Below are 144,179 nucleotides of genomic sequence, written 5' to 3'. Positions count from 1 at the left end.
TAAAGATTGGCCTCCTGGTGGCGCTATAACAGGCTGATGTGAAAAAATTGGGCCAGAGGTTCTGCTCTGGCTTCCAGGGAGTGTGTGTGCACAGTTTCACGTTGATCTGTGCCGGAGATTAGCTGTACATAGGCGGATGGACGCGCACTCGGACGGGCACACACACGGACGGACATTCACACAAACGGACAGACAGGGGTGAAAACATAGTCTCGGCCACGCCTTCGGCCTGGCGGAGGCAATAATAATAATAATATTACTTAAAAGCTGAACTTAGAATATAGCATTCAGACATTGTTTAGCATACAATTCGGTCTGTCTTGATTGCAATTAAAGTCTAGCTGGCTTTAAATAGGCTACTTATGGTCCATAAAATAATGAATCAATAGGAAATAAGTGCCCTTCTTCCATAGATTCAGCATACCTTACTCGAGGCCCTGATGGCACTTGTTGTCACAGCGGATCCCAACGTATCAGTGGACTGAACAGAGATGATGTGTGGGTGTGGGTAGTGCTGGCAGGCTGGCACTTGGATAAAATCGTGTGGCTAATAAACTGCATTTGTAGTTGGAAAAAGTCATCTCAACATTAAGTTATATGTGACGATATCATTTCATGCATATTTGACAGTAATGAAAATCTTCTAAATTTCTAAATCCCTGGTATACCGTAATACCACGATACTGCCCAAGCCTACAGACATGGGATGATGATGGCATGGAAGAGACATCCCATATGTACAAGGAGAATGTCTGATACTTGGACAGAAAGTAAAGATAAGTAAGAGGGAGTAGTATAGGTGTAATAGACTTGTTGAGGCTTTTGAAATAGTCTGTAACTGAAGTGCATTTGTCAGCCTAGTAATGAGGAGGGCACGTGTGAGAGAGAGAAAGAGAGCGAGAGAGAGAGAGCAGTTGAATACGATATAGCTTGGGTAGCATCTGTGCATGTGAGAGAGTGACAGAGAGGAGTGTGTGGTTGAACCTTTTAGTCACTCCAAGAAATAGGTTAATGGCATTGGCTGTAAACTGATGTGCTGAGTAGCTACGTAGTTTTGTGTGTGTGTGTGTGTGTGTGTGTGTGTGTGTGTGTGGGTAGGCTAGATGTAGGTGCTTGGAGGCAGTCCTCCAGCTCAAAAGCGTATCCTCCAGCACTGACCGGCCCGAGGGGGAACAGTGTGTGTCTTGCAGCGGAGTGCTCCAGGCCTTGGATGTGCGTGAGTGTGTGTGTGTATACGGTGCCAACATGCTGAGCCTGGTGCAGAGTTCCCGTCCTCTGAAGGAGAGGGTGGTGTCTGCGGCATTCGGAGCAGCAGGTGGTGGAGGTGGTGGTGGCACTGTGCAGGCGGCCCCAGCCAAGGAGCTGCTCATGACTCTGCCCTGTCCCTCTGCACAGACTGTCAGCAAATACAACTCCCAATACCACAAACTCTTCCAGTGCGTGCCCAAGGACGAGATTCTCATGAAAGGTACTTTTTCTTTGTCATTTCCCTTCTCGTGAAAACTGCCTGTAGATGTGATTACTTCTTTTATTTTTGCTTCTTTTATTAACCTGGTCTGTTCACTTGTAGTCAGGTGTGTCTTTTTCTGCTGCCAGAGATGATTTGATTTTAGAGATTTGATTTGTTATCACTTTTTTATTCTCTGCATGTTTGCATGCTAGTTACTTTTGTAACAAATACATAGTGTTATTGTTGTTTAGATTCACTTTTTTTTATTGATTTAGAACAATTTTCCTAAATGTTGTATGTCCATAGGTCTAGCAGCTTTGGATCCTCGTTCTGATGTTTTACAATTATTTGAATTCAGTAACAGTAAAACAGTCAGATCCCACTCCCTCCCGCAGTTGATATGGGACTTCCTTCCCATTCCAAAGTCAGTATTTCTATTAGTGGTGAGCTATAAAACTGCTAGTGATTTCTTTTTTTGCCTCTTTACCTAATTCAGAGCTGTATCACCTGAGGATCCCACTGTAATTAGACTGTAATCGTAGGTTTCTTTTCTCCTCAGTTTATTCCTGTGCTCTTCTCAGAGACATACTTCTACAAGGCAGGCTCTATATTTCCAGAAACTGGCTGTGTTTCTATGCCAACATATTTGGCAAGGACATCAAGGTAAGGTTCATAGACTCTGATTGACACACTGCACGCTGCTGGAAGACCCACAAAAGTTGACAAGCGAATTGACAGTTGACTGACAGTCATTTAGACAGCCTTAGGGCCAGGCTTTCAAGGCCAGCTGTTTCCATATCTTCCCACAGCAAGTCATACTTTGAACACATCAAGGAATCATGTACCATGAAGAGATGGCTTGACCTTTTCTTTTTTATTAGATTTTTTGGATGCACTATTCCTTTATCTCTTGAGCATCCCCTGCAATAAGCTGTTTAGAGAGTGAATTCCTGGCATTCTCATTGAAATGAGACACCTTTGTTTTCTGTTCTGTTCTCATTTTGTTTCAGGGCTCTCCCTCGATTAGCTAATGTCTCTCCTTCCACTAGTGTAACCTAGCCCTGCCACTTAAGCTTTCATCTCAACTTCAACTTCAACTTAAAAAGTGAAATCCTTTGTCATAACACAAGCTCCCATCATGATGAGACATCATTTAGCAGCAAATATCAGACATGCCAGTGTACATATACAGTAAGAGGCACTTGTACCAGTGTAGCAGAGCGTCCCTGCAGTCTTATAGACACAGAACAAGTAATCTTGTGTGGTGGCCTGTTGCTCAGCACTTGTTTTGTGCTGTAGATTGTCTACTTATGTGATGTGCGCTTTATGTGACTAAAAACACTATTTTATTTCCTTTTTTTCTACACACTATTCTTCTTCACCCACAATTGAGAATGTAGTGTTTCCTTTGCATGTCTAATTTTTTTTTTCACTTTCCATGCGGTAGGTTGCTATCCCTGTGATCTCGGTGAGGCTGGTGAAGAAGCACAAAACAGCAGGCCTGGTGCCCAACGGCTTAGCTATCACCACAGATGCTGGCCAGAAGGTAACACTCTAACATTATAATTTAGCCATTATGGGGCATGCAGGTGGTGCAGGGGTAATGGCACCGTGGAGGAATCGAACCCTAGTCTAGATGGGGATGGGTGAGAAAGCAACTCTTGGCCAGGCGCTCCATCAAACCCTATTGGCAGTGTTCACATGTGAGAAGCCAGCGAAGGAGTGTGTTCTTTGTCGGTACATTAGCGACTCCTACAGGTTGGTCAGGGCGCCTGTTCAGCAGGAAGCCTTGTTTACCTTATCACCACATTTGCTGGCTTCATGGCCCTGTGTTTGCTGTCATTTTCTTTCCTCCAGCTTCAGCCATCTTCTCAGTTAATGTTTTCATTCTGTTGCTGCAAAATTACTCAGACTTAGGTTACACTGACTGACATGTCCAGCATCTTTATGCTTCTTTGCATGTATTCATTCCTATTGTTCCTGACTCATGAAATTAATTGAAGGACCCCAACGGAAACAAGTCCGCAAGGACTTTTTTGGTCGGACCTTTTAGACAAAAGTATTATAAATGTAACTGTGTTGTTTTACATTCTTTTGCCTAACAAAAAATTCAATCAATCACTCCTGAGGCAGGTAGAGACACCAAACAGAAAAACTCTTTCATGAAAAAGTGATTTTAGATTTTAGTCAAAATCTTGCCCAAGGAACACACATATTAGTGATTTTGGGACAACTATAGATGAAGGATCCAGGAAATGGAAACAGCTTATTCTTGATACTCACAATTTGCAGAGGCCTGGCCTTTATCCCTGCACAGAGTCTAGGATGCTATATGTTTTGTGATGAAAATTATAGAAAACCATTTATGTTGGGTCTTTGAATAACTGTGTTCCATCCCTTCCTCCTCAGTATGTATTTGTGTCACTGCTATCAAGAGATAGTGTGTATGATGTACTTCGTAGGATCTGCACTCATCTGCAGGTCAGAAGACATACAGTACTTACACACACACACACACACACACACACACACACACACACACACACACACACGCGCACACGCACACGCACACGCACACGCGCACACACACACGCACACACACACGCACACACACACGCGTGCTCAGAAACAACTAGGGCTAGGCCTATTTATTTTCAGCAGGGACAATATAAATGAATGAACATCACTATTCTGTAATGATAAATGTACCAGATTTAGGCAAAATAGGCAAAATTGACACTGTTGACTCAGGTTTATGATAAAGACAATAATTCAATACACATAACATTAAAAACAGGAACCCCCCTCCACGCACGCACGCACGCATGAACGCACGCTCGCTCTCTCTCTCTCTCTCTCTCTCTCTCTCTCTCTCTCTCTCTCTCTCTCTCTCTCTCTGTAGTATGTAAAGAGTTAACTTTATGTATCCTACAGGTCAATGGGAAGAGCCTCAGCTTGAAACAGTTCAGGGAGGAAGTGGAACCCACCATATCTCTGGTCAGTGATAATGGACAGTTGGTACACTGTTATTTATTTTATTAAAAAGAAGGGGGAAATCCTCCTGTAAAAACAATGCCTTTTACTACTTTACCTTGTCAGTGTGGTTGCCCCAAAGGGCAACACACTATTGTACTTGGGTGACTTTCTTTATTCTACCTTTCTAGAGCACTAGAAAGGAAACTTGGGGGGGAGGTTCATAGTCCAGTGGCCTTCGTACATTTTTTTTACACCATTCGGCCTCATGGTGGCGCTATAACAGCCCACTTAATACTTGGGCAACACTCTTTTTCTACCTTTCTAGAGAAACCCAAAGTTTGGCACGCTAATCCTCCCCCAGCTTTGGTGGCACACAATCAAGCCATACTGTATGTCAAACCGGCTTCATCGGGAATCGTGTGCTTCCATTTTGCTAAGCGATATGTTGTATAGTTCAATTTATATTAATGAATACATTTTTTCCCATCGACTTGAATGGGAAAATGCGAAAACTCACATTCAATATTTTTCTCTCGGAAACTGTAAGGGCTGCAGTTACAACACTTAAAGGTAAGGTTCATAGTCCAGTGGCCTACATACACATTTCACCAGTCAGCCTCATGGTGGTGCTATAACAGCCCACTTCGACGTCACACTGATAAGAACCAGTATGCGCGCAATGAAACCCATTCTATCAGGTCTCGCTAGGACGCGCCTCACTAGCCAACACACAAGAGGGGGTTGGGGTGTGCTGAAACCAGCGCACCCCGAAACAACAGGTTGAGAATTGATTGCGTGAAACAATCACCTGTGCGTCCAGTCTCAATGTTGGTAAACAAATAATTGGTCTATAACTCTTGAACCGTAGGTCATAGAATAAAAATGTCCTTTCCCCGGGATTCCTTGGATCATGGCGCAACTCCCCATGTAGGCCACACCCATTTGCATCTGTATAGATTTTCCGACATTTAGAATTTTCTTCAAAACACATTTTTTGCTCCTCCTCCTACAGATTTTGTCCAAATATCACAATAATTGGTACAAATGATCTATGTGATGAACGTATATAAGCGGAATTTTGATAGTTTCTACCATTCGTTCATAAGCTTAGCATAGGCTTCCAAAGTTAGTGGGAGGGGCCGATTTGACAAAGAAATAATCAAAAGTCATGAACGAAACGTCCAATCGACCCCAAATTTGAATCACATGTCGAGGATTGTGTACTCAACGAATCACCAAAAGCATTTCCACTTTGACCTATAGGGGGTGCCACAAATGCGCAAAATGTAACCATTTCATGCAAAAACATGATTTTTGGGGGGATCAATCGTCTCTAAATGAAATACAAGTGATCTCAGGAGTGATGTGACAATGTAATTGGCTTGCTAAATTTGTGGGAGAAGCTTATTTCTTAAATACAATACGCCGTATATCACAAACGTAGGATCCGTTCAGAACCAAATTTGATCGATCAAATCGCACGTTGCATGGCCTCCAACGCTATTCCTCCCAGTATATTGCCCTATAGGCCTCTGTCAACACTCAATCATAATTACCACTGACCTTCAAAAGCCATACCTTCTTAAGAGAGAGAGAGAGAAAGCAGACTGGATCAATAGATCATTTTGGCTGTAGTATCCCTTTTCAGGGAGTAATCCTGAGAGCTGTCATAGATTGTGTGTGTGTGTGTGTGTGTGTGTGTGTGTGTGTGTGTGTGTGTGTGTGTGTGTGTGTGTGTGTGTGTGTGTGTGTGTGTGTGTGTGTGTGTGTGTGTGTGTGTGTGTGTGTGTGTGTGTGTGTGTGTGAAAATAGCCTTTTCTATCTTTTTTTTTTTTTTTTTTTATCCCACGATTTTGTAACCCCATTTTTACACCCAGTGCCAATTGTCTATGTAATCCTGGGCACTACCTTCCCTCTGCAACCTAGGGAGGCCAGGGCCGAGCTCATGCCTCCTTCAATGCATGAAAGCCAACTGACCTTCTTGTCACCTGACAGGAGAGAGTTTCCCTGGTTGGACGTAGCGCGTGGAAGGAACACGTTATTCCAACCAGTTCCTTTCCCCTCCATCAGGCGCCCCGGCTGGCCAGGGGGAGGCAGTATAGTGACCAGGATTACTGCATATTTTTGTGAGGGTACCTACCCTAAGGAACACGGGGAGAACATGCAAACTCCACACAGAAAGGCCCTTTTGCTAACCCCACCTAGGGTGTGGGCATTGATGACGCGGAGGAGAGAACACGCCCCCAGCGCCCACAGCGTCCCCTGCGGGAATCGAACCCAGGACCTTCTAGCTGTGAGCCGACAGCGCAACGACTGCGCCACCGTGCCCCCGAAAATAGCCGATCTTATAGATCGGCTATTTTCACTACTTTTTTTCCCCCCTCTAAATAATGGATTTTTTTTATGGAATTCTTTTGAAAAAACGTTTGAATTTGTGAAAAATGGTGATTTATTTTGGGGACGTTTTTGAATTAAAAAAAATATATATATAATTACAAGCAAAATATAGGAAACTAAACAAAAATTAAAGGGGTATCTACTCGCGACGCACAATTTGGTCTGCAACCCACATATGGGTCCCGAGTGAGTCGAGTGACCCACTGTTTGGTAAACAGTGCTCTATACAGTACAGGACGCTGTTATGTCATTTGTATTATTCTTTGAGACACACATACGGGTATTTCGGGGCGTGGCCGAATCCACTATTCCTTCACCGGGTGAAGAAACACAAAATGGTGAAACACAGCTTTCACCATTGGAATTGCATTACGGAACGCACACATTGTTACATTTATTGGGTTTATTTCGTCATAGCATATGGTGAAGTATTGTAGTGCAGGTAATTGAAACAACCACCGATCTTGTGAAAAATGAAAACGGGACTTCCAAATATTCTAAACTTTCTGCGATTCTGCCAATAATCATATTCTTTGAGACACACATCCGACACACATTTAAGTGTGATAACCTACTCTCGTAATCTCTTGAGTATAGCTGAACCAATGCCATCAAGTATTATATTATTTTACGGCCTATAGTACAAATCTTTTCACGTTGCTGAATATTTCTTTCTCTTAACTCTTTTCAGTGTCTGAAGTTCAGATACTGTAAATGAGATGTGACTATGCTTGCAGGCACTGAATCCTTCATGGTTATAATTTAATATTACATCAATGGGAAATACCCTCTGTGTTGCTATCATACCTCTTTCATTTCTCTCCGCAGGATGAGTTCCCAGCCGCGGATGAGTTCCCTGTAGACGAGTACCCCTCAGTGCTGAAGTGGAGAACGAAACCTTTGGTGTCTGCGTCCTCCTCCCTTCCTGACCTCCTTGGGAACTCCACCAGCAGCCTGAGTGCTGTGGATGCGCCATTCCAGAATGACCAACCATTTGAAGGTGACAAATGTCTTTGATTGATTGATTGAATACTTTATTAACAGTTTGCAAACAGTACAGAAGTACAATTAAGGAAGCAATGCTAAAAGAATAACATAACACAACACTCCTTTTCAAATATGTTTAGGTTGCTTTCTCTTTTTGTCTCCGCCAGGCCGAAGGCTGGCCGAGACATAGTCATTAAACGATATAGTCATTAAACGAAAATGGTCTTTCAGATTTTTCATATTCCATCCTGATTGGCTAAGATTGGCTTCCAAAGTTTGCAGGAGTTTGAAAAAAATGCCTGAAGTCATGAATACAGCATGCAATTTCCGCGAAGTTTTGCACGCACGTTCCCACTAGGTCGAGGAAGAAATGTCACTTGAACATTTTGTAATCAGCCTCATGGTGACGCTATAACAGGCCAATTCGCGTTTTTACCTATAACTGCACCAATGTAAAACTTTGTATGCGCAGTCCCTAGAGGCTAAGGAAAAACCTTTGCCCTGCATTTTTCACATCTGCCTTTTATAGCGCCACCAGGAGGCCGACTTTCATTTTTCTGGCTTTGGTCCATTGAAAGGTTGCTTTCTGAGTCAGCATTTCTGACCACAACCAACTGTAGCTTTGGTCATTCATCATACAGTAGATATATTTTTGACTGCACTGTCACTGCAGAGTCATGCACTGTGCGTGCGTGTGTGCGTGCAAGCAAGCGAGTGAAAGAGACAGTGAGTGATTGGTGGGCAGTCTCTCTTATGCAACAATACATCAAGCTCCAAATGGAGATTAAATCTAATGTGGGGGATTGTATTAAAAGCCATGGGTTTATTGCCACAAACCTGTTGTCAGTCCATAGAAACATGGGAGTCCAAAGACATAATGAAAGGATAAAATAAACAAATGTATTGAACTAAATATCAATGAACAGGACAAATGTGGGTGCAATGTGAGAGAGAGAGACATTAAAATCAGAAATTATTATCCAGAATGAAATAAGCATTATCTGGAATAACAGCAAATAACTTATAGTTATTAATGAGGTAAATATTTTCATGTAAAATGTTATTTTTAAATTAAAAAAATATTATATTTGTTCTTTAATCAATATCCTATGGGACTTATCACATATAATTAAAAAAAATCACACCCAGTGTGAAGTGGGCGGTGTGTGGTCATCACAACATGACTCACTTTAAAAAAAGGATATATTACTTTTTTAAAAGTCCATACTGCTATTCATAGGGCTTCACATGTGTCATGTGTTTCGCTAGCCAATCACAGTCCTGAATTTGCAAAGTCAGCCAATCACATTACAGTTAGTGGTGATGACACAGCACTAGCTGTAATGTGATTGGCTGATATGAAAAAAGTATCGATTTGCATTAACAATGGAAGGGTTAGGGGGTACACAAATGTTTTGGTCGGTGTCCAAAACTCACTTATAGGGGGCGGCTACACCGCCCCAAAAATAACACCCAGTGTGAAGTGGGCGGTGTGTGGTCATCACAACAAGTCCATACTGCTATTCATAGGGCTGCACATGTGTCATGTGTTTCACTAGCCAATCACAGTCCTGAATTTGCAAAGTCAGCCAATCACATTACAGCTAGTGGTGATGACACTAGCTGTAATGTGATTGGCTGACTTTGCAAAAGTACAGATTTGCATTGACTGTGGAAGGGTTAGGGGTGTAGACTGCGTTGTTGACTATTGGCCAATCACGGTGCAGGATTGGTCAGTGTCCAAAACTCACTTATAGGGGGCGGTTACACCGCCCCAAAAAATCACACCCTGTGTGAAGGTAGCGGCGCCTTTGATACATTATGTCATCGATATGTGTTTATAATGTGTTTATAGCCATGTGTCACGTGAAGCTTGACCAATCACTTTGTTGACGGGTCTGACCAATCAGAGCGTTGACGGGTCTGACCAATCAGAGCGTTGACGGGTCTGACCAATCAGAGCGTTGACGGGTCTGACCAATCAGAGCGTTGACAGGTCTGACCAATCAGAGCGTTGACGGGTCTGACCAATCAGAGCGTTGACGGTGAACACGGACAAAGTCAGGTATAGAGCAGGACCCATAGAGCGGCTAGCGCCGCTAAAAATCACACCCAGTGTGAAGAGAGTGGTGCCTTTGAAAGTGTAACTGGTTGCATCCTTGTGTTGCAATCAGCAACAATATGTTGTCACGTGACAACATGTTGTCAAGTAACAACATATTGTCACGTGAAGCTTGACCAATCAGCCGTGCTCAAACATACGGACGGACATACGGACGGACACACGGACAAAGTCAAATGTAGGAGTGGTTGGCACCACTCAAAAAATCACACCCAGTGTGAAGTGGGCGGTGTGGTCATCACAGTGGTCAGCACAGACCCATGACTCACTTAAAAAAAACATAAATGTGTTTTTTTTAAGTGCATAGTCACTAGCTAAGTGCATCTCGCTAGCCAATCACAGTGCTGAATAGAGTCAGCCATCACAGTGATGGAAGCTCACTTAAAGAAAAGTATAGATTTGCATTGAATGTGTAGGGGTTAGGGGTGTACAATGGGTGGCCAATCACAGTGGAGGGTTAGGGGGGTACAATGGGTGGCCAATCACAGTGCTGCAAATGTCATGTCCCAACCTCACATATAGGGGCGGCTACACCGCCCAAAAATCTTTTTGACACAACGTCCTCATCTCGAGTGGCATCAAATTATATTCTAATTTAGGTTCAAACTTCATTCATGCATATTGATACATGCAGGTTGACAATTGAATAGACAGTTTGATCCCACACAAGTAAAACCCTCCATTTACAAAAGATATAGATCATAATGTTATTTTAGGCCACACACAATGACTATGTAAACAGACTACTGTATATAGTAGATGTTCTACTAGCTAGCTAATAGATTAAGGCATGTACTATACATGCATTGACACTGGGCCAGCATTCAATTGCATAGTGGACTCACTCAAATCATGTTTTTCACGAGTGCCATTGATCTTATCTATAATCTTACAATTGTGTGTGTGTGTGTGTGTGTGTGTGTGTGTGTGTGTGTGTGTGTGTGTGTGTGTGTGTGTGTGTGCGCGCGCGTGCGTGTGTGTGTGTGCGTGTGTGTGCGTGTGTGTGTGTGTGTGTGTGTGTGTGTGTGTGTGTTACAGAGCGGACTCTGCAGACAGAGAGAGGTCTGTTATCAGAGCCAGTAGCGGAGCTGGGCCAGATGGAGTACCAGCTGCTCAAGTTCTTCACCCTGCTGTGAGTACATGTATGTGGATGGATGAGAAGATAAATGCACAACCAGGACACCACAATATCCCAAATATGTTCATCATACACCATAAGGATTTAAATGGGATTATAAATTGTAGGTGATTTAATGAGATGTAACAAACACGTGTGTGATGTTCTATGTCGGTACTGTATTTGAGATTCAATTAATACGTCCTTTTTGAGATTCATTCTTGTCTTGACACTCGCTTGTTATATAACAATACTTACCACATTAAATAATGTGTATTAAACAAGGCAGATGGCATCCCTACTGAAATAGCTCACTAATTAAACTCTACACCCACATCTTCATATCATTTTAACATACAATAGGCGTAGTTAATTGCATAATTGAGTAGAATTTGTGACATAATTAGTATTTTTTTTTTTTATGATTTGTACTTTATTTTTCTTTTGTGGACAAACAAACATATACATTTCTATTCAACAGATGATGCAAACATTTTTTTTGTGACATAATTAGTATTAAATAATAATGTAATTTGTCTCCACTCTATTCAACACTAGCATTGCACAGATGCACTTATATGAGGATTGTGCAAGCTGTATGAATCCTGATGAGTCCTACAGTATAATGAAACCTGAAACATAGTCAAATGTTGCCCTCCAGTGTTAACAAAGTTACATTACACCACACTTCCTTTACTTTGACCCCTGATGTCACTGTACTGTGAAACTCAATGATTTTCAATGCACTTATTCCTTTCAGATTAAAACCATACAATCCATGGAACAATCCGCAAATCCAAAATGCCATTCTTCCACCCCAGTCTTGCATTGTTTTTATTTGAAACAGTGATGTGGAGACTGTGTGTCTCTGGTTTGACTTGTGACTAGTACATTTATTGTCTGTCTGGTGAAGCAGTAAGTACTGTAGAACTATCCGCTGTTGAAATTCTGTATTGTTGTAATACGTTTTGTTTTATTTTTGTCAATTATTTCCTCCCAATTTAGTTGTATACCGTGCACACATTATTTATGTACAGTATGTATGCTGTTAGCTTGTTATGTATGTTACTGACAATGTGTTATTTAGATTGGTGGTAGGTTTGATATATACCTGATATCCTACTTACTTTGTAGCTCATACTTGTGTTCTTAGCACTCAAAATACCACAACAAATGCCTACATTGTAAATTGTATCACTGTGTGTGTGTGTGTGTGTGTGTGTGTGTGTGTGTGTGTGTGTGTGTGTGTGTGTGTGTGTGTGTGTGTGTGTGTGTGTGTGTGTGTGTGTGTGTGTGTGTGTGTGTGTGTGTGTGTGTGTGTGTGTGTGTGTGTGCGCGCGTGCGCGCGCGTGCGCTCTCTCTGCTCAGAATCATTCTCCTCATCGTATCATCATGTTACCTTGCCTTCCGTGTGTGCAGTCTGGAACAGCAACTGTCCTTCCTCACTAACCCAAATCTGCCCATTCGAGAGAGGTGAGACAGCATACATTGTTACTAGCTGACACATTATTATCATTGTAATTTGTCCAATATTTATGTTATGGTTGCAGCATCTGAATCGGCACTGATAACCAATTTTGGGTTCACGCCTCAGTTCCTGTGTTGCATGCCATCCATCCTATGGACCTTCACTGTCCTGTGTCAATAATACAAAAATGCCTTAGAAAAGTGTATTATTATTAATATTATGATGTATCTTCCATTGTAAGTTGTAACATGGGCTGTTGTTGTGCTGTCCACTGTGTCCAGGTAACCACTGTTCAACACTGTGAAACAGCACATGGCGGTTGCCTAACCTTTACTCGGGGTGGATGTTTGCCATCTGCACAGATTCAAGACCAGCTTGGACACCTGAACATCAGCCACTGCAACAGAAGAAGCAATACGTTCTCAAGACCAGTTACGGGCAACGGACACATTCCTATCTATGTGTGGTCACTTACTATGCAAACAGGCTTGACTTGAATTTGTAGGTTTACATTAGTATATAGTAGCTGTCCATGAACTCTCCATTTGGATTTTATCTGAAAGACAAAACATTCTAAAGGACCCATAAGACAGCCTACTAACTACATCCTGTTTGAGACTTCCTTGCACTGTATAGTTGTCATCTGGAATGTATCTGGAGTGTATATGTTAAGAGGGAGAAGTGGTTGACAATACTTATTCCAATGATTTGTTGTTAGTCAGTGTTACTCCTACCTTTCCCTAATATGGATGGTTTCATTTCAACAACCAAGAGGCATAGCAACAACTTAAACACTGGACAAGGATTCTAAACTCATTTTAATTATATTTCCTATTGTGCTCCTGTTATTTTGTTTGTCTTGCTAATCTTATTCTTATTCCATCTCATTATAACTGTTAAATGACATCACATTCTTTCGATTGCATTAGGCATTTATTTATTCCTTCACAATATGGACTTCAAAGACATGCAGAAATTATTGCGTGGAGTACATACTAGCTTATCTCTTTGCTCATTTAGACTTGCTTACACTTTGGAAAGCAGAAAAGCCATGGACTGTCTTAAATGATAGAATTATTTTGCCCCCAGCTGAACCTCTGATCCCGCTAATTAATGTAAATGAAGTATACTATGGATTGGAACTGCATTTAGCTCTCCTCTCAGATGTCAAAAGATAGTATAAGAGTTGAGTCTGTGGTGTATGTACGGTCACAAATAACTCGAGCCCAGTGCTTCTTAGTGGATTACTATAAATGTGTGCGTGCGTGCGTGCGTGCGTGCGTGCGTGCGGGCGGGCGGGTGCGTGGGTGGGTGTGTGCGCGCATACGAGTGTGTGTGAGTGTACTCTCCTATCACAGGGTACTGGTGCCTTGGGCCAACAACAGAAATGTTGTTGGCAAAACTGCTGCTATGGCGCCTAATACCCAAAGGTTAAACAATTCTGTTTAAAAGCCCTTCTGAAGATCGGTCCATTGCTTCGCATGTATGATGATGTAATTATACATATCTCATTTAGTTAGATTTTGCTTTAGAAAAGGTATCCATGCAAGGAACTGTGTTATGTGACTTGAGGCAGATTGGAGTTGTAATTTACTTGTGATATACTCATAGCTGCACATTCACAATGTAAATGAAATGGTGATATTTGTTGAAAGATGTGTTTGGCTGGATCCATAACTGTATCAAAGGAGTGCTCAGGTTGTGTTTATTGAACACATTTCAAATGAACACAACACAACACAGCAAAGTGTTCATTTTACTCTGAGAGTGTTTAAATACTTTGACACCCAGGACTTTATTGTAAAAAGATGCCAGAGAACAGCTAATGGTTGTTTCTGAGAACATGAATATATCTGTATCAGAACATTAGGTGTATATTTGAATTTATATGAGATCTCCACTGAGTTCAACTGAACTTAATTTTATTTGCACAAATAGAAGATAAAGATGTTTATCTAGTTTTCAGCATTTTTCTAACTCATTGCCAAATGTAATCAGATGTCCTGTTCAAGACCATCATTTCCCAGTTCACTGCCCACTCACATCACAAACACTGTCCTGATACAGGTACTTTATGGGAATTCCGAATTGTGAGCAGAATCAGACTTCCTGCACAAACATCTCAATGGACTTTTAAAGCCCATGTGGAAAGAAACACATAAAGTTGTATTATGTTGAGAATAGTTGTGATACTATAAACCTCAGACTGCAAAATAGACAGAAGCATGTCTAAACAGTACTATGGTAGAAGTTGAGAATAGCTTTAATTTGACTTTTGCCACTTGTCCAACATTCTCAGATGATTCAATTGTACATTACAGCTGTATAACATGGACACATTTGACTGAAAGTGTGTAATAAACAAACTACCTGTATTGTGTCTATATGAATGAGATGGCAAAATGTATGTATTGATGGTTTGTATTGGGAATTGAGCTGTTCATATGGCTGCACTGTGAATAAATACAATTCAAAATATATATATTTATATTTAAAACTATAATTTCATACTGCAAGTCAATGGAGGTAATTAGGCAGAATTGGGCTGAAACTACCCGAATATGTCATAGATGATTCTTGCCATGTGCTGGATGCATATATCCATAATGCAAATCGATCCACGTGGACCCATTATAACTCTGTGCATGGACCCCATTTTGTTAAAATGACACAGTTGCAGAGAAGCTGAGCTAAGCTTGATAATTATGCTGGGGGAGGTAGTTCCACACACTGGCCATGCCATTCAGGGCCCTCCATGCAAGCTCCTTTCTCACATAAAGGTCTTGCTCTGACGAGTTAACTCATGAGCCCAGGTATTTTAAGTAATTGACTTCTTTCAGGAGGCACTTCAGCACAGTGCCTCCTGTTTCTTTAGTGGTGGATCATCCACCATGGTGGATGGTCCCGGACCATCCACCGTGGATGGTCCGGGAGGATGTTGATAACCTTGATTTTGTTGCCATTTAGGCCTACTTTGGCCTAAGACCAATCTTGGACTGTGCCTGCCTGCTCCACAAAGTCCAGATAACAGGCAGATAATAATAATAATGTTTATTGTCCCCAAGGGGAAAATTGTCTTCACAAGGTCTGTTCACAACAAAACAACATAGATGTCAGCTACTAATCTCAGTCCGTTTAGGAGCAAGGAGCCATCTAGACCTAGACATGCATAGAGATGGCTTGTGTATTATTCAATAAATTCATGCCGACTCTGGCCAGGTAGGGAGTAGGGGAGGTGGGGATCGAGCTCCCTATCAAGGGGTTTCCTCTTTACCAGTGTTGCCATGTCTGCTTATTATAAGCGACTTTGGACTTGTTTCTAAAGTTGCGTATTTGGGCTTGCTTTCTAATGTTTAAACCAGTGGTTCCCCCATTTTCGTCATGTCAAGGACCCCCAGATTAATATAATTTAAAAAGAAAGAGAAAAAGAGATTGCGCATTTCTCAGTGGAGCCTTCATCATGCTCTGTTGAAGCCTCATAATGCGGGGTAAGTGTTTGTTTATTGGTGTGTGCCAAATTCTGCCAATAAGAAAAGTGGAAATGTGAATAATTTGTCCTCCATTGATTTGAAATTGTGGATGAGCAAACTTGTGGTGATTTTTTCAATTCCTACTTTTGATATAGACGGGTTTCCTGTTAGTAAACATGAGAGGATATGACCGCGCAGAGGAGGGGTAAGCCTATAGAGGGCGCCATTACCCGCAGCAGCTCTGGTCAAATGTCCATTCATAAAATAAATGATCTTCACCGGGTTTAATGAAAGTAGATTAAATTATGCAGTTTGTAATACCTTGTTTACTCAATAAAAATGATTTGTCGGAAGTTGGATCTGTTTGTATATAATAGCAGCATTATGCCTATTATGCCTATAATAGCAGAATTATGGCTATCTAACTCCCGAACACAACAACAGAGTGAACGGCGCAACAATTCGTTTCCCCCGAGCATGCGCAGATTGCGCATTCTGCTCTGTGATGACGTCGCGCGGAAATCCGTCTATGCACCCCAGATCTTTAACATGTATAGACGGGCATAATAGGCATAATGCTGCTATTATATACAAACAGATCCAACTTCCGACAAATCATTTTTATTGAGTAAACAAGGTATTACAAACTGCATAATTTAATCTACTTTCATTAAACCCGGTGAAGATCATTTCTTTTATGAATGGACATTTGACCAGAGCTGCTGCGGGTAATGGCGCCCTCTATAGGCTACCCCCGGATCTGCACGGTCATATCCTCTCATGTTTACTAACAGGAAACCTGTCTATTTGTCCGCTGACCCCCATCTGAAAATCGTTTGTGCCTGGGGCTCCATACAAGATTTGTGTCAAAGATATTCAGTTTGTTTAACTTTTTGCCCAATAGTTTTGCTCTACAAGCTCACAACGTGACGCACTGTGAGCTTGTAGATCTGCTAGCTGATGTAAAGTGGTAACACTTAGCCCAGAAGCGGAGCATACTATGAAACTCTGCTCGGCTTGTGTGTCTGTGTGCAGTATGTGTGCAGCCGCGCCCCCAAGTGACTCACGCTCTCATTGGCTCGCGCTGGCTGAAATATAGCAGCTGCACTACCTGTGTGCAACCAACAGAGTGCGCCAGAGTGCAGTCAAAACACACACACACACACACACACACACACACACACACACACACACGCACACACGCACGCACGCACGCACACACACACACACACACACACACACACACACACACACACACACACAGTCCGTAAATACACAATGTTTTCGAGCTGCGTTCGCTTCCAGCGTTCGCGCGTCTTACTTGTTTTAATAGACCTGGCCACTTCAACACTGCTGATAACCTGCATTACAACTGCAGTCTGCAGCCTACTAAGCCGTGGAAGTGACCAGATATTGAATGAAGCAGCAGAAAAGGGCAATGGCGCTGCCCTGGAGAGGGGCCAAATTGGCCAAGAATTAGGTGAATATACCCTCCTTTAATATACCACAGAATTTGCCCTAACCTGTTGACTTTCATACACCAGGTGTAGTGATTTGCTGTAGTCAAGTATACTGCGACATCTAGTGGCTGAATGTATCTATTGCACCTCTACAGCTGTTGGTAGACAAAAAATAATATGACCACTGCAGATGCTACGTGTGTGTGTGTGTGTGTGTGTGTGTGTGTGTGTGTGTGTGTGTGTGTGTGTGTGTGTGTGTGTGTGTGTGTGTGTGTGTGTGTGTGGGTGGGTGGGTGGGTGGGTGCGTGCGACGCGTGTGTGTGAGTTAGTTGCTTGTTTTAGAAGAGAATGCACTTCCTGTGATTAGTAGTTTTCTTGCTTACCTATGTTGAATGCACTTATTGTAAGTTGCTTCGGATAAAAGTGGATAAATGACCGTAATGTAATGTAATGTGTGTGTGTTGAGGGGAGGGGGGAGGGGGGGGGGGGGGGTACAGAACAGGTGATTGACGGGTTGCAGCTTAGTTACCACAGAGGGGGTGTAGCCCAACAGGAAGACACCTGGTTTGGAGGGCCAAGAGGTCATGCCCTGACACTATCCTATACAATGGTAGAAATTCGCCTTGCGAACTACCTAAATACTAATCTCTCAAGAACAGATTCTGCTCTCGCTGTTTTTCCTTTTCAGTTGGCTCAGGGTTCCCAGATTGCCTAAATACTGAAGGGACAAAATCCATTCACCCAATTCAAGATATGAATTTGAACTGAATATAAAATTCCATCAGCTCAGAATGTGAGTACTTTTATCTTACACTCTCTCTCTCTCTCTCTCTCTCTCTCTCTCTCTCTCTCTCTCTCTCTCTCTCTCTCTCTCTGTGCACAGACTAGAGATTGTTTTATAAAATCATTACTACTCATTTAGCCCTATAATTTGAAACCAGGACTGTATGTGCAAATGTAATTGGCAAATACCCAAACAACAACTAATAATAGCAGGTTAAATATAACTGAATGTATAATACTTTGTGTGAGTACTCATAATAAGCTATTCTTCTTTTTTTAAGGGCAGGGTGCCCTTAAAAGCCACTAACTGCCTTTGAATGACCATTTGTATGTCTGTCTGTCTGTCTGTCTGTCTGTCTGTGTGTGTGCGTACATGCATGTATGTGGGACGGCAGTCAATTTTAGTTTCAGATATGCTGGGGTCAGGTCAAAGCAGATGGCCAGACAGGCTATGACTTAGCCCATACCATCAGGGAGCCATATTGTCTGTCCTGGAATGTTCTCCTGATGACCCTGCTCTCACCAGTGTGTGAAGGAGAATGATGATTGTTAAGTTAGTAGAAGTAGTCCACAGACATAATTCCATGGTAAATAATAACTAGAAAATGTGCTCCTCGGAGCACAAGTCTCCGCCAGCAAATATTGATTAATCCTGTCTAAGCTATTTATATTACGTATTGTGATGACACCAGTGTGTCTACATAATGTATTGCTCCGCCATTTCTCAGCCATTTCGTGATTATTCCTGTCTTACCTCACTTTGAAAGAGACACAGACTCTTTTAAAGTGACACATCTATTTATAGGCCGCTATACGTCATGCGTCTCACTAGCCAATCAGAGCACACTCTTTCAACGTATTGTCACGTGTCACGTGAGGCTTGACCAATGTTAGCTTGGCTGAGGGGGGGGGGGACGGAAAGTGAAAACATAGTCTCCTGGCGGAGACAATAAGCCATTTTACTTTATTTTTCAAGAAGATATTACCTGAATCCTACATTAGCCCAGGTGTTCCCATTTGGACAGACCATAGAGTGGTGCATTTCAATTCATCATTATTTTAGACTATATATCTGTGTTGCATCACTTCCATTTTGGTATTCATTCATTCACAAGAGTGGAATTAAACCCTTTTGAATATTCTCAAGAATACTGTATATGCAGAGCAGTCCCACATTCTGTCCTGCAGCTCTGTGCAGAGTGGTCCTACATACTGTCCTGCAGCTCTGTGTAGAGTGGTCCTACATACTGTCCTGCAGCTATGTGCAGAGTGGTCCTACATACTGTCCTGCAGCTCTGTGCAGAGTGGTCCTACATACTGTCCTGCAGCTCTGTGCACAGGGGTCCTACATACTGTCCTGCAGCTCTGTGCAGAGTGGTCCTACATACTGTCCTGCAGCTCTGTGCAGAGTGGTCCTACATACTGTACTGCAGCTCTGTGTAGAGGGGTCCTACATACTGTACTGCAGCTCTGTGCAGAGTGGTCCTACATACTGTACTGCAGCTCTGTGCAGAGTGGTCCCACATACTGTACTGCAGCTCTGTGCAGAGGGGTCCTACATACTGTACTGCAGCTCTGTGCAGAGTGGTCCCACATACTGTACTGCAGCTCTGTGCAGAGTGGTCCTACATACTGTCCTGCAGCTCTGTGCAGAGTGGTCCTACATACTGTACTGCAGCTCTGTGTAGAGGGGTCCTACATACTGTACTGCAGCTCTGTGTAGAGGGGTCCTACATACTGTACTGCAGCTCTGTGTAGAGGGGTCCTACATACTGTACTGCAGCTCTGTGCAGAGCGGTCCAGTCCTACATATTGTACTGCACTTCTGGCAGAACATTCCAGTCCTACATACTGTACTGCAGCTCTGTGCACACATTAACACTGCTAGGCTCATGTTTTAGCTCCACTGCGGGGGCACAAATAATACAAATGTGCACACTTTTTGGATTATATAAATAACCACCAAATTACATATGCTGAATTAAATTTAATAAATAATGTATAACTATTCATGTTTTTTATTATTGTGTTTACAGCTGTAACACATAACCTTTCTAATTAACTTTATTATATTATATTGTTTCTCATTTCTTATGAATTTCTAATTAACTTTATTATATCCTATTGTGTCTGCATTTTGCTTGTTTCAAATGGAAATTAACTATTTGTATTTGTACAATTTGCACCAATAGTCTATTGTGAACTGAGGCATTGTTCTTCTTTCAGGTTGTTGTCCTATGAACATGACCTACTTAAATCCAGTGAACTATGAGGGTATGCCACAATGCACACCTGGAAGTACTACAGACCAGGATGTGCTAATCAATCTGATTTGCATGCATGTTGGTGTAAATGGAGCTAAAATAGTTCCATGTTGTTGTAGTTGGTTTCAGATGTGTTCAGACAGGGCATGGCGTTGTTACAGCCCAAAAACAGACGTTAGAAACAGGGGGTTAGAAACAGTAATAGGTTCACGTTACAAACTTGGTGTGTGTGTGTGTGTGTGTGTGTGTGTGTGTGTGTGTGTGTGTGTGTGTGTGTGTGTGTGTGTGTGTGTGTGTGTGTGTGTGTGTGTGTGTGTGTGTGTGTGTGTGTGTGTGTGTGTGTGTGTGTGTGTGTGTGTGTGTGTGTGTGTGTGTGTGTGTGTGTGCGTGCGTGCGTGCGTGCGTGCGTGCGTGCGTGCGTGCGTGCGCGTGTGTGTGCGTGTGCGTGCAGTACATATGATACATACATCCAGACCTGAGGGCCCCTGTGAGGAGTAAATGTGAACCACCTGAGACACTGAAAGGGAAAACTTGTCTCCCACTGCTGCAATACATTACAAACAACACATTCGGGAACAGTAGAGAGTTGGAGCTCTATATGTGTGTATGCATTCATGTGTGTACCATGTGTCTGTGTATGCCTGTACATTTGAACATACATTATATGAATTGTTTCAGTTTTCTGATTTTTTTTTAACAGGCTTGGAGACTGATTGGGACACGTGTGGCATGGTGACTCACAGTCACAGCAAGGATGTACTGGGTTCAAACCCAACTGGGGCTCTTCTGTGTGGAGTTTGGGAGTTCCTCCAGGTGCTCCGGTTTCCTCCTACCTACACCAAAAGACATACAAGCTGGAGCTGGTCCCCACTCCCCGGGTGCTGCTCAGTGGCTACCCACTGCTCCTCATAGTTAGGATGGGTTAAAGGCAAAGAACAAATACATTCCAGATGTGCAAAAGTACTTGACAACTAAATAAAACATAGTAACAAACAGTCTAATGAGGTATTCAGTTTCACTGGGAACTAGGCTGTATTTCTGCGGTTTTGGAATACACATAACTACTCCATTCTTATCCTGTGGGATGCAGAACATTTCCAACCTGTGATTCACTCTGGTGTCCTCAAAAATGGACACATGACATGCATTATTGTAGCACTTAGTTTCACTTAGTTTCTCATATTATCATTGTCATATTAGCACTGTAAATTCGCATTTTTTTGGACATATATTTAAAATGGAACAAATCAGAAAAAGAGGGCATATCATTATCCAGCAAATATCAGATCTGTTTATAGTCATTGTTATGCCAAAGAGTCAAGGCCAGAGCTCAAAATTTAATATAGTTTCTTTTTTATCCATCTCAGTTATGATAATACATAGCATAACAATAACCTTTAAATTGTAAAATCAACCTGGGTGAAGGTTACAAGTCACTGACAGTCAAGGGTTGGTTTCATTGTATTTACCCTTTAAATGTGTTAAACGATAATTTGAAGACAAATCTGACTCCTTTATTGTTACTCCTTTTCCCTAAGCTCTATCACACTAATGACAAGTGCTTCCAGGGTGGGAAGTGCTCCAGTACTTTATGAGGATAACAGTAAACCTCAATAGCTTGTCTGACTTGGTGCTCCTGGTGAAATATGACCTTGGGATGGAGATGAGCGCAGGATGCCAAAGGAAGCAGTCTGGCGGGTGGAATCAGTCCAAACAGCGTAAATTTAAGAGCAGTGCAGGGCTTTCTGCCAGAAAGGGCGGTAAGTCCTCTCTCTTTACTAACTTCAAGTGCACTGCTGGTACAAATACTGGTAGTAGTCCTGTGGTGAATTAACCTTGAGGGCAAATGTATGTGTTACATGATGCCTTGGCACAAATCTGTTTCACCTTTGTTCTCTCCCTCTCTATCTCTGTCTTTCCATCTATCAATTATCTCAGATTTTCCATCATTCATCCAGTCATGTAGCATTCCAATGTATCCTGCATTATCTTGCTCTCTACCATTTTATTTTTGCTTCTTGATTACTGTGTGTTATTATCTCTGCCAGGCCTGGGGGCGGGGATTATGTTTTTGCCCCTGTCCGTCCATGTGTTTGTTTGCCTGCCTGTCTGTGAGCAGCTATTCTCTGGCACTGCTGGACTGATCAGCATGAAACTTTGCACGCACACTCCCATCCCAGTAGGCCAAGAAAGAACTTACCCCAAAGTGTTTTAGTGCCTCATGGTACACTAGAACAGGCCGCTTCAAGTCTTGGCCTATAACTCTTGAACCGTACAAAATAATAATCATAATCATTTGTATACTTTCAGAGTTTGATTAACAATACATATTTAACTTTGTAGTCTTAAAGAAGAGAGGGAGAGGGTGGACTATGTAAGTCCATCCTCAAGAGGTAAATATAAGGCTTCTGTAGAATGTCATGGTCACCTCCCTATAGGCCTGGATGCGTTCAGCAAGGCTTTTCTACATGAGTGTCTCCATTGAAAACATAAGCTGTGCTCCCACTGATAAAGTTTAGTAACATTTTTTGTAATACTTTTATTGCAATTTGTTCATAGTACATTTCATGTTATTTACGCATATTATATCTTCTTGCTATATCTTATTGTTTTGTTTTTCTTGTCTTTTTCTTTTTATATACACCCAGTGTTACACACTAAATTAAAATGCAGTAAACTAAAAAACATAATTACACAAATCTAAATCCAAGACAGATATAAACAAATGAAAAATATATAAAAATAAGGGGTGGGGGGAATGGTATGTGTGTCCTCTATTTTGCAGTTAGTTGTCTCTATTTTTATGTCAGTTCTTAAGATCTGACTGCGTTTTTCCTAAATGGCTTTTTTTAAATTTAAATAAAAGACCACAGCCCGAGCTTCCGATATGGAATCGATGCTGGGTCTCATCAGTCATTCCCGAACTTAGTCAACGACCCAATAATCTGTCCATTTACTCCATCTTCTATTAAACTCGGGCTCATCGTTTCGAATTCTGAAGGTTATTCTCTCTATTTCCAATATTTTGTGTATTGTTTCTTTCCATTTTTTGAGCAGTGGACTTGAAGGTTTTAGCCAGTTCCTAGTTACTTGCTTTAGAGCTGTAGTTCTAAAAGGATTCTATAGTATTTATCTATTTCTTGCGTTAGCTCTAGCGGTGATTTTCCCAGAATAATGCTTACAGATGTTTTTTTTTTTTTTTATTTAAAATCTTAAAAAAAAATCTGTAATTGACTTCCAAAATGTGTTTAAAATGGGGCAAAAGAAGAAAATGTGTGAGTGCAAGTTTAGTAAACGTGTCTATAAATATATCACGTGTTACATTCTGCCTCTGAGTTGAGCTGTAAGGAAGGAATAGCTAGGTGTTTCTGGAGTATTAAATAGTTCGGGCTGACATTTTGCAGTCTCTGCTATTAGGGATCTCATCTGTGGCCATTATGAAATTGAATGTCAATGCCAACTGTACTGTTATTATAGGTTAAGACTTGTACAGTATCAGAAATTATCCAAAGTACATTACACTTTTGTTTAAAATGTAATAGTTTTACAGTTATAATCTTTATCTAGTACAGTATATATATATATATATATATATATATATATACACACACACAGTATAGGCTGTTTTGTAAATGTCGTGTACTCGCACCAAGGCAAGGGCTGCCATTTACTTACATATTAAAGGAAAATAATGTAATGTGTTTAATGTTTTACAAATAAACTAGACTATTTGGAACTGGGACACTCAAATTGAAGCTGATAAATGATCTTTGTGGGGTTATCTTTCGTGATTGGATGCAATTAGTTTATACTGACCTGAAAATGTATTTTCTGTTAGTAAAGAGCTAGAGATGGGGAGAACAAACACTCTACAGCAATTATTACTCTCAGAATAACAGTAGAGTTTTACCTTTTAACAAACTAGGAAATTATGTGGATCCCAGATCTACATAGAAATGGCTGGATCTCGGACTTCATGTGCCCAGCCTGTGACATCAGTCTTCTATGATGTCACTTGTCTCTTATTTGTCTGTGACTACAACTTTGGGCAAGGCGTCATTTCAGCCTGATCACAGCACCATTATCTTATATATATACATTATAAAATTCAAGTATAATATTTCAGTACAGTTTCAAAACATTGTTAAGAAGTGCACAAGAAATGTGCTTACTGATCGGTGCAGTGGTTGTGAGATTAGCCCCAGACAGAAACTTTTTTCTTTTTACAGCAAAACATAACTTAAACCCCCTTTAATATTTTGTTTTTTCCTTTAGAGCGAGAATAGAAAACATTCCAAATTTCCCTCAGAACATATTCTTTCTCATAGACATACTGTATACCTTGTTGTGAGCTTGTCCAAGCACCATAAAACCAGCAGGGCCATTGCAAAGAGAAACAAGATGAAAATGTGACAGAAGATTATGCAACAAAAAGTAGACCAGGGATTTTATTTACTCACAAAAACAAAGCATGAACAAATAATGAATTAAACAACAATATAGTTGCAATAAATGCAATTTTATTTTACAAAATAAACGCTGTGAGATAAACATTCTTTATGTCAATTACTTCTAGCTCATTCAAAATGACCCTGAGCGAAAATGTATGTAAACATTTCTTATGGGGGGGAATTGGCATGATGACTAAATTGGGAAAAAATGGGATGAAAAAAAGAATTCCAAAATTATTATGCATTCCCCAGTATTATTGAATAGAATGGGAATACATTCACAGGCATGCTGGTGCATTCGTTACATTCTGTGATGTGGATAAACATGACAATTTGTCTGATCAAGCATGAAGGATTTGCAACATTGCTTCAATTTGTAACTTTTCCCCCCTATGATGTTGGCCAATCTTGTTATATGCTGTATTAGACTAATATGTGCATTCATATAGGCTTCATCTGTAGATATGTGGGGCCTGATAGCTGTTCTGCATATATTTGTGTGTGAAGCTAATTGTGCTACATGACAGAGCAGGAGAGGTCAATCTTTGGACAGTCTCTGGATTAGTCTGCACCAGTCAGCCTTCTTCTTCGTGATGTAGGCTGGGGTGATGGTTTCCACAGGGAGACGTGGCGGGCCCTGTACCCTCGCTTTCTCGCACAAGGCCTCAGCATTACAAATGACATACATGCCACAGTCATAGCTGTTCTGCTGAGATGGGCAGGGCTCCTCCACAAAGAGCACTTTTCTGCTAGTCCCCAGAAAAGGCTCTAGCTTGTTAGCAATGCGTCTGGCATGCGGCGAGTTACCACCACATGCCAATGAGTCATAGTGGGAGAACTGGGCAGTGTTGTGGCAGTACAGCAACAAGCTCCAGTGGGTGCCACCGGCATTCTGGTTTGAGTTATTATTAACGGCCAGGAAGACCCACTGGCGGGAAGCCAGTTCCAGCGGCTCAAGGAAGATCGCTAGCTCCTCTGGGCAGGAAGCACACTTGATGAACTGGGTGACCTCTGGGCTGATGAAAACGGAGGTTTCACCCAGGTCTTTGAAACGGGCCGCTGCAAAATATTCAAAAGTGAAGCCAATCACCTGGTCATTGAGCCAGAGAGGTCCCTCAAGTAAAGCCACATCAGAGCGACGCAGGAGGGTGTCTCCGTAGCTCAGCACTACAGGATCCATTCTCTAAAGCAGGTTCTGAAGATGAAAAGTAGATATGCACACAATGGATTACAGTTCAAAATTGTTTTAATGACTAGTCATTGCATTGACTGATAAAAGACGTAGACAGGTTTAAATGCAGTGAGCCAATGACATCACACTGACATCACTTTTAGTGATGTCAGTGTGACGCACTAATTTATAGTAGTTACTATTATTATTATGTTTATTTGTTTATAATTAGAATCATTATAATAGTAGAATTATGAGGGCATTATAGAAAATGTTTTAGTCTACAGCATAAGTTAGTAGAACAAGACAGAGTGAATGCTCCGGAGACAGATGCACTTGTTTTGAATGATGGTGTTGTCCCATTGAGATTGATTCGTGTCTTGGCTAAGAATTTGCAAATATGTTTTCCTCGTCGTTTACCAACGAGTAAGGGCCATTCACACTGAGCACTATATAACTATAAAAATATAGTTTTAAAAAACAGTCAAGTGGATGGCAGAGACAAATATACAATGGTGAACGATATAGTTATTACGGTTATCTTTATAGTTATAGTGCTCAGTGTGAATGGCACTTTACTGTCTTGTCACCATCAACAACGGACAAATGTGATTTTGCCATAACTGGATAACAGCAACATGTCATTAATGACTGCAGAGTATCACGTTACTGCAGTGCGTTTTGTGCCAGCAGACATTGCAAGCTCACACTGAAGTGTTGGTCAAATCGAGTCATATTAGGTTCTGCGGTAGCTTATAAAACATGTCCTGTGCTCCATTACAATAGCGTAATACACAGGCGTAATTAAATGTCACATACCTCAAAAATATCCATAAAACCTCCAACCTTGTATCTCATTGCATCGCTAATGCCAAACGTAAACTGACCTCATCATCTCAGTTCACTTCGTAAACATTTTGCGACGGTAGTGCGTGGGCAAAGTAGGCGGTCCTGTTGCGATTTGGCTTATTTAGATCAACGGACGTGATTGGCTGGTGGTATTACATCCAGCCAATGAGGTCAGGCGTAGCTATAATGCGCCACTTAAAGCCATACGGGTAAATAATAAATGAATAGATATAAATAAAGCCAAACGGTATTGTCTGTCTTGCAGTGGTGGAAAAAGTACAAAAAATGTTTACTTAAGTAAAAGTATCACTACTGCAATGTAGAAATACTCTGTTACAAGTAAAAGTCCGGAATTCAAAATTGACTTGAGTAAAAGTGCAAAAGTATTGGTATCAAAATGTAAAGTACCAAAAGTAGAGTACTCATTATGCAGAATGTCTCATTTAACACGTTTTCAAATGTACACAAATCTTTTGAAAATAGCAGATCTACAAGCTCACAATGCGTAGCATCGCAACGCATTGTGAGCTTGGAGATCGGCTATTTTTAAATTGTCAAAATACATAGGGCTGAAGGGATTGATATATGTTTTGTAATAATAATCAAAATCTACAAAGTAACTAGTAACTAAAGTTTTCAAATAATTGTAGTGGAGTAAAAGTGTTATATTTGCCTCTGCGATGTATAGTAGAAGTGCTGAAAGTTGGAAATACTCCAGTAAAGTAAAAAAAATACCTAAACATGTTACTAAGTACAGTACTTGAGTACTTGCTTAGTTACTTTACAAGACTGCTCATTGATTGCAACCAATACCACGCTGGACAACAACACGCAAAAAAGCTTTATTACTATTTTTAAATATATATATATATATATATATATATATATAGGGTGATATATAAACTTTTTTTTTTTATCGCACATCTAGAATAAGTGGTGATTAATCACAGTGTATCCACTCGTGTTTTTCTTCCCCCCTTGACTTCCATACTTAACTCCCCGCCTAGTGAGTGTGTGACTGACTGTGAGTGGACTCGTGAGCGCGCACTGCGTGGATGTGAGTGTCCGTCAGGGTTGCCATGTCCGCTTATTATAAGCGACTTTGGGCCTTATTTTTCTGTAAAGTTTCTGTAAATATTGTTGTGGGTAGGGTTGCGTTTTTTTGGGCTTGTTTCTAAGGTGTAGTTGCTTATTTGGGCTAATTTCCTAAATGTTGTTTAAACCAGTGGCTATCAAACATTTTCATGTCAAGGACCCCCCAAAATTAACATGTATTTATTTAGCCACATATCTTAACAATATTTGTGTATTTAAAATGTTTCAAAAACATAACTTTTTCACGATTTTTCTTTGAAAATAGCAGATCTACAAGCTCACAACGTTGTGAGCCTGTAGATCTGCTATTTTCAAATATCGTAGACCCTCCAGAAAAATGCGGGCAAAAATCTTGATTATGAAATTGAAATTGCGGAAATCGCGAAATATGCGTAAAGTTGCGGATTATGCGAAAATTTGTGAAAAATTCGAAATTCGCGGAAAGTTGTGAAATATACGAAAAGTTGCGAAATATGCGGGGTTTCATCATCTGATTTTATGCAGTGAGATTTATGCGGAGAGATGCGAAAATATGCAAAAAGTTGCGAAATATGCGGGAAGTTTGGGCGGAAATATGCGATTATGTGCCCTAGACCTGGTTGCTTGTTTCTCTATCAAAATCTGGCAACACTGGTGTCCGTCCGCACTGATTGTGAGCACCAGCGAAAAGAAGCAGAGAGACAGAGAGGAGTTTTCAACGAGCGACACCGAGCAGAGGGAACATTAACTGCTTTGAATGGCTTTTTTGGTTTTGTTTTAAAACAGCTCAGCTCACAGTGTTGAAGAAAATGGTCAACAACTTTGAGCAGTCTTGACTTTTGAGAATCTCGGCGTGGGACGGGAGCTGTAACAGAGGACAATTTATTCTTCTTTGGGAACGCAGACACACACAGGGAATTAAAGAGAGACTTTACATTTGTATGTGTGCACCGCGCGCGTGCGCTTTTTGCAAAGCGCTACACAACATAAACCATCCTGGAGGAGAAGATTCGAGCGTTAGTTCGACTCAAAAATCTACTTCAACATTGAAGTCTTTAAGGTAAAGTATGGTGTTGTAGTAATTAGATCCTCTCTAATCTGCCCCACGCCAGGACGGGGACTCTGCATTGGGACTATATAACTAACACAGAATCGAGCTTTGAATGACTTATTCCATGCATTAAATGGTGTTATTCCTTAATATACTGTAGCATCCCACTTCTGACACCAGTGTAACGAGCTTGGTGCGCGAAACGTTACAATATCATTCATCGGAGAAGAATCATCTTCTTTTGCCAAGCTTTCTTCTTGTTTATTTTTGGCCTCGGGACAGCTGAATGTTGTTGTTGATGACGGGTAACAGGCGTGTGTGTGTGTGTGTGTGTGTGTGTGTGTGTGTGTGTGTGGTGCGAGCACTCGTAAAAGTTTAGTCTACTGCTCTGTGACATGTCATTTCTACAGTTGAACTACAACAGCAGTGGTGGAAAAAGTACTCACATTTTTACTTGAGTAAAAGTATCAATACTGCAATGTAGAAATACTCTGTAACAACTAAAAGTCCAGAATTCAAAATGTACATGTGTAAAAGTACAAAAGTATTGGTGTCAAAATGTACTAACCAAAAGTAGAAAGTACCCATTTTGCAGAAGGTCCCTTTTGAAAATAGCAGATCTACAAGCTCACAATGTTTCACTGTGAGCTTGTAGATTGGCTATTTTCAAATGGACGAAATGTATATAAGGCTGAAGTGGTTAATGTATGTTTTGTAATAATAATCAAAATCTACAAAGTAACTACTAACTAAAGTTTTCAAATAATTGTAGTGGAGTAAAAGTACAATATTTTCCTCTGAGATGTAGTGGAGTAGAAGTAAAAGTATTGAAAATTGGAAATACTCCAGTAAAGTAAAAATACCTCAAATTGTACTTAAGTACAGTACTTGAGTAAATGTACTTATTTCCTAAATTTACACCATTGGCTCTACCAATATATATATACAAATATACTTGCCGAGTCTTTTCCACTATTCCAAACCAATCTAATTTAAACACAATCCATAGAGATGGTCTTTTAATTTTCTGACACATTGTCAATATTCAATACTATTGTAAATGATATGCTACGGTTGCATTTGTCCTGGAGGAAATGTTTCTTTTTAGCCAATGACACACTCCACAATCTTGGTAGCCTAAATGCAGTTGTATTCACTCACCAATTCATCAAGCATCAAAAAGATGGGTGTGCTGGCAAAAGTGTCTGTCTTCTCTGGGGTGGGGTGAACGTTTTCATGTATTATTTAGTGAAGGTCAGTCAGAACTGCTTATAATGCAGTGGAAGGCAATACAGATTGCAAAGCAGCCAAAGTGTAGAGAGAGGAAGGTCTGGCAGTGTAAAGAAGCTGCTGAATCATGGGGCCTGCCTCAGGCACTCACTGTAATGCACAGTCCCCACACACTGGCATCAACAGAATACTCAGTAATGTCTGTGTCTGTCTTTAAAGTGCGGCTTACGCGGACTGTGCTTGTTTACATTTCATCTGTTGACCATTGCATGTTGAGGAGAATTTGATGTTTTAGGCACACACCTTTTTATCCTACTTGCAGATGCATGCAGTAAGATGAGTAGCAATGGATTCAATATCATATTACTGCTTATCCCTTTGACTTTTAACATTACAGAAGTAAAACACACCAAAACATTTTTATTGGAGTTGCTTTGATATTCCCTTGAAAGCTGGCCTTGCCCTCAGATCTGCACAGGTGATGAGAGTGGAGTGGGCCCGGCTGGTAGGAATGTGAGGGTTGAGGAGATACAGCTGCTGGTGTAGCATGAGAGACAGACCAGGCCACGACTAGCAACTGGTCCTTCTCGACATCTGACACCACACAGGTCCTCTGTCTGCTATTTCTGAATGACAGGCCCTCGTTTGTATCACATCAGGCTTTATTTGGAAAACAGAGGGCTCTTTTTTTAAAGGCAGATAAAAGTGAGAAGTGAGAGAAAGTATTCTGTTATTTTATCAATCTCTGGTTGATATTGTCTTAGTTTTAAGGAATTGGAGGTTCCTCTGAGGTGTTTGCTGTGTCGGATCCGATCAAGCATGTGATCTTTCCATTTACTTTTGTGTTTTTCCTCCACGCTGACGGTGACCTTTAAAAGAGAGCAAGACTTTCTGCCACTTGTCACAGTCTCAAGCCTTAAAAGACAAGTTACAGGTATTTGAATTGATACAGTATAGCATACTGCAAACTGTCTTAGACATCAGACTGGTGCAGAAAAAAAGCAACATCACTCTGCAGTTTTGAAATGCTCAGTCATGAAATATTAATCAGGAGTAAAAATAACCCATGCTTTATACATAACCTGCAATCCTATTTCTATTTGCCATTGAAATAGACTGCAGTGTGTGACTGTGTACACCCCCGGGAGGTTCTGTCCTGCATTGCATGCTGCCTTTATTCTAGAACAATTTAGCAACATAGTCCCAGGAGCTATTCAAATTAGAATTGGGACACAATTAAGAGCACATGCATCTGAATGTGCTACCTTCCGTTTGGGCTAAATCAAGCACAGTGCTTAAATCATTTCCTTATTATAGCTATAACTTTTTTGTGGTGTTTATAAACTGCAGAAATTGGTATGCAACATAGACTTTGTCTGTTTGAATTTACAGTCATAGACTGATGGAAATAATTAAGGAAATAATGTGAAGTAACTGAGCCAAGTTATTGATGAAGTGCACATTTTGTCAAACCCTAGACGAGAATACACTTTGATTTGACCATGATTATTTACTAGTCCACCTAGCGTAATGTGTAATTTAAACCCACAATCCTGTTACTGTAAGTACAATTTGCTGGACTCTATTGGTTAGACCTAAACCAATCAGAGCAGTGCTTCCTTGAACGAACCAATCAGAGCAGTACTTCCTTGTACGTCATTGCTCCAAATAAGGTGATAAGCCCGCCCACATTTGGATACTGGGCCCTGGTTGGCTCCGCACAACTGCGGAGGGAGAGAATTGAAATCTCTATGGAGGGGGGCCAGACCTAATCTGCCGAGGGCTAAAGTGCATGCAATTTTGCAAAGGCAGATTCGTCTGGAACCAGGCTACAATTTGCTTAACTATCTCATAGTCATGGTTTTGTGGTTCTCTTGTTCATGGTCACCAAGCCAGTTATCTTCTATGACAAGCAGTGTGTGACACACCTGTGGTGCTTGTTCACAATCTGCAGCTCATTCTCAAAATGAGACTGACCCCAGCATCACTCCCTGAGGTGCCTCCCCCTAAAGTGAATAGCAGTGGCTTGGGGACTGTAGTGGACACATGTCACGTGCTGCACACTCCCATGGTTAGGATGACCTGAAAAGTATTGTGGCCCCATGATGAGATTGTATGGCGTAAGTGATTGGCATGCACATGAAGTCATTAAAGAGGAACCTGCTTGTGTTGCACTGAACAAAGCTCCCCTTTCTTTGGTAGGCCATTATTTGAGGGAGGCTTTGGCCTCAAAGGCTCAGCTTCCCCACGTTTTGCATTTCCCCTCATTAACTCTGCGGTGCTAACCATGACTGGAGGGAGATGCAGCAGCAGAGAAGGATTGTTTTGTCCTTTGCAATTTTGTAATTTGTGAACATAAACAGATCATTTTAGTTTGGTTTTCTGAATTTCACTCAACTAAAAGTTCATTTACTTTTACAATAAATCTAGTCTGTTCCGACATTTTGTTCAGATTCAGAAAGAAGAAGGCTGAAGCCTTGTGTTTGAATCACTTTCTGTTGAGAAAGCCCCCATGGTGACTTATATGCTCGAACAATCACAGGAAACTTGAAGGGCATGCTGTGAAAGTGCTGTAGCAAAAAAATACCTAATTTCACCTTCTGCATAGCCACTGTTTTCTTACCAACTCATTTAATTCAATTCCATTTGTCTGTTGTGAAATGACCTTGCTGGATATTGTCTGAGTTGTAGTGTATATGTGTACGTAGGAGTCCTACACAATAGAAACCAAGCACATGATATCCTTTATGGCACTTTACAAAATGGAGATGTGGTTGCTTACAAACAGTAAATAATCTTTCTTACAAATTAATTGGCCATGATGTTGACAGCTGTTTATGCCAGACCACTGATCCAATGTGTCACCACTAGTGCAGCGGCAATGACGTGTTTTTGAATCCCACAGCAGCATGAGGGATGATGACACAGCCACTGTCTGTCCCATACTAGTTTCAACTGACTGTTCTCCATTTGGATATTTTCTTGTTATTTGCTACTGAGATGTGATGTGCAATGCAGGTTTGGTTCAAACCCACCCAATCTTATTGAAGATAAGGTAGATGATATTTGTAAATTCAAAGCACATTCTGAGTGATCATTTTCCTCTTAGGATGAGGTAGGCCTTGTATCCTGATTGGTGTATTGATTGTGTTGTCACATTTTGGCATGTATACACACACTGTATACATAACATGAACATACTCAATCGCCGTTGGTGGCACATTTAACATTTTCACTGAACATTCCAGTATGCCATGCTTGTAGAAAGAGACCTGGATTCTGATGGCTCCTCTGCTCAGGATATTGACTGTGGTACATTGGAAACAGAAGTTCTGACTTTTGTGTGTATATGTGTGTGTGGGGTGAGACAGCTGTGACAATAGCTACTGTGGCCCCCTGTGGCCATATGGTACACAGGACAGGGTCTATGGCTAATCCCTAGGTATGTGCTCTTGTGTAATAGGACAATACTAGCCATTTACAGGGGAGTGCTACCATTAAAGCCTGATTTATGCTCCGACGCACGGCGGTGTAACACACCTAAAATAGCAGACCTACAAGCGACGAGTTGTGTGAGCTTGTAGGTCTGGTATTTTAGCTGCACGGTACCTTCATGCGACAAAGTATGAATTGGGCTTAAGCTGTAATACCATGCCTACATGAATATAAACTACATAAACTAGGGCCATTACTGCCTCAACTTCAGGTATAAATGAAACCTTGCCATCAGAAAGTTCCCTGTATTGAGTTTCCTTTGCACCCACTGCGTGCAAAAACACTATTTAATTAAGGAATATGGTATATAATTTTTTTATGTATGGATTGTACACTAGTGAAAAATTGGGGAGGAGAATGTTTCTAAACAGTCTTTGCCTGTGTAATTTTATAAATTCTCATGGCAAAAAGATTAGACCAATGTAGATAACTTATCCCTGAAGCATTCTTGCAGTTTACAGTAGTCTGTCTAGTGTCAGAGAATGAGGCAGGATGGGAGGAAAGGTGGAGATAGTTCTGGGTAACTGACAATAAACAGGCGGCATGTGATAAGGCTGGCTAAAATGCAGCCTGTTCCTCAATGCAGGAGATGACCTCAAAACGTTAGATTTTCAAAGAGATAGAGACTTAACCCCACTTATCAAAGAGAGACTTTAAAAGACAAGGCATTCTAAACCTAACCCGTCATGGATAGATAGATAACATAATGTCCTTATGGTGAAGCTATGAGCTATCCAGAATAAGTATCAGTTTGTATAGTAAAGTTTGGCATTATGTCTATTAAGCCCCAACGCTCCATTCGTTCTTGGAGAGCCGACCTAATGGTGTTGCCATCTGAGCTTAGCACACAACTCTGTCTGCACCGTGTGTGATGATGCATGAGGTCAGCAGGGCTGCTCCAGTTCAGGTGAGCAGTGAAAGCTCTCACATTGTTCCCCTCTGAGTTCTAGTTTTGTGCTGGAGATTGCGAATCTGGGCTGGTGAATGCATAATAAGGGTTCAGAAGGACAGTTGTACTGTTGTGACCCTCTCAGCTGACAGAATACTGTATTGTTCTCAGAAAATGTACTAAGTGGGTTTGTTTCCATTGTCCTAGTCCGGTAGAAGTCCATAAGTATTTGGACATGGATGTACTGTACCTGTTATTCTGTTGATCTGAATTCAGTAAATGCTGTTGCATATAGTTTTGTTTGACCATGCTTTAGCCAAATATGATGGTTTAAAATTCATAGTTGAATCACATGATCTCAAACTTTGGAAATAGAATAAAGAATTAGGCGCAAACTTTACACCTAACCTCAGAAGATCTCCCCAGCTCTTCTCGCCAACATCCCGAGTCATCTCAGTGAAGCCTGCAACCATAGCTGCTTGATCGTCACCACTGCAGCCTTTGCCGTCTCTCCGTCCATTGCGGCTCTGACTGTTGCACCACCAAGGCTCAGATTTCAAAAGCCTGCTGTCTCCTGCAGGCAGACAGCAATCAGCCCCCATCCTCACACAAGCTGGAGGATCTCCTTCCAAACGCTGCTCTGTAATTATGGATAATGCTTTTTTTCCTAATGCGTTAAGCAGATGTGCTAAACATTATGCTTTACATTCAGCCCCCAAGTTGGAAGCGATGCCTCTTCACTGTAAGAAAATGTGTGAACGCCTAATCTGTCCTGTAAGTTAAAATATGCCTGTCCCTGGCGTTTCTGATTTTGAACCGTTGAAATCTAATGTACTTTTTCTGTATTTCACACCAGTCCCTCTGCTTTATATATGCAGAACATATATGTATGGAACATGCTCTGTCCTTTGCAATATTGGTGGTTTTGTATAGATAGAGTAGTAGAAATAGACAAAACGCAGTGAGAAGCATTATGCAGTAACACACAGAGCCATAAGAATCACTTTATGCAAACATTTAGCATTTCCTGTATGTTCCTATACACTGGAGATAGCAAGAGAGGGACCCATTCACTGGTAGTCATCAAGGTAGTATCTTTGATAATGATGCAGAGAGTTGACTCATGTTAGAAGTACAATGCCCTCGAGGAAGGATTTCTTCTGCGTCACAAAATAATATTTTGGCAGCTCCTTTGATAAAATTCGACAGAGTTAATTGACCATGAGGATGTCGAGCAAATCTTCATACCCTCAGGTTGCAAATGAATCAGTTTCTGTTGATATGCAAGACTTGGTTATACGTATCCCAAAGAGGAAACGGCTGTTTTCTGTTGCTTATATTACTGGACAGCTGTAAGTGACCATACTTTTGAAGGCTTTGTGACATGATTTTAATTATTGTAATTGTTTTCCTGCACTAGGCTATGAAAAAGGACCTGATTCATGCTGGCATTTGCTGCCTACATATCGGCTTTCTGGCATACATATTTGTGTGTGTGTGTGTGTGTGTGTGTGTGTGTGTGTGTGTGTGTGTGTGTGTGTGTGTGTGTGTGTGTGTGTGTGTGTGTGTGTGTGTGTGTGTGTGTGTGTGTGTGTGTGTGTGTGTGTGTGTGTGTGTGTGTGTGTGTGTGTGCGCGCACACCATTGCACATAAATATATAATACATTTAAAATATGCATACATATTTATATAATGTAGACTTACAGTACCTTTTATAAGTGCTTCTGCCAGCTGGCATGTCTGGAAGAACCCTGCTGGTACCCTGGCTTACTCCTCACCACTGCCTTGCCCCCAGGCCAGGGGCCTTTGAGTGGGGCTGTTTGGACCAATAGTCTGCCTTTCTGAGGGGGAAATGGTGTGTGAATAATCCAGGTCACTGATACCTCCTGGTTCCTCAGCGTCTTCCTCTACTCCTCCTCCCCTCCACTTTTGTCATCTCTCCTCCCTGTCTCTGCTCTCTGACTTCATTTGGGCCTGCTTCATGAAGCACCAGATGAAACGTTGCTGTTTTTGTTCAACATATCTGAAGTACTTCTTTGTGCTGCCATGTGTTATGTCATTTTTAGGACATTTTACATGTAGGTGTGTCTGACTAGGACCTACCACTAGTGGCCATTTGGGTGACCCATTTTTTTTGTTGGTGCAATTTCTAAAGAGAGATCGAATGAGTCAATTTCTTCGGTAGAATGTTATAGTAAAGACACCATGTAACCTATTTATTTATTTTTGGTAACTAATGACATCTTGTTACTGTGTTTCATAGGTCAGTGTCGTCATGCTGTTATTTCTATTTAGAAAAATATTATAATCTTGTCATAATCACATTGTTTCAGTGTGACTGTGAATGTTGTATGATCAGTTTATTTAGTTAGGGGCCACGTTGTACAACCCAGCTTACTGCCGCCAGGGGCCTCTTGGTGCCACGTATTGTACAACCCAGGTTATTGCTGCCAGGGGCCACATTGTACAATCCAGCTTATTGTGTCTGTGGCCCCCAGGGGTCACACGTTGTACAATCCAGCTTACTGTGTCTCTGGCCCCCAGCGGCCACACAAACTTGTACAATGCAGCTTATTGCTGCCAGGGGTCATGTTGTACAACCCAGCTTACAGTGTCCGGGGCCCCCAGGGGCCACATGTTGTTGAGGTGCATCTAGGGCTGTCCCCGACTCAGGATTGATCTAGTCGAATCAGAGTTGGGAGTTTAATGAGACTAGTCGACGATTTGTTTTTTGATATAGAAAATAGGTCTTCATGACCTTTTTTATTGGAGGCTACAAGTGCTGATTTAGAGCACATGACATAGTGAATATTTTTTGAACATATATTTTTGTTAAAAAGGTACTATATTCTGATTCTGATGTAATCATTGCTACAGAGCATTTGTTCGGTCACATGGGTCTCTCCAGCTCTTTAGTAAACAGAATATAGTACATTTTCAGGTAGGTGACAACGTTTAAGCCAATCAGGAGAGAGCACTGAAAATGCATTTTCTGTTTAATAAAGAGCTGCAGAGACATGGGGGACTCCTTTTACTGAACAAACACTCTATAGCAATGAGTACTATCAGAATATAGAGCTATTAAACACTTACACCAAAGTAAATCACTTACCCTACCTTTAACTACATGACGGCAGACCTGTTATTTTAATTGACAACAATCCTGTGTAGGACTACATACAGTTCGGTACTACAGTACTATATCAAAGAGCTATGTTGCAGATCCAGTAGTCACTGGTGCAAGACAACTGTTTTTATTTTTAAGTCTACTTACAGGAAGTAGATGGACTAAATTAGAGGTACATGACACACCAGCGCTCTGCACCGTATAGCCTACTCTAGTAACTGACACTATAAAAAGAATTGACAAAAAAACAGACGGTTCGAATAAAATAATTTGCGTCGATCTCGACTGACTGTTCGAATTGTCGGCTTTCAGGGGACAGGCCTAGGTGCATCATTTCGCCAATCCGCACCACAAAACCTAGATTGTACACGTATAGCAGTATTACAGCAGTGTTTAACTCTTCAAATGGCCATAATTCGATGACCGTCGGATAGCAGCAGGCTTGTTGTTGAAAAAGACATCAAACCATTGGCTATTTTTAACACCATAGTAGCAGTGTGTCAGTGTCTGCTCTCAGATGCATTCAGCAACTTTTTTTCACACCTTCCAACCGACTGATCTCCCAGCTTCATTCGACTGCCAGTCTGTGTAGTAATCTGTAGTAGTCTGTTTGGTGGAGAGCTACCATAACACAACAGCATCAGCATCTATTGTTACACTGTGTTGTTTAAGAAGACATCAGTTGTCAGTGTATTTTAGACATTTATAACTGTCTATAGCCTAAACATTTATTTCACAAAATATTGAACAAAAGATGACATAGCAAGTCATCTTTTCAAAAGATGACCGCAGTCACAGAAGCATTTTCCTTCACTGAGTGACATAAAGGCTGTCTTTAATCCAAATAAGATAAATGAAGAGAAACTGGAATGCAAAAAGGCGTGCAGAGTACAGACCTTACATGTCACACCTCTGTCCCACCTCGCCAGCTGTCCCTTTTACACAGACAATTTGGCTCTGTGACTACCTCATTTTACAGGCAGAACAACAATGCCACCCATTCGATGTTCATACCTTTTTTACAGAGAACAGCGAGGGGAAATAAAAGCACAAAATTCCCACCTTGAACAGTCTGTGTAAAAGAGGCTAGTGTGGTGTCTGGTTAGTCACAACTCACAATTGGCTCTCAAATGATGTATTTCAATTATCTTCAATTTTATTAATAATTCAGAAACTGGGCTTCCAATTTCAGTTATTTTCTGTCTTACTGGGCTCTTCAGTTTAAAGTAAAATAGAAATGTTATAACAATGCCATGATGGTGTTGTTATGGAGAAGCCTCCTGAGTCACACTTCCTGTTTCGCCCCGGGGTCATTGTCGCGGGAGTGGACACAGGAAGTGGAGTACTCCATGGAGAACACAGAGGTGTGGTGCTGTTTACGCACATCGTCTCCAAAGCACTTTTCCATTTCAACCCATAGTATCATTTATTAATAACCAATTCTCTGATGTGACGAAGGTCAGCCCAACTGAAACGTCAAGTTTTTTTAATAATAGTTTTTTTTCTTTTTACGAGTCAGGCCTCCTGAGTCCCGCCTTCCTTAATAGCCATTTTTTACAGGAACATGTTTCGGAATACACAATACAGTGGTATGATGAATCAATTTTTAGCACATTTTCCATCTAAATGAAGACACTTGGATGTCACAGAATGTCATCCATGAGTTGTAATATTTAGTAGGAATTTAAAGGTGACTGACTTACCGTAGGTTGGGTACATGGTAGGACAATCATTTCCATTTCTTACCTTCATATTATTTTGATGTCGGGTAACACTTCCAATGAAGCCCATGTAACGCATTATCCAACCATCCATCCATCCACCCACACCCACCCACCCACCCTCCCTCCCTCCGCTTATCCAGAGTCGGGTTCTGGGGGTAACAGTTCCAACAGAGATTTCCAGACTTCCCTTTCCTGGGCCACATTAGCTACTTCGTACTGGGTATGATTCCTTAAATACTCAAAATGCTTTATAAAAAATAATCTTAGCACATTATACAACAGGTAGTACCGACCCAAAGCAATCGAATTGGTTGAAATGACTCTCCAGCTGTGCTCAAATGAGCATGACAGCATACCTAGCTGCTCTCAAATGAAAGACTTGAGAACGGCCAACTGAAATTATAAATATTACACTGCTTCTGTTCAGCACAGTGAAATCCTCAGTGTATTTGACTGTGCACTATAGAATCTCCTCCCACTCTGACATCGTCATCAGCTGGTCAGAGGCAGACCCATAGAGAGATAGAGTCCTGAAACTAGCGTTCACTTCTTCGGGCCATGTCTTCTACATAGCCGTCTATTGGCGAATAGTGACAAAGCCCTGAACCGGAAGTTCATGGAATGCATTGAAGTCTACGGCTCCTTGTAACTATTTCCAGTTTACATGAACTACGTGACCGGCACTGTTTCTGCCCCCTCATTGGCGCAACTCTCTAATACAAGGCTCTGGTCAGAGGGTGTGTCTGCAGAGCAGCGCTGCTGCACTAGGCTAGGCGGCTAATGCTATCAGTTTGCATGGGAAGTTCACAGACGTACGCAATAGCTAAATCTGTCTTGTAAATGTTTTTAACTTCTAGCGAATATCTCAGTTACAATGAGATTAAGCTAATTAAGCTAGTGAAGTTTTGTTTCTGTGTAGTATTGATTCAGTTTGGAAAAAGTTGGCTGGCACAGAGCCATCTCAATGGCTCTGGAATGGACTGGCTGAGTAAACAGGGACTAGTTATGGCCTCTGTCAGACCCCCCATGTATTTCCAGGATAACAGAGATAACACTTGCAAAAATGTTGTTCTTTTGAGAGCGAATTGCCTCACAAAAATGAATAATACATTTTGATATGTTTTAGTGGATAATCGCAATTATATACTTTGCGTTTACGATCATTATTGGCACGACAGTGATGTGGTCAGAAACGAGGCACTTGCACCGAGTTCCTCAGGAAGCATTTTCCCGTAAGGGCAATAAAGGTTTCATTCATTCATTCATTCATAATAAAGCATTATTATATATGTGTGGTTTGCTATAATTGATTATACAGTATTTTAAGCAGATTATACTGCATTATAAGTATGTTTATAATGTGTTATACTGTATGGGCTTCATAGGAAGTGTTACCTGGTAATAATAACAATAATAGGCTGTGCATGCCAAACCTCAGCTTGTAATTCAGCAACGACACATGATACTGTTCTTCCAAAAGAAGGTCCCAACGTTCTCAGGGAGGAAGACATGTTGTTTTTGTGCCACCTGCCAGTGTGTAGTGAATGGAATGTGGAGGGAGTGTAGTGTAGCTTCTATTAAGAATAACCAGTGACCTTACTGTAATTGGTTCCCAAACGGTGTGCCGAGGCACACTGATGTTCCATGAGACAATTCTAGGTGTGCCTTGGGATTTTGTGACAACCACATATTATTGCAATATTGTACAGCTATATAAAAAATTATCAGTATTTTGCACAAACTGATTTCCAGTACAGAAGCAAATTCTAGACCCTAAAAATATTTATTTTTAACCACATTCAACCTGACTTGGCAATTCTTTTTTTATTTTTTATTTTTTATTTCACACAATTTTAGAAGCATCCAAGATACCTGATCTACACCTACATCTATGAATAACAGGTGTGTCTTGAGATTTTTACTTGTGCCTCAGGCACAAAAAGTTTGGAAACCACTTATCTAATAATATTTTAACCACTTTCAACCTGACCTGGCAAAAAGTTATTCACTTATTTATTTATTTCACACTTTTAGAAGCATCCAAAATAGCTGATCTACACCTAGCCCATCGGCTATTTTCACCATGAATAGGTCTCTTGAGATTTTGACTTATGCCTTGGGCACAAAAAGTTTAAAACCACTTATCTAATGTGTGCAAAGACAGGGCTGGTAGTCCTCCTGTTGTTTCTATTACATTACAGTGAGGATAAAGTATGAAATAGTTCCATCTACTTGTGTCATATTACTGACGTCTGGATGGAATTATTTTGAAGTTGAAGTTGATGCCCAAAACCTTACAATTTAGGCATTGCAGACTTCTTATCCAGAGTGACTAGCAAAGTACAAAATCAGAGCATATATCTAAACAACAGAGTTGTAGAGTCTGGGAGCCAGGACGGAGAAGAGTCTACACTTGCGTTGGCCACTGTTTTATAGGGATGGGAGGGACAGACTTCTGGTTTGCTGATCGAAGTGTGTGGCCTGCTCAAGGTCTAATAACCAAGTAGTAGCCATTGTTATGTATGGTACGCTGCTTTGGATATGGGCTTGGATTAAAATATCTAACAACTGAACTCTACAGCATTGTGAGTAATATTGAGTAATATGCATGGTATTATTATTATTGTTACCTGTATGGTCTTGGAGACGAAGCAAGGATGATTTCTCATGGTCTGTTTTCCAGACTTGCAGTAATGTATATGATTGATCTGTGGTTGCATGTCATCGACGCCGCATTCATTTTTTTTGATAGGCAAGTGTAAATGTGTAACTAGCTACCAATAAAGTGAATCTGCTATGAACTGAAAATGTATTTGTAATAATGACATTTTTAAGAATCTTTAATTTGTCTGTTCACCCAAATTTGGGGTTAATGTATTTTGCATCATCTTCTAATAAAACTAAATTGGTCACTTTGATTAGAGTTGGTTTGGGCAGCCTATACTGTCGTTGATGGAGATTCATCCCCTAGAAAGATCTTCTCAAAGGTGCCTACAACTCAGGGGCCCATCGCTGCATATGGGGCGTATATTTACTCAGCAAATAGAGCAACAGCCTGTCAAACTGTCAGTTCTGGGAAGGAAAATGAAGCTGAACTGCCTGGTTGAACAGATAGAGAGAGGGGGGGGTGATAGAAGATCAGAAAGCACTAGATAGCAAGTGGAACCATTATCGATAAGGAATGCCAACAGTCAGGAGAATGTGGAAGACGCCAGTAGAGATAGATGGAGAGCAGAAAAGGGGGTAGAGTCATATCATCCCCCACTACGTATGGCTGTGGTTGAATATGACAGGCTGCTGACTGACTTTGGGCAGGCCCTGCAATCTCATACTGCCATTTCTCACTTTCTTTTCCTGTCATATCGCCCTGACTCTTAACTTACACACAGCTCAGATTTCAGGAAACCAGCAGCCTCCCCCATCTCTCTCTCCCCTCTCTCTCTCCCCACTAGTAAGTGGCATCTTATGTGTGGTGTTTTGCACTTCTGAGATGAAGGGGGAAGAGAGGGCATATTTTTTTAAAAACCTTGTTTCATTTTTGGCATGTTATGCTTTATTTCAAATAGGTCAATGCAGGGGGTTCGGAAACCAAGGGCAGAGAAAGAGCCATGCGCGCTCACTACTAGGAACATACAGTATGGTCTGCACAATAACTGACTGATCCACCAGGGAGTGGGACCACCCATGAAAGCATTTTAATAATATATCATACTATTATAGTATATTATATATACATATATTGTAACTAGATATTAAGGCATTTTGTATAAAGCCCATTATGTCTACAGTATAATGCATTATAAAAATATGTAAAATGCATTATCATCTGCTTAGAACACTGTACAGTTATAGTTATAAGCACTCATATGCATAATGCTTTATAACAATATTCATGACACATTATAACGCATCTTATAATGACTTGTAAAGTCAAGTATCATACCTCAAAATTGGTGGACACTCACCCCATTTATAGTGTGATTTTAAGTCACAATAAGTGGTCACTGGGTGTTTTAAGAGCTACAGCAGTGTTGATGTCTTTTGACAGAGTAATTTCCATAGAGACATCCAAGCAGTGGAGCACTTAGCTACCGTAGCCTGTTGGAGACAGGAGATATGCCTTGTACTTGAACTACACAGGGTTTGTAGCTCTGGATAAGCAGTTGCATGGGTGATCTGCAATTCAAACAAGACTCCAAAGCCAAAACGTTACAGAGATGTTGACTTTGCAGTCTCAGCATTCTGCGCTCCTTTTCCTTTTACCCAAATTAGGGGTATGACTGGGTCATTCAGGAATGAGAAAATTGGGGTAAAGCTAATGCCATATCCTGATCTTACCACATATGGTACATGCCAATAATGTTGATGCTTACACTAGTGTCTTGCTCGGCTTGCTATACTGTGTTCTCTATAATAGGTCTGACCTCGACTAAACAAATTAATAGTCGACAATGACACATGTGCAAAAGGTTTACGACATGAAATAAGGCACAAGGACCTCTTTAAATCTATTGCGTAGTCTGCATACCATAGATCATTTTTCAGGATCTACCTCATTCAGCATCTAAAAGCATTAACTCAATTAATAATCGACTAAGCCTGGGTCATCTAAGATCAAACCAACCGATTAGGCGATTCAACTATGAGAGACAAGTCGGGTCCTATAGTTCTCTAAAGGGAGAGAACAGTTGTGATGTGTGTGAAGTAGCTCATTGTCATCATATTGACAAAAGCCTGATTTGATTAATGCGTTGACATAGCACACCTACAAGCTCACAACATGATGCAACGCATTGCAAGTAAGCATAAGCCTCATTAGTCAGCACAAACACAATGTAGCTCCTCAGTCATGAGACAACTTTTATAGTCTGCATAATTATGTTGAACGATTGACCTCTTGTTTCTAGTGCCAGTGGGCAACCTCCCATCCCATACCAAACATAAAAAAGAAAACTGCTGCACCATCCCTTAACAGGCTAGAGAAACGGGTCTCTTTACCTAGCAAAGTCAAGTCATCCCTATAGGACTTTTGTTACCTTGTAAACTATGCCCAAAGGACACCACAAACGCATTCTGTAGAGTTGTTCCATAGGTTTCGTACTTGACAGGTTTGGATGCAAGGAACCGTAACGTGTAATTAGAGTGTGTGTTGTGTGCGTGCGCAAGCAAAGCAAGCAAGTTTTTGCTTGTATGGCATGTCCACCTCCACATCAATCAATTGACCCCCACACATCCCTAAACTACCTCAAGGGCTGTCTTTCCTACCCCCCCCCCCCCCCCCCACACACACACACACACACACACACACACACACATACACACATATTCTCCTGGATTATCTTTCCCTGCAAGGGCCCCGACCTCACCCAGGCCAGTACTACCATCTGCATGGAAACCATCATCCTCCTTTGCTCCTGTGTGCTTATTTCTCTCTCTCTGTCTCTCCACCCAGTTCTTCCTGCCATCAATTATAGGGGCTGCTTTGGGAGTTAGTATGGCGTCTGGAAATATATTGGGCTGGACACAGAACCTCACCCCAACATCTCTCTCTCCCTCCACACACACACACACACACACACACACACACACACACACACACACACACACACACACACACACACACACACACAGACACACACAGTCAGACACACACACACACACACACACACACACACACACACACACACACACACACACACACACACACACACACACACACAGTCAGACACACACAGTCAGACACACACACACACACACACACACACACACACACACACACACACACACACACACACACACACACACACACACACGTTAAAGCCAAAGGGCATGTATGCAATTTGTAGCAGTGTTTTATTTTTTCAACTTTTTGTATTTGTCCCTTTTCTTTACAGTTAACTTTGCAGTGTGTGTGTTTTCTACATCTTAAATTGCAATTTCCTTTCCGTGCAACACTGTGGGGGATGGGGGCCTGTTTTGGAGGTGGTGTAGCCCTATTAAAACTAAGGGAAATGAGTTTCTGTGTAGTAGGTACTATAGCCATGGATAGTCTGGCTATCCATGGCTCATTAAGTCCTAATGCACTTTATGCTATAGGGACACACACTTAACAAGTTATTGTATAAAAGCCTCCCTGTAAAAATGTGTTAAAATAAAGATGCACTGCTCTCTCAACTGATTGGTACACACAATCTACTACATAAACATTCCAGGATTGATTTAGCACGTGTTCCATGCTATCAGTCCTCTTTGCCCCCATCTTCCTGTTTCGCTACACCACCCTATGCTCAGTCAGTCCTCAGTCAGTATGGGTGTCCCAAAGCCTAAGGTCCAGATGGCAACAACCGGGTTAAGTATCTATGGTCTTTAGCTCGAACTTTGGAATGGCCACTTGCCAGACAGACTCTCCTTGAGGTTCCCAGACTGCTCTGCCCCATTAGAGGTTAAAATATGTGAGCCATAAAAGTAAACTTAAGCAATTCTACACTATAGGTCATAGGATCTAAGTTCTGGATTTTATGATAGGGTGACCTGTATTTGGCTCTAATCTGGGCAATCTGAAGTTGTCACTGTCACATGTGAACACATGAAAAAGGTGTTGAGCTTCAGAGCTGAGATACAAACTTCCACACTACAATGCCAAGAAAGACACCAAAATAACAACCTAACACTCCCAGGGGCAAAGCAGATCAAATAATGTCCCAGTGACATTCTGATCTGTCAGTGCTTTAGCCTACAGTTGATTACAGTGATACACAACCTTAAGAAAAAGGTGACTTCACAACCTAGTAAGCTAAACAAACCCGATCCTTCACTTCTCTCCAACAATGGCAGCCATTGAGTTACCTGACTCACTCAATCGAGCCCCTCCTTGCAGTACATTCAAGGTGACATCTCTCAAACAAAACTTTAAGCAAAGAGACAATTCATAAAGAGCGTCATTGAGACAAATACTCCTGCACACACTACTGTCTGCATGCATTAAAAAAACACTGCTATGACAGTACACCCCTGTGTCGTTTTTCCCCCTGTCCTCACCAAATCAAAATGAACTTGACAGGAGGGAGATCTGATGACATTCCAAGGTGTAACGTCATACTTTAAGATTCCCATTTGCATTTCTTCCGAAAATAACTGGGACAAAATACATATCTGTGTGAGATTACTTTGAAGGGGGCAGCCCATAATAATACTTTGAAATTCTTCTTTGAAAGTCTCAGAATTTAGTTTTTTGTTTTTTGATCAGTTGTCCTATTTCCACTCAGCAGGGACTTCTTCTTGCCATAGTATTTGTTATGATTTATAGATATCAGGCACAGATTCCTTTTTAACCACTTAAACCCTCTATACTTAAACTTAAACTAATACTCAGTTGACCGGGGTTGGCTCTGTACTTGGTCCACTCTTTTTTCAACTACACCAAATCTCTTTGCCAAAAATAGCTGATCTACAAGCTCACAAGGCGTCACATTGCGATATGACCTTTTAGATCTGCTATTTTCGCAGAATTTTCACCCCAAAATAGAGATGCTGGGATTCATGTGGTTAAGATCTGAAGTGCAGAAGAAATATATCAGTGGTGTGACTGGTGTCTAAAGTGGTACAAAACTGAAGGCAGCACTGTATTCTCTTAAATAAGTCAAGTTTTTCTCAGTGTTTTGCTACAAGTTGCATCAAGTCAAATCTAAGTACAGATACATCTGGTGTTAATCTTAACCTTGGTGAACCAAGATAACATCTGACCGTGGGCCGTTCAGGGGCCAAGTCCAGTCCACCTGTTTGAAAAAACTGCTCAGAATGCAAATAACAATTACTGTGTTATGACCCTCACATTCTGTAGCTTGTTTGAACAAAAAAATAGGTGTGCAACAGTTATATTAATCAAACAAATCAGTTTATTTGACCATAAAAAATATTTGATTTTATAAACTTAATTTATTTCGAAAAAATATGTTAATATTGTTTTTTAGTTTTTTTTTTACCCAATAGCAAAAACAGTAGCCCTACAATGAAGTCTTGCAGCAAGGGTACAGATTAGGGGCTTCTGTGTCTTCACCTCAATACAGGTTATATGACATTCTTTATCCCTGGCATTTCTAGGTGATGTAACCAAATCAGGTTGTGGTTCAGAGGTTTATAGGGATACAAGCAAGCAGGAGAGACCAGTGGGAGTTTCCCCTAGCATGAGTTCAGTCTACATGGCCGCTTCCTCCAGGGCAAAAACCTTTGCCTTATCTCCACCACGAGACCTTTTCTCCTAGGGGCACACATGCTCACGCATGTGTGCGCGAGGCACACACACACACACACAACATGCCTTCGACATTCCCTTTTCTTTTGTGTTTGACACGTTGTCTGTTTCTTTCTTTCTACTTGGCTGTCAACTCATGCATCAGAGGCCATTTTCATTTAACAAAATCATCATTCAGCAATGTGTCAGTGATAGCAGCTCTATGTTTTGCACTTAGCTGTAGGGTGTAATAGGCCCATTTTAATGATCTTTTCCATGTGTGTATACTATGGCCTATGTGTGCTTTCTTAATTTAGGAAAAAGCTTGGCATCAGTAATTGTGTTATGCACTAGAAATCACGTTGAGCCTATTGATTTCTCATTATTTATTCATTGTATAGTCATTGTTGCATTGGTTTTTGTGTTACAATTATGATTTTCTAAAAAAAGGGTAAGGAGAGGTCGCACAGACTCGCAGCCACGATGCAATAAACTTTTTTATTTATAAGTTACCAACGTTTCGACATATTATGTCTTCATCAGGGTATGAATTACAATTATGATTTTCAACACTACCTCTATACATACTGTATGTTGTCACTGGCTGTGATCTTGTCCTTGTTCAATGTGTTTAAGGCAAAAAGACGTCAGGAAATATGAATAAAGTTGATATAATCTGTCTCCATAGGCTGTATAGGTGTGCCAGGTTGGTGCTTATGTGCACCATAGGAATCGTAGGAGCACAGAGAATGGCTGAAATAGATGGACTGGAATTTGTTGTTGATTGGATAGATTATGATAATTATCAACAACTGTAATGCATATCAATTGTGTGAGCAAGTACCCTTGGAAAACAATGGTTCCCAAGCCGTGTGGCCCATAGCTCTCAGGAGCCTATCTCCTGTTTCCATTGTGTGAGGCAGATGATGTATAGGTATACCCCAGGACATGGTGCTAGTATGTCGCTGGGACTTGCCCCCAATCAAACCCTTGATGCTATGTGCCAAGCAGGGAGGCTGTGGGTACCATTTTTATAGTCTTTGGTATGACTCGGCCAATGATTGAACCCCGATCTCCCAGTCTAACTCAGGGCAGACACTCTTAACCTCAAGGCCACTGAACTGGCTGCGTGGGTGCTTTCCATTAAAGTAGAATGTCAGTCTGTGTGTCTGAGTATCATAAGAACTGGCCTGTCCCAGTGGTGTGTTCTACCGTCAGATGCTGTGTACGGCGTATACCTTGAGATTTTTTTTCGTCGCTACCGTATACCTTCAAAAACTGTTTCATCCATTGAAAACGCGAGAGCGTATACCCACGACCACGCGCATCATATCGTAGCGTATACCTTCCGAAAAAAACTAGAACACAACACTGGCCTGTCCTTATTCTTTGTCTTCACAATATGTCATCCCATCCTCCAACCCACTTTTAATAGATGTTTTCCCCCATGTCCCCTTTGACTTGTCCAGGCTCATGGATATTGCAGTTGTGCCTAGATATATCTGTCTGTCTGTCTGTCTAAAGAGAGTGGTCAACGAGCAGTGGAGATGGTTGTAATAGGAAGATGTAATGTGATTGACAAGAGGCCTTGTTTTCCTAGGAGGAGACCCATTAGCTGATTGTCCCCACCATCTGATGGTACAGAGAGACAGCCAGCATTGGGCCAGTGCTGCCCAACACTGTCACACCCCTAAATCTCTCCTATCCCTTAAGCAGTGAGCTGACCATCTGTTCTGGGCATCAGTCCGTAGCTCTGCTCCCTCTCTCTCTCTCTCTCTCTCTCTCTCATACACACTCACAGAGCTAAATGTTAGTGTAAATCCTAGCATTTGTAGTGTGTGAAATGAAGAGCAATAGTTTGTGTTCCAGGCTTTCACATGTGTGTGTCTTTGTTTTGAAACTGACACATAGCTGTTGTAACACATGTTTACTATATGCAAGTTGCTAAGGCAACACAAGGTTGTGCAGGCAACAACATGGAGCAGGTTGAATAGGACCGACTGGAAATGACCAAGCAATGGTGCAGCATTGTATCAGGTCCCAGCTGGAGGTGCACCGCCTTTATGCATCCCTGTTCCATTTCCTGTTTTCTTTTATCCCCCCTGTGTGCTGCTCCCACATGCCGTTTTTAAAGCCCTGGCAACAGAACTAAGAGGTGCAAAGAGACGCTGCCTGGTATCTCTGACAGAGAGGTGACTGTGTTGTTTGGCAGCTAATGCATTGTGGATGTTCTTTGTAAGCCAGGTTTCAATTTCTACTGCACAGAACTAAAACGTTACGAATAGATTTAAGTGCACCTTTCTCCTCAGGTAAAACCATATACCTTTTATATTTTGGACGGGTGTTTGGACATTTCTTTGTAAATGTGTACGCTTGGAGTATTGGCACTATCCGCAGTTAACTGTAGTGTAACATCTAGGCTGTGTGTTTTCCACTTCCTGTCGATTTCATTGGATATCATTGGTCATCTGACCAGTTTCATTGGATTTCATTGGATCAAATCGACAGGAAGTGGAAAACACACAGACTAGGAAACAGGTGAATACACATCGCAATGCTTATCACAGGCCTTGGATGGACCTGCTAAGCATTATTGCTTAGGAGCATGAAGAATATGTGGTCTAACTTCTCTTCTGCATACTGTGGATTTAATATTTCATCCAAATAAAATAATGAAAGACGAGCACTCTTCAACAATATGTACAGTAGTGGTATGTTGAATTGGTCTCATGTATTTTAGGTACATTTTGTCCATGTAATGTTGTGTTGTATTGTGTTGTGCTGCAGTCTATTGCATGTAGATGCTCTACTAGAGCTCAGACACGGTCTTAGTGGTCCTCACCACCAGACACTGAAACCTGTTAGTGTACCTACAGTACTGTTGCAACTTGTTGACTGTGATCTAACAAGTGTTTGTGTGTGCGTGCTTGCACAGGCACAAATGAGTGTGTTGCTCTTTTGGTCCGGGTAGCTCAGTCGGCATTGGCACTGGGTGAACAAATGGGTTACAAAAATCGTGGAATTCTCTCTTTTTTTTATTTCAACATAGTTTGCATATCTGTATGATTTTCGGACATTGAAAGTATATACTCTACATTACAACAACCTCTCACATATTGTATGCGCTTACATATTTATTATCCCCAGGTTTGGGACCTGCAGTACAGAGACTTCTTGTGATCAGCTCAGTCATAATACCCCTCTTACTCTCTGTGGCCCACACTAACCCCATGATGGCCCTCTGCTGTGTATTAAAGAGGGAACTTGTGAATGGCGTGATTGTGTATTCAGTAAAGAGGATGGCAGCTGCTAGTCTTGGCCTTGGTGTGTGTGTGTGTGTGTGTGTGTGTGTGTGTGTGTGTGTGTGTGTGTGTGTGTGTGTGTGTGTGTGTGTGTGTGTGTGTGTGTGTGTGCGTGCGTGTGTGACTTTGTCTCTTTGTGTGTTTTTATGGTAATCCAACAGATCCAGATGACTTATCCCTTATCCTTTCCCGGTCATGAGTGTGCATGTTGGCCTCCTACAAAATCATTTGGTACTTTTGTAGATTACATAATAGCACATTGGGAGTTTGTGTCAGGATCTGACAAAATGTCCTAATCTGGTGAGATTTCATTGTGCCATGTTAAATTGGCGAGCGTTAGATGGAGGATCTTTTCTTTGTACATTGCCAGATGATTGCTGTGCGGACAGAACTAAACTGATTTTTTTTTTTAGAACATTAATATCTGTCTTTATTGATCCTGTTGTGTCTTCTTTTTCTCCTTCCTCACAGTGGTGATGCCTTGAAGCTGTGGCCCCTCCAGCCCAGTGAAGGACGTGCCAGTGCCGGCTGCTGCTAATGGGAACCTCTGCTCCGCCATGACTGCTCGTGATGGCGGAGGCAGTGGAGGCATTGGTGGCATGGGCACCCTTGGCCGGCGGCAGCGCTTCGAGAACTCAGAGTTCACCGTTCGCATCTACCCCGGCGACCTGGCCGAGGGCACCATCTACTGCCCTGTCAGCGCCCGCAAGACCACCACAGCCGCGGATGCCATCGAGCGAGTCATCGAGCGGCTGGAATTGGACCGTACCAAGTGCTATGTGCTGGCCGAGGTCAAGGAGTTTGGTGGCGAGGAATGGATCCTCAACCCCACCGACTGCCCTGTGCAGAGGATGATGCTGTGGCCCCGCATGGCTCTGGAGCAGCGCTCCTTCTCCGGGGGCGGGGAGGACTACCGCTTCCTCCTTCGGCTGAAGAACCTGGACGGCTCCATTCACTATGGCGGCAGCCTCCAGATGTGGCTGAGGGTCACGGAGGAGCGCCGGTGCATGGTGGAGCGGGGCCTGCTGCCACAGCCCGAACCGCGGGGCGACCATGCTGACCTATGCCGCCTGCCGGAGCTAACGGAGCGCTCGCTGCTGGACAACCTGCGCTCCCGCTTCCGTCAGGAGAGGATCTACACCTACGTGGGAACCATCCTCATTGTCATAAATCCATTCAAGTTCCTGCCCATTTACAACCCGAAGTATGTAAAGATGTATGATAATCACACGCTGGGAGACCTCGAGCCACACATTTATGCGGTGGCGGATGTGGCTTACCATGCCATGCTGCAGAGGCAGAGGAACCAGTGCATTGTGATATCTGGAGAGAGTGGTTCTGGAAAGACCCAGAGCACTAACTTCCTGATTCACCACCTGACTGCCCTCAGTCAGAAGGGATTTGCCAGTGGGGTTGAACAGATTATCCTGGGGGCAGGACCAGTACTGGAGGTATGTAACACATTTTGGTATCATTAGCTTGATTGAAAGATGTTTCATACACTGAATGAATTCGTTATATTATTGTTGACAAAACATTTGTCCATGGAAAAAAAACTATGATATCTGTATAAATTGCATCACTCTAGCCTAGACAATAATTATGCAGAAAAAGGGGATCAATACCATTCATGTGGATAAACTACTGCAGGCGTATTCGTTTGGTGTTCATGTGAGCTGCTGTGTGTTGCCGGCTTGTAATATTAGTTATGCAACTGTGCTTGGCCACAACTGTCTCCGGGACTGGCTCAGAGTTATGCCTGCCCCATAAACAGCTTCATTACAGTTTCAGTCCAGCTGTGGGGATTATATACAGTAGTACACAGAGGAGCTTCTCTTCAAATGCACAAGCATTTTTACAGTTGCAGTGTTGGTGTAAAATTGTAACCTTGTGTTTACATCGAATTTCCATTTCATACACTTTAGAATCCTGACTGTTCATTTAACTATGAGAGTGTACAAATGAACGCTAGAGTTAAATTAGCCTAAAGCTGTGTCCACCAAAGCGTTCTTTCCCAGCTGAAAATGTAATGTAATCTAAAAATGCTTCCAAACGTCCAGAGAAAAATATTTAAACCTGTAAACCTGTAAGCGCCCAAAAAGAAATGGTAGACGTGAATGCGCAGTGCAGAATAGACGCTCCCATTGAAACCTATTCAAAACATATGCTGCGCTCAGGGGAAAACGCCTTGGTGGACACAGCCCCTAAGGTTGCACGCTGTTGTCGCGTACTGACAATAGCCGATCTACAAGCGCCGCGTTGTGAGCTTATAGATGGACTATTTTCAGTGTGTGACACCGGTGTGCAACCATATAAATCAGGCTTAACACTTTAAGGTAGAAGGTGAAGGTAGTAGAGAGGCCTTGCCAACTGTTATGGAGGAAGCTTGTTAGATTAGACTGTTACACCGTGCTTCAAGACATTCCAGTCATATTCTTAAAGTTGTGGGACTTGTCACTTGAATACAGGCCAGTCAGAAGCTTTGACTAATTCACAGCCACACATTCTTTTCTCTTTTGTTTTTCAATCACCTACGTACATTCCAGAACATTGCCCAACACCTTTCTACCATAGGCACAGTTCTATCAGTACCAGATGAGGCTGCTCAATGACCTCATCATTTTACAAGCATAGTATCGTTTGTCGTCACCCTCATGTCACCTGACCACAGACTGTTGACAAATGTTTCAGTTACATTGAACAGGGGAATTATTCTTAAACAGTAAAATCCTTTATCCATTTGCAACTGAGAGGGTACAAATGTTAAATGTGTTTGGCCATTGATAATTCCTTCTAGCACTCTTTCACTAAGGGGGAGTCTGAACTCTGAACGGTGCTACACTTCAGAGAACTCCATCAGATTAACCACATGAACCCTAGCGTCACTATTCTGGGGCAAGCTTTCAGCAAAACAATGCATTGGGAGCTTGTAGATCAGCTGTTTGTGGTAGAGGGAAAAAAGGAGGGGGCCTTGTATAGACCCTTGAGGGACTGATAATTGTTAGTTTCAAATTAGTACTACTGAAAGGATTCTCCCATTACAATGTCGGTCTGTTTTTTGCACATGCAGTATACTAAAAGCCTTTTGCCCATGTTCTATTGACATCAGTATTGACAGCATTGACAAAAGTGTTGGAAATAGGAGCTTAAACGCCACGTCCATAAGGAACACAAATACTGTACAACACAGCTCTTTCCTTCAGGTCGCCCCAGCCAGCCCACACTGTATTTTACTGCCCTATGCTATGCTGGGATACTATTATTCACTGGCCTGTCTCCTGTTAATGCGTAAGCACAGTTGGTTAATCTCCAACGCAGCAACACGACTGAGTGGTTTGTGAGTGCAGAGGATCAGCGTCTAATTGTTTGCACAGTGAGATTACGTATCTTCCCATTGGACTGGAGCTGCTGCTCAGAGATAGACAGGGAGGAGGAGGCCAACAGCAGCCAGCATTACCTCATACCAATATACTTCATCTTCATTTCCTTCTACATCCTTCTCTATTTGGCTAATTATAGGTGTTACACAGCAAAGACATTTTACAAGTGGTATGCAACAATAATGTGTCTGTCTTGCATGGGTTCCAGTAAAAAACAAGAAATGATGACAGTCATATTATACCAGGTTGCTTTTTTTGCCCCGATCAAACACGACCAGCTGCTTCTCTCTGTGTGCGTGTGTGTGTGTGTGTGTGTGTGTGTGTGTGTGTGTGTGTGTGTGTGTGTGTGTGTGTGTGTGTGTGTGTGTGTGTGTGTGTGTGTGTGTGTGTGTGTGTGTGTGTGTGTGTGTGTGTGTGTGTGTGTGTGTGTGTGTGTGTGAGCATACATTTGTTGTTAGCACTTAGCACTCATTAGCAGGCTCTGTAGCAACCAAACATGGCTCAATTGCTGCTGTCGAAAACGGTCTCGGAAGTTAGACTGTTGCCCAATAATGCCTACTTAAATAAGCTTCTGAGCTTACACGCATGAGCATGAGTGTGTTAATAGACTCATGCGCAGTCTGAGCATGAGTCTATGTAGTAGTGTGCGTTTTCCCCATCAAGGTGGGGAGCCCAGTGTCACATCTTGTTAAGGGTCTAGAAATCTTAGCAGCACCCCTTGCTGTTATCACAATTTAGTGCCACAGGCTATGCAGACATAGTTTAGCAGAACATTTTCTTTTTTGGCTAACAAGTGGTTAGAGAAGAATCTTGGCCAAAAGCCAAGAAAGCTATAAGACCTTAGGAAGTACATACATACAACGTATGTATTATAGCTCTGTATTTACTTTACTGTAATGTACTGTATTATCTCTGGGTGCTAGGTATTTTAGGCATAGTTCATTTGGGAGTATATAGTGGTCATAGAAAACTAATGGCAATAAAATGTTTTATTTTGCCCATAACATGGGTAACAGAAAAGGTTACTGTAAGTACTTTTGTGCAATGACAAAGAATACATGTCCTTCAAAATGCTAGAAATGTGTACATTTCTAACTTTAACCTTTTACTGCATATAAGGAAGATTTGCTGAGCACAGCACACATGCTTCTTATCAAATACCTTCTTCCACAATCATACAATTATCCACAGGCACACCTGGGAGTTGTGGAGTAATGTAAGTTCAGTGCCTTACTCAAAGGCAACTCACAGATTTTTCTCTCAGTTTTTGAGCTAAGTGAAGTGTTATCCTTAAATTATATTTTGTTGTGTGCCAGTGTTGTGCGCCGAAGACCCAGTAGCAGATTGTAGATCGTCTATTTTCGGCAATTAAGTATAAATCAGGTCATTCACATCCTCCATCCCAATTTTCCCTTACGCTGTCTGGGGATTTCTACTCAACTCTTTTCTTAACTGCAGGTGCCAGATGGTAGTAGCACAATTTCTTTCTCAAAAAAAGAAAAACTAAGATTAAAGACTAAGACATTGTTGACCTGTCACCCTTGGGTGAAAAATGGTGTTCCAGAGCAGAGATGACAGACATTTTCCAATGACTGTTGGTTGTGATGCAAGCTCAGCCCCAGGCCCCAGGCATGCAGATCGACAGCATGTTAACTCTTGATGGCGGATATCACTTACAAACGCCTCTCGTCTCTTTGGAGGCTTGCCAATAGCAGTAGTTAACTGTTTCGATCCTGACAAACCCTGTCACTTAAGTGTTCATAGTAATCAATTCTTGGACTGATGTAGATTAATGCCTGGATTGGAGACATACAAGTAGGAGCATGTTATCGTGGTTGCTCTTGTGCAAAAGTATGTATTAAACATGAGAGGTGTATGAATAGAAGGCATCAGTTGTGTGCAGATTTTTCCCCCTTTCTCAATCCTTATCTCTTTTCTTGCCTTCAAACTTATCTTCCTTCAGGCTCCTGATGACCAACATGAAGATGCTTGAAATTGTTCATGTAATATGACAAATTTGCTCTCATTCTATCTAGTACAGTACGTATCCACTGTCCACCATCACTGTTTACGTGCTGCTGCTAGATATGACAGATCTTGACATTAACAAAACCCTTGAAGTATTTGTTTTTAACCAGTCATCTCTGCAACTATAAATGAAACGGATGTGAGTGAGGAGGGCTTCAGAATGTGTCATCTTACTTTTCTTGAATGCTTAAAGCCTGTACATCTTATGATGCATATTGTACTTGGATCTTGTCTGTCTCTGCATGAGACCCATTTGTCTTACATTGCTCTTCAGTAATGATAACCTTGGTGCAGGAAACGGTATATCCTCTGCCTCTGAAAGATAACTGCTGTTTCGCAAAGCACAACATAATAGTTTGCCTCATCCTCTATTTTTAGTCATATGTGTCTAGCGACATGTATACGCAGAGAGCCTTGACAGATTGATAGGTGAAAGAAATGTTCCCTGTCCAGTGCTTGTAGAGAATGGCTGAGCAGAGTTTTGAGATAAGACCTGATAATATGCCTTTTTCTTTTAGTATTCTTGCTCTAACCAGTCGTCAAGGCTCTCTTACAACATGTAACTACCACTCAGGCCTTCAATCCAGATGTCACCCTGTTGAGACGTTGGGTTTGCAGGTGTTTACCTTACATTTAAGACTGATGGGATGCACATTTGTGCGAGCATGCATCCTGAGTGGGTGTGAAGGTGCAAGAAAAAGTAACTACACATCACAAAACTGCAAATCAATATGTTCCATGGAGCAGCTGAAGAAATATAAAACCATAGTTTAGATACAAGTCATTTTAAGGTAGCAACGCAAAAAACAAAGGAAAGTGCTACAGTACCTGAGACACTTTATGAAATGTATGATAATAGAAATTGGTAATTGGGAGGCATGTAGAGGTTCGATATGAATGAATAGACATAAATGGTAAGATAAGATACACTTTAGAATTGTATAAGCATTAGTGAGGATTGATGTAGAGCTATGGTTGAAAAAAGCTGAAGTGGTCCTTTAATCAGTGGGATATTTTTCCCCCCACCAATGCACTGGTTGTGTGCATTATGTAATCGAGCCAAAGACCTTGTTGGCCCATCCTGTTGTGCTCTCAGTGTTTCTGGTCCTACAGAAACAGTCCCACTGTGAGTCAGACCAGGTCACCTCTCAGTATCTCCTCCTTTGCTACCTCCGCACGCACGTACGCACGCACGCACGCACGCACGCAGCAGCAGCACATTTAATACCTTCTCCACAGAGCCACCCCTCAATACTGAGTAGGATTAGTATGTATTACTGGACGACTCCCAACAGGGCGGGGTCAACTCAACTGAGATTTACAGTGCTCTGAAAGTGGTATTTTTTTCTGTCGTCTTTTCTCTCTCTTTCAGGGTAGGATACCATGAGAGAGACCGGGATTGACTGAGCCCTGAACTCTCAGGGTTTGTTTACTGTGACATGAAAGTGCCATGTGTTTGTGTAGTAACCTAAGACACAGGTGAAGCTATGTTAAAGCCAAGGCTACAGCATGGCTGCCGTGACCATGTACACAATGGTCTACACCTGTGTGCTGTATTCCCTGTTTGAGCTCTGGGTTCAAAGTGCGAGTCTCAAGACGTTGCCTGTATAGAAGGTTTCTTTATAGTTTATACCGCTAGACCACAGACTATACCGTAAAATCTGGAGTATTTATTTAACTCTGAGAAGTGAAAATTAACTCTGCGTTAAATTGTGCCGCAATGTAAAGTAAGGAAAGAAAGTGTTGAACAATACTTAGTATTGTTTATGTGGCAGCTTAGTTAGTGACATAGTTGGAAAAGGAGAGCCTATAAATAATGTGGCCTTTAAATAAATATTGTACTGACCATGGTAGGATGATTGCATAATGCTGGCTATGCGCTGACAGTTGTTTAGTTCTGGTAGTCATTCATGATATTCCAGATGACTGAGGCAAGTCTATATGTTTATTATCTCTTGTCTTTTCGGGTAGATCAGGTTAAGTACATGAAGAAAGGATTACTTCAGGCTATTCATTCAATAGGCCTATAACTTGTTCTGTGAAAGCACTCTGCTTGAGGTTAAGGTATATCTCCTCTTGGGGGGCCTCTGATGATCTGATCTGAGTATAGAATCTCCAGTTTCATCGTGTCAGACCAGATGCAAAGTGACAAGGGAGGCTGTAGTTTGAGATACCAGACAGATTTGGAAAGAAAGCATTGCACATTAAAATCTGGAGTGTTGATTTCTGAGAGATTTCTTGAGTTAAACCAACATCACGATTTAGCTGTGTGGGCTGTTTGTGATTTAAATGTGTTTTAAATGCTCTTCCTTTGAGATAAAGGAGGTGTTTGTCTCAGACAATGACAATGTCTGTTCTAAATGTTTAACTAAGCCCAGATGTACAATACTGTACTTGCTTTATCTTGTATCTGGCTTTGTGGATGCAATGTCGTACTCACTCAGTAAAGTCTCATTAATCCACATCAGGAAAAGAATAGGCAATATACAAACTTATTCCCCGAATCCCCTCCATTGTGGCAATAAAATTGCTATGGAAACACAGAGAAGTTAAGCTGGACAATATCATCCCATTCCAAGTGCTTCTAGATCAGTGAAACTAGTCAATGGAATGGATATCAGTGGGTTTGATATTATATATTTTTTTAAATCAAAATAGGGATGCCAGTTAATAATATACTGGCATCCCTATTTTTGTCATATCTTCCACACAATTCAAAATGATCAACAACAAAAGAAATCATATCACGATATGTGGTGATCTTGTAGATCGGCTATTTTGGCTATTTGTTGTACAACAACAAGTACATGGGGCTTAAGTGGTTAAGTCTACTCAATAAAGTGATCCTTTACCTTTAAGCCGGTGTGCGGGCTCTACCTTTTTAAAATGCTTAAGTGGTTAAGGCCAATGGTTTGCACAGAATCATTAAAGACTGGCCTTTCTGTTGTAGGTGCTGTGCAATTTTTCTTCCAGTAATCCCAGTCACTGAGCAAATGTCCCAAAGTGTTTAAGAGGAAACTGAAACAGAATTCAGGGCTTCACAGTTATTATAATGAATAAAGAGGGTTTCATGTACAGGGTAGTTTGGGTGGATGAAGTAAAAAACAAACATAAGATGAGATGTTTTATGTTGTGGAGTCAAAAATGATATTCTTAAGCTGTCATGCATACATTTATCTACATTGATTGGTACGAAATAGGCTTATAGGCTTTAAAACCCAGATCTACAGTATTTCTATTTTCTACAAATTAGCTTTTGTCAATCATATTTGATTTGCTGCTGAATCAGCATCAATAGAGTCCTCGCTACAGTATGTGAGGGAAATACATTAAGACTGCAATACTTTATATATATATATATTGTGGTGTGTATGAAGCTGTTCACAATACATGCAAAAGCTTTTTCTGTGTCAGCAGATCATCTCAACTCATGCAGTATATGTTGTAAATCCATTTTGCTATGCCCATGAGACAACAATATCATTCCAGTTACATGGATTCAGTCAGTTATATTTCCTGAATGATACCTAGTATGAACTCAACGCTTGCTTACCGTTCCCATGAGCATGTGTCAGATCCAGACGTTTCTTTTTGCTAATCTTATCTCCATGGTATCGTGCCAAGATGTTTTTCTCCATGAGACATTTTATAGATGAAGGCTGGTACCATTGCTAGCAAAGAAGGGAGGATTCACAATAGGAGTATATAACATTCAGTCCCTATTTTGTCAACCTGTCCATAAAAAGACATTAAGCAAACCAATGTTTGGATTTAGCTTTAGAGTTTAGATCAAAGGTTATACAGAGATCATATTCCTCACATCTAGAGGAGGGTGCTTATTTAGCTTATTTAGGTTTGCTAAACCGATTGTGTTAGTTGAACTGGTAATGCATTGATACGTAATAGTCCCACTGTTCAATTCAGGGTTGAAACACATTGCATTCTCTTTACTAATATATCTCTGGCGTCCTGAAGTCATTGCAAATTTAGCGTGTTGGCTAATTGTCATTGGCATCATTACCCTCACACTGCAATGCTTGTGAGCCAACTAGTCAGTGGACACAGATGCTGTAAACTGTGCTAGTCTAACAGTGTGCCTCTGTTTATGTCCCCTCACAGGATCTTTATTTACGCCAGGGCATGTGAGAGTGTACAGGTGCCCTCTCAGCAACACACACACACACACACACACACACACACACACACACACACACACACAGGCATAGTGTCAGAATGCACGTGGTGTCAGAATGCAGCAGCTGTCCTACTGGTCTAGATACACCTGCACTTACTGGGCCACATAGAAACAAAGAGGACAGAAAAGCCTTTATTCTTTGTCACATAGTAGAAATATTATGCAATGAACCATTGGTTCATTTTTTTCCAGCAATCATGGAAGCATAGCTCAATAGTTTCCATTCAGTTGTGCCCTGTCCCCCTGTATGATAGGAAACAGAGTCACAATGAAATCTGTTTTGTTTCGACTTTCAACTTCTCTTAAAATAAACTCTCTTTCTTGCACGCACGCACGCACGCACGCACGCACGCACGCACGCACGCACGCACGCACGCACGCACGCACGCACGCACGCACGCACACACACACACACACACACACACACACACACACACACACACACACACACACACACACACACACACACACACACACACACACACACACACACACACTCTCCCTTCCTCAGTGGCCTTGACTTTGTCCATCTGCAGCTGGCTAGATATATCTCCCTCCAACACTCCTTAGCGACTCTCTCCTGTCCTGAATGTGTAAAGGAGCGGATGTTCAGAGTTGGTTTAAAAGCCCTTTGTGGATGCTTACTCATGCCCCCCACCCCCTCTCTTCTTCTATAGCAGCACAAAGACATCTAGTCAAAATATCTATGCAACCCGTCCCTTTCTTTTACTAATCTATACATGTATATCAGCGTAAATATACAGCACCTGTACCAAAACAAATTTATCTGTCAGAGGCCTAATAACTAGTCATAGTTTGTCCAATTCAATAATTGGTCTCCTAGAACTGGAGGTAAATGGCTACTCATGCAAAACAACCACCACCCAAAATGACATGGGCCATGGCTTCTGTCCATGGCCCGTGCACTGGCTGCCATTTTTCTTAGTTGGATGTTCCATTTCTATGATTTTGAGTGTGAACAAAGTTTGTTACATAAAAGGTGAAGGCACACCTTCTACTCCACTTAAGTTACATAAATCCATGGTGGTGACCTGTTTTCCTCTGAGGTTCATATCTGAAGCTGTGTGTCATTTTAAGCCTGTGCTCTCCACACACCACCAGATGAGGTAGAGTAAAGCCTGGTGCTGAAGTTCAGATCACACATCTGGAAAAGAGCTGGCTTGGAGTGGAGAACATGAAGTGACTCACTGATGGAAAGAACATCACAATGGCCATGCGCAGCTCTCTGCTTTATACAGAGGTTCCCCATTGTTGGTTCTCCTTGGTTCTTCTGACAGAAAGTCTGTAGACCTACAGTACATTTCTCTGTGGATTGTAGTGGCTGTTTTCAATTAATTCAGGCAGTGTAGAAGAATGAATGCAATAACACCAGGGGAGATGAGTGACTTGTACCAAAATAAAGCACACATCACAATAGAAAATTAAAAACAAATGGTTATTGTCTTATCTGTTTCTTTTTAACTTTCTCCAACCCTCTTAGTCTCTCTCTTTCTCTTTCTCTTTCTCTCTCGCGCTCGCACGCTCCCTCTCTCTCTCTCGTGCGTTCCCTCTCTCTCTCTCTCTCGCTCCCTCTCTCTCTCTCGCTCCCAATATTTCTCTGTTCTTCATCCTACATTAGTAAATAGCTGTCTGGCCATCTGAGCTGTACTCTACTGGCCCACCCCCTTAAGAAGATAAGTGACACCATGCTAAGAATAAAGTTCTTGTCCCTTTTGGAATGTTGCCTGTGGTATTGTGAATGACTCATTAACTGTCCACAACAATGAAGAGGCTCTGCAGTGGATTTTTCTTTTTTTCCTCGTTCTTCTTGTGAGCGGAGAGGTAATGTTCCCGCCCAAAGACTTTTTAACAGCCCATATCCCTGCTGTCTACAAGACATCACTGGTCCTATCAATAACCTCTGTCCTCAGGCAGAAAGTGTAAAATGAACATGGCACTGGCAGTAAAAGATTTAGAACCATATTCTGTAGTTAAACCCATTCTGTAGTTAAACCCATGGTGTGGCTATTTTCTCTCTTTTTTTAGTAGTTTATCTGCTATTTAAGAAATAAATATTATGTTTAGGGTGGACTTGCTTAGTAGAACATTAAAGGTAACATGAATCACTTGAATCCAAGGACTCTTTGAATCTAGAAAACAGGTATTTTCTTGTCTGCTTTGGGTAATTCGGTCGATGAAAAAGAAAAGACTGGAAGGGGACAGATATTCTTGGATTTGCATGGGATTGTTTGTGTCTCTCAGATCTAACTAATTGGATTGACCTTGTTTCTGCTTTGACCATGTGGGTTAGCTTTGGTGTTGTGATTGTGCTAAGTCACTCCCTCACCTTGTCTCTTGGCTACATTATCTTGCAGTACCTCAGCACATCCTTACATCAAGCTTTTAGCCTCGGGTTGGCCAACTAATGTTTGACATGTGGCCTACATAAGGGTGTGTTGCTGATAAGACCACCTGTTCCAGCTTTCCTAGCTACAGGAGCTTTACCAATATGCCCCGTGTATTAGCTAATGACAGGGAGGTCACAACACACACACACACACACACACACACACACACACACACACACACACACACACACACACACACACACACACACACACACACACACACACACACTGCATTGAAGATTCAATTCCTTGCTAGTAGCATTTGTAAATGACAGTGACAACAGATAGTATTCACTGCCAAACCTATTGTGGTGAACATGCAGTGCCACAGCTCTGAAGGGAGGCGAGCTGCCATACAGTACACAGGAGCTACAGTAAGACCAGTGGTGGTGTGTGGGTCTGGCTCAGGGTGTTTGCTGGGTAAACACTGGGCTCAGATTAGGGGATGGGAAGAACTCCAAAGTAAACCCTACATGTGTGGAGGAGAGGAGGGTATCATCTCATGGATGAGAAAGGGAGAAAAAAAAGCATATTGAAACTAGGCAGAAAATCCAAGGAGTCTTTATTCACTCTTTTACTGAAAACATAAAGCCTGATTTTCTACTTAGTTATGCACTGGTATTCTGCAGCCAAAACAACAGATCTACACAACGCATTGCAGAACGACGCATTGTGAGCTTGCAGATTGGCTATTGTCAGTGTGTATCACAAGTCACGACAATGCGCAACCAAGTATAAGTTGGGCATTACGAACATAGCACTGATGACTCCGAGGACAAATGCAGGCAAAGTGAGGGAATACAGCTTTCAAGTCTTCTTCAAGCTGCATGGAACCTCACACGGTGTTTGTTGTGTCTCACTTGCTTATATTTCTCAGTTGAAGTGATGAATTGTAATGTGCACCAACAGCCGCAGCTGAAACAGTGTGTTGACGGGTTTCGTACACAGTTTAGATTTATGTGGTTTATTGGTAGTCAAATATTTTGTGGCTGTAGTTAGAAGTTTGCAGTAAAAAAATTGGTTAAATGCAGGCATGTATTGGTTTGTATTTGATGCCTGAAGTGAATGGCACCATTTTAAGATTAACTAATCATATGATGCTTAGTTCACCTGACATCTTACCCAACAACAAGCTTACAAAATACCAAGTCCTCAGCATAGTTTCAGTCAACAGTAACTGATACATAACAATTGGCAATAGCATTGCATTGTTAGTGTAAGGGGGAGTTTGGGCCATGAAGAGATCTGTGTTTACATTTTTTGCAAGTTCATAATCCTCTCTGTCTCATACTATAATGCTTCTAGTAAATTCTTTGACATAGCCCCATGTGAAGGGTCAAATGTCTATCTTTTCAAGTTCCACATGAACATAATGTCTTTCTTCTTTTTTTTACATAAAGTTTTCCTTTGCTTTTTTTTCTGTTTTGCTTTTCCTCGAATTATGTGGATCTTTATACCCTTGGATAATGTTGCAGCTTGGAATTCAAGTGTGAGAAAGGAAAGCAAGGCTTATTAATTCTGAAAACATTTTTACGTGGCCTTCAGCAGCATGCGGAAAATGAAAGGTAGACATGGTACATTATGTCTGGTGGGTTTAATGAAATGTCTGCGTCTGAGAAACACAGACATTCACGCCTACTGCAAGAAACATTCATTTGAAATTCAGAAGAATGGATATTCAGAAGTGAACTTCTCTGACACTGCAGCTGGGGTGACTGTGAAATTGCAGCACAGATGCTTCGAGATAGCTGGTCACGTCACTTTTTAAAGCTCTGGCTATTTTCTGAATTTATGTTTCTAAACTCTGTGAATTAGGACATGACTCCATGTTTTCCAGGACTTTGCATCTCCACCCCTCACTCCCCCTCACATTACATTCCATTTCACTGTATGGACGCCAGATTTGGGAAGCTCCTTTCTGCACCTCCTGCATTTCCGCTCCTTCCGCTGGTGTCTGGACTGTTTTCCCGTTTCCCGCCTTATAGTGAGGCCCCTTTGTTGTTTTTGTACAGAGGACAGCTTTAGCATTACTTGCAGTGCCTACATAGGTTTTTTCACAGAGCCCTTTAAAGTAAGATGTTGGTTGAATTTTATAACAGCGGAAGTACTGTAATTCTTCTGAATTTAGATATATTCAGTCTAAACAGATGTATTAGTACATTAGATGCAAAAAGACAAAACAATCATAATAAGCACAGTGAGAATGCAAGCAGATGGATATCAGTTTCTTTTAGCTTAGAAATTTGTCATCAGTCCACTAATCAACCCTGGAATTCCCCATCGCACACCTCCATGCTGCAGAAAGAGACACAACTTCATAAACAAATAATTTTGTTATGTGGAGGAGTCTTTCTGTAGACTTGTCTGGTTGCTTACCACAGAGTTGTCCTGATTTTGAGGTTCAGGCACAAACCCCCACGTTCCTCACTGGGTTCTCTCTATTCAGGTTCAAAGGCATGTGGGTTAGGGCATTAAGACAGTGTTAAAAACTTTTGAAAATACACAGATGCACTCCACACAAAATCATGTTTTTTTTTTCTTTTTAACATGTTTTTGAAGTAACTGCAATGCGTGTGTGCACGCACGACACACTCACTTACCTCTGAAAAGAAAACGACAGTTTTATCGCTTTATTGCCTTCCAGATCTTATGCTTCTTTGAACGACGGAGTCCCGCGGCATACAGCCAATCTACAAACCAACAACGTTTTCTGCATGTTGATTACAGGGGCGTGGTACATTAGCATATTCATGAGGGGTTGTTCCTGCAGGCATGGCATAATTAATAGATCCTCCACACACACACACACACACACACACACACACACACACACACACACACACACACACACACACACACACACACACACACACACACACACACACACACACACACACACACACACACACACAAAGACTTAAAACAAAACAAAAACAGTGATGTACCTATTGTCACAAATATATGCAATCCCACAAAAGCAGATGCTGCGAAGAGAAATTGATCCAGTGCATTTTAAATAATGATTTGCACTTGTTGGCTTAATGATGATTACATTACACAATCATCCCCATCTTTCTTCCACTGACTTTAGTTAGCCTTATACAACATTAACTGCAGCAGGCCATCATAGAAGCCTGCTGGAGTTGAGAAAATCCATATTGACACAAGCTTTGAGAGTGAGTGGGTTTAGTGTTTGCTCTAAAAGATAGGCATGTTTTCCTAATCTCAGAGCACATTTACTTAGTGCTTGTCAAACACATCCTATACGGGGAGTTAAATTGACTCAGGCTACTCAACCGTCTGTCATCCTTGACGCACACTGGTGATTGGGGGGCAGGGGCACCCAAATTTGGTGCACTTAATCACATGTTTGATTGTTTTTGTAAAAAGCTAGATCTTATTTGGTTATATAGTTATAGTAGGATGTATGGGTGTATATGCATGTAAATGTGTTCAGGAGAGAGTGATAGAGAGACAGATTTAGGCTCTGCACAACATACTGTCTTAACCACTTGAACTCTATATACTTGTATGACAAATACCGGAAATAGCAGATCTATAAGCTCACGTGTTACATTACGACATGTTGAGCTTGAAAAAATGTTGATTTGACAACATGATTTGTGATGATATTCGTTTGAAAATTCTTATCAACAGGAATTTGTACAGAAAATACACAGCCAGCGACAGAGAGACTTGAGTGTAATAGGGCACAACACTTTATAGGTTTTATGACCGTTTTAAGTTTGAAACCTGCTTGAACCACATGAACCCTAGCGTCCCTATTCTGGGCGCCACGTTCCGACATGATGTGAGCTTGAAGCTCAGCTATCTTCATCAAATGATGTAGAGGGAAAAAGTAGGGGACCAAGTGCAGACTCGGTAAACAAAGTATATAGGGTTGGGGTGGCATTTTGCAATTCTGCTGCAAGTTGTAATGTTGTCTTTAAATTTTTTTTAAGGAATTCTCAAACAGCTTTATATACGTTTTCATAGGTCTTTGGTATGGTATCTATGATTGAACATAAATGTATGAAGCAAGTCTTTAGTGAAATAGGGTTTGAGAACCTAGCTAGTGAAACAGTTCAGATCTGTAAGACATTTGACATACTGTATATATTTCATTTCAAGTTTTCGTACAGCATAGCATGATATAGCCTAAAGCAATACACTGATAATAAAAAAAGACCCACTGAGTGCAGCCACACCCATGTCTGCAGTGCTGCATTGTACTGGCACAGATTCAGATTAAGGACTCTGGGGACGGTGTGTGTGTGTGTGTGTGTGTGTGTGTGTGTGTGTGTGTGTGTGTGTGTGTGTGTGTGTGTGTGTGACTGTGTGTGTGTGAGTGTGAGAGAGCATGTGTGTGTGAGAGAGCATGTCTGTTCGTGACCACTGTGTGGGTGTGTTTGTGTGCATGCATACTGTACAGTATATGGATCAATATAACTGATGCAGGCCTGGTAGCCCAGTCACTCCTATCATACATTTCTCACAAGCTAGGCTGCACTCAGAGGCAAGGTCAGGCAAAGAGCATAGATTTTCATTGTTGCATTATGTTTCTGACCAATGTTTCAAATGGCTCTTCAGGCCACCAGGTTAAATGTGTGGGTTTTATGTAACGCTAGTTGGTATAGGGGGTTGATACATGATACATGGGTTATGGTTGAAAACAGACATTAACTGGTTGTGAGAGGTTCCAACAACAAAACTGTGGCAAACAAATTGGATTGAGGTCCCCACTGGACGTTGTCTCATCGATGGATATGAATCTTTGATGAAAGGCAGAACCCAATATATGTTCCCAGACACAGTGGTTCCCCTCTGAACAGGTCGATGACATCAAGTACATCTGCTGAATGAAGAACACACCAGAGCACCCCTCCAACAATTCAACTTACACACACACACACACACACACACACACACACACACACACACACACACACACACACACACACACACACACACACACACACACACACACACACACACACACAGAGATACCCTCTCACACACACACACACACACACACACACACACACACACACACACACACACACACACACACACACACACACACACACACACACAGAGAGATACCCTCTCACACACACACACACACACACTGATACCCTCAAGTCCCACAGACCCACAGGGATGTCTGGGGCAGCATTGAGGCCAGTGTAGAGAATCCTCTCTAATGGTTGCTGGGGAGAAACATAAACAAAGGTCCTCTATGTCTATTCCATTGATTTGCCCTTGAAGATAAATCGAGTACAATGCACTCTGTATATTTAAAATGTGCCCATAAGCACACATCGCTGCTATTGATTTTTCCCTGGAGTTATCCTGGTCAGAATCCTAAGTGCTGTCTACTCACTGTACTTTATTTGAGTCTATTTTGGGAGTTGTCATAGTTGACTTGCCACTAGCCAAAAATTGGCATGGGCTCTGTTGTTCAATTCTATCAAAGTCAAAAGTCTAACTGTTACACAACACAGGATTTGTGGTTAACAACAGGAATTTGTATGGATTATAGCTGACCATTAGTGGTTTATATAACACTTTGTATAGAAAATACCCAGTAAGGAACAGAGAGACTTTGAGTGTCCTTCAAGGAATTGTCACAAATTATCTCACACATTCGAAGGTTTTATATCATTCAAACTAAGTTTAAAAACCTGCTTAAACCACATGATCCCTAGCGTCCCTATTCTAGGCTAGACTGGGATAACTTCGCGTCACCAGGGAGGTAATTATTCCCCTCGGCCAGAGGCGTCATAACTTTAGGGCCTATCCATAAACGTGATGCAGTGCAGGTTAGCTCATCTTTAAAACAAAACATAGATATACATGTGAGAGTAGTGTTTTATTCCAACTCGGAGCGACTGGTGAGAGCAGGCTACTCGATTCAGCACTTGTTTGGGGGAACAATAACATTGCGACACCCCAACTGAATATATAACCGGATACTAGTTGGCGAGGTGTGATTCATGCGATGCGGAGAAGGTGTGGCCTAGACCGATCACACTAGTCTGTTTGGAACGAAAACCAGGCTTTTCCGCTACAAGGTTAATTCTGGGCATGTCATAATAGGCAAACATTTGGCCAAAATAGCAGATCTACAGCTATTTTCAGCGACGAGGGGACCAAATGCAGACCCTTGGAGATTCTGCTCAACACATTATATAGGGTTTAAATTGTTAATCTGTTAAGATTGACTTAATATTAAATAATATTGATATTTTGAATTTTCTGATGCAGCTTTGTATTGGTCTGCATCTCCACTACTAAGAGTGCCTTTATATACTCAGTGATGTTGCTAGGTTTTCAATGTAATGGGTCCTGGGATGCAAGGGTGGTCTTTTAGATGGGTCCCAGGGACATTTTATGGGTCCCCAATTACACGTCCCCCCCCCTATCGTTTTCTTTGATCTACAATCTCCATATCTTCTATGCGTGTGTGACTGTGTACATTATATCCTGATGCAGTGGATCTCAACCTTTTCAGGCAGCGACCCCCCAAAATAATCATATTTTAACTGGGGACCCCCCACCCTGAGGAATTAGTTGAGGCACTTAATTTAGTTTGATTCAGTTCCACAGATACATATTGTGAAAATAGCAGATCTAGATCAGTGCGACCCGTTCCTGCTTTTCAAGACCGATACCGATATATATACATATATTAAAAAATCATAAATATATTTTTTCAAATGTATATGATTCTGTAGTATTAGCACACCTTATGGTAAGAAATACTAGTAGTGGGCAACAGGTGGATTTAACATACCTTTGACCAATAGAATACATTTAATCATAGAACCTTTTAATCATTATTATTATTTTATTTTGTATTATTTATGAATGTAGAATTTATTTTTACTATTTATTGTGTAGACTGAAAACACTGGCTTACAGTGGAAGTATTGGCAAATAAAGAAATAGGAATTCAAGAAATAATGAAGACAAATACTGACAATGCCTATGAACATTGGCTTGCAGTTATTGCACATAGTCAACATGCAATAATACTATTAGGCTTGTCATTGAGAAAGGAAAATAAAGTTGTCTTTTTGAGGAGAAGTGGAACCTTATAAGTCACTTTAAGTTTAGCATGAGGGAGAGGGTCTACCCTCTTCTGGGAATTAATTGTTATGATATCTCTAAGCTACAGAAAACATCCAGTTGCCTATTAAACATACACAAGACACAGACGATAGACAACCGGTTACTTACAGCTGCCATTAATTAGTGCTTTCGTTTGCCTTTGTGGTCAAATCAGGGTCAAATGCATAGGATCAACGAGCCATCGTTAACCTGCTAATGTTACACAGCTGATTGGCAACATGCGTTAATCCACCACTCACTCTGATCTCCAAGCAAGTGGGAGAACACTCTAAAATCGGGGATTTTACTTTGGCTGGTCAATTTAAGATGACAACAGCAACAAAGATTAGTAGTAGACCTGTATGTATGATGATCAGTTATTATTCCAGACAGTGGTCTATCCAAGACGTTTTAACACGTTTAAGAGCAGGTCCTCATGCCGTCTCTCTCTCTCTCTCTCTGTGTGTGTAGCGTAGACTAACAGCGAGGGGCTGTGCTGCTGCTTCTGCCACACAACGCCGTTTAACCGAGTTATACTTCTCCAGTACAACGGTGTCTAACCGGAGAGTTATACTTCTCCACCAACGGTGCCTAACCGAGAGAGTCCATGTAGATCACAGCTGACAAATATTATATATTATCGGAGCTAATCGGAGCTGCGTCCCATGGACGCACTAGAGTTGTCATGAATGCGTCCTTTCGCAATATGGTGCGTCAGCGACGCAGGACGCAGGCCTACGAGCATCTCTGTATACTACTGTGTGGTAATGGACAGTTATTTGGGAGTTTGGAGCTAAACAATTAGGTCTTGTTCTTCCATATGTTGGTGGAGTGACTCACTGGACTGAGCTGAGCCTGTGGGCTGAGTGGAAGGAATGACAGCCACACGTGACTATCAAATATCAACTCCTCTCCTGCTGTTTTTGGCAGAACCCAACGTGTTGAACAGCTCTTGCCAAATCTTGACCAAGGTGTACTGACTGTAAAAGACATCCATTCATGTTGATGTACAGTACATTATAGAATACTGAAATCCTGAAAACTGCAGAGTTCCAAATATAATAATTGAACTACTAATTTTGCACAGGCAGTGCTCAGCAGAGCAATGCCGTCCTTCCATTGATGAAGGACATTATTGGGGTCAACACAAAATATGACAAATCTGCGTAGACTACATGGGTGTGTGGTTGACATGCAGCTCGAGGCCTGCATGACTTCTCCTAGATAGCAGTAGGATTTGAGGTTGTATCATTGAATGGACCGAGCTTTGAGCTATGCAATGTAGGAGAATATTGCTACTTAATTTTGTGCAGTATAGTGTGGCTGGATGACTGTGATTTTAATTGGATGGGTTTCAACGGCAATTCTGATTGGATAGATGTATAACAGCCATTCTGATTCTGAAACACAAATACATCACTGAACATGAGCAGATAGTCTAAGCCCTTGTCTGTTTTCCTCTGTGTTTTTGATAGCCATTTAGGGTATAATTTATGTAAAATTGAATATGTATGTTTTATATATATTTATAATTATACAGTATATCGTTTTTCCATTGAGAAAAACACTGAAAGATTTAACAGTTGTTTGATATCGCAGATACAGTTCTTTAATTTATTAACAGCATCCTTTCTCTGTTCTCTTTCCCTTTGCACGTGCACTTATTTTCCTCATTCATCCCTTGTCTCTCGTTTACCTTCTCTCTCATTACCACAAGGAAACAGTGAACTATTGTTTACCTCGGAATGTCCCGGGAAAGTTAGTGCCCAAATAAGGTGCTTCTGCAACCCGCCTTTTCTGTTGTTCTACCATGCTTCGGGCCACTAGTGATTGTTGCCACTGCCACCCTGCAAAAGACTTCCATGTCTAACCATGATTTTCTGAAAAGGAAACAAGGTTTATGGATCTAAATGAAGGGGGGCTTCTCTTTCATAACATTACCCTCTTTCTCACACTGAGGAAACCAAACACTGTTATGCAAGACAGGTTCAGAAGTTCATCTGGAGAAAAACGTGACTTTTTCTTTTCAAGATTTCTGTGAGAGCAGATCAGAACATTGAGCAATCGGAAGAATGGGGTGAGCGTTTTGCAAGAAGACTACTATGACTAAAGAACAGAGGAGCGACTGTGTGCCCGCTAGGGTGATAAAATGACATCACATCAAAGGAATCTCCACAATGTTTGAAAGAAAACCTGTAAGGCATCTGCCTTTCATACAGTTTTACAGGGATGTCCGACTCCCCATGGTAAACAAGGATTGTGCAATACTGAGAGCTAAATAGTAGTGTTTAAGTAGTTTTTTCAGGACAATATATTCTCGTTCATATTTGTTTTCCAAAGAGGACAGTGATTATGGACATAAAGAAGAAAAGTACAAAAAAGAACAAATTGTCAAATCTGATCTCAACAATAATCAAGCTTTAAGATTTTTAAGCGCTTGATGAATTGGCCTGTCTGTATTATTACATAATCACCTGATCGCATTTATTTGAGATGAATTATTTTGCATAATCGTCAGAATCTTTTCCATTCATCTGTATGAATTCATGTGTTGGAAATGGCAGATCCTCACACCTCACAGCTAGACCATATCTTCTATGTAATTGATTTATTCAATTATTAAATATGGCCTATTTTGACCATAGTAAATTATTAATTTAGATAATTGGTACCGATGTTTGGTATAATTTCTGTGTCATGTTTGAAGTTGTATTTCTCTATCTATCCCAGACAGTTTTTAAGTTGCTTGATTCAATATTGAATATTTGATATTCATTATATCAGACATGCCCTCCTCCTTCTACTGTATATAAACCCATTGAACCATGTTAGACTCATTGAAAACCCACATCCTTGGTTCTGGTGACTGATTTTGTCCTAATGATTGAGGGGGCCTGGTTGTTCCAATTACTTAGATTTTTTTTATATAATCTTTTTTGAAAAAGAAGAAAAATATATAAAATTAAATCAAATAAGATAAATACAAATGTAATAAAAAAAACACGCCCCTCGCGCATTAATTAGAAGGACAATATCAGTCACCAGAACCAGGGATGTGTGTTTTCAATTAGTCTAACATGGTTTAAGTGTAGTTTGAAGTTCAATGGGTTTAGATGGGAGAAATGTGTCCGATAAACAGTTTGAGGTGCACATAAAAACCTGAGTAGACTTTAAAATGACCCCAGAAGTGTTTTAAAGTGAAATAACCTTTAAGTTATTTGTCATATCTGTCCTGTGCCATCTTTGTTTACAAAGCCTAAAAGCCAATGTGCACTGCCAAACACACAATGAAATCATTAATCGCAATTATTTGTATGACAATAATCGTCAAGTAAAATGTCATGACCCTGACAGCCCTATTGATAAATCTATCCCTCTATTGCCGTCATTATTTGAGAATTCCACAACCACTACTAATTCAATTATTTGTTTTAACTTTGTTTTATGCTACTTTAGCCTGCAAATGTACGCCATATTTTATGCCTCGAACCCCCCCTCCCCCACACACACACACACACACACACACACACACACACACACACACACCAATGAGTACAAGTTAAACAGGTCACTGATTGACAGGTAGATGAGGTCCCACCCATTATGAGGCGTTGAGGTCTCATTTCCTATTTCACCGCCTCGTTATTTAACGTTTCCATTTGTGTTGACATGTCATTTGCTCGCTGCTAGCTTGTGGCCACACATGCAGCCGAACCCAGCCATCACAGCATCTTTAAATTTAGCTTTGTTGTACCGAGTACTGTGTGTAAACAGACCGTACACCCATCACACGCGCTCACACTTATTTCTCTTTCAACACACGGGGCAGGCACACATAACAGTAGCATGTGCATACAAGTCTTTTGTCAATCATCATACTGTCTTATTTGCCTGGCTGTGTTTTTCCCCCTCTCTCAAAAATTGTGTGTGTGTGTGCGAGTGAGAAAATGGGGGGAGGGCGTACAGTGCGGAGTGCTGGCACGGAGAGGATTGGAGCAGGGCATGTAAACAATGATGTACTTGTATAACCTTCAAATTAGGAGGCTCTCGTACCTCCCACAATGCACCTGCACACCAACATTCCAGATAAATCACAGTGTACATGAAATAGCCCCGGGCAATATTATTATAATCTCCTTGTTCACTCACAGATATTGCTGCAGGACCATTCTGAAACATTTGAAACGGACCTTCTCTCTCTCTCTCTCTCTCTCTCTCTCTCTCTCTCTCTCTCTCTCTCTCTCTCTCTCTCTCTCTCTCTCTCTCTCTCTCTCTCTCTCTCTCTCTCTCTCTCTCTCTCTCTCGTATGAGGGAAGGTAGAGTGGTGACAGTCACGAGTCGGTAAATGAGTCAATGAGGTATTTATGAGTCTATGAGGTATTTATATGAGTCTACTTATTACTCACAGACAAGTGCTTTCTACAGTATTTAATGCCGGTATTTCTTTCCCACTCTTTGTCTGCATGCATGCCCATTCTTGAAAGTACAGTAGGCTCACAAATCAGATTAGGCTGCAGTAACACCCAGAACAGCATATCTCTGCTGTCGGGCAGAAACCAGCTATGTCCAAAATATTAACTTTTCAGGAAATGAAATGAAAAAATGTTTTTAGAACACCACAATACTGCCTCATCAAAGTTGGTATGGTGACTTTATACATTGTCAGATACTTGAATGTGTCCTTATATTATCATCACTTTACCCAATTACAGCTCAAGTGGAGTTGGGAGGTTTTTGACCATTAATGTGGAGATTTGTTTCCATCTGACTTTGTCATTCTAATCAAAGTTGGTGTTAGATGGTTTGACCGACAGTTTTAAGGATCCATTGGAGTTGGGAGGTTTAGTAAGCGCTTTTTAATACTTTTCATTAGTTCAGTATTTGTAAAACCCAGACACAGACGTAAAGGGTGTTCAATAGCACTGATTTATTAAAAGAAATTAAAAAGTTAAAAAATTGAGATGGCTGGTTTCTGCCCGAAAGCGACAATATGTTAGCCTGACACTCAGCCTGAATTTTCATTTCGTTTCACTCCATTATTCAGTCTGAAAGCCCTCTCAATGCAGCCGATTGCTGAGATGGGGGCGTGGCCAAAATTTTTTTTTTCAAAGACTCTTTGGCGATTGGTTCATACTGGATTATCCCGATTCGTTGAACAGATTTTCAACCGAGGCTGAGACCTCCTATGAGAGCGTCACCAGACCAGAATCGCCTGAACATATTTTTTTAATGTGCGCGGCTAGCGATTCACGGGCTGGAGCCAGGCTAACAATATGTTGCACCAGCCTCGTACAGGCGTAGAGTTGTCTGTGTCGGGCCCTTGTCTGGAGGCATGGGGCTGAAATATGGTCATGTTTGTGTTTCTGTTGACACTACAGTACCATGCAACACCTCATTAAACATGAAAGCATGAACATCAGAGTGTGTGTGTGTGTGTGTGTGTGTGTGTGTGTGTGTGTGTGTGTGTGTGTGTGTGTGTGTGTGTGTGTGTGTGTGTGTGTGTGTGTGTGTGTGTGTGTGTGTGTGTGTGTGTGTGTGTGTGTGTGTGTGTGTGTGTGTGTGTGTGTGTGTGTGTGTGTGTGGTGAGTGAGTCAACTGAATCTAGATGTAGCAGGAATCAGTTGCATGCCTCAGAGCAGTAGTAAGAGGAAGTACACACACACACACACACACACACACACACACACACACACACACACACACACACACACACACACACACACACACACACAGCTTTACAACAGATAAGGAATAACCGCACAGCTTAGGCTACTCTGTTGACTCACTAGTAAAACAAAAAGTAACTCTCTTGCCATCAAAAATGAACACAGATGATTCCTTCCATAGGGCCCATCCCCTTAAGGGAGATCACGGATCAGATTTATCTTCGCCCGATCCGTTATTTAACCTTTAGTGGTTAAGAGATGAAAGTGGCCTCAGATCAGTATCAGTTACAGTGAAACAAGGGGAAATGAACGCATTCAGAGATTTCATAGTGTAACGCGTACATATGGCTTGGCTTGATCTACAATTTCCCAGACAATATGGTCTCTTGTTTCAATGTAAAAACTGTGATCGTGAACTGTCTTCATAGCCTGATGCGGAAAGCTAACTGTAAGGTTGTTTTTGGTAAAAGTAAAAAAAGGTCAATTTGCAGCTTGTGTCTGCAACGCAAAATAATTTGTCATGTCTCGAGATCCCCTGAAAATTAGAAGTAAGTTGGCTTTATTCCACCCATCTACTCTAATTCAAAGGGAGTTAAGCTACATTATGAAAGATGTTACTGATAGCCGAGTAGGCAGGCAGATTCCTGATTATTTTCTTATATTATTGCAGCCTTTCATCTCCCACCCTGTGACTAAAATCTTTAAGTCCTCACAAATATATTAGGGACTGAGAGTATACACAGCCCCTTGGCATTGGTTTGTTTTACCCTTTCATTCTTGTTTTCACTGCTCTTTCTACTGTGGCACTGAAGTGCAACTTCAAAAAACATTTCTGTTTTTGTCTTAATACCTGTCTACAGTACATCAGGCATGAGTTTTGAAATGTTTTAATTTCATGTCAGAACAAATCCCTTCAATATCAGTGAGAAGACAAGATTTGCTGACAAGCCAATTTAGAAAGTAAATATGTGTCACTCAAGCTGTCACTCAATTCTGTCCAATTCAAACTTTCTATACTGTTCTGACAAATTATGCCAAAACTGCCAAACAAATGAAACAATATTGGATAAGCTGTACATAAGGTGCTTTGTGAAACGGCACTGTAGGCCTGCCTGTGTGATCTGATTTGCTCTTATAGGTCCCCACCAAAACTTGGTTGCCTTTTAAAGATGTTTTTATGAGAAATTACTAGTTATTATTAGTATCAGGAGTTGAGTCACAATTTCCTGCCTCGTTTAGTGGTTAACTTCATTTGGCATGGATTCTGTATGTAAAAGACACTTTTGGTATTATCAATTTTTCATGCTCAGGGAAGACTACTGTATAGTATTGTACTGTATGTCTTCCCTGGGCATAAAATGAAACCCTTTCTGTTTATTTGCACACTTAAGCAAAGAAGCCTTAAAAAGAAGGGAGAGCACAATTGCTTACTTTACCTCTAACATCTACTCGTAAAGTTAATACTTACCAGCACTAGATGTGACACTTGTAACTCTTTGAACAGATGTTGAGCATATCTTCATTTAGCAGATGTTCAACATTTTCCAGTTACAGTACGAAAATATTGTTGATGACTAACTTAGTGCTAGTAGAGCTTTATGCTGATGGAAATTTCCAGTGTACACTTTCTTTATGCACTGTATGTTAGTAGTTGGCTCCGCCAGGCCGGACAACCGAAAGCTGGAGACTATGTTTTCGCTTTTGTCCATCCGTGTATGTCGGTCAGTCATCCTGTGATCTAATCTCCGGCATCGACCTCATGGTGGTGATATAACGGGGGCTTCACGTTTTGGCCTATAACTCGTGCGGGCGACTACTACTCCTACAGATCTTTTCCAAAACTCACGCAAATCAGAACTTATTGTCTCTGAAATCACATGATCAAGATGTATCAGTCAGATTTTTCAGATTCCATACTGATTGGCTATGACTGGCTTCCAAAGTTGCAGGCCCTGGGTAGGCATTAGGCAACCCGGCCTGGCCGAGACCTGCGCTCTTTTCTAGTTTTATACATATATATGTTTTTCCTTTGGTCTGTGTTAGGGCTGCATGGCCAACATATCGGTTTTATATCGATATCATGATATGAGGAGATATCATGATCTTTATCATATTGTGATATGGCATAAGTGTTGTCTTTTTACTGGTTTTAATCACTTAAACCCTATTTTACACTTTCAAATTGTTTTGGAAAATATAAAGGAGCTTGTAGATCTGGTATGTTTTTTAAGATAAAAAAAAAAAAAAGATTCTCAAGTCTATAGGTGTGCAGCTGTGCATTGTCCAGTAGAGAAATTAAGCTTGTTGCTTATGTTTGCTGCACCCAGAAGTCATGAGGACTGACAAATGCCTCTTAAAATAGTTTATTCGTAGAGAGTCAGGGATGCCTGGATGGGTACTGCAATCTTTTTACGGCACTGTTGTGAGAAAAGCAACCACTGCCAGAACCACATCCCATTTTACTCTCACTTAACAGGGAAACATGACTGTAAATCCTCTAGTGATTCAACGACCACAGTGACCACAGACTAGTTTAACTAGAATGACCTCAGGTGTACGATTACAAGGGACAGGGCTGGGAATTAGCCTCTAGAGAACCCACACATGATGCTATGATATGATGACTGTGATACAAACTAGGTCTAGTCACCCGTTCTTTCATGCTATTGTTGCCATTGCTGTGCACATACTGTGGTGGATGAGTGGACTGGGTGGTTGGCTTGTAAAAGGCCATGAATCAGCAGGGGTTAAATGAGCAACACTGCAGACTGAAAGCGCATAATTGTCCGAGCTTGTCTAAGAACTATGTCCTTAAAGTACTCTGGAGCCACCAACGTCAATGTAACAATACTGTGAGATTTAAAGATTAGTAACACTGTCCCAATTAGGCCACATGCCCCATGTGATTTACAAGAAATAAGGAGACGAGGACAAAGCCTTTCTGAAAATAACCATCTTGGTACAACTCTCATCACATGACCAGGAAGCTCCGAACGCCCACCAGCATGAAAATGTATTTGTCACCCATGCCAATTTGTGACTTGCTAATAGATCATCAATTTGTTTCACTAATGTCTTGTCCCTTCTTCTGAGAGCCTACACCGTGACCCTCCTCCTTGGTTCACTCCAACTCCCTGGAGGCTGTTTATCTCTCCCCTCAACAAGCCATTAATGAAGTCATCCTCATATGATTAAGGACAGCGTGTCTCCACTTCTGTGCTTGTTGGGCAGACAAAAGTCTGATTATCCCACTACAGACAGCAGCACTAATGGGATCTCACCAGAGATGCCTGTGTCTTTTCTAACTATAATGTATGTCCATGGAGAGATCAATGTGTTTAATGTGAGAGTGAACGAAGCACTCCTATTTTCCGCATTAAATTGCCTTTTTCGAATGAGATCCTATATATGACCTCCTAAACCATTTGGTTAGTTAATTATTGTATCTTTGCTGGGCACTATCCAGCGAGGAGCAGATAGGATGCACTTCTCACTGGCTCATGCAGTTTTTATATCAAAAATACACAAAACCAGCTATTCTTTGTGCAATACAGTGCTTAGACCTTCAGGGACCTTCAAAGAGACAGAATCTGAGAATTGCTGGGGTGAAAGAGGGGAAAGAACATGGGCAGAAAACCAGGGACTTTTGGGAAAATTGCCGAAGGAAGTACTATAACTGCATCCATAGACACCCGGGTGATAATGATTTGATTCTGAGGGTACGTTATTGCCATACTGTTTAAATACTGCATAAGGTGGCAACCAACAGGAATCTAACATTTCAAAAATGGTTAAAATGGTCTTCAGAGACCTTCCTTATGAAGTGGTCAAATGCCAAGCCACGTGTACCCCGCCCAGAAATCTGCTATGAGACAAACCTGGAGTCAAGTTTACCAAGCCAAGCTACAAGTGATGCCCAATGGAACTGAAAAGACTATTACTGATCCAGAGAAAGCCCATCTATTCTCTGAGTCCCTCTTTGGACCGGGAGGGAATAGACTGTTTTCCAACAAAGTCACTCATAGAACAGAGGAGGGTCCTCTAGGTGCGATAGAGGGACGGTCAGACGATGTAATTAATCAAAATAAAATAGCCATACATTCCCACAGTGACAAAGAGACACCCAAACTCATGTATAGACATACAGTATGCAGATGTTCACGCACTTGCATGAGCACACTAGAGTGTGCACACTCAGACAAATACACACACACATACAAGCACACATATGCATATGCACACATGCTCCCACACGTCATATGTCCTTACAGGGATGTCAACTATATATTAATAATGGAGAATACTGGTTTAATAAGATGGGTAATAAGATTATATAATATATTCTGTTTCTCTTTTGTGAGTGGAGTATTGTAATTGGGGGCACTTTCATTAGAATTCTAGTACTGTGAGAATAATTCTATTTCGTTTTAACCCCCCCTACTAGAATGTTGTCTGATTCTGGATTTTAATTCAATATTGATATTATTTTTAGAAGTAGGTAATGACACGTTATTAAATCTAAGTTTAGTTACCGGGGGTTAAACATCCAAGTTTGGTGTGACAGACACATAATTACATTTCTGATAAGCAGCTGGTCTTGTTGCAAATTGCAAAATCACTGTTAGAGCTACAGTTTGTGTTAGAGATTTAGAGATTAAGAGTTTGGCCATGGATAGTGGGTTATTTGTGTTAACATTTGTTTTGTTGGATGTCTGTTTTAAGATGTTTTATTTAGGTTTGAGTGTAGTGGGGAAGGGGTAGGAGTGTGTGTGTGTGTGTGTGTGGGGGGGGGTGATACTCATCGCGTGATTGCTCTCAAGAGAGGTCATTACGGCGCAGGATAAGAAAAAAGGAAACTTGTATGAAAGACGGCATGGTAAACTCAGATGTAATTGGACAAATCAGATTTATCTCTCCAAATTCTCAATGAAAGCTAGGGAACTGCAATTTTCATTATCATGTACTTGAGGAAGCAGTCCTGGGGAGGGAAGTGTGTATGTTGGGATTGTTTTGTTTACTTGTCTCTGGTTGTTTAATGTTTTCATTCTACACACACACAAAAAACAAGACATGACACACAGTCATGTATACCAGCTTGCTTTCTTGTGTGTGTGTGTGTGTGTGTGTGTGTGTGTGTGTGTGTGTGTGTGTGTGTGTGTGTGTGTGTGTGTGTGTGTGTGTGTGTGTGTGTGTGTGTGTGTGTGTGTGTGTGTGTGTGTGTGTGTGCGCGCGCGCGCACACGGCTTGTTTTCATAGACCTGGTTCCTGATTTGTCTCGCAGAATCTGGCAACACTGCTAGTGGCTCCCCATTGGCTTAGACCTGTTGCTTATTTCTCTCGCAAAATCTGGCAACACTGCTAGGCCGCCATACTTGGGAGGACGAGACCGCCCGTTCAGAGTATGGGAAAGTATCCCCATTGGCTAGGACAGCCAATGATCGAAAACATGTCGAGAATCTGTCGAACACATGTTGACTAGTGGTCAGTCTCTTCTTAGACCAGCTCGCAAGCTGGTAAAAATGGTTCTTGGGGTGGTTGAGTTGCTATATAGCACCACTGCTGTACAAAGAACCTGGTTCTTCAGGGAACGGTGACGTCACCCATTGGTTTCTACAGACCGTAAATGAAGCCGATTGTTGAGGAACGTGCAATCCGCCATCTTTAATATATACCATTGGGCACGTCGGAACTCAAACGCTATTGCTTGAGACCAGAAATATGACCAGGGAACCGGAAAACAATCCCCAAAGAATGCTATTGGTTGGGTAGCTTGTCAATCAAGAGCGGGGGCGGGGAATGAATGCTATTGGTTGTGTAGGTTGTCAATCAAATCAAACCCGCCCCTCCTGGAGCATAGCCTACTTCAGGGGTTCCCAAAGTAGGGGTCGCGACCACACTTGGGGTCGCGGGAGACTGACGTGGGGTTGCGAAATAATTTTGGGTCATTAAATTTATTTATTTTTAAAATGTTTTTATTTTATTTTATTTTTTTAACTTTTTATTCAACAGAATGGATGAAATACCATCTAAAATGATCACAAATGGTACATTGCAAGTTTATGTGCATAAATGACCTCCAGGTTTAGGTGGGGTCGCGAGTCAATTTCCGCCTTATTTTGGGGTCGCGGGCTGAAAAGTTTGGGAACCCATGGCCTACGTCAATTCGTCAATTTTAGCATAAATGGGACCATAATTTAACAAAACGCATATCATGATGATTGAAAGGAGACTTTAAACTAGCGACTGGAAGCATATAGTATTTATGACAATTTTTATTAAGGTAAGAAAATCTAGTCTAAAGTTTGTTAAAAACCCATCCGCTTACAATGAGAGAATATTCCTTCTGACACCTGCAGGGGTAAAACACGCTATACAGGCCATTCATATGAACTGTCTCTCTTCCGTATCGGCCTCATTGTAAATATGTCAGGCTGACCCCTTGATAGCAACCTTACACAAAGGTGTTATATTGCACCAAAAGAGGTTACCACCACTAATATGTAGCACCATTTGTGTTTAGAGTATACTCTGATGTTCTGGTTGGATGTTGTATGTTATTAGATTTTTCCATTTTTTGTTTGTTTGTTTAAAACAAGCATGTGCATTTTGGTGGAATGTGTCAGTATTTTTGTTTTGTAATGCAAAGCAATTACTGTAAACTTGTAGCAGCAGCTGCTTTTTTAAAGGTCCATAACTTTCAACTTGATTTTCATAGCTGTGAAATATTCCTATGGCTTGTAGGCCGCTTAAAGGCCACTATAAGCCAGAATCAAATATTGTTTAATTGGATTGTTAATAAAATTGGTTAACTCTCGCCATCAATGTTTATTCACAGAAAGAAAAAAAAGTAAGACTGAGGAAATGAACCGTTTCCTGCAGACGGAGCCCCTCATGAAAACAAAACAGCAGCCCTGTAGCGTGCTCTCCGTCTGTCCTGCTCTGAATGACTTTGACCAAGTCTCTAGACAGATTACACCCAAAGCAAACAGGCAGCTCCTCTGGTCTGACTGTCTGTCCGTCCTTACCTCATTCCCTGGGTTCATGCCCAGACTACTGTTGACCCGTTGCGTTCAGTGTGGTGGCGGGGTCCTGCCGTGACCACCGCTTGTGTATCCCTTTGAGTGCCGGTGACACAGCAGTTGAAATATAACAGAACAAGGGTAGCCCCCGTGGGACTGATCCCAGTAAACCCCCAACACCTCCTCCCCTCTCTGGCACACTCAGCTCTGGCACGGTTCCACTGGACCCCTCCGGAGCATTTTCTGATGACATGGGGCCAATGTGAGACTGATGGTTTCATATCCACATATTTTCTTGCCAATTCAATAAATTATGCATCAATATTAAATTGATTTGCTGGTGCTGTATGTACATGATGTACATAGGACCACAATGGAAACAAGTCCCCAGGACTTTTTTTGTGTTATCCTTTTAGCCTTAATGTCTGTCTGTACCTCGTGCTGTTTACATTCCTGACTAAAAAAGTATTCAATCAATCGGTTTGTTGTTGTTACACAGGTTAAGAAACTCATCCTACCTTATTTTTCTACTGCTCATGTGTGAAACCTTCTCCCAGATGTTGATGGTGACATATCTTCTCCCAATATGTAAAGATTTTTTATTGTTGCTGATGTGGAGGAAGCCAAGTTTGGAAAGAACACACTTTGTTGGTCATAAAAATGTCTTGCAGAACTACGTACGGTTTTACAGACACCAGGTGGAAGAATACACAGTGTGTATTCTTCAGTGTGGATGTACAGTAAATCACGTCTCCAGTGTTTTCATGGTTCCAGATCCTGTTTCCTGCTGGCATAACACCATGGATGTTGAATGTCAGGCCATTTAACTAAATACTTGGAATGATCCCCTGTCTGCCAAATCTGACCCGAGTTCCTTTCCTTCACTTTAAACAGGGTGTTGTGCATATTCTCGTGAGGGTTTTTATTGGCTGTCCTGTAAAGGAAAGGCTTACTGCTACGTTGAATGATGATCACATATCCTCATCTGAACTGACTTCCCTGGACCAAGCAGGTTTCACATTCCAGAATCAGATGGAGTGATAAATACCTATACAGTCTGCTCTGAATGGCAGTCCAATTGCTCTGTGGTTTCAATCATTCATCACCAATAGCCTCAGGATTTGGGAAAATCACATTCAGTGATGTGAGATACTTTGAACTTCCCTCTGTTTTGCACAGTTTGACCTTGGCTCTCCTTGTCCCAAGAGCAGAGTGAATATATTTTTCCTTAGTGGCTGCCCATTTGAATAATTTGTCTGGCGGGTGACTTTCAAATGGAGCAATGAGGTCAGGGCTGTCAGCAAGTTGTTTCACCCCTTTCCTGTCAGAAACGGAGTGGCTAAGTGTCTTGTGTCCGCCCTGTCTACTTCATAGGATGCTAAAGAAGTGTCACGATGGGGCAGTGTGCAGTTGGTCTGCTGACTATTATGTCCTAATTCTTTGGCCAATAACAATGTGGCTGCAGCACAGGGGACTCTTGGCTTTTTTGCTTTTTTTTTGTTACTTTTTTTTTAATATTCAGAGGGGTTGGGGGATTTTTCACTTTTATTGACAGCCACAGTGCAGAGAGACAGGAAATGCAGTGGGAGAGTAGGGAGATTCAGCAAATGGTCCAGCTCGCCTGGAATCGAACCAGGGATTGATCAGAGCAGGGATTGATCATAGGATTGACCATGAGTCGGATCTCCCCGACTCTTGGAATTTTGCATAGCATTAGCCTGACGTTTTGACCAATAGCCTGCCTATGTGTAGCATAGTGTGCTTATCATCAGCCCTCTAACCACATGCATGCTATGGCGACAGTGCAGCAATGGCATCGGCAAAGGGTGTGGACAGGGAGGGGCGTTCCCCCCGTTCCACAGACACGGTACCCGGGCAGCTCAAAGTGATTCACTGAGGAATTTGTTTACTTGTGGCGGAGCTACAAATAACTGCGGGGTTTATATAGGGCGAACAACTACTTCCCCTCCAGGCAGCCATACAACATAAACAGAGTCGTGAGGGGAAATACTGGACTGTCTTATTAAAGCACAACCACTACACATGTTCCACATGGCCACATGGATCCCATTACTCACTGGGGAGCGTTTTCCATCAGGGATTCTGGCGCTGAGCTCCAGCACCCATTCTCTGGCAATTTGTCTGAGCCTGACTGATATGTTATTAATTACATCAGTCTGATGCTGTTTGAAATTAGGAGAGGTGTAGAGCTTTGCTCCATTCCAACTGTTGATAATTGATTCAGTAAATGTGTGGCACCATTCCAAAGCTGTTAGGCCCATAAATGTATTATCCACTCCTGAAGTCCCTCCAGAGGTTGCCTGATGTTTTTTGCACTACATTATGAACACCATATGTACTACATTGCATTTACTCATCATTTATCTTCCCCCAGTGTGTAATCGGTCTCTTTCTACCCACATTTCCTCTTATCCCTCCTGCAGGCCTTTGGGAACGCAAAGACGGCCCACAACAACAACTCAAGTCGTTTTGGCAAGTTCATACAAGTCAACTATCAGGAGAGTGGCACTGTCAGAGGGTAAGAACACAGGCTTAACAAAGCTGCATGATTGACTAATATTTCTGATGAATTGGAGGCTCTTCTGATGCAGGAAAAAGTTTATTGAATCTTAAAGGGATAGTTCACCCCCAAAAATACTTTTTTTCTATTGATTAGTCACCCCATGGAGACTTGAATTTATGGACATTATTTCGTGTTTGTCGCATTCCTAATATTTTGATGACCCGCAGCGGTTCCGGTAGGAGACACAAAGAGTCTCCTTTGTGTCTCCTACCGGAACCGCTGCCTACCAGTCCAGTACTGGTCATCAAATTATTGGCTTAGGAATGTGACAAGAAAAAATCTATGAATTCAAGTCTCCATGGGGTGACTAATAGATAGAAAAAAAGTTATTTTTTGGGTGAACTATCCCTTTAAATAGGCACATATGAAAACAAAGGCACCTGACAAATAAAGGAGAACAATTTCCCCATGCACATAATTGATTAGTATGTGTGTGTGTATATATTTATATGTGTGTGTATGTACTGTATATATGTATAGAAATCATGTACTTTTTTTACGCATTAATGAACAAATGTTTTACATACTAGCATGCCGTTTGTGTGTGTGAGTGTATTATTATATATTTCTTTGTTTTTCCCCAGAGCATATGTGGAGAAGTACCTTTTGGAGAAGTCCAGGCTGGTCTACCAGGAGCACAATGAACGGTACTGAACGTCTGTTGAAGGCAATTTTATTGCAACGTTGTTTCTACTGTATTACCAGTTACAAAGTACTGTAGATCCTACTGTACCTACGACATCAAAAGCAAAAGTATATCAGATATTTGACACTCAACAAGTGTAATGAAATGGTTAGCAAAGCTTGACATAATACCTCACCCAAACAAGTGATCATATTTTTTTAAGAACATCTTGGTGATCAGTCCTTATGATGACTCCTGACTTATTTAATAACTCCGGTAGCGCATCTGTGTCATTTTAGATTTTTGGGGGGGCTATTTAAAAAGTAGATCTGCTATTTTTGAAAAAAGAATACAAATTTGTGCAAATCTTTGAATATATATATTTTTTTAAAGCGAACATTTGTAACTCAAATCTTTGTTTCTGGGGGAGGGGGGTCCCTGGAACAAAATATTTTCAGGTGGGGGTCTGCGGCCAAATACATATCATTTTGGGCGGTCCTTGACATACGTTTTTTTCAAAAAACTGTTAGGATTTAGAGGACATTTGTAGAATCCCCAGAAGCAAAGATTTGAGTTACAAATGTTCGCTTTAAAAGATATATTATATTCAAAGATTTGCACACATTTTCACACACAATCTTAGTGCCGCACTATGAGCTTGTATATCTGCTATTTTTTGAAGAGCCAAAGAAATCTAAAAATTACACAAATGTCCCCGGTCTTAACACATCGGGTGCCAGAGGTTTATTAAAATATTGTACGTTCAGTGCCTGCTATTCTTCCATCCACTTACGTTGATACGTTTCGTGCTGTAGAAGCCCCAACGCGGAAGTGCATGTAAACAAAGCGTGCGTGCGAGACGGCGGAGGGTCCCGACTAACGCCTGGAACAATAATATTTCTAATTGTGGCGGCAGTGGCTCAGGGGTAGAGTGGCCGGGTAGAGTGAACTGGAAAACCGCAAGGTTCCCAGTTCGATCCCGGGCTGGGGCGCTCCCCTAGAGTTAGTGTCGAAGTGTCCTTGAGCAAGACGCTGAACCCCTAATTGCTCCCGATGAGCAGGTTGGTGCCTTGCATGGTTTCCTCCGCCATCGGTGTATGAATGTGTGTGTGAATGGGTTAATGGCACAATCAATGTAAAGCGCTTCGGATAGAAGCGCTATATAAATGCACCATTTACCATTTACTAACGCGATCCTCCATTGCAGAGTGATCGCCGATCGAAAACGGCTCACTTCCACCACCTTAAAAAGAAATGGAGATATTAAGATATTAAAACGGTCCGGACCGTTTTTGGCACACAATGTGTTAATGGGTTAATTTGTTTGTGGGTGGGAAGCTGGGTAGAGAGAGCGATCTCTGTTCCTCACTGTCAAATGAAGGAGATGAATTGACATAAATCGGGAGAAGAGAAAAAATACAAAGTAGGAGTTATGTTATTCTCGCTTTGGCACGATGAGCAAATGCATTTCTAAGTGGTTACAAACCATATTTAAAAATATATTTTCAGTTTTAATAAGGCTACCAAAAGTATCCATAATACTATGATATATCCTAAAGTGACTGAATGTTTAACCACTTAAACCCTCTAGGGCGGCTTAGTAAATTGTAACTAAGTTGGCTCTGTACTCGGACAACTTTGTCTGCAAACTCACAATTGCATCCGGTCTTGTTAAATAACTTTAACATGGTAAACCTGTTGTGTGAGTTCCCCACGTGATAACCAGCGTGAAGCTCACCATGAAACAAGTGGTTGACACTAATGTGTTGTGCTGGCTGGGCAGTGTGGTGAGGGTTAACCTCATTGTGGGGGGCAAGCAGTGGGCCCCCTGTGTTACCCACCTCTTATTGAGATGGATTGCTGACACTGGCCCATGTGCGTGCCTGCTTATGTGTGCGCGCGGACGTGTGTGTGTGTGTGTGTGTGTGTGTTGTGTGCACTTCCCCCAAAAGAGGACCTTGGTTGCACAGCTGCAGTACGCTTTGACCTCTAACCTTCAAGCAGCAGCTAAATTCTATCAGCTGCAGAGTGAACAGACACAAACACACACCATGAATAAGACAAATGAGCCTAATGGTCTTTTCAGTGTTTATGTTTGCCTTGTTTGTACAAACTAAAGCATGTTTTGTTTATTCTTTTTTTTTTACTGTTGCTATTTTACCACTGCATGAACCAATCTTTCTCCCATTTGGTGGGTCACAAAAACGGTTTTAGAACTGTAAAAGAGTTTATGTGAAGTACTACGTCTAAGATTCTGCATATTTTTCTGTCTCTTGTCTTACAGAAATTACCATGTGTTTTACTACCTGCTGGCAGGAGCAAGTGAAGAAGAAAGAACATCGTTTCACCTCATGAAGCCTGAAGAATATCATTACCTCAATCAGGTGAGGCCTTCAGCAATTGGTCTAAAGCACGTGTTTTCAAACTTCTTCAGCTCAACATCCAAAAGAGTTTTGGTGTCCTCCCAGGACCCAAACTTACAAAAATAGATGATGAATTAACCACTTAAGCCCTTCTGTATTTCAAAAATAGTGCAAATGGCAAGCTTACCACATGCTTACCACACATTGAGCTTGCAGATCAACTACGGTATTTGCACTATTTTTGAACATTTCTGAAAATGTTTTCACTTTTTCTTTTTTATTTCTGAAAAATCGTTGTAAATCATTTCGCAAGCCATAAAACTGTCCCATGACCCAAAATGGGTCACAATCCTATGTTTGGGTTTGGGAAACGTTGGTCAGGTTAAAATAGACCAAGCTGGACATCGGCCGACTACAGCGGGGGTTACAGTGGCAAGGCAACGATCCCTTCAAAACAATTCTAATTCTCAGACGGAGCGTCAATGATGTTGCACAACAACAACCATGTTAAGTTCTCCATGTGGAGAATGCAGCCAACCCACGCCCCTTCTCCTACTCAACTGTATTCTGATTGGTTGGACATAGCAGACTGCCCCCTACGCTCGTAACCCCCGCTGTTTTCAGACAACCGTCTTCTCCTTGGTGTTTTTCAAACTTAACACAGAACAGACTTATACTATGGAATGATCTCACCTGATAACACGATAACTAGAAGTTTAATGTAAACGTGTGCTTTTTGTGTGGCTCTCTGCAGTATGTGCTACTATTGGCATTATGGTTTGTGTGTGTGTGTGATATGTTTATATTTTTACTATATGTTGTTTGTGTGTGTGTGTTGTGATTCATCTCTAAAAGAGTCACATGGCAACCGAACACAGCCTGTCTCTCTTTCTTTCTCTTTCTGCGAACAGGAAAGAGAGGGTAAAAGTGCACATTCCACTGTTGGTGGCTTTCAACAACTCCTATACTGTGTGTCTCTCTCTCTCTTCCATTCTCTCCCACACACATACAGATAATGCCTACAGTAATCCTCAATCTACCAGAGAGAAACACACAGACAGAGAAACTGACTGTTTTGTTTCTAGCTATCTTTACACCACACACACGCACGCACGCACGCACGCACGCACGCGCGCAAGTGCACACACAAGTACAAAAAGTGATTGGTAGTCATTCTCTTATCTTCAAACCTTTACCTTTTTATTTCCCTTTGTTTCTCAGTGGCCCTCAAAACAAAAACAGGTTTCCCATAACCAAGCAACGCCATGATGCGCGCACACACCCACATACTGTACTGTATGCACGAGCACAAACCCACTGCGAGTGTGTGGAATGTGGATGTTGTTTAAAAGTTGTTGCACCTCTGCCAGGCACAGAGCTCCAGCAGTCCTATCATGACAGACTGAGGCACGAGGCCAATGGCCCCGCCCCCCTTATCCCAAACCTGACGCCCACTGAGAAGACTGCTGAGAATTCCTTCCATTCCTCCCATGTGCAGTCACACACACACACACACACACACACACACACACACACACACACACACACACACACACACACACACACACACACACACACACACACACACACACACATATATATATATTTGTATTACTATACTTGTGAGGGCATAAACGATGTAGGACGCCAATTTTAAAAATTCACTTTAGCCAATCTACAAGCTCAAAACACGTTGAGCTGCTGGCGTCACGCACCAACACTTAACTAAGTATAAATTAGGGATTAGGGGTAACCCCAACCCCTAAACCTAACCTCTAAATGCCTAATCCTAACCTGAATATTTGTAAGTCTAACAAAAAGAAAAAGACAAGACATTTATCTTGTGAGGACCAAGAGAATTGTCCACACAATGTCTATTTCCAAAATCCTAGTATACTTGTGGGGATATTTGGCTCTCAAATATAGTAATACAAGTACACACACACACACACACACACATTTTTTATAACAATAAACAACGTTTATTTACTGTACTTACACAGAGCACAACATAACTCAATCCAACACACTCCTTTTTTGTTTACATGATTTCCTTTTCTTCACTACGCCTCCCTCAAGCAATATTAAGTTGAAAAATATATTATAAAAAAAAGAAAGAAAGAAAATCCTGGTAACTGATGATTGCATTTGCATGTTACTATAGCTAATCTGCTTGCTTGATATTTTCCTGTGTGTGTGTGCGTGCATGCTTGTGCATTTCTGTGTCTATATGCATACGGTATGTATGATTGAGTCCGAGGATAAATACTTCTTTTCATTCATATACAATACGGTAAGAGTACAATAGAGTACAATAGAGCCCAGCTGTGAGGTTCAAACATCGTTCAGATCTTTTTAGTTGCATGTCTTTCCACTGCCATCAGTACCAATGTATACGTTTGTGTGTACATGTTAGTGTGCGTGCGTGTGTGTTGCCAATGGAATGCTGCTGCTGCCTAACCCTAAAACCTCCATCAACTCTACCTTAACCTTTCCAGATGACAAAGAAAGTCCATCGACTGCACTGGGAGTCTTACTATGAGAGCGAACTGGTCAGTATCCCTGCCTCATACGGTACAGCCAGGGTGTGCACGTAGACTATGATGTGTGATGGTTGCTCCATAGACTAGTAGCCACTCTCTCACCATCACGTTCCTTTTTCCACAAGCACCCACGCCTCATGCCACGCATTCTGTGAACAACCACACACACCCTCCAGCCGCACAACCTCCCTACACTTGCTCCTTTTGTTGCTTCTTGGTCATTTCCTGGTTGGTGGTGTTTTTTCTTTTTGTCTATTTCTCTCTTCCTCCTGCTTTTCTGTTGTTCAGTCTTATTCAGGTCACCGTAGCTCCCTGTACTGCTGTGGTCTTAAGTGGGCTTTTTCTTTGATCATTGGCACTTGAATGGTTGTTTTCACGGCGTGGCTCTGCAGGAGTCTAGTCGTTTATAAGACGGTCTGTCCATTTGTTAGTCTGTGTGTCTGGAGCAAATCTCAAACCACTTTTTCACATATGTTTTTTGAAATACGTCAATGGGGCTCTGATTAGTTGAGACATTTCCTAAATTTGGAGTCATAGATGACACAGGCTGAACACAAGATGTCCGAGATCCACATTGGAACCACGTCGTTCCCATGTGTATCACGAGACCCACATGATAAACATTTTTATTAGCATTATCTTCCATGCTAAGGAGATGGCCCTCTTTTTAAATGTATCTGTATTAGGACATTGACAAGTATCAATGATGTATCTAGGTTTTTATGATGATATTTATACATGCTTATTAGGCCAATAATGAGCTGTTTCTCCAAAAATCCTCTCCACTTAAAGTCCAGTTCATTGGTCCATCATTGTAACAGTCTACAGGGCTGGTGCCAGAGTACTTACCTGTCTAGACACCACTTACTGAGAACTCCAGGATTCCAGTAGCTCACATCCACTTTGCTAACAAATACCTTGGGTCTGATTCAGTGGCAAGAAGCTGTGTGTGTGTGTGTGTGTGTGTGTGTGTGTGTGTGTGTGTGTGTGTGTGTGTGTGTGTGTGTGTGTGTGTGTGTGTGTGTGTGTGTGTGTGTGTGTGTGTGTGTGTGTGTGTGTGTGTGTGTGTGTGTGTGTGTGTGTGTGCGCGTGCGCGCGCATCTGTTCGGGAGTTTGTAAATATAAACTTGTTTACTAAGTCCATCAATACTCCTCCTTGTGCACCCTTGACCACCATTGTAGGCCACTCCTGAACATTTGACCTCTTAACCAGGGGAAGTTCAGCCAAGACACACAGATGACTCACATTATCAGATTGATACAATTCCAGCTTTGAATTAGACCACTTGCTTGCATGAAGTCAATGATCAAGAAAAAAAAGAACAGTGTTTGTGAGGGTGTTTTTTGTTGTTGTTTTTATTATTTATTTTTCCCCCTCGTTTGCTGGTGGTTGATGTGGGGTCAGAAGTTTCTCATGATGCAATGCATTGAATTTTATTTAATCCGCATTTATATGAATGTATAGTGCTTTGCCAATAACCATTACTCAGTCAATATTCACCTGTTGTCTCGTAGTAAGCATCTTATATATGTTTGTTTTCACTGAACAGCATTTTGCTGTTGTTAACTTTGAGATCAGTGAAGGGATAATGCATATTGATTTGAACTTCTTTAGCACTGCAGTGACTGTCTATAACAGCGTTTCCTAAATTGTGGTACCAAATACAAAGGCACTGCAAGGTGATAATAAAAAAAAGTGACAATATGCTACAGATGATTGGCATGTTTTGTTTGTTTTATAAAAATCTGAATTGCATTCTGAGAAAAACAGAGCTACAGTTAAAACGTATGTTTACATGTACAAATATGTAGAACATATTTGCTTCTAGAGTAATCGAATGGTTAAAGATTAAATATGTTATGTTAAAATGTTTTTAAAAATATATATAAGAAAAGTTATGCAACTGCTTTCTGTTGATAGTCTTGTTTAGGCTATTAAAAGTTGAATGCCCTTTTTACACTTCCTCCACTGGAAAGCTGATTAATAGGTTGATGTGAGATTTCTGTCAAGAGGGCATAGAATGGGGGAGGAAAGGAAGGAAGGAGACATACTGGTTGAACAGCAAGTCTTCATGTTCAAAGTGTTTGTCTTTCCATGGTCTTGGTATGTGATGATTATGGGAGGCATAGTGGAATGGGCCTATAACGAAAAGACCCCTACTCATATGAGAGATGGGAGAATATGATTAATAAATCCTGGACAGTTATTTCAAGCTTTGAACAGTATCTATGTTGCATAGCTCTGCCTTTTTTGTCATGAATGGATGATAATGCCATGGCATTCAAATGGACCTGTATGACGATGTTGACCCATTTTCTTTTATCGTAAGAGAGGAAAAAAGTGGCACACACTTTATTAATACTAATAAGCATGGAAGATGAGTTAAGCTTTTCAACCACACACAGCCTGACCCTTTCAGACGATAATACGCAAAGGTGTCTATGCCCGAGTTGCGTAGGCGTGTTAATTTAAGTGTGAAAATTTCCATTTTTACAGTCTGTGTTGAATGAAACACTGAGGATTTACGGGATAAATGTAAAATGTAAATGTGTGCATGTGGGATGGGGTGTCATCTTGTCTGTGTAAATCTAGTGTGTAAATCAGTGATCTTCCCCATTCCGCCTACAAAAAAAATCCCCCCCTCAATCTCTCGTCCCGTGGTTCAGCTCATCCCCCGTTGCTCCTATAAAGCTACTCATAAATTGCTACTCCTCTCACTGCCTTTTTCCAACTTGCCAAATTTCCACGGATAGGGGCTGCTGAGAAAAGCAACACTGTATTTTCCACTACATGAGCAGAGCATGCACATGATATCGTTCACCAGGCCCTCGTCAGATCAGACCAGAAATGCATGCTCTCGCTGGTTTGTTTTACCAGGCTACATAATGATAGTGTCTTGCAGTATGAGTCACTCACCCTCTCTGCACTAGGCCATTACGATGCTTGTTGGTTCAGTTTGAAAGAGGCAAAGTAAACTAAAAGCTATTTGAAGCCTCTTTGTTGGGCACACTGTATACATTTTTACAATGGACCTGTATTGTGTGTGTGTGAGTGTGTGTGTGTGTGTGTGTGTGTGTGTGTGTGTGTGTGTGTGTGTGTGTGTGAACACTTAGGAGTAATTGCCTTTTTGACCAAGTAGATGACGCGTAGTTCATGAATTGTTGTAAGCATCTTCGAATTACATTGTGACCGTGCCTTCAAGTGCTCCTCGAAAATGAACCTCATGCCCATTTAAATGGTAATGTGGGAAATTGGGAAATTATTGATGACACCCGACGTTTCATGACAGTAAAAATGTTGGAGAAATTGTCTCCAAGAAGTATGTCATCAGTTGATGGTGAGAATATAATGCTTTCCTAAACCTGCCCTCTTTGTGGTTGCAGGACTGTTTCACAGTAGAAGGTGAGGACCTAAAGCATGACTTTGAGAGGCTGCAACTGGCCATGGAGATGGTGGGCTTTCTGCCTGCCACACGCAAACAGTGAGTCTCTCACACACACACACACACACACACACACACACACACACACTTCTAACATAACATATTGTAAATAAGTAACTTGTGCGAAAACATTCAAAGGCTTCCAAAATGTGGGCACTTGCGAACAGCATTCCCTGTCTGCCATTGGCCACACCAGTTGCAGTACATAAAAAAGTCCCTGCATGACTCTGTGCTGACGTAAGCCATTGTCTGTTTAGGATTTTCTCCCTGCTGTCAGCCATTCTCCACCTGGGAAACATCCGCTACAAGAAGAAGACCTACAGGGATGACTCCATCGACATCTGCAACCCAGAGGTCCTACCAGTTGTCTCAGAACTGCTGGAGGTAAGATAATGTCTGCCCTCAATTGAAAACATTGATGTAGGGATTCTGCCACTCTGCATTTTGCCAAAAGTGTTTAGATCAAAGACTATGGAAAGAAGGGATGGCCAGCATCCAATGTTTCTCATTTATTTAGGGTTAGCTAGTTAGGGTTTCTTGTCTTTGCTGTGAATTGTCTCACAGAATGCTACCATCATGTGTTTTGTGGTTAAGTCTAGCTTCTTTTTTTTTATAGCTATTCCCACCGTACACAAGCATTTTCCACAAGCTATTGGTTGATAATTGAGGAGGGGAGGGGAAAGAGGGGGGGGGTTCACAATTCGTTCGCCTGGAATTTCGGTTTCCATCTGAGCATGTAATTATGTTGTTTCTAATTCTGTCATCCTTCTATAAGTATTCTGGTGGCGTAAAACATATTTGTCTCAGACGGTATAAATGAGTGTGTCAGAAAGGATTTTAAGTTTGGGATAGGCCTTTTAATGGCACACTGTTGTCAGGTTTAGCTTGACGTTAGTGAATGATGACACAGTGGTAAAGGGTAAAAGGAATGTGACACCATCACAGCAATCACTGGGCTGCAGATTTTTTTGCAATAGTCCACTCGTACCATGGTGCGCTTCATGAATTATGCCCACTGACACACAGGCATGCATGTGTGCAGCTGAATACACACCATGCAGAACTAAAGAGAAAATCTAATGAGGAAGCTGAAATATTGCCAAACTACAAATGTGACCCGGCATATGCTGCACAAATGTCTGTGTTCACAGTCAAACATGTGAAACATTAGCTAAATGCCTTTTGGGTAACGTAGGGTTTTGATGATAAGTTCCACCAGACATACAGTACTAATATGATTAGAGACGGGGCTCTAAGGATAGCTTTGTCAGTTGGTCCATTCACCAACATTGGTCCAAAACAACATATCTCACAAACTAATGGCTGGTTTGCCATGGGATTTTCTGTGTACTTTCACACTTTGAGTGGCAGGTACACCCACGCGTCCACTCTGAGACTTCTTTATATGTGCACAGGGACACATTAGCGCATCATGAACTCTATACATTTCATACAATCACCAGCATGACATCATACACACCTCATACTAAGGACCACAATGGTGTAAGCTGTACGTTTTTTTGCGTTATCCTTTTGATTATGGTGGGTCAGATGTATGTTACATGTGACATGTGTTTTATTTCATGATAAATAAAGACAATCAACCAAAAAGATCTTACTGATTTTGGTGACCTACGGCCTTTCTTCTTGCACCACCTTTAGGCCACAATTTCCACTTTTTCCAAAATGTTCACTATTTGAGTGACTCTGTGACCTATCCTATAGCGCCAACCTCAGGTTAAATTATCAACTTTTCACACAAGATATCCCCTAATCTAATCTGTCCTGGATGAACACTACTTGAACCATTTCCAGCCAGGTGTAAGGAACAGCACAAACTCTTGGAGCTGCTATAGGGGGCTTAGTCTTGTTTCCATAATGTGTCAGAATAGGATACATTATTGAATAGGATAAATTGTAATTCCCTCATCTTGTAATGACCAGTGCGGTACTTTCAACATACTGGTCAGTCATACCCTGGTTCCATACCATAGACCCCTCCCACTCTCTGAGTGGACTGCCTCTTGGTCTGGAGTTGTAAATGTGAACCTAAGACTTCTCCGGTACAAAATGTGTTGTCCAATGAGAGGCGGAGGTGGGCGTGGGGATCCTTTAGGATTGGTTTAGGGACTTTCTAATCCCCTCCCCCTTGTAATCCCAGACACTGGAGCCAATAGGTCCATTAGGTCCATTTGGTTCCATTTGTGCACTCTCAGAGTTATGGGGGTCCTTGAAAATAAGCCAACCACTATGCCACACTAAATGGAACAGAGCCTTAATTAGTATCATTGGTAACACCTGTGAAGGAAGTAAGGAAGGGGCCCAATTCATTCCCAATATGGCTGCTGTGCATAGAGCCTATTTCAGACTGAAGCCCCATGCAGCTTCAGTCTGATAGTCAGGCTAGGTCAGTCTTTCAGTTGTCCTCTTTTAGTCATTAACATTTCATAAACATTTGTATCATTCATGGAATATAATTTGATGTGCAAAAATAAAGACTACAATCTATTACTTTACAGAAAACTATGAGCAACCTCATTTTCTGGAAGCAAATCACTAAAAGTATTTTCTTTTAGTATTGGATAACTTCTTCTGAACCACTATATAATGTTCTCATAATGAACTTAACAGCCCTTAAGCAAGTAACTAGGAACTGGCTAACACCTTCAAGTCCACTGCTCAAAAAATGGAAAGAAACAATACAGGAAATATTTGAAATGGACAAATTATGGGTCCGTTGACCAAGTTGGGGAATGACTGATGTGACCCAGCATCGATTCCATGTCGGAATTTGCCTTTTTCCTATTTAGGAAAAAGGCAGTTTGTTTTGTTAAGTTATCATTATTAATATCACTAGTATTATCATTACTATAATTTTGCAGTATTAGTATCATTTGCTTTGTTTGACTTGTGTAATTATTTTTTTTGGTTATTGTCTCCGCCAGGAGACTATGTTTTCACTTTTCGTCCCCCCCCCCCTCGGCCAAGCTAACATTGGTCAAGCCTCACGTGACACGTGACAATACGTTGAAAGAGTGTGCTCTGATTGGCTAGTGAGACGCATGACGTATAGCGGCCTATAAATAGATGTGTCACTTTGAAAGAGTCTGCGTCTCTTTCAAAGTGAGGTAAGACAGGAATAATCACGAAATGGCTGAGAAATGGCGGAGCAATACATTATGTAGACACACTGGTGTCATCACAATACGTAATATAAATAGCTTAGACAGGATTAATCGATATTTGCTGGCGGAGACTTGTGCTCCGAGGAGCACATTTTCTAGTTGCATTTTATTTTAGTGTGTAACACTGGGTGTATAGAAAAAGAAAAAGAAAACAACTGCAAGAAGAACAATATATGTAATACAAATATGAAATGTAATATGAACAACTTGCAATAAAAGTGTTAAAATAATAATAATAATGAACTTAACAGAGAACGCTCGACTTGCTTACTTTTGTTCTTGTAAGCTAATAGCAGTAGATTTGGACAGAATTCTTTTGTACTAACAGGATGTTTATGTGACAGTGCAAGCCTCAGTCCACTATGTCAATAGCAAGGATTAAATGGTTCTCACGATGGCCATGAGCCTTTGTAGACATATCAGAGCACTTCAACCTTACATCCCCCATGTACCTAAACACTGGTCGAGATGAAAGGCTACTTGTATGATCCCACTCTTTTTGGGGCGGTGTAGCCGCCCCCTATAAGTGAGTTTTGGACACTGACCAATCCTGCACCGTGATTGGCCAATAGTCTACAACGCATTGTATACCCCCTAACCCTTCCATTGTTAATGCAAATCGATACTTTTGCAAAGTCAGCCAATCACATTACAGCTAGTGTCATCACCACTAACTGTAATGTGATTGGCTGACTGAAAAAAGTCATTTATCCTTTTTTTTAAGTGAGTCATGTTGTGATGACCACACACCGCCCACTTCACACTGGGTGTGATTTTTTTTGGGGCGGTGTAGCCGCCCCCTATAAGTGAGTTTTGGACACCGACCCAAAAATTTGTGTACCCCCTAACCCTTCCATTGTTAATGCAAATCGATACTTTTTTCATATCAGCCAATCACATTACAGCTAGTGTCATCACCACTAACTGTAATGTGATTGGCTGACTTTGCAAATTCAGGACTGTGATTGGCTAGCGAAACACATGACACATGTGCAGCCCTATGAATAGCAGTATGGACTTTAAAAAAAGTAATTTATCCTTTTTTTAAAGTGAGTCATGTTGTGATGACCACACACCGCCCACTTCACACTGGGTGTGATTTTTTGTACACTAAGCAATGCTATCAGTCTGACCCAAAATTCTTCATTCACAGTCTGTGCAACAGTGCTGCAAGAATGTCTAAATAAGATACACTAAATGGCAATCTAAATTAATCGCTGTAGCATGATCTGGAAAGATTTCTTTAATTTCTGTTATCTTCAATGTCATCACTAGGTCAAAGAAGAGATGCTGTTTGAGGCTCTGACAACGCGGAAGACCGTGACGGTGGGCGAGAGGCTCATAGTACCCTACAAACTCTCTGAGGTGAGACCGTATTTTCTATTCCAAGCATTAAAGGGCCAGTTTGGTGATTTAAGATATATATTTTCCCTTTTACATAGCTGTAGTACTTGGACTGACCGAGCATAATATGTCATACCCTAAGCTGACACTGGAGCTAATAATCACTGCAGTTTCAAGTAGTACAGGTATGTATATAGGTCCTGAATCACCAAACTTAACCTTTAAATTGCAAATAACTAGACTAGGGTGGCAGTGGCTCAGGCGGTAGAGCGGCTGTCAGGGAACTGGAAGGTTCCCAGTTCGATCCCTGGGTGCTCCTGGCTTTGTGCTGAAGTGTCTTTGAGCAAGCACTGAAACTTAAAAATGAACACCAGCAGCTAGTATTTCACTGCCGCGTTCTGAGAAAGTGGCGAGGTTCAATGTCTATGGCGAGGAGCCACTTTCCCCACCGTGGCAGAAGTTGCGAAAAGTTCAACTTCTCTTCCTTGCCTGTGAGCTCTCCTGCCAGGCAGAGCTGTGCTGCCTTGAGCCGCTTGGATGTTGTTAATGATGTGTCAGTGGGTGAATGTAGCACACATTTTAAATTACTTTGGATAAGAGGTGCTATATAAACTACACAGAATTGTTCACCGTTTCCCCTTCAACCTACTGTATCTTATATGGTCTGAATAGAGCATGCACACTGGGGTTTGAGGCCATAGAGCATGCACATTTAAACACAGCAAACCCAAGGCACATGGGGTAATTATTTCTGCACCACACCTCACTCCTGCCCAAATTATGATAAGTTGCCATGGTCTAATAAAGATCTGTTGTGTTACTTACTACTTGTAGGCAAGGCATGTTTATTTGTATAGCACATTTCAAATAAGGCAATTCAAAGTGCTTTACATAAAACATGAAGTATTAAGACATTAAGACACAGAGCATTAAGAGAGTGCAAAAGAAACACTTTATACAAGGACATTTGAATACATAAATAGGCTTGTGAGCCACATGATCTTGCTTGCACTCAACTCACAAGATCATCAGACTCATGAGGCTTGACTTGCAGTGGAACAGTGATGATACTAGCTTAGCTTGCACATGCATGTAGGGAAACAAGCCCAGGTCAGTAGACAGAACAAGCAGGGTATGTCAAACACAGTATGTTGAATATGAGAAAGACAGACTGACTGATGCTGTACTGTCCTCTGTCTTTTGTATTTAAAAAAATACATCATCTTTTTGGATGTGTAGACAATGTCTCCTCTGATATACGTAACATCACCGGACACTTCTTTTCAAATGATGCTGAAGGGGTACACTCTTCCAGGGCCGCGCAGAGACCACTGGAAGAGCAGGTGCTCAAAGATCATAAAAGGCCTCTCATCTGCCTCCTGGATCTCTACCACAAACAGCCTAACATGTTAACTTTTAGATTAGGGGAAACTAAAGCCAGGAGCCAGTTTAAATAATCATCTTATTGATTGGAAACAGGGGAAACCAATTAACCTGACTCTGTACAAACCAAGCTAACAAAGCTCATGAAATGAACACATCTCAGTTTTGTAGCTAATCTTCCCAAAATGTGTAAAAGCAACAATTTATTGATGGGGGAGTGAACTTTACCATGCTTGCTGAGTGCCTGTCTCAAGTTGTTTGCAATGATTAACGAGGTGTGAGGGCACTTGATATCACTGCGTTAAACTAAAACTGACTGATGGCAGCCAGCTCATTTTAATTATAATGTAATTATTAATAATAATTATGATTGTGAAATTATTATTTGTCAAATGTTCTTCTTGATGTGGGCCACGGGTGTTGGGCAGGCCATACAAAAAAAAAGCACACAAAGCCCCACACATTGTACTCTTTACTGGGAGGGTGTAACCCTTTTATTAAGCGTATGGAGGAACACGCTATTCCTCCCAGTTCCGCTCACTGCCAAGCAGGCGCCCTAGCCAACCTCTGGGAGTTGCTAGGGCAGTGACAGTGATCGCCCTCCCCACTCAGCTTCCCACCCGTGAACATGGCCATTTATGTTCGTTGGAACGCCCGGCCATGTTGGATGCGCAGGATTTGAACCCCAGTCTCCACAGTGGTGGACAGGAACTTTACTCCTGTGCTACATGGATGCCCAGTCTTTTATTATTTTATTTTGCATATAAATAAACTCTAAGGTTATTTACTGAGCTAAAGGCATGCTGCCAACTTAATAGTTTTCTCGTAGCCTCAGCTCCCTTGTATCCCCTGCCTGTGTTTACAGGATAGTGAGCGCCAGCACGTACTGGATGTTCTATCAGTGCACGCGTGCACACACATGTACACATGGACATGCACAGACAAAGACATACATACACAAAGCTTTTCTGTCTGTTTAGAGAGAAAGGACGGAATTCCAAGCCCATCCAATAGCTTTCACTAGAACCCCTTCTCTGAAAACAAACACACATCATGGTTTGAAGACTGAGCCATTTGAAAAAGATCATGGATGCACTCAGTATAACCTGCAATATCAAGTCCCCATAATTCACCCTGAAAAACTGCCAAGAGAATATTGAAGAACGCTTACACTATAATAATACTACTGTACATACAGTACGTATCAGACTCTGATAATATTTCTATTCCATTCTGTATTCATATGTATGTTCACAAACAAGGAATTTGGCTTGGTGCCTTGCTCCTAGACACATATAAGTAAATATATGCAGCAGGTAAGAGAGCAAAGAATAAAATATAAGATTTCTTTAAAAAGTGAATACAAGTATAAAGATAAGATAGGATTAGGAATATAAGAAAAATAGAACAGACTGCAGTGTGAGCAGTATGAGCTAGCTGTGTGAACCGTACTGTAAATGCAGGGCTGAATATTTGATAATCACAACACGTTAACATCCTCATAATGGCCAGTAGGTATTTAAGGGTCATTTTATGTGAACAAACATTCAGTAATTGTTTTGGCAGCTCAGCGGGTGGTCTCATTCTAAATATTGCTCCAATAGTTGCAACATTCCCCTTGCCTCTTAACTGACATCATACTACTTCACAACTTCAGGGATAGCCAAGCCTTCAGTCTGGTTAGTCATTTGACTGCTCTCTTCTGAATGTTTGAATCCAACTTCCGCAAATCACACCTAATAAAGCTGAGTGATGAGTTCAGTTTGTGACCTGTGTGAGTAGTGAGGCTACACTATAGATAAAGCTGTTGGTTACGTGAAGGCAAAAGCATTTCACCTTCAGGAGCCATAGTGTGGTTTGTTTTTAGTAATATTTCTATTCTGAAGGATAGGTCACCCACTGTATGAGCATTATAGATGTTTTTTTGCCCTCTAGAAGTGGGGCTATATAAGGGTGTCAATGTTGGTCCATCCATCCATCCAATCATCCATCCATCCATCCATCCATCCATCCATCCATCTATCCATCTATCCATCTATCTATCTATCTATCTTGGTGTCTTGGTCCCAATCAAACTACCGGCTGTATTGCCTTGGAATTGGCTGTGCACTTTCATACTCCCTGGAGAATGAACCCTACTGATATTGGTGACCCCATGGCCTTTGCCCTAGTCTAGTATCACCACGGCCTCTAGGGGCTGCTAATGGGGCTTTTAGATATATTTTTGTATTTTGTGATTGAGGTCAATGGCACCATTCCTGTGACGCTGATATGATCAACTAAATGCTGTAAATTGAGTCATCACTTGTCTTCGTGTGTGATCTTCCAGGCAGGTACAGTGCGGGACTCCATGTCCAAGTCCCTCTACAGTGCTCTGTTTGACTGGATTGTCTTCAGGATCAACCATGCTCTGCTAAATAACAAGGATTTGGAGGACACTGCTAAGGTAAGACTGCAGAGCCACATGGGCTTTGAGTAGAATTGATTTCTGTATAGACTTTATCATGAGATAAGGGCAACCATTACAGCCATTGGGTTTGATCACATACACAGTCAAATATTAAATAGACCCATTTTATTTCAGGTTGATTTTTACAATCAGCCCTATGGATTTTAGCCCTATGGATTTTACTGTGTACAAGAGATTTTAAATGATGGAAATGGCAATTCTTTATTGTTGTCTTTTTTTCTTTCTCTCTTTTGTAATGCTGACTTCTCCAGATCTTGTCTATTGGAGTGCTGGACATATTTGGATTTGAAGACTACGAGAACAATAGCTTTGAACAGTTCTGCATCAACTTTGCCAACGAGCGCCTGCAGCATTACTTTAACCAACATATCTTCAAGCTCGAGCAGGTTAGGCATCTCTCTCCATACTGTTACTGTTACTATTGCATACTGTTATGCCTCAGCGGGGATATCTTATATTTGACGTTTCCTTGGAGACCGGTTTCGTTTCTGAAGGTTTTGACCGAGAGTCGACCTTAGCATTCTGAATAGTATCTTGACATAGATCTACCGTCTCAAGTTTTATACGACCATTTCCAAGGAAATGGCTTACAATTACCACATAGTGTACATACATTGCAGTGACCTTGGAAACAATGGTGGAAGTCTTAACCAACCACATTATGCAATACAGTTAGCTGAGCCTGACATTCATATGACTCACCTCAACCGCTCCCTGCGACCACCTCCACTCTAGATTTATCTTTTCATAAGTGGGTGGATTAACTTCAAAGGGCTTTTAAAGTCATGATCTGTAAGATTTTCCTGAAAGTCAAACACTGTGTTTACCTTAACCCTCACTGAAGGACCATGTCGTGACATGTTTGAGGGAACACAAACTCTCTTACACATCCCTGACAGTCCAAGACATGGAGGCCTGTAGTATGTGCCCGCTGATTGTTCAGTAGTGTAAAACATCTGTGTTAGAAATGTTATGTGACATTGCTTTTTTAAGCTTAAATTAATGTAAATAAAACCTACAGTAGCTAGCATGCTGGGAAGTAAGGGTCAGGTTCAACAGATTTGCCATGTAAAGAAAGATGTTCTTGTTTCCCTATTGAAATAGTGGATTTGTATTTAAAAACCCAAGAATCAAGCATGCAAGCATGACAGTTTTGAACATACTTTTGCCGTGTGTGTGTGTGTGTGTGTGTGTGTGTGTGTGTGTGTGTGTGTGTGTGTGTGTGTGTGTGTGTGTGTGTGTGTGTGTGTGTGTGTGTGTGTGTGTGTGTGTGTGTGTGTGTGTGTGTGTGTGTGTGTGTGTGTGTGTCTCTGTTAGTGTTGTGGTCACAATGTTGGTCTTCTCATTGAGTGAGGTTCAGCAGCTTAGATTTATCTTGTTATTGCCTAATGCAATTTCTTTTTACAGTTTATTGCTATACTAATATTGTCGATATTCTGACTAACCAATAAGCGCTGCACAGACTTGATGAGAGGAGAGCAGCAGAGTTGCATTGCTGCATCATTGCTATGAGGAAATATGAATGTGCTATATTAAGGCAGCCCAAAAATCTGAAGTCCACTGAGGGTAATCATTTTTTAACAAAAATGTTCTGCTACAGTACATACACCGTACACAATTATGTACATTCACACCTACACTGTAAAATGTATGTCTTCATTTAACAAAGTGGATCCAAACTAAGAAAGTTTAGGAAGCTATCCTACACCACCACAGTCTTTTACTGTTGGCCTCTAAATTATTGCAATTATTGGAGACACATTGGTGCTAGTTTGAGAGGGAGAATGATATTAATAAAATGTAGGTTTTCCAACTCAACTGATAAACTGAACGGATGACATTCTGACTTCCTTCTTTTTTTTTTAAGAACTGCTTTACTTACCATCACGTCACACCCTCTAAAAAGTAGTGGGGAAATTAAATAAAGGTATAACAATGTAATTAGGTCATCCTCTTTGTTTGTGTTACAATAATGTGTCTCTGCCTTGTTGTAGCCCTCATGAGAGCACTAGATAAAAGAACAGCTTGGACCTGATCTAAGATAGTTATCTCTGATCACTGGAGTTACTTTGTGAAAAGAGGCAGCAGCTATTCAGCTTTTGAATGTAGGTCCATGAAGACACTGTCACTGTCTAGATGGTCTAGACTAGGGAGAAAGGCCAGTTAGGAAGTAACTTCCTTGTTTCTTCTGGCTCTACTTTTAATTATGATTTGATTGTGTTTTGTCATTGAACACCGGAACATATGAATACAAATTCCATTTCTCTTTGGCTTTTAGGCTTTGAAGTAGAACGGGGCAGATATGACAAATAACCTAAATATACAAAGAAATGACTGACTGATTTAATAACTCTATACTTTTAAGAAAACATTAATAGTCGAAATAGCCGATCTACAAGCTCACAACGTGTCACATTACGACGCGCTGAGCCTGTAGATCTGCTATTTCCACTATTTGAAAATGTTTGGAACATGGAAAGATTATGCAAAAATAATTGTGACTATCTAAAAAAAATTGCGATTAGGCGATTATGTAATAATTGTGACAGGCCTACTTCAGCTCTGCCTGGCGTGGATGACATGATACTGACACCACATGCGTGTGTACACACACACACACTATCATACTCATCAGATGAGTAATTATACTGTATGTGTTGTTCAAAAACAGTTATAGAGGCCTGGTAAACGTGTATCAATATTTGACATAACCCAAGCACACCTTAACAGTAGATTTTGCAGTGATGAGACCAAGGAACTGTAATAAGCCTGAGGAAATGGCGATGTGCACATTTAAGGCAACAGTGATGAGAAAACAAATTAAAGTACATAGTCAGCAGTTTGTAGGCACTTTGGGATCCAACAGCCTTTGTCTACAGCATCTGTTTGCCCGTCACATCTGGTGGTGTCTGAATCATTGACAGATTGTGTGCTGTTTTTTGGTTTAGACAAGTAAAATACATTGTAGTAGTCAAGCCAGTGAGAAGATGTATAAAAACAATCATTGAAAGGCAAAAAAAGAAGAAGCCAATGTCATTTTTCAACACTTATAATTAAACATGAACCTGCTTATTAAAAGCTTAGGCGAATTTGAGGTTACAATAACAAGGGTCTCAATTCTGTATGAATGTATTCAGCCACATTATATTTGATTGACTACTTACTGTAGGTCATTGATATTTTTCTGTTGAGAATCATTGGCATGAAAAGATGAAAGATGATAAGCCAACAAGTGACATGATGAAGAGGTCACCAGAAAACCGTATTGGCAGCTGAGAAAAAAAGATATAGAGTAATTGCCACTGAAGGTTTTCTGATTAAGTGGCAAGAATATGTTGAGTGGAGTGCCATAGATTTATGCAAAATTCCTCTACTTAAAAGAGCAAAAACATGGGATATTATACTGTACTTAGCTGGAAATACACATGATCATAGGCAAATTTAAATTACAGTTTGCTACAGCATCTACAGTACACTGCTAAATATTTTCAGATGGGCAAATATTGAAGCATATGATTTTCATTCCAGTTCTGACAACAGAGACGAATCATGTTCCATATTAGCTTGTGTGTACAGTGCACCAATGAACTTGTTTTGCAAAAACTGGGACAAGCAACAGGAATTAACTGGTTTTGTTCAGTTCTTTACTTTGGGCTAAAATGAGAGGAGGGGGTAAGAGATGAAAATGAGATTTCTGTTGATTTTTATTAAACCTCCCTTGGATTATTGCACTTTATTGGTTAATTCTCTTTCCCAGGAATACAAGAAAACATCATGTAGAGGGATGTGAACTGGTAAATACTAAGAATGGTTCCTCTCATTATTAAACCACAATGAGGACAGAGAAGCACAGAGAATCGTCTCATGGCAAACAACTGCAACATGCAAGCGTGCAAAGTGTCACAACAGTGTTATTTCTGTGGTGGAATAAAAAGAAAAGCCCTCAAACTTTTGTTTGTACATAAACAGCCTGTTTTAGTGCCCCCCCCCCTGTACAGCACTTTGAGGATAATGTCTGTTAATGTTATTGAGTAATAAACACATTAGAAGCAAACATTGACCATCTTGTTTGTATTGTGTTCCTGCATAGGAAGAGTACCGGGCAGAGAGCATCACCTGGAATAATATCGAGTACATTGACAACTCGGGCTGCATCAACTTAATCAGCAAGAAGCCCACAGCACTGCTCCACCTACTGGACGAGGAATGCAAGTGAGTCTGCCAGAGTATCTGTTTGGCCAGTCCTCCTTTAACACTTTCAACCTGTTGTCCATGTTTTGGGCTGTGGTTATTATATGTTAATAAACCACCACCACTATCTCACACCTGGCTCAAATGGCATTGGCAAACATTGTCTCTTACATTACTGTCTGTTTCAATATTGTCTCTCTCTAAACTTCCCCTGGACATCGAATTCAAACCCATAATCCTTCCCCCCCTTTCACAAGACTTGAACAGTGCTGTAAACATAAAAAAAAACATATTCACCAGTTTAAATGATGTCTGTAGTACATATATTGTATCAGCTTTTCACAGAGTAAAAAGTCTTGTCAATTACACACACAATTTACCACACTGATCTTAACAAAATGTCTTTAATGTGACTACTTTTGTAAAATATATTTATTTTTTCATTACCCCTTCATAAAAAAAAATAATGGTCCCCTTCTGCATTTGGACACAGATTCAAATTCCTCCCGCTTGGAATAGCTGGAGATCAGCGAGTCCTTGGCTGTGTGTGTTTTTCATAGCTCAAGTTTCCCCCCTTCTCTAAACCCCTGGTGTCCCATTCTTCCTCCTCTCTCTTCCTGTAAGCTGTTGATTTTCTGCAGAACCTCTCTGGCACTTTGTTTTAAAGGGCTAGAGGGAATTTGAGTTTATCAGACTACATTCACTTGAGCTCTGGGGGGAGCAGAACTGAGATCAGTTTACACTAAGTACATTACAACCTCAGGCATCACAAGAGATTATGCCAAAACTGGCTTTAGATCAGAGATTAAATATCATCCTTGATATTGATGATAATAATAAGGTTGTGGCTCCTGAACCGGTACCAGACCCAATTTCTATGACCTCTGAATCCAGGAGTTTGAGGCAACCCTATCTCATTGGCTAATCACACTCCCAGATCCTTACCCCGAACTTCAACTCATCAAACCCATGCCTAAACCTATCCATTTCTAACCGTATCTCTTTGCTGAAAATAGCTGAGCTTGTAGATCTGCTATTTTCAGCAAATGTTCCCTCCAGAATAGGGATGCTAGTGTTCAAATGGTTAAGACAAGGGCAATTTGTCCTGTCCTGTGTCAGATTATCAATAATCCATACAATGTTTCCAGTGTCACTGATACTTGAATATTCATGGCTCAGTTGAAGCAAAAGCATGTAAGAACACATCAGCGTGTCTGAGCGATGTGATGTGATGCACTCACAACTAAAAGGGTCTGTTTTTTATTTCAGCTTTCCTCAAGCCACCAATCAGACTCTGTTGGATAAGTTTAAACGACAGCATGAGGGCAACAGCTACATTGAATTTCCTGCCGTCATGGAGCCTGCCTTCATTATCCGTCACTACGCTGGCAAGGTCAAGTATGGCGTCAAGGTCAGTAATCAGTATCCTAATAATCTTTGCTTGAAAAATTCATACGGTGGAACATAATGGAGGGAAAAACAACACTCCTTGTTCACTATGTCTTCTAGCCGCTGAGCAAATCCAGTTGAGCTGTGACCCTTGCACCAATATCACTCACACAAACACATAAAGTATGCCTGGTGCGTCCAGTATAACAGGAATAGGTATACTACTACTTGCAATGTATAAACGTAAAAGTAAATGAGGTATAAAGTCGCACATAGCCAATAGAGAGACATTTTTAATCACTCTCTTGGCGTAAGTCCCAGGAACAGAGTCATATTACACAACCAAATCAAGATCTGGCAACCCAGGTACCCTTTCAACTATTGTACAGGTCTGGGCTTTCATTTACAAAGTTACTACGATGAACAACAACCATCTCATATTCTCTCACAGCATGTCAACCTGTGAAATTCCCATGCATCGCTCTGGTTTATTTGGATCTTATACTTGAAGTAATCTCTCGACTCATTTGAAATAACATGGACAGCTTCTGTAGCTTCAGTTAATATCAAACAATAACAACGGGAATAAACATTCATTAATGCTTTCCCAATCTAGCTCAAACGGATCTGTCCATGTTGAGTTTGGAAAGCACTTTGTCCTTATGATTCAAGACCAGTCCTTTCATTAATAATGTTAGTCATAATAGACTCCCACTGAGGTTTTCAGGGATAAACAGGTTCAGATGTAGACCAGTAAGGTTTGGCTAAAAGGGTTTCTTTTGAGCGTATTCTTCTCGGTTGAAATGTAGTAGCTTAACTGTAGCACACTACCACCCGACTGTGAGAAGAATGGGGTGAAACATCAACCATCTCTATTTACTTCTGTCCATCTTTGACTTAATTCTGTCTCCTGCCTACACACACACACACACACACACACACACACACACACACACACACACACACACACACACACACACACACACACACACACTTTCTCTCTCTCACAGGACTTCAGGGAAAAGAACACAGACCACATGCGGCCAGATATTGTGGCTCTGCTTAAGAGCAGCAAGAATGCCTTCATCTGTGGGCTGATGGGCATCGACCCCTCAGCCACGTTCCGCTGGGCTGTTCTCCGAGCCTACTTCAGGGCCCTGGTGGCCTTTAGAGAGGCTGGGAAGAGACATGCACAGAAGAAAACCGGTGAGTGTCAGGGCAGATCAAATTGGAATTCATGAAGTAGATACAGAGGAGGTGAAAGTCATATTTTAGCTTTTTGCTGCAGCATAGTCAGACACGCCTAAAACTCACAAATGTATGTTTTTATTATTATAACTTTTTATTAAGGAGGCAACAGTTATTGTGTCTGTCCCTCTACCCCATTATTCAACACATTCTACCTCATCTTGCATTAGCAGATTTGGAAATGTTACAGAGGGTTGGCTAGAGCTCAGACCTCCAACAAGAAATCTATCAAAACGGAAGGGAGAATGTGTTAGTGTATACAGGTACTCTATATACACAGTATGGCAATCAAACGGAAAACCTCTTGGTACAATTTGCATAATAATGAATGGGCTGACCATCAATTTATTTTTAAAGGATAGGAGACATATTGCTATTAATTCTGATTGACTTTTTAAATTATTGTCAATAACATTTTTGGTTTTGGAAACATATATTATCAATTAATTTGTTAACATAATTACTGCCTGACAAAACATGGGTGTGCCATTTATAGCTAGATATTTGCCAGAAACATAAATGAACCCAAACTACTGTAGTTAAGCTACAGTACGGTATCAAAACTAGTAATGTGTTGACAAACAGGAAATACAGACCCAGCCGGCAATACAATGTATAGTTAATCACAATAAAACTGTGAGCTTTTCTGTTGCACTCCTGCTTCCATCTTGATAGATTACTTGACATCGCCCTTCTCTCTTTCATCAGCCACTGTGCTGTAGTATCTGTGCGTAGTGCTAGTAGTGCTGCCAATACAATAGCTGTACTGTAGCTCTTTAGGCTGTGCCTTGTTTCTCTTATCCTTGATATGCAGTAGAATTCGTCATTAGGTACTGTACTCTGTCCATGCCATTCAGTGCCATCGTCTGGTTTAGAATTGCACCCCTTCTATCCGTGCTAAACGTATGTGGTCGTGTGAAAATATCTGTCTCCTAGAAACCGTCCGTGCTTTGCCTCTTCCCTTTGTAGATCTAGTAGAAATCCTCCACAAAACCTGAATGCCTCAATGAAATCAAACCACTTATTTTTCAGTCTAGGAGATTCATAGATACTCTCTCACAGAGTTATGAATTTTTCCATATAGCCTCAATTGGCCCTGGGGGGAGTAAAGTTATGAATGTACAAACTAATGTCAGATGATGGAAACCCCCTAAAGCTGATGCAGTGATTTAATGTGGAAATATCCAGGCGGCCGCCCACTCTGAACTACATACAGTTCAGGAGACAAAGAAAAAAATCACACTGCCACCAACTACAGCATTGAACGTCAGTTACCTTCTCTCTGACAGTCTTGCACAGGTATCTTTGGTAGATGACTGCCTCTCTTGATCTCTATTCGCTATCTAATCTATCGTTTCTCTCTCTTTGCCCCTTTTTCTCTTCCATTTTGTTTTTGTTTTTTTCCTTCGTTTCTTTTGTTGTTTTCTTTTTTGCTTTTCCAAGGGCATGATGACGCTGCTCCCTGTGCAGTTGTGAAAAGTGTGGATAGTTTTAGCTTTCTGCATCATCCTGTGCATCAGAGAAGCTTAGAGATCCTGCAGAGGTGCAAGGAGGAGAAGCACAGTAAGGCTGCAGTCCCAATAATAACTCTCCTCCCACTTCTATGCCAAAAGCCATGAGGGCGGGGGAAACCATAGGGATGAGGTAGACCAACATCAGCATCTTAAGTGTACAATGTTGTCTAGATTTTCCCAAACCAAATCCTCAAAAGGCTGTATACATGTAGATATTTGTACACATGCTTTCACACAGCATCAACGGTTATTTTGGCTTATTATTATTTTGTCCTACTGTCATTTGTCCCTTATTTGAGCGTTATTAGAATCTTCATTCTCCATCTCTATGGTAGATGCTTGTTGGTCTCCAATCCCACTGTGTCTCCCATCTCCCTCCCGTTATGCTCCTGCATGCCTGTGTATGTGTGAGTGTGTGTGTTTGTTTTCAATCTGTCCCGCACGTTGTCCACTAGCATGCTGCTGCTCTTTCACTAACATTGTGTCCTAGAAATGGGGCTGTCCCACAACTGCATGGACCTTAAGCATGGGTCAGTCATTTTAACCCTTTGTTAACCCACATTGGTCTGGGGTGAGGGCACAGTAACAATACCAGGTGTTTATTACAAGATCTCTTCCTTTCATAATAGTATTTGTATAAGAGCTATGCTTCGTCATCTAGTTCTGTACAACACAGCCCCCGGTGTTAATTTAACTCTTACAGCTCATTTTTTACACTCTCAGAGTTAAATTAACCCTGAGGATCTTACTGTGTGCCTATTGTGTAGTGGGTAGAGTTCAGATATTGCTTGTCCACCATGGCGCAAGTCTTCTGCAACACTTAACTGTTCTCAGAACTACTAGGGTACAGTGGGAAAGGGTCTTAACCACTTAAACCCTCTTAAAATGTTTGACTGTGTCGGACCCCAGGAAGACTAGCTTTTGTCATGGCAAAAGCTAATGGGGATCCTAATAAACTAAAACTAAAACTAAAAAACATACTTCATTGTACATCAATAGCAAAAATAGGTCTGCTAATAGGTACACTATTTTTGCCAAATGTTCACCTTATTTTTGCTGAATGTTCAACTATTATAACATGTCTGGAGTAGGGACACTAGGGTTCATGTGGTTAAGACCCACCCAATTTTCTTGCACTATTCTCAAATAGACTGGTGATGGTGTTTAACAGACTAAAGGAAAGAGTGTAACATAGTTGGGATACGGACAATATATCAGTGTCACTAACTCCCTCACATCCAATTGTAATAGTATGTTTACATGTGGTGAAGAACATACACTGTAAAATCCTGAGTGTTAATTTAACGAGAGAGTGAGGATTTTACAGTGTACAATGAGCCTAAATGTTGTAGGTATCTCTGACACTGCTTTTAAAGAACATCTTGCCTTATCAAACATGCTGTACGTCTCCCACATTATGTCTATGTCATTTATGTTGTATTTTTGGCTTTGTTTTGTTATGCACCACCCCACAGCACCAGATGAAAGTGAAAATGTTGCACAAAGTGATGAAACTGAAAACGGTATACAGTCTCAATACACTGTAGAAAACAAAATATTTTACTGGATCACTTATTAAGTAAGCTAATCACACTGTAGAATAGATGACTGTTTCACACACTTGTATTTTATTGGCAGTATATTAAAATATATCATATATGATGTTATCACTTCCTCAGACCTGACGCCAATATCGTCTCATTGAAGTTGTTCCTTTTCCTAATTGAGTATCCAGTAACTTTGACTTAAACCCATTAATGAGTACACATTGCTTCACACAATGTTTAACACTTCTGTGTCTTTAACTAAGTACATTTCCAAAGCAAACTTACTGTCCAGACTAAAACAAATAACTTTAAAATTATCATCTACCATAATTCTCACAAAACTAACAAGAGAAACTCACTATTAACCTCTTACATATTGTTTCATGCAACATAATAGTTTCAGTTTCCATCAAAAAGCATTGATCCAATGCCAACAGTGCTGTGTGTGTGTGTGTGTGTGTGTGTGTGTGTGTGTGTGTGTGTGTGTGTGTGTGTGTGTGTGTGTGTGTGTGTGTGTGTGTGTGTGTGTGTGTGTGTGTGTGTGTGTGTGTGTGTGTGTGTGTGTGTGTGTGTGTGTGTGTGTGTGTGTGTGTGTGTGCACGCACACGTGTATGTGTGTGCACGCACACGTGTATGTGTGTGTGTGTGTGTTTCTCTCATCTGTTGCCATCCTCCCTTGTCTGTCCATAATTAGGTGGTGTCAGAAAGAGTCCTCGTATGCCTCTGTCAGACCTGCAGAGGACCAACACAGTCAATGAAAAATCCCCATGGTAAGAGTCTGTAAATCTACCATAAGAAGTTTGTCTGTCTGTTTGCCCGTATCTTATTTACAATCCCCTGAAATAGGAAAATGTATTAAATGATCAATAGAATCTAGACGTGTGCATAGTTGAGACACATGGTTCATTGCCTGTCATTAGGGTGTCTGGTTGTTTTGACTTTTCGGCACCCCCTGGTGGACAGATTTGTGGACATAGTGACATACATACTGTACATATACACAGACAGCCTCATTGCAATAATGTTGCATTGCGTCGTGGTTCAACTAATAAAAAAAAGTATTTCAAGGAAAGTAGCACTTGTTCAGCATTCACAAGCGCAAAGTGTGGCATGCCATTAAAAGAATGACTGATGTCTGTGCAGTGACCTCCGGAATTACTACAACACCACCCCAAGACCTCAGTCCACCACCTCCTCTAATTAGCTCTAGACCGTGAGATTACCACCCCCAACCACGCGGCCTGCAAAGGCCCTCTTACACAGCACTGCTTTTGTTACCACAGGGGCGCAGTCAAGGGCTGTTAAATTCCCCCTAATGTGATTTGCAACCTCTGTCCCCTTCACACACACACACACACACACACACACACACACACACACACACGCACACGCACACGCACACACACATACACACAGTCTTTCTCTCTCTCTCTCTCTCTCTCTCTCTCACACTTTTGCACCCTGCCTGTCTCTCACTTTTGCACCCTTGCACTCTCTTTCCCCCAACTCTCTCTCTCTCTCTCACACACACACACACACACACAGACATACGCTTACTTCCAGTTTATTAAGCGAGGCCTGAAGCCCCCATGCAGCTGCTTCTTTCGTGACACAGGGTCAGAGTTCCACATTTGAGAGGAGGGCCCAGGGAGTGATAAATATTAGGTCTCAGCACGGTGCTTCTCTGCTGGACACTACAGTGGAGAATACAGCACTTTATGGGACTCTCAGGGAGACGATGGAGAATAACAGTCGCCACAAAGACACATTGTACTGTCACTGTTTACAGAGATGGATATTTGACTGGGAAAGATTTCAACTTATCATGCTATTCCAGATGTGAAGTGAATGTTCATGCTTATCCAACAGTGGATATAGTGGAATAAAAACTATTTTCTGATTTGGTCACATTGATCGAATAAACCCATCTGATAATATGAATGCATTATAAACCTTGGGATCTGTTTATTTCAGTGCAATTATGCTATTGAGGGCACTGAGCCAAATAACTTATATAGTGAATTACCCATTGTACATCATTGAACTTAGTGAGCTGTACACAAAATATGTTGTCGCTGTTGGGCGGAAGCCGTGTATAGTTTCATTTTCTTTAGCTTTACAATGAATAATATTAATGCCGTACAGCTACTGTATAGGCAGCCAGATTACAATATTATTGTCCTCTGGAAGGGGCTGTATATATTTAAACATCCTCAGGATTTCTTCTTCTTTGTCCTACAATACATGGAGATAAACAAAACAAAATGGAAGTAGTCAAGAGACCACAGGTGTTACAGTAGTAGGGGCCTCCAGGGCCAATTGGAAAGGAACAGAAAAAAACGTTTTTGAAAAAATTAACAAAGTATTCAGTTCATAAGATTATTGTGCCAGTTTCCAGATTAGGGGTCCTTGGCATGGAAAGGTTTGGGACCAACCACAGACAGTCAAAGTTTCACGCCAGGTTGAGCTCACAAGACATAGCAAAACATATATTTCAAATATAAACCTCACTGTTTATTGACCAATTTGACTGCAAAGGAAAATATTGCAAGATCGATGAGCTCCAAGTTGTCAGTTGAGCTTGCATGTTCTGCACCATTAAGTCTCCCTCTGATGTTCTTTTGAAAACAATATTTCAGCATTTGTCCATTGACCACAAAAATACTTGAGTATTGAGACAATGAGTGAATATAAAGTCAGATAAATAAAAGGTTTTAAGTGTATCTTAAAAGGGCTTGCCAGGCTGCTTACCTAAAAATCCACAATGTGTTTCATTAGCTCATCTGGCAAAATGTGTTTTTATAGTGGAAACGTACACAGTAAAATCCTCAATCTTAATTGATCCCAAATAGATTCTTACGGGTCTAATTGGTTACACTTGTACGCTCTCAGATTTATAGTAACACTGAGGATTTTACAGTGTAGTTTGAATGTAGAATTCCTATTGCTAGCCCTTCCCGCCCCCCAGACACCTATTAAAATACCATAACATCTCACCTGTTATTCTCTGTTGGCTCCCAGTAGCATGAAACCTCTCCATGGACTCTTGTCCCACGTCAGCTTGCTTCTAGGAATGGCTGCACTCCCCTGTTAGTATATGATATGTTCCCACACACATACAACTGTCTTTTAACGTGTCAATGTGTGTGGCCTGAAGACACAGCAGGAGAGTTTCTTATAAATCACAGGAGTGAAAACAATCCTGTCTGGCCCCATGATGGTCCTGTTAGCAGCTGTATATATGATGGATTGTCACTGAGCTACCTATTCCCCTGATCCTAACACCACAAGTCATTAACCACTTGAACCCTAGCGTATATTTTGAGTAATATATAGGGTTTGACTAATATCTTGGGTTGCCACCCTCTATGTGAGAAATAAGGGACATCCATTTTTTTGTGCAAATATTTTGTTTTAAACACAAAGCAAACCATTCAGATTCCATGATATAGTACATTTGAGCTGAACTGGCAAAAGGAGACTCGCTCACTGCATATAGATATAGGAAAAAACTCCTTAGACGAGACTTAAAGAAAATTGTTTTTCTTTATTTTGTGATGCCCATGTTGTGCTCAGGTGCTCTGTGAAATAAAAAGCAAAACGTTTTCGGTCCTACCAGGACCTTCGTCAGTGCTATAATCACGAAGGCCCTGGTAGGACCGAAAACGTTTTGCTTTTTATTTCACAGAGCACCTGAGCACAACATGGGCATCACAAAATAAAGAAAAACAATTTTCTTTAAGTCTCGTCTAAGGAGTTTTTTCCTATATCTATATGCAGTGAGCGAGTCTCCTTTTGCCAGTTCAGCTTTATGTTTTTCGGGACCACCGCACCTGCAGCTAATCCTCACCTAAGGGACAAAGAAAGGCACAACAGTTCTCTTATTCTATAGTACATTTGAGAAAATGGTTTGAGATTTGTGTTATTTATAAAAAATATCTGTCTCTTTGCAGGGATTCGCCGAGCCCGGGTTGGAATGGCCGTGTGGGTCGGCAGAGCCGTCTGATGTCCAGTTCCTCCAACACAGAAGAGGATGGTATCTTTGTTAACTCCACCAGCAGCAAGCTCCTGGAGAGAGCCCATGGCATTCTCATGTCAGTGGCCACGCTTAAGGCTAATTCATACTATATTATTATTCAATGAAAATCATGTTGTGGCATTTTTTCAGTTGAACAATATTGTCGAGCTACATGATTATCGTATGTGACAAATTCACTTTATCCTTAGGACCTTTTCATATGTACAGTATTTCTATTTAAATTAACAAAACTTTTGTGAACCAGAAATACCAAAAATATTGCTGTGCTAACTTTGTAAGCGGACCTGAAACGGAACTCAAGTTCTCTTTCTGATTCTAATGAGAATGAACCACAAGGAAACTGAACACAATACAGTTCACTTGGTGTCTGAGTCCACTTCAGAGGCCGAAAGGGAGCGTTGATAAATATGTTCTGAGAGCACTGGAGTGCACCCAGGGTGCACTCTGGTCATTCCGAAATTTAGAGTGCTCAGAGCGTTGCCGTTTGAAAACTCTTAGCGCTGTGCCCTGGGACTGCTCTGAGTGAAAAGTCGGCTTATCCAAACATTGGTGACAACAATAATGGATAAAGTCATTTGGTTATAATCCTATTTATACTATTTTTGATATTATTTTTTGAAGATGCAAATGGCAACGTTAGTTAACGAGTATCTTCTCTGATCATTCATAAATTAAATAATATCAGAGCGCTCTATGACGCCAACACCAGAGCGTTCTGAAATTGTACCAAATTCTCAGACTGTTACGAACACACCGCAAGTACTGGCTGGGGATCAGTCTGTCACTATTTACTATATATTCTTTATGATGTTGAGTTCTGTGCTTATATGGGCTTTGTTCATCTTCACCATCAGTTGGGAAATTGGAAAACATACCTTCAGGTCAACATTACCTCACTTTTGCTTTAGTTTGCTTTATATTTAATACTCACAGTGAGTATAGCCTGGTAAACCATCCCGGTCGCTTGAATTCACATTATCATGCATCTTCTGGGACTGGGATGGTTTACCAGGTTAAGTGACCTCTTGGAGACTTAAAATAATAATAATTAATCAAATTAAGTACAGGGATGGTTTATCAGGATAAGTGACCTCTTGGAGAATTAATCAACTGAAGTAGTGCTTCTTTTCACATTTACTTTTTAACATTAGCTGATAAATGTATGTATATCAACCGGAAAAATAAGACTGAAGATGGGATCAATATTAGGAAAAAACTCATGGCATGGTTGAACACTGCAGAAACATTTTCTATGTGACCGATACTAACTGCTCTTGTCTTTTAAATAGGAGAAACAAAAACTACAAATCCAAGCCAGCTCTACCCAAGGTAAGTGTTATCTGTCACATTTAATCCAGCCCCTCATTGCCACCTGCAGTGTTAGTGTCACTAGCTGACTGTGTCTCCTTCTACAGCACTTACTGGATGTCAAGTCTCTCAAATACCTCAGTAACCTTACTCTCCATGATCGTATCACCAAGTCCCTCCTTCACCTCCACAAGAAGAAGAAACCGCCCAGCATCAGTGCACAGTTCCAGGTCAGACACACACACACACACACACACACACACACACACACACACACACACACACTCATTTACATGATTGAACATGATTAGGCTGAACTGGACCTGCGGTATAGACTCTCCTCTGATACGCAGCTTTATATACAGTAGCATGTAAAAAGAGATGGAGACAAAATGTGTCTTTCAATTCATCGTTTGTGGAACCAGTTACCCCATTACTTATCAAAAATAAAAGTTGCCCGAACCCAAGGCTGATATCTAAAGCATATTCAAAACCGCTTGAGAAAACGCATTGTGCTTGCAAAACTTTTTTTCTTTTAAACAGTTCTTCCCCTTACCAGTGATGTTTGGGTCAGCTACAGTACAGGCATATCCAGAAAGTGAAATAAATTGGCAAGCTTTCAAGAAACATTTTCAGAGAATTTGACATAGATAATACCTGATGCACACAACATTCCTGATCAGAAGAACAAAAACAACCAAATAAACAAACAAAATTAAACTTCTTGCAGTCCTGACAGGCCTTTGGCCCACCAATGGGTGGTAGTTTAGGAGCATGAGGCCCCTCTGGCTGGCAGCCCTGGCCCCAATGTGTGGATGACTTCACTTCCCACATCCTGTACTGTGGCTGCTTGCTTTAATCTCCCATAGAGGAGGGGGAGGAGCCTGAATTCCTCTTGCCGCTGAAATATCACACACACATGCTACCACACGTGTGCATGTACTCACACAGATGCACATGCCGAATGTACATGGAACTGCTGCACACATGGTTTGTTTTACCTTACACACATACACAGTGTAATACATCTGTGTAATTGCGCACATCCGTAAATACACTCAGTTGTGCTGTGCGTGTCACGTGCACCAGGTATATTATTTATGGACATGTATATCAAGCACGTGGTTTAACTCAACCAACTCAATCCATAAAATCTGGTCCTCTATAGAACGGAAAGTGGTTTTGTATAAGTGCAAACTTTTATGATCCCTTACACTATCTTGTGTATATAACAAACAGTGGTATTAAATGATAGAGCAACAATCATTCACAATTATTCACAAACACAACAAAACCTCTAGTCCTCCACTCTCTGACCTGTTACAAAAACAAAACCATATACTGTAATAGAGCAACAATGTTAAAATTCTTTGCTTTATTTATGACTGTATGGATTGATGGTAGGTTGACATGTTGTTGTTGTGGTTTACTCTGTAGGCCTCTCTCAATAAGCTGATGGAGACTCTGGGCCAGTCAGAGCCCTATTTTGTCAAGTGCATCCGCTCCAATGCTGAAAAGGTACAGTATGGTTCATTGCAGAGAGCCTGCACTTTGAGTGTTATTCCTAACACTCAAGTGTTACCTGTACTCTGCTCCTGACATAGTATTGTTTTAAAGGGCCAATCCGGGATTTTTCTTTTGTATACATGTACATTTGAGTTATATTCACATACATTCTTAAGAGCTTTTTGTAGATGAAAATGTGCTATTTGGAAGTTTTGAAATAAAAATGTAGCTCTGTTTTATTCCACATTACCAACATAAGCAAACCTATTACATCTCCAAAATACCAAATCTGTCTATAATATTATTCCCGTCAAGAGCTGACAATTCCAATATGTCTCCTCTGTTTTTTTTTTGTTTTTTTTTTCCTTTTATCCTTTTGGTGGTGGGGCTTCACATTTGAAACTGATTCAGCCTTTAGCAGGAGTCATCGCTTTTTTTGTTGTTGTTTGTTTACCTGCTGTTACTCACTCTCTTTCTCGATGTCTTTCTCTCTTAGCTTCCTTTACGATTTAACGATGCCTTAGTACTGAGGCAGCTACGTTACACGGGTATGCTGGAGACTGTACGCATCCGACAGTCAGGCTACAATTGCAAATACACCTTTAAGGTAACACACACTCACAACACCCACCATGAATAAGCTATGTGCTTGCCAAAAGCTGTGTTAACTTATACAGTGTTTTTTGCTTAATGTTTTGTGTAAAGCACATTGAATTGACTTGATGTTGAAATGTGCTATACAAATAAACTTGCCTTGCCTTAACTTGGGGACGGACATATGCACTGAATAGGGCAAGGGTTCCCAAACCTTTCCGGCCGTGACCCCCCAAAATAATCATATTTGAACTGGGGGGACCCCACCCCGACAAGCACTTGAAATTGTGCGAGGCGATTTTAGATCGGCTATTTTCAAAATGTTTGCCTCTTTCTTGCGTAATATTTGGCCAATTTGGTATTAAAAAGGTATTACAAGTCCTTAAATAGTTCCTTTAGAAATGTGCAGATACCCTCTATACACCTATGTTGGTTTATATATATATAGGTTTCAATAATTTGGTGGTCTCGACCCCCCTTTTGGGAACCACTGCACTAGGGCATCACCATCATCACCATCATCATCATCATCATCATCATCACCACTATCACCACACTAAAGGCTCATTTATACTTTGTTATATGACCATGTCTCTGGCTGAGAATAACTGAAATATTTGACACCTCCTGTCATATTTGTCTGTTGGAAGTCAGTTATTTTTGGTGAGCAACAGTCATTTGATGAAGTATAAATCCTTACACACCCAGCCTTTATAGCTCACGTCTCTTACCCATTTGCTGTACATTGCTGTCCTTTTTTCCATCATACATTAGTAAAAGTTGGACTGTGAAGTAGCACTTCAACCGGGAAATAAACACTGTATTAGACGAAACGGCAGCGGGACAGCCAGTTCCAGTGTTGGCAGTCCAAATTAATGTGTTTCTTTCTGTTGGGTGTGGAGAACAGGCTGCTGATGCAAGTCTGATTCACTCTTTCCTCTCATGGTTCCATCAGTTAAGAAACTAGTGATGGATTAGTTTGTTCCGGACATGTTGATATAGGTTGAATTCATTTCCATTTCCAATTATATGGGTGATTTCAGGTGGCAGCTATCATAACCACATTGGTTGTGTAAGACAGTATGAGAAAAAATATTGCATGGATGATAAAGCAGACCACATCGAAAGTGACTTGTTGGACACACAAGGTTCTGGATTGGACAGGTTTTGGTTCCAGTTTGTCTTTTATTTATTTGCATTTTGTGATCATGTGAAATCAGCTGTCATGCTAAAACCATGTCTGTGTCCTCAAAATGACCTGGCAAAGGTCAGATCAACCCACTGGCTTTTAATCTGCAAAGTCGAACATTGAGTGTAAAAATAGCACATATACTTTTGCTTCAGGCTTCCTCCCCATTTCTTAATTTCCTCCAAACATATTAGTGGTCTAGTGGGCACTGATTACAAATATCTTTAGCGTGTGTCACACTCAATATTCTTCTGGGTCTTAAGTCAGGTCTGCAGAACAGAGCCTCTCCATTGTCCCAGAGTTTCAGAAACACTCCCCATGCTTGTAATTGTATAAACACAGCATCTGTTTCCCTGTCCACCCCCTACAGCCTAGACTGCTGGGTGTATTGAATTCAGACAATGGGCCTTAGTTTTAAGAGTGAGAGTTCAGCATATTTATGCCATGATGTCTGAACCCCCGCAAATTTGGACCGCAAGGACCTTACCTGAAATTGCATTCGCCTAGATACTCAACTTGGTTAAATGCCAGTTTAGTCTATAGGTCTTTGTGATATTCAATTGCTAAGTCAAGGCCACAATGTTTAATGTCTAATACTTGTTTGTACTGTAGTGAACAATTGAGATGTGAAGATTCAGCTTAGTTAAAGTGTATGTCGTTTTTCTTTTTTCTTTCTTTGTTTTCTTCCCCAGTAGAGTTAACTATGAATAGAAGTTCACACAAGTTTTGTGTCACAGTACTAAACACTTTCTGGCACACATTGATGTACATGTACTGTACACAATCTAATATTTCTCATAAACAATCCCTTTTCTTTCCTTTACAGGATTTTGTACATCACTTCCGTGTTCTTCTCCCAGAAGGCACCAGTACCAGCCAGGAAGGCATTCAACTGTACCTGAGCAAGAACGTCCTTGCCCCTGATGGATTCCAAGTTGGCAGAACTATGGTATTTACATTGCCCTCTCATTTCAGCACTTTTGTTCTTCCTGAAGGACATCAACAAATAATGGCGTAACATCCTGTTTTTCCTCCTCTTATTAATGTAATTTTGATATTAAGGTACGTAACTCAGTCATTGTCTTAAGGAAGCATTCTCAGTTATGAAAGACGCCAGCCATAATCTAAAAATAAAATGAAAGGGTAGGCCCATCATAGAAAGTAAAAACATGGCATTCAACACTTTTCATCACAATGTTTATAAACACCAGAGCGAAGAGAATCTGCATACTGAGGCACTCAAATTGAAAAGTCCAATAACCATAATTGATTCAATCAAATTATTGATTGGTCTTTCATTATTCCAGCTTAGAATAGTAAGTAGAGTCCTTCAATTTCTCAAGCTAGGTTTCAAACAATAACGATGGTGAACATTCCAACCCATGTACTTACACTCTTTTCCTGGATGCCAAATAAAAAAACATTTTTTGTTGCTTAACTGTTAGCTTAGCTAGCCAGCTAGCTATAATGTCCAGTAGCTATTATGGTGACAGGGAAAAAAAGATATTGGGAGAAATGTGTGAATATCTCTATATTAGCCATACGCATCTTCTTTCTGAGTGACAGGATGTAATAAAGACCTTGCACTTTTTTGGTATGTGTATGTCTACAGTATGAGTGATAGAAGAGGGCATTCCTTTTGGCTGCTGTCTATATAATTAGTGGACCATACTGTACCTCACATTCTTGTGACCGTGCATCCGGCCAGAGTTTCTTAAATGTGTGTGGTTGTGTGTGCGTGTAAGTGTATAGATGGATGACCCCTTCTTCTTTGTATTCGTGCATGCGTGCCTAAAGCATCATTTATACTGCATCACAGAAGGGTGTCGCTTGCCAAAAAGAACGGATGTTAGCTTGCAGATCCGTTCTTTTTGGCAAGCAGCACCGCCATGCGATGGAGTATAAATCAGGCTTTGTCCACCCCACCGCTGACTTCGTTGCATCCCCATTCCCCTCCCCTCAGGTGTTTCTACGGGAGGCAGAGCGCCAGCGGCTACAGGCCTTACTCCATGGGGAGGTCCTGAGACACATCGTCACACTGCAGCGCCGCTTCAGGGCCGGCCTGGAGAGGAAGCACTTTGTCAGGATGAGAGAAGCTGCCATCTGCCTCCAGGTACGGTACCGTCCTTTTCACTGCTAGTGATCTTCTATGAACCGGGGTCTGGTGGGATAATCACGTTTTACTCAGGGAAACGAGGCGAATGCTCTTGTATCTTGCACACTGTCATGCCCTGTAGCATTTAGTCATCTACTGTACTAGCCCAATAAATCCGGGAAAGCATCTGTGTCATTTTGGAATTTGGGTGTTGGCTATTCAGGCCTTAATGGGTTAAACTACATTTTTAAAAGGTGAGATTCCATGGTCCGGATCAATGTTGTTTTCCTGCCTTTTAAAACTACGAGAGGAATTATGAAAAGTTGTAAAAACCTTTTAACTGTACCCATGTAATAGTCTCAGTCATTTTCAATGTTTCAATGTGTGAGCAATATTTATTTACGCTTTTCCAATATTACTGTATCTATTATATTTGGAGATTGTTTATCTTTTGTTTTGTTTTTCTTATTTCTAAAATTGTTCTTTTAAGACATTTCTTAAAGGACAACTTTGTTTTTTTACAACCAAGGTTTATGTTTTAGCTTGTAATTAAAGTAAATAAAAGGTGAGCGTTCTGTGATTTTTTTTTTTCATTTACTGCTTTCTATAGTTTTAGCAATTTTTGCGATCTTTTTTTACAGTGGACGGGGACATTCGGTCAGGTGGCTAAATATGTTTTTTTTTTACACAATAACCCGGCGATTTCTTTATTATTATTTACAGGAGCTCTTCTAGCCCCCAATAACTCACATCCATGGCCATTTTATTGTGTAAAAAAGACATATTTAGCCTATATACACATATTTAGGCTAAATATGTGAGTTGTTGGGGGCTAGAAGAGCTACTGTAAATAATAATAAAGAAATCGCCGGGTTATTGTGTAAAAAAATACAGATCTAGCCACCTGCCCGAATGCCCCCGCCCACTGTAAAAAATATCGCGAAAATTGCTAAAACTATAGAAAGCAGTAAATTAAAAAATGTAACACTCATCTTTTATTTACTTTAATTACAAGCTAAAACATAAACCTTGGTTGTAAAAAAAAACAAAGTTGTCCTTTAATGACCTACATTTTCCCCAAAGACACTGATTGGAGTGTTGTGTTTGTTTTATCTGGAGTACGTTTCATTTATAATAGTAGACTAATGTTTTTCCTGAAGGAACAGGTCTGATGCTTATTGTCGTCATGTTTTCATGTATCTGCTCTGTCAAATAAGTCAATATTTCTTACCATACTGTACCTGAAAGTCATGTGTCATAAGTTCTCAAAACAAGGTTATTAGAAGGTATCATCTTTATGCTGTTGGTAGGAATTACTATAGCACATTGTGAACATAGGTCGCCACTTTAAAGAATTATAACATTGTAGGCTACATTGTAATTTTCTCCCCATAGCAATGGTGGCGTGCATACCGCTCCAGAGAGGAAGAGGAGGACTATGACATTCATGTCCAGGAGGGGGCAGTGTTGTGTCTCCAGACATACTGGCGAGGGTACAGAGCACGGCAGAGGTTCCACTTGTGGAGGGAAGCTGCCCTTGTACTCCAGAGAGCATGGAGGCTGTGGCTTTATCAGCGTTGTACGGCGGCTCTGGTTATTCAGACCGCTTGGCGCTGCCATCGAGCCAGAGAGGCCTACTTGCGGCTCTATGGCACCGTGGTACAACTGCAGTCACTGGGCCGATGCTACCTAGCCAGGCAGAGGTAAGCAATAGAACATTAACACCCACCCACCCTTAATTCATCATCCTACTTTTAGTCGTAAGACCAGTAATAATTATCTAATCTAAGTTACATTATTAAACATTTGGCTTTTTATTTCATTTTACCTGCCCCTATAGAAAATGTGTGTTTCTTGGTAAAATGTCATCCATTGTAATTCAACGTGTACATGTTTTCTGTGCAAACTGGCTGTAAACCAGATTAAGCATTTTTGCACACAGTTCATTAGAGTAATAGCCTTTATTCACAATGTGCCAACTGACCAGTCCTTTGATCAGATCATGTTATTACGTAAGCAACCAGACACAAAGTAGCTCAGATAATACGAGTAATCAGCTGAACTGCTGAGAGACAGAATTATTTTATTCGGCTGCAACTTCGGTGCACTCAGGTGGGGCAGTGTGTTGTATTAATTTATTATAGAAACCTTTTGTTGTGTATAATTTAGCATTTCCGTTGGATGACAAATTGACATTTCATCATGCTGCCTTGATTGATAGCTTTGCAGAACTCAAAGAGCAGAGGTCAAGAGAGAAGCGAGAACAGCAGGACCAGCAGCTTCAGCTGCAAAATGGACAGGCCAGTATTTCACCAGAAGAGGAGCATTCACAAGCCAGAATCATGGGCCTGGATCTGAGCACATGGGAAGACTGCTCATACGAGGAACGGGAAAAGACCCTCCAGACGCTCAGCGGCCAGAAGGGGATGGTACAGGAACCACAACAGGAAGGAGCAGGAATAGAAGAAGGCGTAGGGGTCGGGTCTGGAGAGAGTTCATGTAGAGCACATCCTGAATTGCCAGGTTCAACCGCAACACCCACCGTTGTGGTGCGAGAGAGAACCAGAGCTTTAGATGAGCCCAGCCAAAAAACGACTAGGGCTAAGAGGGAGAGTCGTCGGATGAGAGAACTGGAGCAGGCCAAGTTCAGCCTGGAGCTCCTGAAAGTCCGAGCCACCGGTGGTGGTGCTTCCCCCTCTGATGAAAGACGCTGGTCTGCTGAGATCGTGCCTCCTGCCACCCCACCCTTGTGTTCACCCCAGGGCACCCCGGACAGCCAGAGTTCCAAGGGCAGTTTTGAACTTCTCAGCATGGATGAGGAGGCACCCAGGGCTACGGTGGAAACGCTGGACGATGAGGAGCCTGGCTCTCCTCTTGTTGTCTCAGTGGCGCCAGAACTGGAGCCGTGTACAGAGGTGTTCTCCTCCATGTGCCCTAAGTCAGATGAGCCTCCCAGGGTTGGTGTTTCTCATGTCATTGCCCCTCAAGACAGTCAGAGCCAGGACAAAATTGACCTGGAAGCCCCCTCTCCAACACTTCCGCCCAAATTGGAGAACTACCTCCCTACCTTCTACGTTCCTGCCAGTGAGGGTGGCTTGGTCATCACTAATCATCCTACTGATGGGCCACAACAACCTTTAGAGGCAGCCATCTCCACCACCACATCCACTACCACGATCACCAAGCCTCTCAAAGAAAGGAGAGAGTCGTCACGGCGACCAGTGGTGGTGGTAATCAGTATGCAGAAAGAAACGCCGCTGAGTGAAGAGCTCAGTGGAATGGTCCGTCCTCCAGTGGAGCTCAAAGATGAGGCAGCGCAGACAGGGGAATTAACCCCATCGCCTCGGCAGCCAAGCCCCACTACTCAGACTCCTGTCCCTGTGGCCAACCAGGCTGTCCTGGAGAAGCTGGAGCGATTGAACGAGGAGAAGCAGGAGAGGCAACGCAATCAGCACCAGCAAAACGAGAGGGAGATGATGGAGCAGATAAGACAACAGACGGAAGTACTGGAGAAGCAGCGCCATGTCTTTGCTCAGTATGAGAGAGACAGGTTTGAAAAACAAAGGGAAGAGGCCTTGCATAGGATACAAAAGAGCCGCCAGAGTGGGACCGTTGCAGGGCAAGATGTCTCTAGAACTGCCACCTCCAGCAGGCCAATTAGACCCAGCTCACTGTTAATTGAAAGAACACCAGCACTGGCGCCTCATACCAGGACTCGGTCAGACTCCATGGCACCATCAAAGCTCCCTCCCACAGGGGTAGATATCCAGGGTAGAGCATCTCAGCCCCGGAACCTGCCTCCACTGGCACCCAAAGAGAAGCTCAAGGAGGGCAGGCCTGTGGCTGACGGCTGGGCACCCAAACTCACCCTGGAGTCTAGAGATGTTGGAGGGACCAGAGGGAAAGTCTACACAAAGAAGACACCCACTAATAAGGGCACAACAGTTAATATGACTGACAAGGGGAACATCTTCTTCTCTCCTAAAGACAGGGTGACGTTTACCAAGTGAGTGTAATGGAACCATTGTGTTGATCTGTTGAACATCATTTTTTAAATTTAGGGTATTATTCATAAACGCTTTCAGTTATTGTATTTGCAGACACATGTTCATTTTAATAACCATTACCATTGTTTATGTTTTTATTCTCCTTTTATTTTATTTATTTTTGTTTTAGGTTTGACAAGGATGCTGTTACTCCGGAGAAGCCAATAACTATCCACAAAGACGGGCCCTCACCTGTCATCAAGTCTTCTAAGGGACCAAAACCACGGGAGGTGGGTGGTTTTTCCTGTAATTAGACACCTATCTGGGGAAAAGATAATACGAGTAATAATTTGTGGGTGTGCATTTTTGTAGTTGCATGAGTGAGTGAGTGATAGTGTGCAGGATGGCTACCCATCTTTAAGACCGAGTAAGAAAGAGTCTTACAGTACAGTAGTTTGGCATGGACACTAAAGGAGCCATGTAAATAATAACATACTAAAGTACAGGTCCGCAGGTCATTGAAGGCAATGATTCAAGGCATTCAAGTATTTGCTTCAAGTATTTTACATGTGTTGTTCACTTCCAATAAACCCCAGGTGGGGAGAGTGGGCCACAAAAAGAAAGCTCGAATGGCACGGACACGCTCCGACTTCCTCACCCGTGCCCCCGTGGTTTCAGTGGGGCGCGAGTCTGACGAGGATGATTATGATGGTGACACCCCCATGAGCCCCCGCCATTATACACTGCCCCTCCCCAAACAGAACTCCATCGAGGCAGGCATAGGAGAATCCTGTTTCAGTGACTCTGAGATGGTAACAGGCCCAAAACTATACCAGCAGTGGCCTTCTAATTGATCTTTAGTTTGACCTCTCTTTTACATGGCTAACCCCCTCAGCAGAGGCCATTTAGAGCTATACTGACCAATACTTTGATCAGTGTTTCCTATTTTCTAACACAATATATTTTCTATATGATACTATAAGAAGGAAAAGCACATGTCTGCTTGAATGTCTGCCACTATTTTAGGGAAACCAAAACCACTAAATAAAACCTAATATGAATCTTCTATGAATTATTTAAAACCTGTCAAAAGTCAATGACATAATGTATGAATTAGACTTTTTTTGTATTGTATAGTATATTTTTTGATATACTGTATATATTTTTAGTTTTAATATTGCTCTTTTTCAGTCAGTCAGCTTAATTAGAAGCTACTTAATTTATCAAGGCAGTTTTCTCAGAAGTGCTCAGAAATGTGCTTTTCCGTCCAACATTGACTTGGCTAAAATTAACCCTTTTCTAGCGGATGTTCCAACCTGAGTTAGGCTAACATTAACCCTTTAATCTAGTTGATGCGCTAACATCTACACTCTCTCTCTCTCCCTCTCTCCCTCACACACACTCACACACACACACACACACACACACACACACACACACACACACACACACACACACACACACACACACACACACACACACACACACACACACACACATGAGTTGCCTAGATTTGAGCTTACTCTTTATTCTTGCATTATTCACAATTGTTTATTCACAACTGCTGCATGTTAGTTGTACTGCTGCATGCCAGTTGTTTATATTCTCTAAGCTGCTGTATCACTGCCCACCAGTCAAGCCTTGGGATCCGGGATAAAAGAGCATTAATCAGCTGAGACCTTACCTTTGAAATCATTAACACACTCTTCCTGACTTCTTGACCTTTATTTCTTTATTCCTTAGAAATATATAAAGTATATACTTAAATTGTTACTTGTGCCATATTTTTTTTGTTTTATTTTTTTTGTACAGTTTGGTATCTTGTACTAAAAAAATACTTTTACTAGTGATGTCACCCTGCAATGCCATATTGAACATTCATATAAACAATTTAATGGCACATTAGCACTTTTATAAATGTGAAAGTCCTAGTTCAATGAGCTGATGCTGCCACCTAGTGGTAGGTCTGAGGCTCTGTGATGCTCTTGTTTGGATTTGATGAAAGCTCAAGTCCTCATGGCATAAAATAAGTCACATTTAACTGCATTGAGTCAGTTTTGTCATGCTGTGCTACTCAATGATGTTTCAGCCTACAAGCTCTGGGGAACAGAAGAAGATGCACAAAGCTATGTCTTCTGGGGATTTGGGCAAAATCGACACGCTACGCAAGAACTCACAAGATGGAAGGTTTGTTCCTCAAAAACTGGTACTCATAGTTCCCTTTGATCCAGAACCTGGCTCTTGGTAGTACGGTAGATTATTTCCCCTGTTGTTGTTGGTAATCCCCAAAAATATGCATATTTCTTTATACTAGGCCTTAATGCGATGTTTCATGCATGCTTCCTCTGCTTTTGTTTTTTACTCTGACAGGGTTCGTGGTAAGATGCGTTTCTGGGGTAAAACCAAACATGGGGAGAAGAAGACATCTAGGGAAAAGCTAATCTGTGGAGGGGATTCCCTGGATGGTGACAATGGAGATGCTGGACCTCTGCTTGGAGAGGGTGGGTAATCGGCTACGACCATGTAGATTACATGACTGGAATAAAAGGATTATCTGCTCAAATTATCTAACTACAACCTTTATTCTGCATTCACACTGGCAGCTACAAAAGATTCAGCCATACAAAGCGAGGCACCATATCTGGTGCAGAGTCACTGTTTAAGTGTTGATCAACATGCTCGTTGACACCAAGCATGTGTCAGACGAGCGAAAAAAATATAAAGGAAAATATATACCCTTGGGTTCAAAAGAACTGGGAAGTCGCTGACGGATCATTTGTTTTCCCGCAGTATTAGCAAGAATTGTGTGAAGAGAGAAGGAGAGTGGAAATGTAATGTAATTGTATCTCCATGTCACTGGCTTCCATTGGAAATAAATGGTTTCCTGTAGTTTTGGAGCTGCCCGTGTGAACGCAGCATTACAGTATGATATCCAGGTAATCTATTATATAATGTTCAAGCTGAAAGCGGGCTGTGGCGGTCACGCAGCTATGACCATATGTGTACTGTCTGGACATGCCTGACATTCATCAGATATGTGTCACTGACTGTTTCTCTATATCCCTCCCACCCAGCAGGTCAGGAATACATGTCACCCCCGCGGAGCCCCGACCTGACGGTGGAGCGAGGGTCCAGGGAGTCTAAGGAGAACAAGGCACCTTCTCCCAAGGTCAAGCGGAGGCGCAGTGTCAAGATCAGCAGCGTGGCTTTGGAGCCCGGACACTGGCAGAACGAATCCCTGCAGATCCTCACATGTACCAATGACTACAGGAGCATGAACGACTTCCTCATGAAGAAGGTATACTCATGCTCTTGTACTTTTTCCCCATCTCTTTTTTCCCCATCACTCACTCACTCACTCACTCACTCTCAGTTTTGTAACGATACAATTACGTCCTCCTGGATAGTTCACATACATGTGAATGCACATGTGTGTGATGTCTGTTACTTCCAGTTGTAATCTATATATTAGAATGATAGACTTAACAGGAAATAAATTTAATCTTGAATTTGAGACTCTGGTGGCTATTATCATGCATTTATTCCTGCTATTTTAGGGTTTCAAGTTGTTGATACAGTACATACGTTTTATAAGTGTATTGTCTCACAATCTAGATCAATGACCTGGACACAGAGGACAGTAAGAAGGACACCATGGTGGATGTTGTCTTCAAGAAGGCACTGAAGGAGTTCCGTCTCAACATCTTCAACTCCTATTCCACAGCACTGGCGGTTCGTTCCCGACCAAATATTTAAAATTCCACGCACATTCTACTCTATTCCTCCAATAATATGACACCTGACTCCCATGTTCTTTCGGTGTGCACGTTTATTTTCCTCCCCAGATGGATGACGGGAAGAGTAACCGTTACAAGGACCTTCACGCACTTTTTGAGCACATCCTGGAGAAGACCATGCGTCAGGAACAGAGGGACTGGAGCGAGTCACCAGTCAAGGTGTGGGTCAACACCTTTAAGGTCTTCCTGGATGAGTTCATGACGGAGTACAAGCCCATGGACAGCACGATCAGCAAGGTACAGTACTTCTACAACTCTGTACTGTACTGTTCTCACAGCATCGCAAAAATATATACTGCTGAATTTTGTAAAGAAAAATAAATTAAGAAATTAAATGAAAGAAATGAAACAAGTCCGCAAGTACTTTTTTGGACGGACCTTTTAGACAAAAGTATTATAAATGTAATTGTGATGTTTTACATTCTTTTTGCCAAATAACAATTTCAATCAATCAGTCAATTCACGTTAGCTTAAAAATATTTAGAATGTATCCAAGTATTTTTAAGGTAACATGAAGTTTTCTTTTTTTGATGCATTAAGCATTTACAAATGTTTTACTAATTACATTACATTCTGATTTTAAAGATATAATGAGGATTTTAAAAATATAACGAGGAAAACTATTCTACTGTAAAGCCTACCTAATGGAAATCACAATACATGTTTTACTGTTGAATCTATTTTTTTTATCCACAGCCGGTAGCTAAACCAGAACGCAAAAAGAGAAGGAAAAAGGACGCTGACATAGTAAGTCTTTGTTATTTATTTTGACGTCCTCATCTAAAAGTTTAGCTAGTACTGTACTCATTAAGTTTGGATAAAGAAATGTATTTTCTATGGCAGTGAGTCCTCCACACGTCTCTCTCTTGTTGAAAAGATGAGAACCAAAATAGACCAGTGACTCGAACTTATAAAAGGATGTACACTTCAAGGAAATATCCAAGTGATCCCCTTCTAAACATACTGTTGATCATTCAGAGAGCTGCCTAGGATAACTGTTTGTTTAGTCCTCTTGTTGTCCTGTTGGTTCAGGATTCAGTACATAAATTAAAACAAAACTTCTACTTAAGCCTAATCTACTTGCAAATGTGAATGGCAATACTGATTTTCACACCAACAACATTTTTAAAAGTGTTATTTTTGTTAAGTGACATCATTGTGCAATGTATTAGCCTTAACTCCTAATCTACTGTGCTTTGTAGGTGGAAGAGCATAATGGCCACATCTTCAAGTCCACCCAGTACAGCATCCCCACATACTGCGAATACTGTTACTCACTCATCTGGTTGATGGACCGTGCCTGTGTCTGCAAATGTAAGTGTGTTTGCTTGTGTGTGCGCACGATTGCTTGTGTGTGCACACGTGTGTGTGTGTGTGCGTGCCTACCTACCACCAGCACTGCTCCGAAGTGAACATAGATAATATTGGTTTCAATGTAAGGGTAAAGGAAAATGTGATACATGTTAAACTTCTAAGCCAAAGTTGTTGTTTATTTATGTTGAAGTCTTGTACAGTATTTACACTGTAAATGACAACAAATGCAAACACTCACACACGCACGCCACAGAGCCCTCACTCTTCTTCACATTGACATCCACGTGCACAGTCCTTTTCATAGACTTGTCCACCACACTCATAATCACACCATAGGCCACATCTCTAGCAGATCTCTGTTCACCCTGGCCTCTGAGAATGGGCCCCGCCCTCCCTCCCTCTTCAGCCCTAATCAGATTGTTTTCAACTGGTCTCATGGGGTCTGCGGCTCTGTCCTTTCTTCACACAGGATGTTTTCTTCATGCCAGCCAATGTTGCTTTTGTCTTCCAGAACTTTAGACAGCTAGCAGCGTTTTGCCTTGTCTGAACGTTTTGATCAATAATGAGGAGACACTGTCTTTCTGTTGAAAATGGGACTGACATCTCTGATTTCTCTCGGTATGTTTATCCAGTGTGCCGGTACGCCTGCCACAGAAAGTGTTGTCAGAAGATGACTACCAAATGCAGTAAGAAGGTGAGTCAGCCATATTGTGTGTCCATTTACAATAACATCTCCTGACATCAATTATGCTACTGTAACGGTCACCCTTTTTATTATTATTCACTGGCCAGAGCGGTTCTTAATCGCTAATATGTATCTCTTATTTTGTGATTGCTCATTGATCATTACATTGATCAATCGGCCTATGTGTTGATCATTAGATTGTAATAATTCATCATTACAATTTTAGCATGTCGTACATATTTGTCTGCGGGTGGGGGTGTGTACATCTGTGTGTGTGTGTGTGTGTGTGTGTGTGTGTGTGTGTGTGTGTGTGTGTGTGTGTGTGTGTGTGTGTGTGTGTGTGTGTGTGTGTGTGTGTGTGTGTGCGTGCGTGCGTGCGTGCGTGCGTGCGTGCGTGCGTGCGTGCATTATATGGCATTGTGTTAATATGACTGTAATGTTTTGTGCCTCCTTACAGTTTGATCCAGAGCTTTCATCGAGACAATTTGGAGTGGAAGTATCTCGTCTGACCAACGATGAGAGAGCGGTGCCCCTAGTGGTCGAGAAGCTCATCAACTACATTGAGATGCATGGCCTTTACACTGAAGGAATCTACCGGAAATCTGGCTCCACCAATAAGATTAAAGAACTCAAACTGGGACTTGACACAGGTGAATTTGTACGAGTAATACTGCCAACGGCTATAGTTGCAGTGAAGTTGGCTAGCTTGTCAGAGTAGTGAAAGTAAGGAGAAAAAGACTAAATTTGAATACTCTTTCATTGTTTTTGTTTGATTTCTTTGTACAGATGTGGACAGTATGAACTTGGACGACTACAACATCCATGTCATTGCTAGTGTCTTTAAGCAGTGGCTGAGAGATCTCCCCAATCCTTTGATGACTTTTGAGTTGTATGAAGAGTTCCTACGTGCCATGTGTAAGCACTTCCATACATCAAGAGGCATCCCATGCTGTTTAATTGCGTTTTATTTTTTTTGTTTTTGATTTATTTTTGGGCTTTTATGCCTTTTATTATTATTATTATTATATTGATAGGACAGTAGGCTGACAGGAAATGGGGAGAGAGAGATGGGGAGTGACACACAGCAAAGGTTGCCGGGATCGGGACTCAACCAATGGCGCGCTGTCAGGCGTCCGGGCCGTTTAATTGCATTTTAATGAGATAAATTTGCACAACTCTCTGAAACTACATACTAGTTTCAGAGAGTTGTGCAAATGTATCTCACCCTTTTTACAGCAAGGTGCCTTAAAAAGTGAGAAACTAATCAAATCTAAAACATATATGAAATTGTTTTTCTTTTTGTGGTAATGCTTCTCCAGGTTTGCAGGATAAAAAGGAAGTGATCAGAGGAGTGTACTCTGTTATTGACCAGTTAAGCAGAACTCATCTTAACACACTGGAACGCCTCATATTCCATCTAGTCAGGTACTGAAATGTATTTTCATGAAGTTTGTAGTAGGATTTAAACATGGGACAGTTTCATTTCTTTTCTGTTAGACTATTCTGATAACATCTTTGTGCTTCCAGAATTGCCTTTCAAGAGGATACCAATCGTATGTCTGCTAATGCCTTGGCCATAGTGTTTGCCCCTTGTATCCTGCGCTGTCCTGACACCATCGACCCTTTGCAGAGTGTCCAAGACATTGGCAAAACCACAGCGTAAGAATACATATTTCGGGCCACACTTGACTGTAACCACATTATTACTATCTGTGGGCAGATGCAAGGCTCATTAAATGTCATGTAGAAAATTGTATTTTACCTTCATTTTCCCATGTCACCAATTAACTGTATCACATTTTCTCTTGCTTTCATACAACAGGTGTGTGGAGCTCATCATTGGTGAACAGATGAATAAATATAAAGCCAGATTAAAGGACATCAGCAGTCTGGAGTTTGCTGAGAATAAGGCCAGGTGCAGACTGACCCTCATTCGAAGATCAATGGTAATTTCAAAAGCTATTTCTAATGTTATCAAACATGTTCATTCTTAGCATATCCTACTGTGGAAGCTCCGGATATCTATGTCTGAGATTCTTTCCTACTTATCTGATTCTTATACACCAGTCCTCTCCCAACCCCCATACCCTGAACTGTCATTTTCCTTTATCCAGAAACCTGTACTAATAGCCATTAGATTCATGAGCATAGCTTGCAGGTTGGCACTGGTATGGTGCTTGGCTACATCCCCAACCAACCATCCAGCAGTCATCTTGTGTTGGCAATTATCACAGCACATTCTGTCTTGTTTTCCCTTCTACTTGTATGCCAGGCTCCTCCAACCCCATTGCATGAGTCATGACACCTCGCTCTCTCTCTCTCTCGTTCTCTCTCGCTCTCGCTCGCTCGCTCTCGTGCTCTCGCTCTCCTCTTCTCTCCCCTCCGACCCAAATCTTCCCTCTTATCAAGCTGTATTCTGTAACGGTCTCTTATAGATGTAAGTTGAAGACATTGGCATAATATAATCATGCAATTGTGTTGAGTATGGAACGTAATTTAAATACCACATGCTGCCAGCATATTCCATCAGCCTCACTTCATTCCTGAAATACAAATTAGAAAATTGAGATTTTATTTTCCTCTTTACATTCTGTGGATTCTTATTAAATCTTGCTGGAAGAAATGTATCGAGGAAACATATCGCCATCAAATGTCTTAAGTAAAAAAGAGGGGATACCACTGTATTGTGTCTAGGCACACAAACACACAAAAGGCTTGAAAAAATGTTTTATGCCTTTTGTGTGTTCATGTGCCTAGAATAATGCTGTAAAGGATGCATATTTGAAGGTATTAAAATTTGATTGCAATATACTGTCATCTCTCTTTGGGGACCATAGGACTATCCACTTTTTTCTGTGGCCCATGAAATGTCTACCATCTGATTTGTTGCTGCTTTGATTGATTGATTTAGTACTTTATTAACAAGATTGGTATCGGTACAGTCAAAGGTTATGCTAAAAGGATAACACAAAAAGCCCCAGGGGCTTGTACTCAATTCATCAGTAAGACGTACAATTCAATGCAATACAATACATAACATTTGATACAATATATGTCGGCTCCAGTAGCAGCAAAAGGTATATTTACAGAAAAAGGTGGGGCGGGGGACAGAGGATGCTACTACCAAGGCATTACTTTGGTATTCTACTTGGGTATTCTACTGGAGCCCAATTGTATTTTGGGGTCAGCCATTCTTTTACACTAGGTTAGTTTTGAGTTTGGGTAGGGAGTCGAGATCTTAAATGGCTTTTGGTAATGCTTCCACATTTTAGTGCATAGTGCTACAGTAGCTCATCTTTAAGAACATGGGATACCCACATACACATTATATTTGTCAATATCCTGGGCAAAGCTTTGCAACAGTTAACTAACATGGTATACTACACTAAGTTCCCTTGTGTGTCTTCAAGACAAAGACAAACTTGCATTGCAATGATTTCTATTTTCTATGCTTTCCACTTTTTAAATATGCAGCCAAATACAACTAAAAAGGTAAAGTGAATTATTGTGTTAACTATCATCAAGGATTGATTGGTGTGTTATAGCACTGTTTTTCTTAAATTTGAGTTTTCTTTTATGCAACTTGTATGTGAATATTACATGTGTCAGAAGAACTATATCAACCTCATACATGTTCATACAAACGTTTCCCAATTTCCCAGGGCAAGGGTCATGCACAGAGACTTAGCTATCACACACCATCGCCTCCAGTTAGTCCCCGGCTGCCATCGGTGACCGACACTGTGATGGAGGAGAGTGGTGTGGATGAGGGTGGAGGGTTGGAGTCTGAAGTATCAGAGCTTCAGCAGGAGGAGGAGAGAGTATTGACGGAGCAAATTGAAAGCCTGCAGAAAGAGAAGTATGCTCTGTCACTATGTTTAAGGTTATTAATGTGGAAAATGTAGCATTTATTGTTAAGTACAATACATTATTTTAAGGATGTACAGAGGATTCTTGTGTTGAAAATGGACAATTCCGCATGTTTATGATAATGTTTCCTATTTGGATGAGCATAAGGTGTTTGCTAATGATACGTTATGTAAGGATGTGTATTTGGCACACTGTTTGACCTGGCTGTCTGCTTCTACAGGGAGGAATTGACTTTTGAGATGCTGACTCTGGAGCCACGAGCATCAGATGATGAGACCCTGGAGTCAGAGGCATCCATTGGTACGGCTGACAGCTCTGAGAACCTCAACGTGGACTCTGAGGGAGCTACGTCCGACTTCTCTGGTGCGTCGTAACACAGGAGTATATATGGTAGTTTACTGAACAAGTTTAAATGTTCCTTCTTTTTGTATAATGCCATTCTGGTTGGACAATAGAAAGAAGAATTACTAGAAACAAAGCAACAAATGCAAACTGTCATGTTAACATAACATATGCATTGAATTCCCCCTGCAGAGAGAGGCCCCACTCTAGCTGCTGCCTGGCCCAAGAGCCCGCGACGACGTCGTCCTCTCCGACGGCAGCCAGATTCCCTAGACTCCGTTGACTCCTGCTCCACCATCTCCTCCTTCTCCTCCTCATCCCATTTCCACCCCTCTTCCTCTTCCTCCTCTGCCACCACTCGCCGCTTCCGCTTCCGTTCCAAGTCTCCCTCATCGGGCTCCGGTTCCGCCCAAGCCCAGGCACTACACCTGTCCCAGTCCCCTCGCTACGACAGCCAAGACTATAGCCCTACGCCAGAGCAGGAAGGGCCGTATGAGGAAGGGCCCCAGTTTACTAGCCGAGGAACCTTCAACCCGCAGAAGGGCAAACAGAAACTGAAGGGGTCAAAGCATTCGGCCTCAAGGCAACCCAGTGAAGGTGGCGGCCACAGCAGGGATGCATCAGATTTACCGCAGCAGTTGGTTTTGTATGGCAGCAATGAATTCATGGTATGAAGTTAGCCGACAACACCAAAGCACTCCCTGTCCAACTCCCTGGCAGATGGCCATGTTCTCCCCAGGAGATACAGCACAGCTGCCAATCTCCTCTCCTCAGAGTACTCCTGCTTAGCCTTTCTATGTCTACAGGAAATTGTCCCCAAGTGCCATGTACAGTGTTTTGACTTCAAAGACAGGAGAGGGGGTTTGGCAGAGAGACGAGTCTGAAACCAGTGGAAGAGGGCTCACTCCTTGTGGCCTTAGGCTTTAATTTATACTTCATCGTACGACAAGAAATGATGTTGATGCGTCAAAACTTTTTTCTTTTCATTTGAAACATATTTTTGTCATGCGACGTAAGTGGAAGTTGAGTCTTAAAAGCCACCCATGCTCTCACAGTGCCTGTGCAACTCAAGAGCCAAGGAGGATCCTATTGAGCAGCAGACGCACAGAGAAAAGGGAACGCTGGAATATGTGGAAGACCACTCGGCATCAGGAAATGTTCCGGAGCTGAAAGCTGAAGTCGTGTACTAAAGTGAATATCGTGATACAGAGTCATTGATGATGCAGTCTCTGTGAACTTATGAAGAGCTCACAATCATTAGCTGCTTTAAAAGTTTACAGTTCAATAACAATCAATTTAAGCAGTGGTTGCTCTATTATTAGAGATTTACCCCCCCCAGCCTATTTAATACATTTTAATTTCAAAGTATAATTCTATATAACGATATTATACAGGTATAAATACTGTACAAAGCCGGAACACCAGTAACTGCTGGGTAGTTAAAAGTAAAATATTTATCTTTTGCTTGAGTATCTAGGAAAGATATGTATGGGATTGGGCAATGGCTGAGTTTGCTGTGTGTGTGTGTGTGTGTGTGTGCGCGCACGCGTGAGTGTGTGCGTGCATGCGTGTGTGTGTGTGTGTGTGTGAGAGAGAAAAACCACTTCATGTGTTTTAAGTTTGTGCTGCTTTTTTCCCCTCCTATGAGGGAAATATTGCCATCAAAGGGACCAAGCTAGCTGGTGTGTATTCCAGCCAAGGAGATCCCAGCTCTGTAAATGTTGGATGTGTATAAAATCACTGCATTCACTGCTTAACAGCCATACAACAATTGCAATGTACAGGACAATATACAGTATGTACAGTATAGTGAACAAATATGCCATTCTTTCCTTGAAACTTGTTACCCCACTCGTCTTTCAGTGTTTGCTCAATAGCAACCAACAAGAAATTGAACTTGTCTTTTGTCTTTTTTGAATATTCATTAGTTATCGGGTGACATTCACAGTGTTGTTGGAGTTTATTTCCTTTTCTTTATTTACCCAGGGTAGTAGCCAAGCACAAACTTGTGCTCATTTTCAGCAACGCCCTAGTTTATTTCAACAGTGGCATGGGGATAAGGTTTAGGCTTCTTCAGTGGCTCTGATATAGAAACTAGTCAAGATTACATATGCTGAAGTAAAGAAAATGAGAATGTCAAAGTTAGCAAATGCCCATTAACATCCATCCATGATTAGTTTGTATCATAAACGATCCATTAACATCCATTCAAGATTAGTTCATCATAGTAGGAATACTGATCTAGGCTTAATATGAATATTTATTATCTCAAGGCTTTCATTGACCAGGTATAGGCCCCTACACACACAGCCGCACCTCACCAACCAAAGCAACCATGTGATGAAGATATGTTTGTTGCGTAATGAATAACATGCAATGCATCATTTCAAATTATTATGCATCTCTGTATCCCTCTGTTTTCTCATTCCTCCGTTTTATTTCATGAAACATATTTTGAGAATTGAACTGACAAGGGCAAGGCTGCCAGACAGAATAACATCGAATGCCGATCTTGTATTGTTTCTACTACTATGTGGTATGTTTAGCTTCTTGTTGTTGTTTACAATATTATTCTCCTAAAATAAAATCCGATATCCATTTTAAATGGTAACAGTATAGGTGGGCACCATAGTGTTAAATTAAAATATTTGGAAAATGTTTTTAAGTATATTATAGCCTACCTACATGATTAGAACATGCTTAAACATTCGATAATTATGGTCTAATATTTCTACAATTGCTACAAAACCTGTATATCCAGTAATTTTGGGTCATAAACAAGAAGTTGAAGGATAAAATTAAGTCTGATAATGATGTACCATACATGTTCACATCATGTATACTTTACATAAGACCATTTTCAAATATATATATTTTTTAACCTTTTGGACAAAATAGCATAGTAACAATAGTCACAAAATTTTACAGATGTCCTTTATCATTGAATAGAATTATATAACTGTTGAAATAGATGTTCATAAACACATTTATACTACAAGGAAATCATTCTTGATCAGGTCATAATAACCGCTGTGGTCGCAGCCATAGATTAACCACTAGCCATATTTTGTAAATAGTGAAAATACTTTGTATTTGCTTTTGGGAGTGATGTCTTATGCCTGACATGTATGACATGCACAAAATGGGGACTCCTCCAGGGTTTAAAGTGGTTTAAAACCACAAAACAGTACACTTTGTACAAATATTAAGTAGGGAATGTTTAAATGAGATTTAAGTGGTCACGAGAACGCCCCGCCATTGAAACAATTAGACCTTTATTTCTATAAATAAAGCTAATTGTTTATAAATGACTTGAGACACAACCCCGCCCCCCAATGACGCAGCCCACCCAGCGTCCACCTATTCAGCCACGCATGCGCATACAGAAGCAGCAACGTTGCCAGATTTTGTGAGAGAAATGAGCAACCAGGTCTATGAAAACAACCCAAGAAGAAGAGTCGGATATTTGAAAATAGCCGATCTACAATCTTACAACGCGTCGCATGAGCTTGAAGATCTGCTATTTAAAAAAGATAGATCTTGGAAACATTTTGAATTGTATATTTATATATATATTTTTAAACATTTTATCAACATGGATGACAGATCTGATCTGGTACAGGGCATAGAGGTATAATATAACGGGTACAGGGGTCACAAAATACTTTTAAATGGGAGGCGCCGAGCCGAGGGGTGTCCGGGGACAAACAACAAATACATGTTAATTTGGGGGTCCTTGCCATGAAAATGTTTGGGACCCACTGGTTTAAACACCATTAGGAAGCAAGGCCAAAATAAGCAACTACACTTAACTTAAGAAACAACTTACAAGCCCGGGCCGCAACGAACCAATATTTACAAGCGACTTTACAGAAAAACAAGCCCAACGTAGCTTATAATAAGCAGATATGGCAACACTGAGTAGCAGCTCTTGTCAACAAAGGGTACAAACAGACATGTCCGTTCGCGACGGAACGAACGGCCGGAAGTCCCATCCACTCCCATGTTAAAAAAAAAAACGGGTACACGCCCCCGTTTTTTTTTTAACATGGGAGTGGATGGGACTTCCGGCCGTTCGTTCCGTCGCGAACGGACATGTCTGTTTGTACCCAAAGGGTACAAACACACTTGTCCGTTTGCTGGCGGAAAACGGGTCGCTACGAAACGGAAGCTCTTGTTCCGGATCCGGCAATTTTGTTATGTATACAAATGTGTTGCGGAAACCGGATGTGCTTTTTCCGGACCGGATCGTGTCCGTTTTATCCGTTTTTTTTTAACATGGGAGTGGATGGGACTTCCGGCCGTCCGTACGGTTGCAAACGGACAAAAACGGACAAGTGTGTTTGTACCCAAAGACGGTTAATTTAGGAAGATGGACCATCCAGAGGCAACCTATGTTTACTGGTGCTAGATCCCGCGAGATTGTTGCTGGGACAGAGAAAGATGGATAATAAAATTGTTTTTCTCCTGATTTGTCTCTCTGAAAAAAAGCTATTTCAGTATTAACATCTTGGGAATATTGTGTGGCTTGTGAAGATCAGGTCCAATATTTAGTTCAATGACCATGGTGGAGCTAAAGAATGGTTCAGAAGCTGTGTTCACGTTCACTCATCCATTGGAAATAATACTTCAACCTGCTTCCGGTCTCCCAAAAAGGTGGCCGCCCACTTCACGCAGACACGGGAAGTAAACCGGAGACGGTGAGTGTCAGTCCCAAGTATGGGTAGCTGGAGACCGGGAGGGGAAGATCTGCGCGCAGATCTGCCAGGGGAAGATCTTTGCTAGTGACGTCACAAATGGGCGGGGTTTAGGGAGGAGGGGGCGGGGCTCCGTGACTGTTCACTTTTTTCTTTTCAAAACTTTATTGAACACTGTTACAAATCAATGTTACTTTATGGATAAGTCTTGTTTATTATTTTACAATGAACGTGTTTTTCCAGTGGTAACCTATTTATATCATTGATATATTAAATAAGTTTGAAGAGGCTTAATGGTGATTATTTAGTGAATTATGGACAATTTGTTTGTTTTAACAGAACGTTTTATTAAATAACTTATAATCACCATTAAGCCTCTTCAAACTTAATAAGTTTGAAGAGGCTTAATGGTGATTATTTAGTGAATTATGGACAATTTGTTTGTTTTAACAGAACGTTAATAAAATGTTTTCGCGATAATATATTTGTGTCTCTATAATATTAATATGTGATATAATATATAATAATATATAAAGATGCCTGCCGCCCATGGCTATCCAAAAAATCTTCTAAGTACAAAGCACCACCAGGTCCCTGCGGAGGGGGGTCCCCTCCACCCAGCCCCGTATCCAGGATCGGGGTGCCTTGGTCTGGGTAGAGAGGGACCCCCGAAGGGGGTCTCCTGGTTGTTTTTGAAAAATACCAAAAATATTCAAAGTACAAAGTACCACCAGGTCCCTGGGGAGGGGGGTCTCCTTCACCCAGCCCCGTACCCAGGATCGGAGTGCCTTGGTCTGGGTAGAGAGGGACCCCCGAAGGGGGTCCTCTGGTTGTTTTTGAAAAATACAAAAAATCTTCTAAGTACAAAGTACCACCAGGTCTCTGCGGAGGGGGGTCCGTTCCACCCAACCACGTACCCAGGATCGGGGTGCCTTGGTCTGGGTAGAGAGGGACCGCCAAAGGGGCCTTTTCAAAAGATTTTTTGAATTTTTCAAAAAGAACCAGGGACCCCCTTTGGCGGTCCCTCTCTACCCAGACCGAGGCACTCCGATCCTGGGTACGGGGCTGGGTGGAGGAAACCCCCCTCCGCAGGGACCTGGTGGTACTTTGTACTTTGAATATTTTTGGTATTTTTCAAAAACAACCAGAGGACCCCCTTCGGGGGTCTCTCTCTACCCAGACCAAGGCACTCCGATCCTGGGTACGGGGCTGGGTGGAGGAGACCCCCCTCTGCAGGGACCTGGTGGTACTTTGTACTTTGAATAGTTTTGGTATTTTTCAAAAACAACCAGAGGACCCCCTTCGGGGGTCTCTCTCTACCCAGACCAAGGCACTCCGATCCTGGGTACGGGGCTGGGTGGAGGAGACCCCCCTCCGCAGGGACCTGGTGGTACTTTGTACTTTGAATATTTTTGGTATTTTTCAAAAACAACCAGAGGACCCCGCGGGGGTCTCTCTCTACCCAGACCACGGCACTCCGATCCTGGGTACGGGGCTGGGTGGAGGAGACCCCCCTCCGCAGGGACCTGGTGGTACTTTGTACTTTGAATATTTTTGGTATTTTTCAAAAACAACCAGAGGACCCCCTTCGGGGGTCTCTCTCTACCCAGACCAAGGCACTCCGATCCTGGGTACGGGGCTGGGTGGAGGAGACCCCCCTCCGCAGGGACCTGGTGGTACTTTGTACTTTGAATAGTTTTGGTATTTTTCAAAAACAACCAGAGGACCCCCTTCGGGGGTCTCTCTCTACCCAGACCAAGGCACTCCGATCCTGGGTACGGGGCTGGGTGGAGGAGACCCCCCTCCGCAGGGACCTGGTGGTACTTTGTACTTTCAATAATTTTTGGTCTTTTTCAAAAACAACCAGAGGACCCCCTTCGGGGGTCTCTCTCTACCCAGACCAAGGCACTCCGATCCTGGGTACGGGGCTGGGTGGAGGAGACCCCCCTCCGCAGGGACCTGGTGGTACTTTGTACTTTCAATAATTTTTGGTCTTTTTCAAAAACAACCAGAGGACCCCCTTCGGGGGTCT

At 41.4% G+C, this 144,179-nt stretch overlaps 3 protein-coding genes across 10 annotated transcripts in view; 2 read left to right on the top strand and 1 right to left on the bottom strand.

The window, feature by feature from the left end:
- Positions 1–12,526, top strand: part of LOC311046832 (GRAM domain-containing protein 2A-like) — a gene marked incomplete at both ends in the record, with an annotated part of 30,217 nt that extends 17,691 nt beyond the window's left edge. Inside the window, 8 exons of the mRNA XM_084059402.1 lie at positions 1,396–1,468; positions 2,010–2,113; positions 2,898–2,996; positions 3,860–3,931; positions 4,385–4,447; positions 7,652–7,823; positions 10,971–11,064; positions 12,418–12,526. Of these exons, the coding sequence (XP_083915528.1) occupies positions 1,396–1,468; positions 2,010–2,113; positions 2,898–2,996; positions 3,860–3,931; positions 4,385–4,447; positions 7,652–7,823; positions 10,971–11,064; positions 12,418–12,526 (786 nt within the window). The remainder of the gene's footprint in view (positions 1–1,395; positions 1,469–2,009; positions 2,114–2,897; positions 2,997–3,859; positions 3,932–4,384; positions 4,448–7,651; positions 7,824–10,970; positions 11,065–12,417) is intronic.
- A 12,466-nt stretch (positions 12,527–24,992) lies between these two features.
- On the bottom strand, positions 24,993–27,043 carry senp8 (SUMO peptidase family member, NEDD8 specific). The gene is made up of 2 exons (XM_084067556.1): positions 26,936–27,043; positions 24,993–26,140 (listed from the first exon to the last, which is right to left on the bottom strand). Exon 2 carries the CDS (start codon positions 26,123–26,125, stop codon positions 25,484–25,486), a length of 642 nt encoding a protein of 213 aa, XP_083923682.1. The 5' UTR covers positions 26,126–26,140; positions 26,936–27,043; the 3' UTR covers positions 24,993–25,483.
- Positions 27,044–28,737: 1,694 nt separating this feature from the next.
- Positions 28,738–139,346, top strand: myo9aa (myosin IXAa). 8 transcript variants are annotated; one of them, XM_084066273.1, is made up of 43 exons: positions 28,738–29,099; positions 51,559–52,538; positions 85,341–85,435; positions 86,065–86,127; positions 88,390–88,489; positions 90,967–91,020; positions 94,396–94,493; positions 94,712–94,838; positions 98,915–99,004; positions 102,696–102,812; positions 103,088–103,222; positions 106,927–107,048; positions 108,297–108,438; positions 109,427–109,622; positions 111,108–111,227; positions 113,420–113,495; positions 116,679–116,819; positions 118,054–118,093; positions 118,180–118,302; positions 119,510–119,590; positions 120,075–120,185; positions 122,188–122,310; positions 123,325–123,474; positions 124,852–125,159; positions 125,678–127,462; positions 127,633–127,732; positions 128,039–128,254; positions 129,532–129,629; positions 129,813–129,943; positions 130,520–130,740; positions 131,058–131,174; positions 131,288–131,476; positions 131,936–131,986; positions 132,442–132,553; positions 133,186–133,247; positions 133,696–133,888; positions 134,025–134,153; positions 134,558–134,663; positions 134,766–134,897; positions 135,061–135,184; positions 136,901–137,097; positions 137,329–137,471; positions 137,643–139,346. In XM_084066273.1, exons 2-43 carry the CDS (start codon positions 51,645–51,647, stop codon positions 138,122–138,124), a joined length of 8,094 nt encoding a protein of 2,697 aa, XP_083922399.1. In that variant the 5' UTR covers positions 28,738–29,099; positions 51,559–51,644; the 3' UTR covers positions 138,125–139,346. The 8 variants fall into 8 exon arrangements, with proteins under 8 accessions (XP_083922399.1, XP_083922398.1, XP_083922397.1 ...); XM_084066272.1 differs by having other exon boundaries at positions 137,329–137,478; positions 137,647–139,346; XM_084066271.1 differs by having other exon boundaries at positions 130,517–130,740.
- Positions 139,347–144,179: the final 4,833 nt, after the last annotated feature.

The sequence above is a fragment of the Gymnoscopelus microlampas genome (genome assembly GCF_963454915.1).
Source record: "Gymnoscopelus microlampas genome assembly, chromosome: 1".
NCBI lineage: Eukaryota > Metazoa > Chordata > Actinopteri > Myctophiformes > Myctophidae > Gymnoscopelus > Gymnoscopelus microlampas.
The sequence above is the reverse complement of the archived record's forward strand: the minus strand, read 5'-3'. Positions and strand labels throughout refer to the sequence as shown.

Excerpts from the sequence above, each read along its gene's own strand:
- senp8 (XM_084067556.1), bottom strand. The coding sequence starts at position 26,125 with ATGGATCCTGTAGTGCTGAGCTACGGAGACACCCTCCTGCGTCGCTCT.
- myo9aa (XM_084066270.1), top strand. The coding sequence starts at position 51,645 with ATGACTGCTCGTGATGGCGGAGGCAGTGGAGGCATTGGTGGCATGGGC. Across the intron at positions 109,623-111,107 it reads ACATGCACAGAAGAAAACCG|GGCATGATGACGCTGCTCCC; the intron begins GTGAGTGTCAGG and ends TGCTTTTCCAAG. Across the intron at positions 125,160-125,677 it reads TGCTACCTAGCCAGGCAGAG|CTTTGCAGAACTCAAAGAGC; the intron begins GTAAGCAATAGA and ends CTTGATTGATAG.